At 49.8% G+C, this 126,628-nt stretch overlaps 7 protein-coding genes and 1 long non-coding RNA gene across 32 annotated transcripts in view; 4 read left to right on the top strand and 4 right to left on the bottom strand.

Annotated features, from left to right (window-relative positions):
- Positions 1–19,258, bottom strand: part of LOC148004155 (uncharacterized) — a 22,379-nt gene extending 3,121 nt beyond the window's left edge. The window contains exon 1 of one of the 3 annotated variants that reach the window (XR_015627727.1): positions 18,708–19,258. This is a non-coding gene — a long non-coding RNA (uncharacterized LOC148004155). Of the gene's footprint in view, positions 1–2,393; positions 2,527–18,707 lie in introns of those variants that run through there. The other 2 variants (XR_015627729.1, XR_015627728.1) reach the window with 2 other exon arrangements.
- Csk (C-terminal Src kinase) lies at positions 16,875–42,786 on the top strand. 3 transcript variants are annotated; one of them, XM_087561999.1, is made up of 13 exons: positions 16,875–17,160; positions 38,148–38,224; positions 38,551–38,664; positions 38,777–38,889; positions 39,179–39,398; positions 40,188–40,281; positions 40,475–40,540; positions 40,621–40,720; positions 40,812–40,902; positions 41,151–41,224; positions 41,325–41,520; positions 41,598–41,684; positions 41,924–42,786. In XM_087561999.1, exons 2-13 carry the CDS (start codon positions 38,210–38,212, stop codon positions 42,104–42,106), a joined length of 1,353 nt encoding a protein of 450 aa, XP_087418125.1. In that variant the 5' UTR covers positions 16,875–17,160; positions 38,148–38,209; the 3' UTR covers positions 42,107–42,786.
- Positions 42,787–48,673: 5,887 nt separating this feature from the next.
- Lman1l (lectin, mannose-binding, 1 like) lies at positions 48,674–61,803 on the top strand. 2 transcript variants are annotated; one of them, XM_087561005.1, is made up of 13 exons: positions 48,674–49,078; positions 52,989–53,143; positions 53,242–53,349; positions 53,455–53,513; positions 54,952–55,051; positions 55,423–55,543; positions 56,473–56,528; positions 57,232–57,364; positions 57,949–58,100; positions 59,094–59,161; positions 59,843–59,966; positions 60,558–60,685; positions 61,563–61,803. In XM_087561005.1, exons 1-13 carry the CDS (start codon positions 48,760–48,762, stop codon positions 61,693–61,695), a joined length of 1,656 nt encoding a protein of 551 aa, XP_087417131.1. In that variant the 5' UTR covers positions 48,674–48,759; the 3' UTR covers positions 61,696–61,803.
- Positions 61,804–62,286: 483 nt separating this feature from the next.
- Cplx3 (complexin 3) lies at positions 62,287–69,047 on the top strand. The gene is given in 3 exon segments (NM_001109295.2): positions 62,287–62,835; positions 64,042–64,129; positions 66,295–69,047. Coding segments are annotated over 3 exon segments (477 nt in total). The 5' UTR covers positions 62,287–62,671; the 3' UTR covers positions 66,520–69,047.
- Positions 69,048–73,107: 4,060 nt separating this feature from the next.
- On the bottom strand, positions 73,108–79,621 carry Ulk3 (unc-51 like kinase 3). 15 transcript variants are annotated; one of them, XR_015626989.1, is made up of 16 exons: positions 79,390–79,621; positions 78,620–78,760; positions 78,133–78,536; positions 77,895–77,999; positions 77,112–77,255; positions 76,837–76,919; positions 76,266–76,421; positions 75,977–76,082; positions 75,747–75,787; positions 75,427–75,529; positions 75,234–75,335; positions 75,072–75,150; positions 74,961–75,001; positions 74,605–74,652; positions 74,412–74,478; positions 73,108–74,311 (listed from the first exon to the last, which is right to left on the bottom strand). XR_015626989.1 is itself a non-coding variant. In XM_087563851.1 (16 exons), the coding sequence occupies exons 3-16, from the start codon at positions 78,170–78,172 to the stop codon at positions 74,295–74,297; spliced, it is 1,095 nt and encodes a 364-aa protein (XP_087419977.1). In that variant the 5' UTR covers positions 78,173–78,536; positions 78,620–78,760; positions 79,390–79,621; the 3' UTR covers positions 73,108–74,294. The 15 variants fall into 15 exon arrangements, 6 of the variants coding, with proteins under 6 accessions (XP_087419977.1, XP_087419978.1, XP_087419974.1 ...); XR_015626990.1 differs by having other exon boundaries at positions 74,961–74,998; XR_015626986.1 differs by having other exon boundaries at positions 78,416–78,536.
- A 705-nt stretch (positions 79,622–80,326) lies between these two features.
- Scamp2 (secretory carrier membrane protein 2) lies at positions 80,327–106,963 on the bottom strand. Of its 2 annotated transcripts, XM_087563597.1 has the most exons (10): positions 106,797–106,963; positions 92,112–92,180; positions 91,622–91,720; positions 90,975–91,103; positions 89,784–89,901; positions 88,446–88,574; positions 87,709–87,868; positions 86,403–86,504; positions 81,923–82,043; positions 80,327–81,706 (listed from the first exon to the last, which is right to left on the bottom strand). In XM_087563597.1, exons 1-10 carry the CDS (start codon positions 106,851–106,853, stop codon positions 81,572–81,574), a joined length of 1,119 nt encoding a protein of 372 aa, XP_087419723.1. In that variant the 5' UTR covers positions 106,854–106,963; the 3' UTR covers positions 80,327–81,571. The 2 variants fall into 2 exon arrangements, with proteins under 2 accessions (XP_087419723.1, NP_076445.1); NM_023955.1 differs by lacking the exon at positions 90,975–91,103 and having other exon boundaries at positions 106,797–106,949.
- A 9,506-nt stretch (positions 106,964–116,469) lies between these two features.
- Positions 116,470–124,695, top strand: Mpi (mannose phosphate isomerase). 3 transcript variants are annotated; one of them, XR_015626428.1, is made up of 8 exons: positions 116,470–116,509; positions 116,953–117,080; positions 118,385–118,585; positions 119,775–119,916; positions 120,228–120,410; positions 122,400–122,601; positions 123,598–123,806; positions 124,052–124,695. XR_015626428.1 is itself a non-coding variant. In NM_001004081.1 (8 exons), the coding sequence occupies exons 1-8, from the start codon at positions 116,494–116,496 to the stop codon at positions 124,268–124,270; spliced, it is 1,272 nt and encodes a 423-aa protein (NP_001004081.1). In that variant the 5' UTR covers positions 116,484–116,493; the 3' UTR covers positions 124,271–124,385. The 3 variants fall into 3 exon arrangements, 1 of the variants encoding a protein (NP_001004081.1); NM_001004081.1 differs by having other exon boundaries at positions 116,484–116,509; positions 122,428–122,601; positions 124,052–124,385; XR_015626427.1 differs by lacking the exon at positions 122,400–122,601 and having other exon boundaries at positions 120,228–121,821; positions 123,277–123,806.
- A 982-nt stretch (positions 124,696–125,677) lies between these two features.
- The window catches only part of Fam219b (family with sequence similarity 219, member B), a 5,590-nt gene continuing 4,639 nt past the window's right edge, over positions 125,678–126,628 (bottom strand). For all 3 annotated transcript variants that reach the window (NM_001401179.1, NM_001401180.1, NM_001108764.2), the window contains 1 exon segment: positions 125,678–126,628. This exon segment is cut by the window's right edge. The gene's annotated coding sequence lies outside the window, so the exon portion shown is untranslated.

The following is a 126,628-nucleotide window of genomic DNA, read 5'->3' as shown; positions in this document are numbered from 1 at the left end:
ATAAAAGTAAAAATAGGTTGGGGTTTTTTTTTTCCATTTTGTTGTTGCTGCTGCTGTTGTTTTTTTAAGAAAACAAAAGCGTGGGCTGGAAAGATGGCTCTGCGGTTAAGAGCACTGACTGCTCTTCCAGAGGTCCTGAGTTCAATTCCCAGCAACCACATGGTGGCTCACAACCATCTGTAATGAGATCTGGTGCCCTCTTCTGGCCTCCAGTCATATATGAAGGCAGAATGTTGTATAATAAATAAATAAATAAATAAATAAATAAATAAATAAATAAATAAATAAATAAATAATTTTTTTAAATTAAAAAAAGAAAGAAAATGAAAGCGTGAGAACGGAAAGACCAGACAGTTACAAGAAATCAGGGTTTTTCCTGCTCCACTTCACTTCTTTTGTCCAGTTGGTTTTTTGGTTTTGTGGGGTTCATTTGTTTGTTTGTTTTGAGGCATAGCCTCACTCTGTAAACCCAACTGGCCTCAGACTCACAGAGATTCTCCTGCCTCTACCTCCCAAGGCCATCACCACACCCAGATCCACCTTTGCTTCCTGCTGGTGAGTGTCTACTGAGCCCGCATCGTACAAGCCAACTGTATTTCGTAATGCGTGTTCATTCTGGCCCTGCTATTCCCCTGGAGACCACTGACTGATCGGGGCATGTGGAAACCCTTGAGGCAACAGGCAGACATCTCCATACTGCCTTCGATCAAAGTTCTGCAGGGCTCAGCTTCCTGGCAAGTTTCAGGACAGGTCTGTTGATTGACATCTAGTGGTCACTGCCCAATCTGCCCACAAGTGGACTGGAGTTGGCTTGGGCTTCTCACGCACACTTGGCCAATCTTTAACCAGATGACCTCAGGCTCTGCTCTGTCCAGAGCCAAGGCAGGAAAAACTGGACATAGAGACTTTGCTCCTTCGCTCACTACTGTCTCTGACAGCAGGTAAGAGGCAGATGGAGCCAGTTTGTCTTGCTCTGTCCTGGGCAGGCACTGGACATACAGCAAGCATCTCAGGCTGTTCTGACTCTAGGAGTTGGGAAAACACTGATGGATGATTTGGGCAAAGATGAGATGTAGACAAGACCCTAAGGTGGGCTCCTGTCTCTGTCTCCCAGTGGAGGTTGAGGGACTCCATTGGACCCCACGCTCTGCGCAGGTCAGGTCCCCAGCTCTTTCCCTTAAGCATGTTCCACCAACCAGGTCTTCCCTTTAAATTGCCTAGGTCAGCCCCCAACCCCACTCCAGAGCTGGGAATTGCGATTCAGTGGTGGAACACGTAGGAGGTCAATCACAGTATCCAGAACTTCCTTGACAAGTGAGGCCAATACAATAGGCCCATGGGAAATAATGTCACAGAAGAAAGCTAGCAGAGGTGCACAAGGGTTGCCAGGTGTCACCTTCCAGATCTCTCTTCTAACAGTGAAAACCAAGCTTATTCCAGTTCTCAGAGGGGCCTGGGTCTCCCAAGCCAGGGTCTGCTGACAATTCCACAGCCCGACTCCACTGCCTTAACTCGGTAGTAGTTCACCCTTTTGGAAGGGAGCTGTGTCCCTGGGCCAGGTGATCCTTCCTGGTCCTTTAATCCTCAGAGTCATCTCTCTCCCAGTATGCCCTCCATCCCTAGGCAAATAAACCCAATCACTGTTGCCTCTCACCTAGATCTGTCAGGTAAATTTCTTCCTGAGGCAATTTGCTTCCCAAGCAAGGATTTTCCAGTTAGCAAAGGAATCTATGGATGAGGTAAGGTGTCTGGAACCGGATGTGAGCATGCCTCTAACAAGGAATCTAGATGCTGCTTTTCCTATACCAGGGTTGAGTTCAGAGAGTCAGCCCCTGAGGTTGCCCTGTAGCTTATAAAGAGCTCCCCAACTCTCAGTGACCCCCTTGGCTAGTTCCCTAAGGCCGCGCTCTCTGATTATCCCCTGGTCTGGCAGCTCTCGGGTTATACAGTTGGCACATTTCTAGACAAGGACTACGCCTGGTGCACCTCAAACTGTTCCGAGGAAGAAGGCAGCCTCTGGGCTTTGCTGAGGCCACCTGTGCTCTCCCAAGGACAGATAGTAAGGTGACATTTGTTTGCTTTTTCATGCCCCTCCCTTCCTTCATCCCTGTACTTCTGTCCTGGGCCAGCAGTTAAAGAGCTGTTCCAACTCAGCAGGCGTTGGAAGCAGAAAGTGAAAAAGCAGGTGGTTGGCTCAAATTCCCTAGCCAGTTGCATAACCTGAGTCTGGCTTTTCTCATCTTGCAACTGAGGATAATAAGTCTACCTCACAGGGCTGGTAAGAGGCTTTATGAGATAGTACGTATAAAGTGTCAGGCTTCAGGTGAGTGTACACACACAGCAGAAATGCTGGGAAAGATGTTCTCAGTGCAGGAGCAAGTCCATAGGCTTACCATGAGCAGCCGGGTACACCTCAGGCCCACATGTGAGCCAGCATCTCCAGGACTTGCACCCTTTTCACTGGGGCCTTGCCAGGGCCCGGGCTCAGCTCACTTCCTCCTACTCCTTCCTACCCACCCGAAAGCTGGGGAGGGCTGGGGGAGGGATAGCGTGCCAGGGAACAATAGGCCCATAACCCCTTCCGGCCCATCGCGTGAGAAGGAACTTCATGAGAAGGAGCTTCGGGAAGGAAACTCATCTCCCAGTGGGAGAGGCCACCGCCCCTAGTTGCCAGCCCTTTGGGAGTTTCAGGACCCTCTCTCTGTTCCAGGCCTTGTCCCCACCCCGCATCTGTTGTCGACATCACCTGGACTGGCTCTCCCATGCCTTCCTTCAGAGAAGAGCATCTGAGCTAGACACCCCTGACTCAGCCAGCAGAGATGAGAGAAGGATCCAGCATAGAAAAGACAAAGTCCCTGCCCTTTACATAGGGACAAAGTAACAGCCCCCAAAATGCCTCCACAAAGCGCAGGACTGATGGCCGGAAGTGAGGACATTCAGCTACTCAGCTTGGCTCAGCCTGTCATTTCATGTATGGAAGAGCTGTCACCAGCCCTGTCACCTATATTTCCAACTCTGCAAGCATTTCTCCTGTCAGACTGGGAGCCCTTACAGACAGGAGGACAGGGCGGTAGGGCAGCTCTCCCACTCTGCCTATCCATGTCTGGCTGCTAGTTCAGAGGCCCCTCTCCAGGCAGCCTGCTATCCAGAACTCTAGGGCTCCATTTCTAAACGTAGAAGACAGGATAGGGTCTGGTGACTGGTTGAAACTAGGCCTGCCCTGGGCCCTCCTGATCTGGGCTGTATGAACGGAGCCTCAGTGTGTAGGCAGATGCTGAAGCTCTTGTCCATAGATATATTTCCTCTTTGTCACCCCCAAAACTCTGGGCAGGAACCCTACTCCTCTGTGTGTGGACTTGGTGTCACCAGTTCCAAGTCTCAAGTGTGACCATTGCCAGGGTGCAGGGGAAGCAAAAGCTTCTTAAGCTTCCCAGGTCTGGGCTAGTCACCTCCCACGGCCACCTCCACTGAAGTTCTCAGGACTCCAGCTAGAGGCTCCTAGGGCCTGAGGACACAGGATGGCAAACACACCCACAGACACATGCCCAGCCTCAGACACAGACACACCTGTCTGGCATGCTGACCCACTTGAATGCACACCTGGTGCACTCACGCACATGCACCTGGCTGCACTTGCCACAGAGTAGGCCCAGCACAACTCAAGCCTTGTGCGCGTACACACACACACACACACACACACACACACACACACACACACACACACACACACACAGGCTAGCATGGGATACTCATTTCACCTCCTACTTGGCCATGCTAGAACTCTGTCAGGTGGCCCCAGGAACTAGGAGCCTTTTTTTTTTCCTACCGGGAATTAAACCTGATCCCAGGAGTAGAACTCAGGTCTTCAACCTTTGAAGCAAGCACCTCCACCAGCTAAGCTGTCTCAAAGGCATAGTTTTATTTTTGTTTTTTAGTCATGTGGTCCAGGCTGGCCTGGAGCTTACTGTGTAGATGAGGCTGTCTCTGAATTCCTGATCAGCCTGCCTCCATCTCTCAAATGCTAAAGTTACAGGAGAATGACACCTCCTCCCTCTTCTCACTCTGTCTCTCTCTTGACATTGTCTGTCTGTGCAGCTCTGGCTATCCTAGAACTTGATATGCAGACCAGGTTAGCCTCCAACTCATAGCAATCCCCTTGTTGTAGCTTCCCCATGATAGGATTACAGGAATACACTGCACAGCTAGCAAAAACAAAAAACAAACAAACAAAAACCCTACCCCCTACCCTGTGTGTGTGTGTGTGTGTGTGTGTGTGTGTGTGTGTATTTATATATAGTGAGTGGGTGTTAAAGTAGGGCAGCCCAGGCTGTCATGGAAGTCACAGCATTCCTGTCCCACACTCTGGAGAGCCAGGATGACAAGCATGAGCATGACTTTTAAAAATAATATTCGTCCATTTTTGTTTTCTTGGGACAGAATTTCTCACTGTGTGTACCAGGCTGGCATGAACCTCAAAGCCATCCCCTGCCTTAGCCTCCCAGTCACTAGTATTTTAGGCAATGCATTGCATTGCTACTCTTGGCCAAAGGCAATAACTTTTAAAAGGAAGGCAAAGGAGAAAACGCTAATGAAAACAGTGCATGGTTTTGCCAATCAGATTGGCATGGTTGAAACGTTTAATAATAGACTTTTGCCAAAGCATTGAAAGCTGAGCATGCGGGTTATAGAATACGCTTATAATCTCAGCCTGTAGAAAGTAAGGATAGTCGGACCCAGAGTTCAAAGTCAATCTTAGGTATGTACAAGGATTTTAGGCTAGTCTGAGTTACATAAGACTCTTGTCTTTTTTTAAAAAAAAAAATGTGGGCTGGAGAGATGGCTCAGCGGTTAAGAGCGCCCGACTGCTCTTCCAGAGGTCATGAGTTCAATTCCCAGCAACCACATGGTGGCTCACAACCATCTGTAAAGAGATCTGATGCCCTCTTCTGGTGTATCTGAAGACAGCTACAGTGTACTTATATATAATAAATAAATAAATCTTAAAAAAATAAAAAATAAAAAAAAAATAAAAATAAAAAAAAAATGTGATTAAGGCATGACTGGGGACAGTGGTGTGCTGGGATAGCTCCAGGTGTTTGAGGGAGTATGGTGAGAGGGTTGAGTGGGGCCTGGAGTTCACAGAGGCCTGATTGAATTGTGGGGCAGAGAGAGGGGGGGCTCGGGGAGAATGAGGAGAGCACAGAGGATAGGGGCCAGGAAAAAAAGGGCTCAACCAGTACTGTGCTTACCAGGAAAGTACCAGGACCCCCGAGCACCACGACTTGGTGTATTAGGACCCATGAGGCTGCCTGGCCAGCCAGCCACCTCAATAAACCCCAGGCCCAGCAAGAGACTTCTGTCTCAAAAGACAAGGAAGGTGGGACTGAACTCAATGCACAGTGCTTGTAACTCCAGCACTCAGGAGGCAGAGGCAGGTGGATTCTCTATGAGTTTGAGGCCAGCCTTGTCTACATAACAAGTTCCAGGCTAGCCAGGGATACATAGTGAGACTTAAACAAACAAACAAAAAACCAAAAAAGACAAAGTGGACGGCTCCAGTGACACCCTAGATTGACCTCTGACCTTGTAGTGAAGTCTTCGTCCCTCTCACAAGTGCACACGAACACACACAGAAGTTTAAGATGATAAAGATAGATGGCTCTTGTGACATTCTCGGTTGACCTCTGACTTTTAAAAGAAGCCTCACTACCACCAAGTGCACATGAACGCAGGCAAAAGTTTAAGATGATAAATCTTATATGTATTTTCCTAACATTTAAAAAAGCCTTCCCATTTTAAAAACAGGAAACACAAAGCTTTAAAGAATGTTCACGATGGGGGCTAGAGAGATGACTCAGTGGTTAAGAGCACCGACTACTTTTCCCAAGTTCCTGAGTTCAATTCCCAGCAACCTCATGGTGGCTCACAACCATCTGTAATGGGATCTGATGCCCTCTTCTGGTGTGTCTGAAGACAGTGACAGTGTACTCACATACATAAACAATTTTTTAAAAGTTGCATATGACAGTATGAATCAATGAGGTAATTTTATGGCTATGATCAAATCTAGGGTATCGTGTGTGAGCATTTTCAAAGCTCATTTACTCTGGTCCAGCAATTCCACTCCTAGGAATTCCTCCTTCATTTAAACTTACACGAATGACAATGGCATGCTTAAGGGGTTTTTGTTTAATTTTATTTTTTTAATTTATTTATTATATATAAGTACACTGTAGCTGTCTTCAGACACACCAGAAGAGGGCATCAGATCCCATTACAGATGGTTGTGGGCCACCATGTGGTTGCTGGGAATTGAACTCAGGACCTCTGGAAGAGCAGTCAGTGCTCTTAACTGCTGAGCCATCTCTCCAGCCCTTTGTTTAATTTTAAATAAGGCTTTTACTGTTACCCAGGTTAGAACAGAGATTGGGGGGGGTGTTCCCCAGGTTTGAGAACCCAAAGAGGAGAGAAGAGAATGAAGCAGCCATGGAATAGAAGAATGTGCAGGAAAGGAGGAAGGAGGAAGTCAGAATGTGCAGGACGGAGAGAGAGAGCCGCCATGGGGTAGGAGTAAAGAAACGTGGCCATGTGGGCTGGCCGATTGGAGCCAAGAGTAGCCCGGATGAAACATACTGTATAATAAGTGATAATTCAGTGTCATCAGTAGGGAAATGGATTCTAACAGCATGAAAGCTAGGCAGTAGCTCAGCTATTGTGATGATAAAGGCATATTAAAATACAAAGGCTGGGTACGGGTGTCTTTAATCTGGAAACATAAATGGTCAAAGGCAGGAAGAAACTGAGCTGGGATTAATTAATTTTTTTTTTTTACTACAGCTCATTTATGAGAACTTACCCAGCAAGCTCAAGGCCCTGAGTTTTATTCCCAGTATCAGCATAATCTTGCTGGGGTGGTACGCCCCTATAATCCCAGCAGTTAGGAGGTGGAGGTAAGAGAAACTGAAGTTCAAGGCCAACCTAGGTTCTGCAAGACTCTGTCTCTCAAACAAACAAAGAAATAAATGAATGAATGTGGAATTGATTTCGTCAAGCATTACGAGATAATAAATGATTTCTAGAAAGGAATTTTACAAATGGTTAATAAGAACTTCTGACAGAAGCACGTGTCATCACCTCACGCAGCCTACAGCAGCCTCACACAGAGAGCACTCTGCACAGATGTCCGCCCCATCGTTGTCAGCTCAACCTTGGACAGAACCAGCCCTTGTTATTGATGCTGTGGCCCAGGATCATTGCAGCAACATAACTTACGAAAGCCTCCTCGTTTTACCTTTGATACCTGCCCCTGGCCTCAGCCTCTTTGCAGGCACGCAATTTACTATGACACAGGTATTGCTGTGGCAATGCTATATCAGCAAACATATTGAAAGGCTGATCGTGGGTGCAAACCTGCTGTCCCAGGACTGGTGCACACCTCTAGTCTCAGCACTCAGGGGGCAGAGGCTCTGTGTATTTGAGGCCAGCCTGGTCTAATGGGCAAGTTCCAGGTCAACCCAGAGCTATACAGTGAGACAACACCTCAAATAAAATCAAACATATAAAGATCTGCAGAGATGGCTCAACGGCTTAAACCTCGGACTGCTCTTCCAGAGGACTGGAATTCGAGTCCCAGAACTCACATGGCAGCTCACACCCTTCTGTAACTCCAATTCCAGGGGATCCAAGACCCTCTTTCAGACCTCTGCAGGTACTACACACATACGGTGTACAAACACACAGGCAAGATACCCATACCACAAAATAAAAATTAGTAAGTCTTCTTTTACAAACCCTGAAACTGAACAATAGTACCAACAACAGATTGTGTTTGGAAGTTCTCTCTGTGTTACTCAGAATGGCTCAGTATTCCACAGAAACAAGTAATAGTTAAAATGACACCAGTCTTGGTTTCTTCACTGTCACGGTGATAAGATACCACAACCAAGGCAAGTTGCAGTAGCAAGGTTTTATTGAGAGTTTTCTGTTCTGTCACCGCCATGGCTGAAGTGTGGCAGCAGGCATGACACCATAGCAGCTGACAGCTCCCATTTTGATCTGTGAGCACCAGGCAGAAAGCTAACTGGAAATAGTGGGAGTCTTTTGAAACATCAAAGCACGCCCCCAGTGACACACCTAATCCAACAGGGCCTACCCAATGCTCTCAAAACAGTTCCACCAAGTGGGGACCAAACATCCAAGCATCCGAGCCTATGGAGGCCATTTTTATTCAAACATCACAATAGTCTAGAATGATCTTGACTTTCCCTTCCTCCTGCCTATATCTTTGATTGCTATAGGTCTGAGTGTGCACCAGTACACCCAATGTATGCAGTCCTGAGTGTGCAGCTGTACACCCAGTGTGTGCAGTCCTGGCGACTGCACTAAGGCTTTGCTACGTCAGCACTCTGCTAACTGAGCTACAGCCCAATTACACATCTAAAAACAATTTCTGCCAATGTGTGCAGAGAAGATGGGGAAAAAGGCATATTTCTTCTCTGGGAAAGGTTATAGATGGAATATAGGTTTTTTTGGGGGGGGGTTTGTTGGTTTTTTTTTGGGGGGGTTCTTTTTTTCGGAGCTGGGGACCGAACCCAGGGCCTTGCACTTCCTAGGCAAGCGCTCTACCACTGAGCTAAATCCCCAACCCAGAATAAAGGTTTTTTATTGTTTGCTCTAAGACAGTATGAATTCACATTCTCTGGCATGTAGCTGTGGCTGTCCTGGAACCCTGTATATAGACCCGTCTGTCCTCAGATTCACAGAGATTGGCCTGCCTCTGCCTCCCGAATATAGGATATAGATTTCCTTTTCAGTGCTAATAGCTGAATCCAGAGCCTCTCCCATGGTAGGCAAACAGTCTACCTCCGAACTAGGCTCCCTGCCTCCCAGCAGCCCTGTCTCAAGTTCCCCCTGCTGCAGAAAAAGGGGCACCTGGCTCTAAGTGTCAAGCTGCAACTGTAGTCTTCAGATTCAACATTTCCCCACTAGTAGGACCCAATGATCAAAGAAAATTGTCCTCCCCTCCCACCTTGTGTACACTTGAAATAAAAACCAAGCCAGCTGGTCATGGTGGCACACACTTGTGACCTGCACCTGCAGGAAGCCAAAACAAGGCTGCAAAGAGAGCTCAGAGATAAGAGCTTTTCCAGACCTCTCAGGTTCAATCCAGCACCCATGGGGCAGGTCATGAGCATCTGAAACTCCAGTTCCAGAGGAGCCAACACCCACTTTGAGCAGCTCTCCTTGGGCATCGGGTACACACACGGTAGTCCTGTAGCAAACTGACATACAGACATGCAGCCAAACCTCCCATACACATGAAAAACAAAATTTCGAAAGGTGGGGCTGAAGTAGAGTGGGCATGAGGTGGGCAAGACTCACTGAGAGCTCCAGGATAGCCTGGGCTACACAGCAACAGCAAGACCTTGTCTCAAAAAAAAAAAAAAAACCCCAAAATAACAAAAAACTAACAAACAAACAAACAAAAAACCCCACAAATGCAAGCAAATACAAGAACCATCTGGGCATGGTGGTGCACACCATTAGTGAATTCTAGGCCAGCCGTGGACTACGCAGATCCTGTCTATAAGTAAATAAATAAAATCAGGATTGTGACCTATGGAGAAGAGAGAAATCTTCCTGTTTCCTAGTTGCCAGTTTGCGTTTTGTTTTTTGTTTGTTTGTTTGTTTGTTTGTTTTGTTTTGTTTGTTTTTGGTTTTTTGTTTGTTTGTTTGTTTGTTTGTTTGAGATAAGGTCTCACTGTATAGCTCTGGACTCTGGCTGGCCCGGAACTAATGATATAGATCAGGCTGGCTTTGAATTCATAAAGATCTGCCTGTCTCTGCTGCCCAAGTGCTAGGATTAAAGATGAGAGCCACTAAATTGCCAGTTTTAGTCTCTCTTCCTGCCTGGTCCTGAGTTCTCAGGACTGACTCTGCCTCTACCTTCTTTGTGCAGGACTGTATCACTGAGAGTGTGGTCTGTGCTGCCCTCTCGTGGTCACTTAAGAAAACTGAGTTTCCCAGAGTGGTTGACCTCTACCCAGTCTCTCAGACCCACTCAACCCCCATCCCAACTAGGCGATCTGATGGAAAGTGGTTTGTGTTGAAAATGCAACTTCAAGGTGAATCTCAAGTCTTTTTCTTTAAGATTTATTTGTTTGTTTGTTTGTTTGTTTGTTTGTTTATTGTATGTGAGTACACTGTAGCTGTCTTCAGACACACCAGAAGAGGACATTAGATTCCATTACAGATGGTTGTGAGCCACCATGTGGTTGCTGGAATTGAATTGAGGACCTCTGGAAGAGCAGACAGGGCTCTTAACCGCTGAGCCATCTCTCCAGTCCTCAAGTCTTTACAAACCAAAAATTCTAGAGAAATTACTAATAGTGGCTAGAACACCCCCCACCCCCGGCCACCACCGCCCTTCTCTGCCTCATGTTTTGGTCTGTTTCTTGTAGACTAACTTGAAACAGAAATTCTTTGTCCAGCCAGGTGTGATGACACACCCCTGAAATCTTAACGCTTTAGAGACTGAGTCAGGAGGATTGCAGTGAGCTAGAAACTGGACTGAGCTACATAGCAAGTTCCAGGCTAGCCTGGGCTAGATAATGAGAGTCTCATTGTAAAACAGTATAGCCAGCTAACCATATAACTTAGAAAGACACAAACCATCATCTGCCCCAGGAACTTGGGGGACCATACATCTAGAGGCCCTTCTGATTTGCTGACTGAGAAGTCTTTTTTTTAAAAGATTTATTATTTATTATAAATAAGTACACTGGGGGTTGGGGATTTAGCTCAGCGGTAGAGCGCTTGCCTAGGAAGCTCAAGGCCCTGGGTTCGGTCCCCAGCTCCGAAAAAAAGAACCAAAAAAAAAAAAAAAGATAAGTACACTGTAGCTGTCTTCAGACACACTAGAAGAGGGCATCAGATCCCATTACAGATGGTTGTGAGCCACCATGTGGTTGCTGGGAATTGAACTCAGGACCTCTGGAGGAGCAGTCGGGGCTCTTAATCGATGAGCCATCTCTCCAGCCTGAGAAGTCTTGAAATGCATCTTCCCCTCCCCCAAGTCGTGTTCCTAACCCTTCCCATGCTAATCCCCAAACACACTAACCAGGAAAAACTCATACATATTACTGTCACAAGAACCAGGAAGAAAAAAAAAGCAAATGGGGAGAAGGGATAGAAAGCCAAAGAGGAAGAACAAGAATAACAAAACTAAGAATGAGAATAAGGGGTTGGAGAGATGGCTTAGCGGTGAAAAGCATTGGGGTGCTATTCCAGAAGACATGGGTTCTAGCAACACACAGGCAGCTCACAACAGTTTGTTAACACCAGTTCCAGGAGATCTGGCGCCCTCTTCTGGCCTCCACAGGTATCAGGCACATGCAGTATACAAACATACAAGCAAAATACTTATATGTATAAAATACATTAAAATTTTTTAAAGTAAAAAAGTAGTCTGAGAGTAAGAAGGAGATTGGGGAAGAAGGAAAAGAGGAAGGTGTCCCTTGTCCAGTTCCTTCTGTAGCGTTTCTTCTTATACCCTCAAGGACTACCTTCAAGGCTGAGCTCCTCGTTGTTTTATGAGCACACAGTGCTTATGTAGAGATCAAAGGACAGCCTTGAGCATCGGGCCTGGCCTTCTGCCTTGTTTGAGACAGGATCTCTATTTTCACCATATCACACAAGCCAAGCTAGTGGCGCTTCAAAGAGTCCCTTGTCTCTACCTCCCATCTTGTTGTAGGAGTAGTGGGGTTCCAATGGGGTGTTGAGTGCTTTTTCAGACATCAGTTTTACCCACTGAGCCGTCTTCCCATGTGTCATCACCTCACGCAGCCTACAGCAGCCTCACACAGAGAGCACTCTGCACGAATGTCGCCCATCGTTGTCAGCTCAACCTTGGACAGAACCAGTCCTTGTTATTGATGCTGTGGCCCAGGATCATTGCAGCAACATAACTTACGAAAGCCTCCTCGTTTTACCTTTGATACCTGCCCCTGGCCTCAGCCTCTTTGCAGGCACGCAATTTACTATGACACAGGTATTGCTGTGGCAATGCTATATCAGCAAACATAGTCTGGTTCCTGTGGTCTCAGGTGGGAAACAGAGAAGGGTCTGGAAGGCGGGTAGGAGGGAGGCTTTAGAGACCTTTCTGAGCTTGCTTTGTTTAGTTAGTTTGGATGCTTGCTTTCTCTCCCTGAGACAGGCTCTCTCTATATAGTCCTAGCTGCCCTGGAACTTGATATATAGACCATGCTGACCACAAACTCACAGAAATTCTCCTGCCTCTGCCTCTAGAGTACTGGAATTAACGGTGTGTGCCACCACATCCCACCTGGTTGCTTTATTGAGACAAAGCTATACTATACATAGCACAGGCTGACTTCAATCTCATTTTGTAACTCGGGCTGGCCTTGAACTAAGATCCCTCCACCTTGGCCTGTCCAGTGCTTAGATTATAGATATGTACTAACATATCTGACCCCATCATCTTTTTGGTATTGGAGACACTGAGGCGTACCCGTTCTTGGCTTAGTATAATATACTGCTTGCTTATCTAGAATGACTGGTGAACAAATGAGGATTACAGGTTACATAAGAACAGAGACAAGAATGGGGGGAGATTCCCCTACACACACACGCACGCACGGACATCCTTTCAGAGACAGTGTATACAGGGGGATTAAAGCGCCAAGTCTTGGAGATACCTGGAGTCCAGCTGCCTCTTGATTTCACTTGAATGTCAGCCAGATTCCCTGAGCAGGTGCCTGCCCTCTGTTGGTCCCCCCAAGTATTGTGCCCTGGATTCTTACATGCTCTACTTTGGCTCACCAAGAAGGTGGAGAGTGGAAGGGCTTGTGCTACAATGACTGCCGGTCGTTTTCAGAGTTGGCACTGTGAACAAAGTCCTCAGGAAACAGCTGCACCTACAACAGCAGGTTGACTAGGATGTAAGCATTTGGAAACAAAAGGTTGGACTGTTGCAGGCCCGACGCATAAGTACATTCTATCCTGAGCCTTTCATTTGAATAGCCATTTACTGCCCACCTCCATGTATGGCCTAACAGAACTATTAGGTAAGTCCTTTTGAATGTTTGAGCAGACCCCTACCTCTTACCAATCCAAAAGCTAAGAGTGTCATCAGATAGCATCTGAGGCTTGTAGCAGGGGATTTCCCCAATCTGCTGTAACCACCTACCTCATGTGCTCACCCATGATGTGAGAAGTGTTGACTTACAGCTTTCTTGGTTCTTTATTTAAAACTTCACAAAACTTACTGCCGTGTTGGAAGATGGAATCTGGGGGAGCCTAAGTCTGTTCCCAGGCAGGAATAAATTATTTCTTATCTCCCTTGAGGAAAGAGGTAGTTTTTTTTTTTTTTTACATTTTTTTCAAGATTTACCTTATTTTTAGTTACATGTGTGTGAGTGTATCTACACGTATATACACCCAAGTGCAGTGCCTATCATAGAGGCCTGAAGCATAGGAAACCCTGGAACTGGAGTTGGAGACCCCTTTAGTCTCCTCCTGCGAGTGCTAGGAGTTGAAGCGGAGTCATCTCTCCAGCCCTGGTGTTTTTATTTGCTTGGTCTGTTTTTCACATCTACACATTGATCCTAGTTTTGCTGGCAGCTCTTGCTGCTGGTGGAGAATTGCCTGACAGTACATGAGGCCCCAATCTGGCACCAGTGCCCTGAGCTGCCTCTCAAAAAGCCTGTGTCAAACCACATCTCACAAAGCAAGCTCAGAGAGGACTCTAAAGCCTCCTTCCTACCCACCTTCCAGACCCCTTCTCTGTTTCCCTCCGGAGGGCCTGAGACCACAGGAACCAGAATCTCCTGACCAATTTCCAGGTTGCCAGCACAAATGGCACCTTAGGATAAGTGGGAGTGGGCTAGGCAGGCAGGAGGCAACCATTTCCTACTCATGGCTCTTCTCTGCCAACCAAACCCAGCTAGTGGGGGCTCTGGCTTCCACAGCTACCATCAGAGGCCTGTTGTGGGGTAGGAGAAAGCGCAGGTTTGAGCAACCCTGTCAATCAGCCTCACCATCCAAAGACGATCTAGATGCTACGGTTTTATTCGAAGGCTCATGATCAAATGAGAATTTTAAAAAAACAAAACAAAACATCCAGCACACAAGTGCTCAAGAAAGTGCCCTTCTCACCTGTCCTCATTCAGAAAAATCTTGGATTGCCAGCAGGGCTGGTGTCAGGGGCCAGTACAGTAGGTAGGTACCTTAGTATCAGAAGCAGCCCAAGAAAGGGAACCCGAGATGTGCTGTCCTGGCTGTCCCCCTCCAGGAAGGGGGGGCCCCCTTTGGGAGGAAAACACCCTTCCAAAATGCCTTTCTAAATCCAGAGTCCTTGGTCATGGTTTATGTAAAGGCTTGTTACCTCCATCCTGTGGAAGGAGGGTTAGTGCTGCAGAACTTTCTGGAAACGACTTTATCTCCTTCTCGGTCCAGGCTGGCTTTGGCCAGTACACGCCCTGATGTTAGTCTAACCTGAGACAGCGTCTCCCCGAGCTCCTAAGAGCCTAGCTTCCCAGAATGGGGATGCAAGGGCTGGCAGACTATCCCAGCGCTTGGTCTGGCATTCTGGGGCAGAGTCATGTGACTTTGCCCTTTTCCCCCAGGGCCTCTTCTCTTGTTCTTCCCTTTGTGGGTCTGAGCTTTGGACACCAGAGGGCGCTGATACCTCGCGGGTCCGACAAGACTTGTGGCTGGCATTAAAGACAAGCAATTCTGAGAGAAATCAGGAGGAAAGTAAGAGCAGCATAACAGTGGCATTTATCTTCCACAGCTGTGACTCTATCGCTTCCCCATAATCCCATCAGTTGAGAGGGTGAGGCAGGAGTAATTGCCACAGGTTTGCTAGTCAGGGCAAACTTCTGTCTGGGGCTACAGAGTCAGAGTCAGAGTGTCTCAAAACATTAATAATAAATATTATCATTAGTTGTGCTGGTATAATAATTATGTTTGTTTTGCTTTTAGTTTTGTTCATTGGTTGTTTATGACAGTCTTATGTAGCCCAGGCTGGCCTCATACTTACTATACAGAGTTGAGAATAACTTTGAATCCTGCTCTTCCTACTTCTGCCTCTTTAGTGCTGGATTCCAGGCATGTATATTTTTAAAAATTTATGGAGGATATGAGGGAGTTGGCACATGCCTTTGATTCCAGCACTTGGACAGGGGGAGCTTGGTAAATTCAAGAACAGCCTGATCTACATAGAGAGTTCTAGAACAGGCAGGGCTAGAGAGACCTCATCTCCATACAACAAATCTAAGGGAAGCCTGGTGGTGTGGTTCAGCACCCGTTACTCAGGGGGTCTGAAGGCTTGCTTTGGCTACAGAATGAGTTCAAAGTCACCCTGGGAAGCTTAGTGAAATACTTTCAAATTGAAAATTCAGGGCTTGAGAGATCACTTAGTGGTTGCTCTTAAGGTATACCATTCTCTCTTCCAGAAGACCTGGGTTCAATTCCCAGCACCCACTTGGCAGTTCATAATCATCTAAAACTCTAATTCCCAGGACTATGGTGTCCTCTTTTGGCCTGCAAGGGCACTAGGCGCACAGGTGGTAGACAGACATGCACGCAGGAAAAATGCCTCCACATATACAATAAAATAATGAATTAAAAGTTCAAAAAAGGGCTGGTGATACTTGCTTGCTATGTGCAAGGGCCTGGGCTCCATCCCGGGTACCAGGAACAGAGAGAGAAAGAGAGAAAAGTAGCACCTGACATAGAGACCTCACCTCATCTCCTGCAGCCACAGTCCATGGAGTGGGCTGCCCTGGGGTAGTCAGGATCTAAGTCACAACCAACAGAAAGTGACCTCCGCCAACCTCAGCAAGAGTTAAGTAAAGGCCTTGCTCCTGAAAGAAGCAGCAGTCGGAGCCACACTGGGGAGGCTGCAGGAACCTAGGAAGAAGAGGCCTCCAGTGCGGTTTGAACAGGATGTGGCCCCTGGCCTCATCCTTCAGCTGCCAGGGAGAATAATCTCCAAGTCTTTGGTGCCTGGGGCACAGCTTCCTTTCCTTTAAGCGACCCCATACTTGCTGCCCTGAAGAAACAACACAGGGAAACACCAGGTGCTCCATGCTGCGTGTCTGTCAGGGACATCCAGGGGTGACGCCCTGGTCCCCAAGGCCCCCCAGGGAGTGCAGGAAGATGGGGAAAGGACAGTCCTTGCTCCGATCCTCAAGTTTGCCTTCTCTTTGAGGGTGCCCCTCATTGCTAACTGGCCCCACCTTCTGAAAGCTCAGCTCTCAAGACGGCCAAAGACTACAGGCTCAGGGAGGCAAACATGGCCTTAGGCGTCAGTGTGGACAGTTTCTGGGGGCTGAGGGGCAGATCTCCAAACACAACTGACCTAGGCTGAAGAGAGAATTAACTAGGGACCTTCAACCCCCACAACTCCGGAATGCCCAGGAGGAAGCTCCTGGAGGGCAAGAGGTAGTTAGAGTTGGGGCGTCCAGGAAGACTGACAAAAAGAAGGCAGGCGTGGCACTGCTCTGGGGATGACAGCCAGAGAACTCAAGGAGAGTTTGCTTACCATTTCACTAATGTCCAGGTGTGGACTACTAGAGGCTTTGTGCTACCTGGCTATGGAGTCAGAAGGAAAAGCACCAGTCTCTGTCCCCACTATTCAGATGAATTCCTAAGCGGCTTAAAGACAGAAGGCAAAAGGCCTTTCTTCCAGGCCTTCTGGAGCCTGTGAAGGTCCCTCCAAGGCCTCAACTCCCAGGAAACATCCACAGTCCTACACTTGTGGGATTGGTACCCCCCTTACAGCTCCACCCCACCGTTGGCCAGACAGAGACAGGTGTTGTCACACGGTCTAACAGGTACACCTTCTGGGCAGAAAGATTTGCATGTGATTTGCAAAAGCTGGGCTTGAAGCAAGCTCCACCTCGTGCACCCTGCCCACCCTGCCCACCCTGCCCACCCTGTGGGATAGCCAAGCCCATCCCTCAGTGGAGAGCCCAAGGACCTCTCTGCTCACCTTCCTTGCAGGCAGAGCAAGCTAGATCAGCAAGCAGCTAAGAGACTTCTAAGCAACGGGCAAAGCCTGGGGATTTCTGGGCGGGGTGACCCCATCATAAAAAAGGACAGCCAGAACCTGGGGCCTCAGGACAGCATGGAGGGGTGAGTAGCAACTTGTAAGTGGCTTTGGGAGTGAGAACGGGGGAGCTCCAGCTCTGCTCGATGCTGTGGAGAGAGTATACTAACTGCCTAACTGCCGGGGTATTTGGAGGCTGGATGAATGAGGCTTTCTCAACTCCTCAGCTATTATGGCTCTGTGGCCTCAACAACAAAAGCCATGGCCCCACCCAGCAGAGGCCAGCAGATCCCAGAGAGGACTGCAGGGGACAGCCAGACTACAAAGCTGTTCCAGAAGAGAGAGAGAGAAAAAAAAAATTCATCTAACTGCCAGTGAGTGCCAAAACACCGGGCTAAGCCACACTCCACCAGACTTCTCTGGGCAGCTCTTCTCACGTCTTTAGAAATAGGTCTGTAAGGCTGAGAAAGGCTCAGAGTTGGGCCACCAAGAGGGCTTGGAGGGCAAAGGTGCTTGCTGCCAAGCCTTCTTACTTGAATCCTATCCCTGGACACACAAGGTAGAAGGAAAGAACCAACTGTCAAGAGTTATTCACTCAAATGCCTCCCCTCCCACCTCTAAAAATAAATGGATAGATGTAATAATTTCTTAAGGGTTGGTGTTGGCCAAGGGGTATGGCTCAGAAGCAGAGCACATGGCTAGCATGCAAAAGAGAGCCTGGCTTCCATCCCCTATTTTGCAGAAACTTAGATCGAAAGGTCACATAGCCAGGCAGGGGAAAAAGTCAGCACTGCAACTAGGAAGTTGTTAAAAAATAGAACTTCAAGAACGTCACCCTGGGTCCTTCCTCTCTACAAGAGATCTGATGACCAGCTGAGTTCATCTCTCTTCAGTTTCCTTTTCTGCAAAATGGGGCTGGTAATAATGTGGCAGCAGGAGGCTCACCCGTAAAAACCAACGTGCTGGCATGGGGATGTGACTCGGTTGACACAGTACTTGCCTCACATGCGGAAAGCCCTGGGTATGATTCCCAGAGCACACTGGGCACAGTGAGTGACCCATACCTGTAATCCAGGCCCTTGGGAGGTGGGGGTAGGAAGATCAGAAAGTCAAAGCTCTCTATCCCCAATAACACAGCATTCGAGACCGATCTGACATGCATAAGAGCCTGCCTCAAAATACATAAACAAATAGGGACCATCATCATCGCTGATAAGGTATCTGACAGATAATGATGCAAAACAAATAAAATGAGAGGCCCCTTGTTCTCCAGGGAGAGATGCTGCAGGGAACTCGCAGCCTCCACTTGTGAATGAGGAGTCATAACTACAAAGCCTCAACTAGTCCTCAGATACGCAGGTGGGGAAACAGAGGCCCAGAGTAGAAAGACTAATTCAAAGTCAAAAGTAAGGTCTCTTAGGCCCTTGATTCTCATGTCAAACATACCCAGCCTGTAGGCCTTCCTCCCAGTGGCAGTATTGGGAGGTAGGAGCTAGGGCACTCTGCATCACAGTGTGGGAAGGGTCACCTGGAGGCCAGAAGCCTGGCATCTGAGCGAGAAGTGCAGCCCCTTACTTGGAGTTCCTAGGAAATGTGCTCTCCCGTAAATGGAGGCAGTCACTGGGAGACCCACCTTGGCCCTCTGGGTCCTGGCTCCTTTGACAGCTGAGAACATCAGCCAAGCAGACCCAGGCATCGACAGGACAGAAGCAAGCCACTGTGGCCACTTGGCCTTCTCCTGGATTCTGCCCTTTCCTGCATGCTTGGGGCCTGGAGTACCGGCCTGGTCTTGCTGCCTGCCCACCTTTGTTCCACCGTTCCTGCCTTTTAGCCTAACTTGTCTTCCTTAGCGAGATCCCAGAGCAGAGAGGTAGGGTTCACAGCAAGACTGAGGGATCCTGGAGCCCATGTCCTTCCTCTTGTGTCCCTCTACCTCCCAGGAGCTCCAATGCTGTATCCCCTGTCCTGTTTTCAGTAGGCTATACATGAGGCTGACTGCCACAGGCCTTGCTGGCGAGATGTCAGGTGAAGTCCAAGGAACAAAACTGTAGAGGCAGGTGCCTGCCGTTCTCACCGCAAGGGAGGTCAGCCCAGCCCCTCTGCTCTGCAGTCTGCTCAGACGTACCCCAGCCGGTCTTATGCTGTGCAGGGGCACCTGCCCTGCCGGAAGTAAGAGACTTTGCTGGAAATCTGTCTTTAATCTTGGCTTCCTGTTTTCTGCCCTGGGGGACGCCCAGAGTGGCTGAGTTTCAAGCTACTTCACACCAGCTTCTCTAAACTATCATCTCTGAACGTAAACGCTGGGGGAGGGGGAGAGATTAAGAGAAGGAGCAGAGGCCCTTCCCTGCCAGGAAACCATGGGAACAGACCCCAGTCAAAAGTGCTAGAGCTCTGGACCCCCACCCGGCTCTGCCTGCAGCTGGGCCATCTGGTCCCTTTTCCCAAATGTTGCCATAAGCCTTCAGCTCCATCACCCTGCCCTTCCCTTCCCCTCACCCAGCCCTTCTCTAGCCTTCCTCTTTTCTGCATTCTCCTGGAGTAGCCCCATCACCAAAGAGTGAGTGGCCTGGCCTGCACACACAAATCTTAAATCCTGACTTGATATATCTTAGCAGCAACTCAGATTTGGCTCAACCAAAGTCGCACTCTTCGGTGTTTTCTCATCTCTGTCTGCCCCCAGCCCCTACTTGCTGAGTTCTCTCTCAAGAGAACCCCACCATCTCCTAGGAGCTGGGCGACACCAGAGGATCCTGAAGCCTTGCTACTTACACATTCCTCTCAGGGAAAGCTGTCCCCAGGCACTGCTTCTGCAGACCCCTTGTTTCTGGAGGACCCGAGGCCTCCTCACTGTGTGGACCACCCTATGCTTCTTTGCTGGGCTTTGGGTTTGGTTTGGTTTTGAGTTAAGGTCTCATGGAGCCTAAACTGGACACAGAGTTTCTACTCATTCAAGGACGAGCTTGAATTTCTTTTTCTTTTTTTTAAATGTTTATTTATTATATATAAGTACACCGTTGCTGTCTTCAAACACACCAGAAGAGGGCATCAGATCCCATTACAGATGGTTGTGAGCCACCATGTGGTTGCTGGGAATTGAACTCAGGACCTCTGGAAGAGCAGTCAGTACTCTTAACCATTGAGCCATCTCTCCAGCCCCGAACCTGAATTTCTTATCTTTCTGCCTGAACATCCCAATTCTGGGATGCCAGGTATGGACCACTGTGTCCACTTTCTGCTGTCTGAAGATGGGACTCTGCCAAGCTGCCGCTCTACCTACTAAGCTATATCCTGAACCTTAATTAATGATGCACACACACCCCCTTCACTGGACTTTTAAAAAGGTGTGTGTGTGTGTGTGTGTGTGTGTGTGTGTGTGTGTGTGTTTACCCATTATATGGTGTGTCTGTGGAGGTCAAAGGAGTCTGTTCTCTCCTTCTGTTGTGGGGTCCAGGAATCAAATCCATGATTTTGGGCTTTGGAAGTAAGTGCTTTTAATCAGCTGAGCCATTTCATTGGGTAAAGGTTAGATGACCTCTACTCTGATGATGTCAGACCCTTGCTCAAAGGCTCCGGATTATTCATGAAATGTAACCCCAAACCAGAATGTGTCGCTGGCACCTGTTTTCATTCCCCCACCCCTCCTCTTCATGGCCTTCTAGCTCACCATCTTGGCCTTCTGACTGTTCTTCAGCCACTGAGTGTTTCAGTGTACCGGAGCCCTTGGCCATCCTGCCCCTCCCCCCTCATTACTCTCCTCTTCCTATATCCAAGGACCAGAAGCCCAGCCTGCGAGTGTCCGTCTCAAATGCTGTCCCGACACATTCATATATTACAGGCAACTCAGGCCCAGCTTAGCCTAAGTTGCATTCCCCCCACCCAGGGGTTCTCTGTCGAAGCTGCATTCTTGAATGGCCCTTTCGTGAGTCCAGAAGCTGACATTTTGGATCTGTCCACTGGATGTTCAGAGCCTTCGTAAACTGTGGCTGATCAGACTGGTTTTCTCTGTTCTGTTTGGGCCAAGAACCATGGTGTCCCACTCATCTCCGGCATGCAGGTCTCAGCGAGGTTCCATATTTTTTGAGAGGGAATGAGTTCGTGAATGGTGAACTTGAATCTTAGCTGGTCCTTACACTATCCAATTCAGGCTTTAATTCCCAATGCCTGGAATTCAAAAAGTTATTTTTTTTTCTCTCTCTCTCACTTTGCTGAGAAGAGGTGGAGCCAGAATTCAAACACAGGTTTATTTGATTCCAAAGTTCACATTCTGGGCTCCAGCACACTAAGGGGGATAGTGTCTGTGGGGAATGTAACAGAAGACGTGTTGGTGGTAAAACTGGAGCAAAAAATTAGATATTTACTCAGGTACTCCGCCTCCCAAGTCCCCTCAGCCTCCTCACCACCTTTTATCAGATGGAGTGGAGGAGATGGCAGTCTCTCCCTCCCAGAAGGCTTTGCAGGCTGCTGAAGCCCTTTCCTTCAGGCTGAGCAGCAGCAGCAGCAGCCCCCAACTGGGGCTGTATTATCATTCCATCTTGACCTCAAAGGAAAGAAAGTGAAGCCTGACACACACACACACACACACACACACACACACACACACACAGAGACACGCACACGAACTCACTCACATACTCACACGCGCGCGCGCACACATACACACACACCCTGTCACCCCAGGCCTCTTATCTTGCTGAATCTGCACCATCTCTCATGAAAGAGGCATGCTCTTAGCCTAATCTCACGGAAGAGGAAACAGTTCAGAGACCTTAGGTAACTAGTTCAAAGTCACATAGCTCTTGAGATTTAACCTTGAGATTCTATCCCCAAATATCTGGGTTGGGTTGGTTTTTTGGTTTTTGTTGTTTTTTTTTTTCCCCCTCTGTGTCACTGAGATCTACTAGATGCCTTCACCAAAGGTATCCCTAAAGAAGCGGTTCCTTGTAAGCAAACTGGTACGAGGCATGCTGGTCAGAGGGCCAGCCTGTACTCTGAGGGTGGGGGTTGAGCACATCCAGCTCCTGTTCTAACATTTTTTTAAGTTATTTGCGCTCTGTAACCCCGTCTCTCACAGAACCCTCTCCGGCCCGCTTCTGCCCCTCCGTTATACCTTTATATTACATTCCAAGTCTCTGCCCGCGGCTTCTCTTCTCCCGTCTGAAGGTCCCCCTCCTAAACTGGTTGCTTCTTTCAGTCCTGGTCCTTAGAAAGGGCTCCTACACCTAGCACCTGCAGTGGACTTCCTGGTTTCTCTCTTAGTCACTGTGCCCCTCTCACGCCTGAGCACTGCTTGCTCCTGTAGCTAAGAGCAAACTGCTCAGGGAGGATCCTGGATCCTCGTTAACGATGGCCCGTAATAACAGCCCGTGTTTAATTGAGGACTCACCGCGTGCCACTGCACACCAAGCACCTCAAACCTATTAACTCATTTCCTCTCCACAAAACCTTACCAAGTTGGTGGTATTACTTTTGCTCATTTTACCAAACCACAGTGCAGTAGGACAGACAGAGATTAGGTAACTTGTCCAACGCTACACAGTCAATGACAACTTCCTTATTGCTGCTAAGCTGAAAATAAAGTCCAAGAGAGTTCCAAGAGGCTCTCTGGTTCTTTTGCCCCTGTAGCTTATAGGACAGCATCTCTCACTATTCTCCCCTACCCACAGTGTAAGTCAAGTCTCACTGCTCCCTGTGTTTTCCCAGCTCTAGGAAACCAACCCACATACCTTTCTTTCCTGGTTCCTGTGGACCTGGTACAATTTTTCATTTTTTTACCAATTTGTTCTTTGTGACAATCTTTCTGCGCCAACCCCTAACAAGAACTTGACAGAAATAGAAGTTTTTTGTTTTTTTCTTTTCTTTTTTTCGGAGCTGGGGACCGAACCCAGGGCCTTGTGCTTGCTAGGCAAGCGCTCTACCACTGAGCTAAATCCCCAACCCCAGAAATAGAAGTTTTAAGAAGTGGACTCCTGTTGGCCGGTGGTGATGCACACCCTTAATCCTAGCACTTGGGAGGAAGAAGCAGGCAGATTTCTATGAGTTTGAAGCCAGCCTGGTCTACAGAGTGAGTTCCAGGGCTACACAGTGAGGCCCTGTCTTGGAAAAACAAAAGAAAACAAACAAAAAAACTACAAAGAAGGAGGAGAAGGGAGAAGAAGAGGAAGAGGAAGAGGAAGAGGAAGAGGAAGAGGAAGAAGAAGAAGAAGAAGAAGAAGAAGAAGAAGAAGAAGAAGAAGAAGAAGAAGAAGAAGAAGAAGAAGAAGAAGAAGAAGAAGGTAGACTACAGAGAAAGCAGGGGCGGTGTAAATGCATGCTTACTGTCACTCAAAAGTCTAGGCCTAGCCTCCATTCTAGCAAGGAAGCTTCGCCTAGAGAAGTTTGAGAGGTTGGCTCTTTCTAGCACGCTGGTGGCCCTCTGAAAGGACCTTCGGGAGGCTTCGCGAAGGCCAGCCTGTGGGGGCAGGGCATAGGCGCGGACACACCCCCCGCATTTCCTTCAAGGTCCAGCAGAGGGCGCCGACCCACGCCCCGCTGCGCGCCGGGCAGGCCCCCTCGCGCAGGCGCGCCTCAGCGGGCGGAGGATCCGGGCCGCGCTTCCTCTCACTAGGCCTGCGAGCTTCCTCCCATCGGAGCCCGGGCGAGCTGAGGTTGGCCACCACCGCCGAGCCTGCTACCTTCCTTGCGCTCCCGCGCCACCCCGCGCCCTGCTCCGGGGGTTCCCACCGGGGTGGGGTCCGAGCAGGGTCAGCCCCGGCCGCGCCGCCGTCGGGGCCGTCCCCCGGCCAGCGGTCCCTCCCTCCTGGCCAGCCTCTGGCCGCCCAGCCTCCTGGGTGTGGGGCTCAGACAAGCCCCGCAGACCGTGATCGAACGCCCGGGGCGGCCCCCGGCGGCCGGCGCGACGTCCCCAAACCGAACCTCGGTGGCCGCGTTCGGAAGCGGAACTCTGCCGGGGCCGCGCCGGCTACATTGTTTCCTCCCCCCGGACTCCCTCCCGCCCCCTTCCCCCGCCTTTCTTCCCTCCCCGCCTGGGGCTGCGCGGCAGTCCCCCTGCCTGTCTGGCGGTCCTTCCTCCCTCTCTTTTCGCATCCATACACCTCTTTGTACCGCACCCCCTGGGGACCCCTGCGCCCCTCCCCTGCCCCTTGGCCGCATGGACTGTCCTGTAGGCCACTGATGCCGCCCGCGGTGAGGAGGCCTGGACCGCAGTGCCCCCAGAGAGGTAAGTGTTGGGTAGCCCCGAAGGAGGTGGGTGTCCGAATGCCCCCTAGAAGGGAGGAGGTCGCTCGTCCCGCCTCTATAGCCACCGCCGCCGCGCCCACACCCATCCCCCCCACCCCCCAAACGGGTTCGAATTCTCCCGGGAATCACTGTCAGAACACTACTGGGAAGGAGCCACGAGGGAGATACTATCCTGCACCACAAGAGACTCGGCTTAGGTCAGCTGAGTCCTACCTTCCCACCCCCCAACTCCCGTGTGGAGAGCAGAGTGGGAAGTGGCTGGACCCCGGAGGAAGAGAAGCAGTATGGGCCGGACTCCTGGGAGTTTGCCCTTTCCTGTTCAGGGCTTCCCTGAAGGTACCCTAGCTTGCTTGGTTCTGAACTCTTCTTCAGTCCTGCACTGAGGTTCTACTGACTCTAAGCAGCCCAGGGCCATGCCACCTCCCTTTATCCCTGATAGAAGCCTGGGTCCTTGAACTGAGCCTGTCACCCTTGGCCTTTCAGAGGACCAGGCTTAAAGCAAGGGACCTCTGACCCTCGGGTGGAGAAACTGGGCAGGGTTTCCAGTCTGCATAGAGGTGACACTGGGCATTAGTACTCTACCCCTCCCCCTCCCCCAGCATCCTCATCAGTCGGTTTTCCCAGGCTTCTCAGGACCCAGACCAGTTATTTGGAAGGGGTGTGTCCAGTCACTGGATTTTTGGAGTTTAAGTAGGGGCTTTTTTTGATCATTTTGTACAGCGGGGAACTGAGGCCCAAGGGGCAGGTCATATTCCAGGCCCTTGGAGGAGAGAGGCTGGCTGGCTGTCATTCCCACTTGTACAGAGAAGGATGGCTGTAGGTGGAGGGGAACCAGACCCACTCTGTACCTACCAGGGACACTGGCTGTCTCCAGCCTGACCCAAGAGGGACCTTGTGGGGTGAGCACGTGTTCCCCTGCAGAGGACTAGAGAAGAGGGAAAGGGCTTCCGGCTCTAGTGTTGTCTGTCTTCTTAGGGGCTAAGACATTCGATGTATTGCTTATAAGACTTCCCCTTGGGATCTGGACTGGGTTCTACTGCTGTGGGCCATCTGTGGTGTGCTGTGCTGTGCTGTGCAGAAGCCTGGTTCTGGGCCTGGTAGTTAGTCCTACCCTGCCTTCCCCGTTTCCCAAAGGGCTCAAACAGAACCTGAATAGGGTCGCGTAGGCAGAGAGGGAGACAGCCTTGGCCTGAAAGTATCAGGGGAATGTGGACACTTGGAGCTTGTTTCTGCCTCCCTGTATCCTGGATGCCGTGGTGTCTTGGTAATAATGGTCACAACAGGAACAGGCCAGAGGCAGTGAGGTTGGCAGTGCAGCAGGATCTTCCAGATCCCTTCAGGATGCTGAACTCTGCCTAGGCCCCCTTGGAGCCACAGGCTGCTTTGTCCTGCTCAGGCCCTTGCCCTTGGGCACTGGAGGTTGGGGGAGGGGGGCGTCTATACTCACACCGCCTCATGCCCAACCCGAACTTCTGTCCAGCCTCAGGGTTTGTGGTAGGCCTGACATGGCTGGGTGCTTCTTACCAACTTAGCTGCAAGGGTGTGGCCCGAGACCAGAGGCCTTTTAGAACGTAGCTTCATTCGGGCTAGCACATGTTTGAGGCTGTGAGTCTCATTTGATGAACTAACTTTCCCCTATCAGAAGGGGCTAGTCTTTCTGTGTTGGGATGGGAATAAGGAAGAGACCAGGAAAGCAGAGATACCTTCCCAGCTACAGGTCACTGCTCTTCAGGGGCCAGTCCCCACGGAGTAGCCTACAGCAAGTGTTGGTAAAGGAGCGGATTCTAGCTTCCTTCATGCTAGTACAGGTAGGGATGGAAGCCAGAGACCCAGAGTGTGACTCAACCTCCCCAATAATCCTCCTGGATCCCCTTGGAATGGTAGGACCACCCAGGTCCATCTTTTGAAGAATTTCAAAGCCTTGACACATAGCCATCAAAGAACAGAGATGGGAAGGAAGTTGAGTCTGGGAAGGAAGGTAGAGAGATACCCTCTCATGTCTGAGGGAGTGTTCCAGATGGGAATGGGTGCTCCATAGCAGAAAAGTCCTGAGGACCTGGGCCAGAGCTGATGGGCCCTAGGAAAGTTGTTGTGAATTCACATGAAACTGTGTGTATTGATCTTACTGTTTGGAGAGCAATGAGGTCCGTATGTGTTGGCATGCACCTGTAATCCTAGCCCTAGGGAGGCCGAGACAGGAGCGATTCCAAATTCAAAGCCGCTCCAGACTAAGACTCCATCTTTAAAAAAGAAGAAAGAAAACAAACCCCAGAAATTTTAGAAAACAAGACACAGTACCCACTAATTGCCAGGCAGGGACCGTCAGCACGTTAGAGCCCTGTTTTCCTGATCTTCTTTGTTTGTTGCTGTTAGCATTTAAATGTGTGTGCCTCGACTCTTTTCCCACTTACTACTGTGTCGCTGGGCATTTCTTGAGCTACCTGTCATGGTAACTGCCTCTACAGAGCTTCAGGGTGTTTCCAGGAGCTCTGCTGCTGCTTCGTCACCAAGCCCTCTCCCAGAGTGTGCCCGGCTTCCATCTGTCAGTGTTGTGGGCTGTTACTACACACCCTACAAGCAGCTAGTAGAGAGCAGGCAGTTTAGCAGCTAAGTATGTGGATCCCAGGCCCAGCCATGCCCCTGTCCCCTGAGCATAGCTAACAGGACAGTGATTCTTATACCTCAGAGGACACTGAACTAACCAACCTACTAAGAAACTGGAGAGAACATGGGACAGTGGCTAGTGTGGCTGCCTTAGAATGGGAGAAAGATCCCTGAGCCACGGGCCCCAGAATGAATGACCTCTCACCCATCTTTGGTAAGGTGTCCCAGCCCCTCTGAAAACCTTTGACCTTGTATTCTAGGCTGCTGTGTCTGTCTACTGGTGCCCCACTCCCTTCCCATCACCTTGTGATAGGCTGCCTCAGGGCATGGGGCTGGCTTTAAGAAGATAGGCTGCTAGTTGCTGTCCAAGGCCTAACCCCACCCATTCCCCCTCACAGTCTTGGAGTTGAGAATAGCTAACTACTGTTGTTGCTTTCCAACACACACACACACACACACACACACACACACACGTTCTCACCACAGGGCCTTGAACCTGAGATCCTCCTGTTTCAGTCTCCAGAGCATCAAGATTACAGGTGTGTGTAAACCACCGTTCCCAGCCTGACGAGTCCCCTTGCCTCCCAGATTCTGTATGGCTGTCCTAGGCTTCACGTTCCAGTGGAAAATAGAGGTTTCCATAGGCTGAGCCAGAGTTAGTCAGGCCAGCCTCAGTTTTCTCCAGTGACCAAGGAAGGGAAAGATTAGATTATGGAGGGGAACCTTGCACCTGAGAGTTAGAAACTAGGCTTATGAGTTAGTGTTCTCCTTTGCAGATCTAACCTGGCTGTGTCTCTTTGTGACATGGGCATTGGGAGGAAACCAGTCTCTGCTTGGCACACCCTGGGTCCAAAAGACTGTAGTCCTAATTGACTAGGGTGGCGCAGAACTAACCTAGGTGAGGAGTACTGATGTGACCCTTTCAGTGCCGAAGTCTCTTGGGCTTGTATTTGGGGACCCTGACTAACAAACTTTGACACATACATTCTGTCTGTCTGTCTGTCTGTCTGTCTGTCTCTGTCTCTGTCTCTGTCTCTCTCTCTCTCTCTCTCTCTCTCTCTCTCGTACTAGTGGCATGAAAGTAGGCATTACTACTACCCTCCTGTCCCCCTAGCTTCAGTGGGATGAGGTCACAGGGTTGGGTCTTATCCAAGATGCTGGCCTTTGGGTGTTTCTCAGTTTCCCCCGCCCTTGGATAGGGACAGGATGGGTGGAGGAGCAGGCTGCTCCCTAAACCCAGCAGGGAGCACTGCCTCCCTCCTCCTTTCTGGGTCCCTTCATCCAAGGGCTTGAAATAGAATCCGCTAAGTAATGATTAAAGTCAAATTCAGGCCTAAAAATAAAGAGCCGGAGAAGGAAGAGTGTGTGCTCCCTGCATGGCTGAGAGAAGAAGTGAACAGGGAAAGACTGGGCTTGGGTGGCTGAGTCCTAATCTCCATCGTCAGGAGTGCTCCGAGAACTGGGGGATGCTCTCTTATTGGGCATATTGCATCCAGCTACACCCATTGGTTGCAGAGTGCACGAATGGGGTGCAGGATGAGGAGAGAATCCCATTTTTCCCACGAGGAAACTGAGGCTCATTGAGTGAATTTGAATTGACTTGCCCTCGACTAGCCGGGAGCTCCCCAGTGGAGGCCCCAGGGCTGGAGGCCCCACACAGCTCCGCCTACCCTGTTTTGCCTGCTCTCTCTTCCTGGTTCTGTGAGAAGGACAGCTTCTTCCAGCACACTAGTGCACACCCTCCGACCGACCGCAGCTTCCCTCCGCCTTTCTTCCGCGGTCTGCAGACTAGCAGAAGAGAGCTGCTGCTGGGCGCTCCCCGGCTGCCCTGGGTTCTGCACGGTTGGAAGGCTTGTGGGCGGACGAAACCTGGGTGTCATCCGACCCGTACATCCTGGCTGCTGCTCTTCAGCCCAGCCCAGCCCAGCCTGGCACCTGGTCCTCACCCAGCCTCAGGGCATTGCAGCCTGTAATGTGCACACTACAGGAAAAAGGACAGGAGGGTGGACGAGCTCCATTACTGGCCACAGAGGAGGCTGGACTCAGGGAAGCCTGGCAGCATAAGCCTATGGTTCCCCCTCCTGCAAAACTGCTAGAATCTGCATGGGCTAGGACAGCCTGGAGGACTTCTTGGAGGGAGAGTAGGGTTTGTGAAAAGTATCCAAAGAGCCAGAGAGCCTCAGGTTTTTGTTCAGTGATTGTGTCTTCTTGGAGGCTGCTGCCTTCTCTGAGCTCTTCTATGAGACTCTGAACGATATTCTGATCTGTCTGTGCACAGGCCAGATACGCAGACGGTCAGGAGAGAGAGCACAGGTGTACCTCAGCTTGCTAGAACGAGAGGGACTTGTGAGTAGTCAGTTGCCCCTAGCATCCCTGTTCTATTATTTCAGGATATCATGTAATCCTGCCAAGGAAAACTTGGGGAAGTCTGCTTACCCAGGTCCCTGCATAAGTAAGCTTAAGCCCCTGTTCAAGCACTTGGAAGCCAATGGGTACCCGAGGTGATGGCCAGGACTTGTGGTGGGAGGGGAGGCTTAAGCAGCTGATACAGAGCCTTGAACTATGTTAGAGCAGCAGGCTGTTGGCTATCTGCTTTCCTCTTCTGTTGATCTTGCTAGTGTTGGGGTACCCCCTTCTCCTAGGTCTTGGTCCCCAGCGCAGTGTCCGTAGCTTAGCATTCTGAACTGTGTACTCTGCTATACCTGTTGTGTTGGTTCCTTGACTGCTTTTGTTTTTCTGAGGCAGGGTCTCACTTTGTAGACCATTCTTGTTTCAGATCACAAAGATTCACCAGCCTCTGTCTCAAGTGCTGAAGACCAGAAATCTGCCACCCAGAGTTCTAGACCATTCTCTTATTCTCTGGGCCTCAGTTTCCCCTCTTGTAACATGGCTAGGAGACTTTGAGGGTGCGGGTTGTGAAACAGAGACACTGCATGACTTTAAAGGGTTGTTAGAGGTTAGAGAGGAAGCTGTATGTAAATACAGGCAAAAGAAAATGCAAAGACCTGGCCCTTAAACTAAGGGGTGGGGGGCAGGGGCCTGGGGTAGGACCCTGGGGAGACCTGGAGGCCCAGAGGCCCAGTGCATGTAAGTAATTAGGCTCCTGAGTGGTAATTAGAAACCTTTCTGGGCCAGGAGTGGCAGCCTCAAGCCACAGTGTACCCTGGGGAGGAGGCTCCCCGTTAGCCTCCTCTTAACTCACCCCTACTGCTCCTAAACTTTCAGACAGGATTTCCGGTCTCGCTGAGCCCCAGTGAGTTGCCATAATTTGGTTCTCTTAACATTTTTCAGTCATTAAACTCAGTCCTCCTCTTAAGTCAGGGGTGCTGATGGCTGAGGGAGCCTGCGGATGGGAACAGGGCAGCATGCCCCAGAAGCCAAGCCAGCCATCTTTCTATCCCCTCTTGCCCAGAGCTCTGAGTGTTCCACAGTTCTGTGCTTTCAGACCTTCTGTGGTGTTTGTACATTCGGGGTGCTGAGGGCCTGTGTGAACTGCTGGGTTAGTGAGAACACCCCCCCCCCCCCAGCCCTTCTGTTCAGTGTGTGGTGGCTGGGTGACAGTGCCATCAGCCTGAGAGCCCTTCTGCAGGACCAGGGGTGGGGCTGACTGTAGCCACCAAACCAGCTCTGCTGCTGGCTGGCTGCCCTCCTCAGGTGCTCTGCCCTGTGAGGGGGGTGTGCCCAAGACTGCAGCTTCACCTTTGCCCCTGTCTGCCCTTGTAGGACATGTAGGAAACTTTCTTTGGCTGCCTTGATCGAATCCTTCAGTAATTCTATATAAGTCTTAACCCTGGCCTGTTCTAGGTGCCCCTTTTCCTGTCTTTCTAGCTTCCCTCGCCTCTTTCCTGCAAGCTGATGGGTAACTCTGCCTCTACTCTGTTGTTAAGGCACTGGCGGGGAGCACAAGGCAGTGGAGGGAGCATGCTATACACATGCTTGACCACTGAGTTACACTCAAAGCCTCAGGTTTTTGAGGCACTGGTACACCTAGCTGATGGACCATTCTGCACTGAGGAAGACAGGAGCTTGGAGTGTATTTTGTCAGAATCCTCAGTACCTCAACAGGCTGGTCACAGAGGAGAGGCTGAATCAGGTTCTTAGATCTCTATGACAAGAGTCTCATGGGCCTTCCTCCTCCTGCCCAACTTGACCACTGACGTACAGAAACACCAGCAGAGTGAGAGCAGAAGACCTTCCTGTTGCTACAAGTGGTTTTGCCCCCCTCTCTCCCTCCCCCCCCTCTCTCTCACCGCCCCCCCCTTTGTGTGTGTGTGTGTGTGTGTGTGTGTGTCTTTGTGTCTCTGTGTGTGTCCCTGCAGACAGTGCAGCTGGGTCCTATAGCAGGACCAGAGTCTCTGTGGGCCATAGAGCCAGTCCCCCCAGGTCTCTGGTACACTTCCCTTTTCAGTGGGTATTTTTAGCTGCGTGTAAACAGTTTCTGAAAGCTCCCACGCCCCATTAAGCAGTGGAGTTTTGGCGAGGGGGCAGGGCTAGAGTCTTTTGACTTACTCTAGCCTCTGCACGTGCTTGGTTCTGGGGTCTGCAGCTGCCTCCGGGGCAACAAGAGGGCAGCCTGGGAGTGTCTGGGCCCCTATCCCCCCACACTTAGGTCCCCTCCTGGACAGCTTAGGCTCCCAAGAAAGGCCCGCCTGAGGCTGCAGCCACTGACCTCAGCACTTGGGCACAATGCCCAGCCTGTTCCCGGGACCCCAGCACAAGGGCTGCTGGGAGCAGAGTTTAGGGCAGGAAGTCAGACAGAAATGTTGGTCCTGCCACAATCCCAAGCCCCTGTTCTCCAGCCCTGTGGGGGTAGATAGCAGCTGCTGACCCTCTGGGGTTAAATATAGTCATATTGGTTACAGGACCTAGTGTGCTGTAAGCAGACAGGCTTTTCCTTTCCTTTCTCATTCATTCATTCATTCATTCATTCATTCATTCATTCATTCCTCCCTCATTGCTGAGTAGCAGCTCTCAGCCCAGCCCATACTGGCAGACATGAGTCAGATTAGCTCCCCTCTTCCACCTACACAGAGCTTCGTTTCTACCTCAACCATAGGCCACTAGCAAGGTCCTCTGATAGAGCACTGTGATATGAGAGACCATGGAGCCAGGGCCAGCCAGCTGGAGAACCAAGGAAAGATTCCTGGTGGAAGTGGCTTTCAAAAGTGGTGTATTTTCAAGCTTATTTTTAAGGGGAAGGTAATACAGATGTTTGTAACTTTAAAATAAAACCAAGACTGAGGATATAGCTCAGTTGGCAGTGTTGGGGCTGCCTGAAGTCCTGGGTTCAGTCCCCAGCACTAAATAAACTGGGTGTGGTGGCAGACAGCGGATTCAGTAATTTAAAGCCATCCTTGGCTACATAGAGAGTTAGAGGTTAGCCTGGACTACACGAGTCTCAATATATATATAGCAAAACAGGAAATGTAGAATAAGCTGCAGAGATGACTCAGTGGTTAAGAGCACTGGCTGCTCTTCCAGAAGTCCTGAGTTCAAATCCCAGCAACCACATGGTGGCTCACAACCATCTGTAATGAGATCCGATGCCCTCTTCTGGTGTGTGTGAAGAGAGCAACAGTGTACTCGCATGCATAAAATAAATAATTTTTTTTAAAAAAAAGGAAATATGGAATAAAAAGGTTTTCCTTTAATTTGATCCCATCCCAGAGGCAACTTCTTTTATTTATTTGTTTTTAAGGGGTGTTTATTTTATTTTGTGTGTATGAGTGTTCTGCTTGCATATGGATATGCATCATGTGTGTGCCTAGTGGGAATGGAGTTCAGTACAGGGGGTTGGAGTCCCTGGAAGTGAAGTTACAGACATTTAGGAGCTGTCATATGTGTGCTAAGAGTGGAACCCAGGGTCTCTGCAAGAGTAACAGTTGGTCTTAACTTCTGAGCCATCTCTCCAGCCTTCTCTGTGTCTCAAAGACTACCTAGGTGTCTGTAAGCTCAGGAATGTGTATGTGTTTCTACAAAACACAACTTGTGAGCTAGGGAAGCTCCACTTGTGAACAGTGGAGGGAGAGAACCAACTTCCACAAGTTACCCTCTGACTTTCACATGTACTATGGGGCATGCATCCACATGCATATAAAATAAATAAAATGTAATAAAAGATTTTAAACCACACAATTTATACCTGGGTATGGTGGTGCTTACCTGTAACCTTGTCCTGGAGACTGAGGATCTCAGAATTTGAAATCAGTCTGGACTATATAACAAGAACCTGTATCAAAAATCCCAAAACAGCTGGGAATGGTGGCACATGTCTTTAATCCCAGCACTCAGGAGGCAGAGGCAGGAGGATTTCAGTAAGTTGGAGACCACCCTGATCTACATAATGAGTTCTAGGATAACCAGGACTATGTAGAGATATTCTCTCTCAAACAAAAGAAAAAAAATCAAAAACAAAAACCCAACAATAGCAGCCACAAAATAAAACAAAAACCCCACCCACAATTTATAGTACACTATAGATCACCTGTATCTGCATTAGCCTTTTTTTGGTTTTGAGTGTTTCAAAAATCACCAAAAAGTGGAAATAATAATAATAATAATTAGTAGTAGTAGTAGTAGTAGAAGAAGAAGCAGTTAGACACTTGTAGATCCTTTGTCTATATTTATGTGTTTTTAACATTTTGCCACATTTACATTACCTCTTACTTTTTTGTTATGATTTGTGTGCAGGGGTGCCTGTGTACATCACACTTGTGTGCATCATTTCAGGTTGTCAGGCTTGGCCACAAGTGCCACTGTGTTACCCGGGGATCAGAGCCCAGGGCCTCATGTGCTTCACAGTTTGCTTCACTGACCTGTTGTCCCCACATGGATGGATGCTGGATTGCTCGTCACAGGCATCAGATCCTTTACTCTGCAGAGTTTGGTCTTTCAGTTTGGGGTGTGTGTGTGTGTGTGTGTGTGTGTGTGTGTGTGTGTGTGTGTGTGTGTACATGTCCACTCATGTGTGAATATGCCTGTGTGCACATGCATGTAAAAGCCAGAGGGAACCTCAGGTGTCATTCCTCAGGAACTGTTCACCTTGTTCTAGGGATGGGGTCTCTCCCTGCAACCTGGGACTCGATAGGTAGGTTAGGCAGTTCTAGAATCCCTGCTCCTGCCTTCCCGCACTGAGTTCGGGAACATGCCTTCAACACTCAGATTCACTTGGGTCTTCACAGCAAACATTTTACCCACTGATCTAGCTCTTCAGGTCTTTGGTTGGTTGGTTGGTTTCATTTTGGTTTTTTGAAACAGGGTTCTCATAGCCCTGGCTGTCCCGGAACTCTCTCTGTAAACCATGTTGGCCTTGAACTCAGAGATCCACCAGTCTCTGCCTTCCAGGTCCTGGGCTTAAAGGTTGTTTTGTTTTGTTTTGTTTTTTTAAGATAAGGTGAAAGATAAGGTATCACTGTGTAGCCCAGTATGGCTCTCTCCCCATCTCTTGGCCACCACAGAGAGGGATATCCTATTATATGTTGTTTTTTGCTTGTGTACAACAGTAACAGGCTGTGCCCTAGGCTGCATAAAAGTCCCTTTGATGAAGGGAGAGGGCAAGTAAGTAGGGAGAGTGAAGGTATCTTAAGAATAGGTGTGAGGAGGCTGGGGATTTAGCTCAGTGGTAGAGCGCTTACCTAGGAAGCGCAAGTCCCTGGGTTCGGTCCCCAGCTCCAAAAAAAAAAAAAAAAAAAAAAAAAAAAAAAGAATAGGTGTGAGGCAAGCCATGTCTGTGTCAACTAAAGTAGGCACTCCGATGTCCCTCACAGGGCAGAGGTTTACAGTACAGATGCCTGCTCCTCAGTCCCCTGCTATAAAGCTTCCATCCCTGAGACACCAGCAGTTCAGGTTGTTCCTAATAATCCATCATTAATTGGGTCCAAAAACATTCTTATTACCACTAATATGGTATCACAAAATATGGCCAGTGAGTCAGCAAATGCACTGAAAAGAAAGCGTGAAGATGATGATGATGACGACGATGATGACTATGATAATTTGTAATCTAGCCTTGACGCATGTAACTGTATTCCTGGTCTTGGATCCATTGTACTGAAATTGAAAAAGCATGTTAGCTGTTTTAAAGCTGTACTTTAGAAAGTGGTATTTAAAAAGTACACTTACTATACTTTTGGATTGAAATGTTTTACTAGAACTAGTAATGGTTTTTCATCCAGCTTTATGCATAAAAAAATAAAATTGTCATTTATCAGTTTGAAAAAAAAAAAAAAAAAGAATAGGTGTGAGGAAGGGAAACAGGCACAGTGCTTGAAGCCAGCAAATGTGGGGAGCTCTCGGACTGCCCAGAGGTCATAGGGCCAGGATGCAGTGTTACTCCCAGAACAGTGGCCCTGCACTGGCTTCCTAGAGCGCCTTGGTCATGCAAGTGGCCCCACAAAGGACCTTCCTCTGTGCCTGCTCCCTGGCTGGTTGGGAAGTGGCTTTCAATAAGTAGGCTCTGTAAGCTGGCTGCTATCAGCCTCAGACTGTGCTGGAGAAACCATAAGACAAGGCAGCTTGCTCAGCCATCCTAGCCTGGCGACCTCACCATGATTGACAGGTTGGGGGATGTCTGGTAAAGCACGCAGTGATCCAGGTGTCACAGCAGCCCTGGGAGCTGCTGGCTTCTTTCCTAGCTGTTGTGTACATGAGGAAACAGAGTCTCAGAAGGTGCTGAGTCTCAGGAAGGTCGATCCTCCTAGATCTGGTGGCCGAGCAGCCGTCTGCTCTAGGCAGCATCCCCTGACCACTGCTGCCTTGTTCCATCCTCTCCCCACGTCCTTACCCTCATGGCTGCTCTCTGTCCTGTATGGCCCTGATAGACAGCAGTCCCTGAGGGTATGTGAGGGATGGAAGGGAGAGGCCACCAGGTGGGCAGGGAGTCCTAGCCAAGGAGCTCAGGAGTCTGACTGAAGCAGGATCGGACATCTCACCGGAGCTGCTGTGACCTCAGGCAAGGTCTCACGGTACTCTAGGCTTTACTTGGGGGCCTCATCTATAAAATGGGGTTGGTAATAATAGCCCCTCTGTTTCTCAGAGTCATTAGGATTGGACGAGCCGTGAAGTGCCAAGGATAAGGCCTGACACTGAGTAAGTGTCAGAAACAGGGCCTGTGATTATCTTTATTATTATCATCAAGGCAGCAGGGAGGTGGCACGGCAGCTGCAGGCCAGGAAGGAGTGTTTGCAAACTGACAGCTGGAAGGGTGACTAACTGTGCCCAGCCTCCGCTCCCTCCTGTGGTGGCAGCAGTGAGTTCTGAATGTGGAAAGGGAGGAGGAGTTGTGGAGAGCTGGTGAGCTAATAGGATCTCCACAGAAGGACCCTAAGGTTGGGACTCAGCTAACTGCAGTGGGACCCTAGTTCAGGCTTTGTGACCTCAGGCATCCTCTTGGACCTTGGTTGTCACTTGTATGAAACAGGGTAGGGAGGCTCACAGCTCTTCCACAGTATCCATGGGGCCCAGGAGGTGGTTTTCATGCTCATGCTGGCTCCGACAGGGAAATACTGGGTGTGAGGGGGTGGGTCCTATTATGCTCTCTCTGGGCTTCTGTCTAGACAGCAGGCTTGATAACCTTGCTTGCTCTGGGTACAAGAAAGACTGTTCTGAAGGGGACAGGAAGCACGCCGGGCACTTCCAACTCTGGAGTCTCATTCCGTTCCCTCCACAGTCTTCTTGAGGGGGTTCACTGTGCTCCGTTTCAGGGGGAGGGGATATGTGGCCCAAAGGGTTTGTTCATTCTCTCTTGAGTTGGCATGTTGATAAAGCAAGGTTCAGGGCTCAGGTCTGATTAGAACCAGGAGTCCTGCTCAGGAGTTACTTTCCCCTGCTCTCTCTACCCTTGCTTCTGGAGGACTCTGGGAGTGTGTGCTCCCTGAAGAAGTTCCCCAAGCGTATCCCCCTCAGAGTCCAACCATAGCGCTTCACAGGGAAGCTCCTTGCTACCCTACAGTGTTCATGCCAGGGCCACTGGAGCCCTTCTCATACGGCAGACAGACAAGGGTGCTTGGGATAGGCTCAGCAAGTCGAGGGTCACAGAGGCCCAGATTGATTCAGCCTTGCTTCATCAGCTTCTACCCAGGCCAGTTCTTCCTTCCTTCCTTCCTTCCTTCCTTCCTTCCTCCCTCCCTCCCTCCCTCCCTCCCTCCCTCCCTCCCTTCCTTCCTTCATTCATTCATTCATTTTTATGTGTGTTGGTGTTTTGTGTGCATGTATCTAATAGAAGCTAATATCCTAATATCTAATAGAAGCTAATATCCTAATATCTAATAGAAGCTAATATCCTAATATCCTAAGCTTCTCTATGTCATTTTTTCTGGCCATTTTCTTTTAAAACAAGTTTTTAACCATATAGCTTAGGCTGGCCTCCAACTAGCCATCCCTCTGCCTCACCCTCTTCCCTCTGCTTTTCTAACAAATATTTATTTGCTTGATTGCTCATGGATTTAAAACGTACAGATCCATACCTTGTACTAGAGTTTGAACCTAGAGCCTTGTTGAGCATTCCAGGGAACCACCATTCACTAAGGTCAATCCCTGGCTCCCATCCTCTACCTTTTGAAGTCTTAAGGGCTCAGCTTCCGTGCTTCCTGCATATGTGTGTGCGTGCAGGTGTGCATGCACTTGCTCATATATAACAGCACTCACGCTGAAAGTCCTCTTCCATTCGTAGTATACATAGCTATAAAGTAAAGGCTAGACCTCACCTGTCCCATCTCAGGTGGGCCTGCCATCTAACCGTGTGATCACAGAAGGGCCCTGCCTGCCTTGTGTGACTTCTCCCTACCTTGTCTACTTTATTTTCAGCACTTGGGCAGTTCCTGATCTGCCAGTTACTATAAAGCACACCACGGAGAGCACCTGCCCCTCCTGGTAGACACGGGCTCTTTTCTGTTGGGTGTGTGCTGAGAAGGAAACACAGACATTTGTCTGTATAGAGGCCTCAGGACAAGCTTTCCTGGACCACATAGCACCTGCCCGGTTTCAGAGTTTCCCTGGACTTCCTCCCCTCTAGTCTTCCCGGCCTCGTTGGCCTTCTTGGTCATTCTGTGGGGCCTGTAAGGACTGGTAGGCACCCCTCTGGGACTCTTAGGTCTGTGTGTGTCTACCTGAGGCTGGTTAGAACAGCCCAGGACCCACATGTCACGGACCACGGCTTGCACTCCTTTAAGGAAGAAGTGATGATCACAGTCAGGGTGGGGGTCATCTCATCTTCAACTTGATTCTTTTCCCGCAGCTCTAATGGTACCAAGTAACAGACCGGCCTTCCTGTAGCACGGGGACGCCAGATCTCAGAAGATGTCGGCTATACAGGTATCGTGAGGCTGTGGTCCCATGTCTTGCCCTCCCCAGGCCAGACAAAGAATAGGTACTAAGAGCAGCTTGTTCCAACCATGCCCAACCCTCCATCCCAGTCAGGACTTTGTGTGAAGTAACACTAATTCCAGTGTGCTCTGTCGGGCACAGGGCCCCAGAGAGGGCTACAGAGGAATTTGAGCTAGAAGGGCTGAGAACTCTCTGGAGAAGTTATCTCCCCAGGTTCATGGAGGTTAGCTAAGATGCTTTGGTCTCAGGGGCATTCGGGCAGGTTGGTAGAGAAGCTCCCCAGGCTGCACCGACACCTGTCCCTTATCCTCTAGGCCTCCTGGCCATCCGGTACAGAATGTATTGCCAAGTACAACTTCCATGGCACTGCCGAGCAAGACCTTCCCTTCTGCAAAGGAGATGTGCTCACCATTGTGGCTGTCACCAAGGTACTTGGGACCTACGATGCCTGTCCCATCACCTCCAGGGGTTTCTTCTGGGTTTGGTTGCTTGGCCGAGGGAGGCAGGCCTCAGAGTGTGTCTGTGTTGTTCTCTCTCCAGGACCCCAACTGGTACAAAGCCAAAAACAAAGTGGGCCGTGAGGGCATCATCCCAGCCAACTATGTCCAGAAGCGTGAGGGTGTGAAGGCAGGCACCAAGCTCAGCCTTATGCCGTGAGTACCAAGAGGACGGAGGGCTGCAGTCTCCTGGTTTGGGGGAAAGAGGAAATGGCAGTGGTCCTCCTGGAAAGGCATCAGAGCAAAACAGCCCTGAGTTAGGGCTGTGAGGTGAGGGCGTTCTAGGGATGGGGCCAGAGGCTGGAGCTAATGGATGCAGAAGGAAAAAAGGGGTACAGGAAGAAGATGACGCCCTTAGATTGGGAGTTCTGGGAAGGTGTGTGCAGGAGGCTGGCGGAAGCTTCCGGGTCAGCACCCTGGTGACGCCCAGCCTTGCCACCCGTAGCTGGTTCCACGGCAAGATCACACGGGAGCAGGCGGAGCGGCTTCTCTACCCACCAGAGACAGGCCTGTTCCTGGTGCGGGAAAGCACCAACTACCCTGGGGACTACACACTGTGTGTGAGCTGTGAAGGCAAGGTGGAGCACTACCGCATCATGTATCACGCGAGCAAGCTGAGCATTGATGAGGAGGTGTACTTCGAGAACCTCATGCAGCTGGTGGAGGTGAGTGGGGAACATGCCTGCCCGGGGTGAGCCCCCTTCTCGTACACTCGCGCCTGAGTCTACCTGAGGACACTTAGGACAAACCCAGACCCAGCTCACCTGGCAGGGTGACCTGGACATGTTGATGGCTTCTTTGAGTCTGAGGTTCCTCACATGTGTGGAGCACCACCTGTGTGAGAGAGCTCAGTTCTGTCCCCAAAGGCCCACAAATAGGGTGGTATCCCCATTTTATAGATAAGGACACAAAGGTTCAGATCAGTGAAGGTCCCCTCATCTGTGCAGGGGAAGCACTCGTGTGATCCGGAACTCACTTCTTCCAGCACTCAGAGCCTCTGGGTTGCACACTGCCGTCAGGATCCTTGAGACTCACAGGTCCTTGATGCTTCCAACAGCAGCTCCACCCAGCTCTGGCCAGGCCATATCTGGCATCAGATACCTATAGGTTCCCTCCAAGCTCGTTCTCATCTCTGGCTTACATTGGCCCTGAGTACACCTGGTAGAGGCTGGTATAGGGAGCAGGCAGGTTTTGCTATCTACCTTGAGATATTGGTGAGGCCCAAAGCAGTAGTGGCAGTTGGGAGTCCAGGAGCTGAGTGTGGATAGGGCGATGTGGGAAATGGACAGGCATTATACCCTTCTCGAAATGAGGAACCCTCTCCGCACAAAGCAGCTCAAGGTTGTGTGGAATGGCCTCTGCTGCCCTCTGGTGGTCAGACCTGAACAGTGCGTGGGTCAATGAGAAATGGGGCCCAGTAGGTCTGGTTCTGAGGGCCTGCCCCACCTCTGCAGCACTACACCACAGATGCCGACGGACTCTGCACTCGCCTCATCAAACCAAAGGTCATGGAGGGCACAGTGGCGGCCCAAGATGAATTCTACCGCAGTGAGTGCACAATGTCTCCGATCTCCCACTTGCCCACTTCCCCTCACCCGGGCCCTCTGCCCTTACCCTAGAGGCTTGGAAACCCCAGACACCCACATCTAAAACAGTTTAGCCTGTGCCTATCATCTCAAGTGCTTCAGATTAGCTGTTCACTTCCCTGACACACCGCCTCCCTCCTGGTCCCTGTCCCCAGGTGGCTGGGCCCTGAACATGAAGGAACTGAAGCTGCTACAGACAATAGGAAAGGGGGAGTTTGGAGGTGAGTTGAGGGAGTGGGGGTGGGGGGATGAGGTGGGGGAGCCCCAAGAGTCCAGGAAACAACCCCTGCTTCTCCCACAGATGTGATGCTGGGGGATTACCGAGGCAACAAAGTTGCAGTCAAGTGCATTAAGAATGATGCTACAGCCCAGGCCTTCCTGGCTGAAGCCTCTGTCATGACGTGAGTTGGGCTGGACATAAGAGCAGGCCGCCTGGGTGGAGTGTGGGGGGGATGGGCAAGCTGAACTCTTGACCACCCTGTCCTGCCACAGGCAGCTTCGGCACAGCAACCTAGTCCAGCTACTGGGTGTGATTGTGGAGGAGAAGGGTGGGCTCTACATCGTCACAGAGTACATGGCCAAGGTAGGTGCTCCTCAGCCTCAACCTGCCTGTCCCACAGCCCCTCCACTCTGCCCCTGCTGAGCTTTGAAGTTGTCGGGCCTGGCCAGTCGTTTATTGGCCAACTTTAAATAAGACCTTTTCAAACCTCAGTTTTCTCACCCATAAGCCTCCCAGTGATTGTGGGTTGAATAATATGAACATCACAAGTGTCACAAGTTCTGGTCCCTCCCTGCTCACCTCCCTCCCATCCCTTTTTATCCTACCCCCAGGGGAGTTTGGTGGACTATCTTCGATCACGTGGTCGTTCGGTGCTAGGCGGAGACTGTCTCCTCAAATTCTCACTGTGAGTGGTGCAACCTGGGTGGGGGGATAAGAACTTGAAGGAGACCCTGCCCTGCTATGGGAGCCCCAGTCTGAGAGATATGTGGCTATCCTGCCCTCAGAGACGTCTGTGAAGCCATGGAGTACCTGGAGGGTAACAATTTTGTGCACCGGGACTTGGCTGCCCGGAATGTGCTGGTGTCTGAGGACAACGTGGCCAAAGTCAGTGACTTTGGCCTCACTAAGGAAGCTTCCAGCACTCAGGACACAGGCAAACTGCCAGTCAAGTGGACAGCTCCTGAAGCCTTGAGAGAGAAGGTGAGCAAGGGTCCTGGAGTCACCCCCTCTTCTGAGCTGCCTGGGGTCCAATGCTGATTCTCTTATCCACGTGGCAGAAATTTTCCACCAAGTCTGATGTGTGGAGTTTCGGAATCCTTCTCTGGGAAATCTATTCCTTCGGGCGAGTGCCTTACCCAAGAATTGTGAGTATGGGTCTGGTAGCCAGTGTGTGGCTGAAGCCCAGGGTGGGGTGGCAAGAGTAGCATCCATGGGACCTGCCTCCCTGGCTGGAGCTTAGTACCTCTGGTCTGTCCTGAGTACCTTCCAGGCCATTCCCTGATCTGGGCCTGAGGCAGGGCTGAAGGCCCTTCTTAGAGAGGGATTTCTGGGTAGGGCTCCCTTCTGCTGTAAGACTCTGAATTCATACACCACCTGCACACAGCCCCTGAAGGACGTCGTCCCTCGGGTGGAAAAGGGCTATAAGATGGACGCTCCGGATGGCTGCCCACCCGCAGTCTATGATGTTATGAAGAACTGCTGGCACCTGGATGCTGCCACGCGGCCCACCTTTCTGCAGCTTCGAGAGCAGCTCGAGCACATCAGAACCCATGAGCTGCACCTGTGACCTCTGCCTCCACCTAGGCCATGGCCTTGCAGGGATGGGGCCTAGAAGATACAGATTTGGTGCCCTGCTGCTTGCTGGGCCTGAACTTGAACTGAGCCCCAGCGGGCTGGTAGGCTTCTTGCCTCTGACCTGCCTGTCCCTTCTGGCCCCCCAGAGACCCCACCTAGGCCTGGCATCTTCTCTCATGGACCCACCTATAGGGCTTAGGGCGCCCACTGAAGGGGCTGAGAAGAGAGGAGGCCGAGGAGCGGGAGGCAGTGCTCCTGTGGTCGGCCTTCTCTCGGCCCCATCATTCGCCTTCTTAGAGTTTTATTCCTTTCCTTTTTTGAGATTTTTTTCCGTGTGTTTATTTTTTATTATTTTTCAACATAAGGAGAAAGAAAGTACCCAGCAAATGGGCATTTTACAAGAAGTACGAATCTTATTTTTCCTGTCCTGCCCCTGGGGGTGGGGAGGAATCAGCCTCTCTCTAGGGACCCATCACCCCAGCCTGTCCCCCATCCTGTGTTCCATGTCCAGTGTTGCCTCGGTCGCCTATGTTTGCGCTTGACCATGTGCGCTGTTTGCATGTGCCCAAGGCAGGCATCTGTCAGGGGCTTGGATTTCATGTGCTGTGGCCGCTCACCCACACTGCCTTGTGAGATGGAATCGTAATAAACCACTCCATGAGGACACCGCCACCCAGCCTCGGCGCTTCCTCCGCCGAGCTGCCTGTCTGCCCAGTCGTCTTCCCATCCCATCTTGTCCATCCCCCTGTCTCTGTGAGTGGGGCTGAAAGGGAAGCATGGCCAGGAGATGTAGCCGCCTCTTTGTTCAGCTGCACGAGCCAGTGTCCTGTGTCTGCCCGTGGGAAGTGCTCACTGCTGTCCATTTCTGCCAGCTACACCTGAGCCTGAGCTCCTGGGCTGCCTCGGGCTCAGGACCAGTCCCTGGGAGGCTGCTGGGAATTCTGGCTGCTGCTTCTGCCGTGTTGTCCAGGCCTGAAGCACAAAGCAGTGGAGTCTGCGCCTGGCCAGATGGGATGTGGCTCTGGGGTGAGAGCCCAGATAAACATCCCTCAGACAGTGCTGACCTCAGGGTGAAGGGAAGGGGAGCCTCTGGTGCTTCTCACGTCCCATCTAACATGGGACAGCTTTGCTCTTCCTCACCCCTACTGTGTGCCAAGCCCCGTGCCCTCCTGGGCTCTGCATGGAGTGAGGCACTTCTGTCAGCCCCAACTGGGATACACAGGGGGAGAACGGGGACCAGTCATGGGCTTTTCTCCAGGTTGTCCAAGACCGGCAGAGCCCCAATGAGTAGGAGAGACCTGTTTCATTGAGATGAGTAGGGAGTTTCCCCTTGTCCCGTCATGCTCTGGCCTTCCTCCAGCATACAGAACCTAAGACCCAGGAATGCTGGCTTGAAGCTCATCTTCTGTCTTCCTCCACAGGCCAGCTGTGCTCTAGCCCCTCCCAATGCACTGCCTCTCCACAAAGCCACCCTCTGCACATACTTCAGGCTAATTTTTATGAGTCATTCTACTGTAAATGGTCTAATACCTGCTGTGTGTAGACTACTGGATGATTCAGGCAGGGAGCAGAGCAGACTAGAATCCATGGCTAAGAGGGCAGTCACCCACAATGACAGGCTCTTGTGACGGATTGCCTAATATGAGAGTATTGTCTGTAGATTAAGAAGCAGCATTTGGGCTGCGTTCAGGATGGGTGCGAACATGGGTAGGGCTTATAGCCCACCAGGGACCCTAGGCAGGGAAGCTTGTCAAAGAGCTCTAAGAAAATGGGTGAAGACAATTCTTTACCGACAGACAGTGCTAGGAGATATGAGATGGGGCTGGTGAGAGAAGGGTGTAGCCTGCCTGTGTTTATTATCAAGCCAGGAGCTGTTGGAATCCAGGGACAGGTTTGAGACAGCAGAGACATGCCAGGTCACACAATTTTAAAGTCATCCTCCTGGGTACTGGCAGGCAAGTGTGAGGCAAAGAGAGTAAGAATGATTGTGAGGGAAGATGGACTCTAGGGAGATCTAAGAGGCCACATCAGAACGTACTCGTGGGGTCAGCATGCACCACATGAAGGAAAAGGATGAGCCAAACACCTCTGACTTCCTGGTGGTGGGTATGAGGAAAGGGGTAGCTGGGCACCTGTGGAGGAGACACCATCACAGGCTCTGCTGAGGGCACACTGAATTGTGTGCCTTGAAAACTGCCAAGAGGTAGGGAATTGTTGAAACCCAGGCTGGAGAAGGAAGCCGAGAGTTGTCTGTGAATGGATTGAACCTGAAAGATGAGTGCTATGTGGTAAGGGGCACAGGATGAACCCTGGAGGTGTCTTAGAACAGGTCAGGAAGAGGAAGCTCCTGCAAACCTGGCACTCAGGAGGCTGAAGCAGGTAGATGTGAGTTAGAGGCCAGCCTGAGCTACTTACTGAGAACCTGTCTTCAAATAATCAAGACTAACTGCAAGACACAGGGGAAGCTCAAGACTGGATGGAGCAGAGAGCCAGTGCCACTGAGGCCCAGAGAGAGGCCTGCGGGGGAAGCCACTGGGGCCTGCCTCACCAAAAGGACTGGGATGAGACTGTTGTTGGTTTCATCCCCAGTCTGAGGAAACTGGCCCGAGTAGCATCTGTGTTTGGCCAAGCCCATTCCAGGAAAATGTATCTCTAACTGGAAGATGGGAGTAGGAGGTCAGAGGCTTGTGCAGATTCCACTGTCTGAGGGAAGGACACTGACCCATGGCTCATGTCCAAATCCTGGGTGGGAAAAACAAGCTACTGAGAAGACGTGGTAGGGACGGGTGGTAGAGCCTTCCTTGGAGTTGACTTCGTTGACACCGCAACAGAGGGAGGCACACGCTGGAGCCTTGGTGAATGTTTGATGACCAAATTGAAACCAGATATACACCGCTGAAACCCTAGCACTTTGCAAGTGAGATGGCACACAGGCCATCTTGGCTACATACAGAGTTCTAGGCCAGCCAGGGTGTAGAGACCCTGTCTTTTTTTTTTTTTTTTTTTTTTTTTTTTGGTTCTTTTTTTCGGAGCTGGGGACCGAACCCAGGGCCTTGCGCTTCCTAGGTAAGCGCTCTACCACTGAGCTAAATCCCCAGCCCCGAGACCCTGTCTTAAAAAGAGAAATGTGTCATGATTGCTTCAGGTTGGGCTCTTTGGGTCTGTTAAAGCAGGTGAGGCCCAGGGCCTGCTTTCTCTGCACTTCTGCTCCCAAACCATGCCTCTCAGCTTCGAACACATTAGTTGTAGGAATCTCACAGCTTTTGCTGCCCATGGGCCCTTCTTTTTACAAGGAACATGCACATGCGCGCACACACACACACACACACACACACACACCACATCTCTGCCCCTTTCACTGAGTGCCTGGAAAGTGGTGCATCCTGCTGCCTTTGCAATATTGGTTGGCTACTGGCAGAAGGTGACTTCTGAGTACCAAACTGAGCTCTGAAAGGGTGTCCCCCATCTGCACCCAAATGTTAGGGATACCTTCTAGGTTAGGAATCATGTCATACTCTTTTACAACAATCCAGCAGCCACACAGATGGCTGAGGGTGGGAGAGACACAAGCACAAAGAGAAGTAAGCTTGGGGCTGAGCTGCCAGTGGTTACCTAGCAAGCACGAAGCTCCCTCTGGGTTTGATTCCTCATGGTGCATAATCTGTTCATGGAGTCACAAGCACCTGAGAAATGGAGGTAAGAGACTCGGCAATATAAGTTCATCCTCAGCTGCATATTGGTCAGAGGCTGGACTGAGCTGGCTAAATGAAGCCCTGTCTAAGAAAGTTGGGCGGGGGGACTGGGCTGGTGGGTTACAGCTCAGTGCTACCATCGTTAAGAGCTCTTACCTAGCATATGCAAGGTCCTGGGTTTGGTCCCCAGCACTTGATCCAGGTACAAAAACACTTCAAAAAATAAAAACAAAAAGGGAAAGAAAGGAAAGGAAAGGAAAGGAAAGGAAAGGAAAGGAAAGGAAAGGAAAGGAAAGGAAAGGAAAGGAAAGGAAAGGAAAGGAAAGGAAGAGATGGGAGCTAGAGGCAGAAGACAGAAGGGATGGAAACTGAAGAACAGCCTCAGTGAAAGCCCTCTTTGCCTCAGGGTCCTGAGAGCGGGGCCTGCTCCTCCACAAGGCTTTATTGCTGGCTCCTAACAGAAGATGGCTGGGAGTAGCTGGTGAGGAGTTAAAATTCCCCCAGTCCAGTCTTCAGTGAAGCCAGGTGGTGGTGGTGTGATTCAGTTATCAGTAAATGCTATAGGTCAGATCCTATCCACTTACAGGAGTATGGGTCAGGGGTCATTTACAGGAGGAAGAATGACTCCAAAGCAGCTGCATCAACACATGGATGATGGCTCACAAAAGCCCGAGGCCTGGAGCTTGCTGCAGGACTTGCAAGAAACTTCACAGATCAGTGTCTTCCAGGCAGCTCCACCAGTCTAACCTCCTCAACAGTTCATCCTTCTAACATTGAGGGCCCCTACATGTTTGGTCAGTTTCAGGGACTTCCTGAGTGTTCTGGATTGTGTATTTCCTGAGTCTTAATGAGCCTACCTTTAGAACTGGTGACTTAAAGAGTCTTCCCTCAGAATTTCCTGAATCTTTAGAACTATTTACTTAGTTTCAATGAACTTCCATCAGGGGCAGTTTATTAGAACTCCAAGGAAATGATTCACAATACCTTGCTTGGATAGAGTAGAGACTCAGAAAACAACTGTAGCGGAGCTCCCCTGCCCCCAGCTTGGCTGTGAAGGTGGAGGTGGTTGAGCTTGGCACAGTGACTTCCTTTTAGCATGTCCTTAAACCTGTGTATTCACAGCCTGGGCATAATCAACATCACACAGTTCAGTCACTACAGTTATTAGAAGACTTGAATTGACTACTATGGAGACGAACCTCTACCTGGATGGGAGGATTTGGAATGCAGATTTCTTACCTTTCAAGAATATTTTTAATTGTGTAAAGAATAGAACAAAGCATAGTTCAGTGGTAGGGCTCCCTGGGTTGGATCCCCAGCATGAAAGAATAGAGAGCAGAAGACAGGCCTAGGGATGTAGCTCAGCTGGTGGAGTGCTTGCCTAGAATGAGGCTCCCCACCACATAACTGATGAAGCACCAGGAAGGAGAGACAGAAGGAAGAGGCAGGTGGGTGGGTCTCTGAGTTTGAGACCAGCCTGGTGTGGGTAGCACATTCCAGGCCAGCCAGGGCTACACAGCAATATCTTGTCTTGAAAACAGCAGACAAAACCCAGCTGTAAGCTGGGCATGGTGGTGCATGCACACCTTTAACTCCAGCACTCAGGAGGCAGTGGTAGGCAGACCTCTGAATTGAAGGCTAGCCTGGTCTACAGAGTGAGTTCTAGGACAGACAGGGCTACACAAAGAAATTCTGTTTCAAAATATAAATTTAAAAACAATTTGACAAATGCCGTAATTTAGAACTTGGCACAGACAAACACAGTGAGATGTTGAAGGCCATCCCTAGCTACAGAGCATACGTGACATAAGACCTTGCTTTTTAAAACGGCAGATGTAATGAACCCTCCATTTCAACAGTGACCAGTCCAGGTCTGGCCTACACTGTCTCTACCACCTGTTTGCCCCAGGCTCTGGGATATGTGAGAACAAATCCCAGACAAATAAATTCCTCCGTAAAGCTTTAATGTGTTTCTCCTAAATACCTAAAATTCATAACTCAAATGCCATATCACGCCTAAGCATTTAACCATAATTCCTTGATATCATCGAATACCCATTGCTCCAATTCCCCAATTGTTTTATTTTTCCAGTTGGATTAAAATTAGACCCCAAACAAGGTATTTTATATCTTGTATTCTCCAAAAAATATATCCTATAACTCGTATTTGTACTAGTTCTCCCTACGTCCTTTTCCTCCCACTGCCCCATCCATCTTTAATCCCATCATTCTGGAGGCAGAGGGAGGGAGATCAAGGCCAGCCTGGTCTACAGAGGGAGTTCTAGGATAGTCAGGGCTGCACAAAGAAATTCTGTCTTGAAAATCCAAACTGAACCAAACAAACAAACAAGTAAACAGGCTTCTTCTGTTTTTTAAGATTTTTATTATGTTGCCCTCACTGGCTTGGTACTTGCTATATAACCTAGGCTAATCTTATCAAACTCACAGGAGTCCTCCTGCCTCAGCCTTCTCAGTGTTGAGATACAGACATGTGCTACCCTGTCCAGCAGCTTTATCAAGATACACTTTATTTGTGGAGGGCCAGAGGCACTGGCAGAAGGAGTCATTGGGCATGCAGGACAGCAGAGGGCCACAGCTAAAGAGAAGGATGAAGGGATACAAGGCTCAGGGGAGAGCGGTCGGATGAGCGGCCAGAGAGCAGGCTATGCACAAGCTGTTAAAAGAACAGGATACAAAGGACCACCCCCTCCCCAACAAACAAACAAACAAGGAGGGAAGGCCAGGGCTGTGGAAGAGCTGGGCCTGGCACTGAGCTCTCCCGAGCACCCCATCCTCTCAACAGCTGAAGGAACGAACAGGAAAGAGCAGGAAGATGACCTAAGCCAAAGAGCAGGGGCAAAGCTCAAGTTGGCGAAGAGCCCAGGGATAGCCAAGGCTTCAGGTGGAGGCAAGGAAGGGTGGGGCCTGAGATCAGACCTGCAAGAGAAACAGGATGTGTATATTGGGAGGTGGGGAGCATAGAGCCAAAAATCTAGATCCTGGAAGGTCCCCAGTGTCTCCCTGCCTGACTGAGTCCTGTAGTTGGCCTCATAGCCAGGATCCAACCAGGTGCCCAGAAACCAGCTCCTTTGCAATGCTGAAGACAGGAGGCCTCTCACCTTCCCTCTGCCTCCTTTCCCTCCTGCTGGCTCTGCATGGTGCTGAAAGGAGTTACCCCCCTCCTCAACGCAGGTTTGAGTACAAGCTCAGCTTCAAGGGACCAAGACTGGCAGTTCCTGGAGCTGGAATTCCCTTCTGGAGCCACCATGGAGGTGAGGCACAAAGGAGGACTCGCCATGCCCAGGGTCCTCCAGAGTGCTAGTGGTCTATACAGTGGATGTGAGAGGCTCTATCGGAGAGAGGTAACATGGGGGTTACCTGAGTGCCTGGCTCAGGACCCTTCTAAGACCTGTCTCCTGCTCTCCCATTCCCTGCTGCTTTGCCTTTCAAGACATCCCTTCTTCGTTCATGGAATTTATTTGTGAAGGCACTGGCAGAACAAGCTATTGGGTATGTAGGACAGCACAGGGTCATAGCTAAAGAGAAGGATAAAAGAATGCAAGGCCCAGGGGAGAGGGGCTGTATGGGTGGCCATAGACCAGGCTATACATCCTAGCTCTACCTCACTACCAGCTTCAGTTTCTCTTGTGCCTCTCTATGCCCAAGACCTTTTTTTTTTTTCATCAATTCTGTTTGCAGTCCCCCTCTTCCTCTGCTTTTGGACTGCAAACATATGCGCTTGTACACACGTACACTCATGTACACACATGATATGTCCCAGATGCACAAGAACAAGGCACCTTGAACACAGACAAGCCTCTTTTCTGCTGGCTCTATCCCATGGAACTAGAGGTCTGCCAGAAGGGAGGCACTGTGTGTCCAGATGTTTCGTTACAGCGGGCACCACGTTCTTCCCTTGCCTGTTTATTGGAGGTAGAAGCAGACATGTGAGGACCTTAGCCCACAGGTCTGTGCTCAGACACTTCCAAACCCTGATTTGTCCAATCCTATTCACAGAGGGTCTGTGCTGCAAAGGACCGCCCCCTCCCCCAACAAACAAACAAACAAACAAACAGTGTTTGCTGCTCAGTGTTATCAAAAACTCTACAATATGCAGGATCTTACATTACGAATAAGAGAAAAGCATCAAACACTCTGAGGTAGAGTGGAGCAGGAATGGAGTCCAGGAACATGGCTCATCTACAGATATATTGTGAGGTTTACCCAGCCATGAGTGTTGTTCAAAGCCTTGTGGCTGGAAAGGCAAAGAGAAAAGGTAGATCGGTTGTGTATTTTTATCTTAGATATAAGTTCCAAATAATGGCACAGTTCCTGACTAAAATGCTCAAAGATGACAGAAACCTTGATCCTCCTCCACAGAAGGCCAGGGGATGAATGAGGGAGTGGGCTGTCTCACAGCCAAGTGCTGCCTTAGGGACAGGATGGTGCTCTGCTCAGAGCCTTACCAAATCTGAGGTGTCCCAGATCATGAGGGAGAGCAGAGGTATGTCCTCCAAGATCACCAGATGTGATTACTGTCTATCCATTCATCTCCCCTTTGATCAGAACCCCACCCAAGGCTACTCTATGCCCAGCCCAGATACCCAGGACTGAGTCAGGCTCTGGTCTGGGGTGAGGTCCCAGAGACTCCACATAATGAGGAGAACGTGAGCTTAGTCAGATAAGCTTGCCTCCCACAAGTCTCCCTGGGCTGGGTGTGATGCTGCAGTCCCAGCACTCAGGAGGCTGAGACAGGAAAAACAAGAGCTTGAGGTTAGCCTGCACTGCTTGTCAAGACCTTTCCTTTTTTGTAAAAAGAGCTGAGATGGCTCAGCTAATAAAAGCATTTGTCATGCAGGCCCGACAACCTGCATGTGATTCCAAGAACCCACAGTGGAAGGAGGCAACCAACTATTGAAAACCTATTGAAAGTGGTTCTCCAGCTTCAATACATGGGCCTGCGTGTGTATGCACATGCGCGCGCGCGCGCGCACAGACACAGACACAGACACAGACACACACACACACACACACACACACACACACGCACACACGCATGCACGCACACACATGCACTCCCGCATGTTTTAAAGTGTGAAAACAAACTAGATGGGATTGCAACGTTATCCCAGCACTCTGTAGAAATAAAGGCAGGAGAACCAGGAGCACAGGGTCATCTATGTCTATCCAGAGAGTTCAAGGACGGCCTGGTCTATATTATAAAATCAAAACCCAAAAAACTGCAGCCCACTTCAAGCAGTAGAGACTTCCAGGGACTCAGGAACTTGTGTGCTTCCCCACCCACCACTGGCCTTTGCAGAGCAAACACGCCCAAGCCGGATTAGCAACCTCCGGAAAGTCTTGGCAGGGTCTAGGCTTTGGACCAGGTTCCACGTTGGTAGACCAGAGTGTTAGGGAGCCAGTTGGAATGGAGCCTTTGATCCCCACCTCCAGTTCTGGCTATGTCTGCCTCAGTTTCACTTCCTCTTCTCCACACCACAGGAAGATCCTCGGACATGCCCCCCAGCGCCTGGGTAATCCTCGAGCTCTCCTAGCCTGCACCGTTTCCTCACCACCCCCTAGGCCAGAGCCTGCCTCAGTTCCTTTGCCACAAACCTTCGTCTTCTTGGGCTGCCCTTGGTCCCTCAGGGGGCCTCACAGCTTGTACTTCTTACTTTCCCAGAGCTGATGTCTCAGGGCAAGAAGCCTTAGTGGAGAGAGATGTGTTTGAATTTCTGCAAAATGGTATCTGCTTTTTTGGAGACTGAAATGATGATGATGATGATGATGATGATGATGGTGGTGGTGGTGGTGATGATGAGTTTTTGGAGACAGAAATGATGATGTATGTTCGTGCACGTGCATATGTGTGTGTACATACGTATTAACCCATGCCTGCACATGTGAAAGCTAGAGTTGACATTAGGATAAATTCTTCAATTGCTTCTCCATCTTTGTAGTTGGTGGTGGTGGTGGTGGTAGTTTTATGCACCCCTGGCTATCCTGGAACTCCCTCTGTAGACCAGACTAGCTTTGAACTCAGACATCCACCTGCCTCTGCCTCCTGAGTGATGGGATTAAAGGTGTGTGTCAACACTGCCTGTCTGTCTTTTGTTTGTTGGCTCGTTTTTGTTTGGTTTAGTTTTTCAAGACAGGGGGGTTGAAACCTTTTTTAAATTTTTTATCTTTATTTTTTGTGTATTGGCGTTTTGTATGTATGTCTGTATGAAGGTATCAGATCCCTTGGAACTAGAATTACAGACAGTTGTAAGCTGCCTTGTGGATGTTGGGACTCGAACCCAGGTCTTCTGGAAGAGCAGCCAATGCAATGAAAGGAATGAAAAAGGAAGGAGGGAGGGAGGGAAGGAAGAAAGAAAGAGAAAAATGACAAAAACCAAGATCACTCACTGATCCCAGAGCTCACTACTTCAGTTAGATTGGTATCCCCCAAACTCCCAGGATGTACCTGTCTCTTTCCCCCTGTTCCGGGCTTACAAGTCTGGCTTGCACGGCCACGCCCAGCTCCTAGAACTCAACCTGTAGACCAAGCAGGCTGGCCTCCAATTCACAAAGATCCACCCTGCTTCTGCTTCCTGAGTGCTGGGATTAAATCATGCACCATCACCCTCCGGCTCATGCCCAGCTTTTACATGGGTGTTGGGATCAAAATTCAGATCCTCATACTTACACAGCGAGCCATTGCCCAGCCCCAGGACAGTCTGATGTAGCCAAAACCTCGCCTCAAGCTAACTACATAGCCAAGGATGGCCTTGAATTACGGATCCGCCTGCCTCCACCTCCTGGGTGCTAGGACTGCAGGTGTGTACCACCACGTTCAGTTTTACTAGGGAGAGAACTCAGAGCCATGTGTTTACTAGGCAAGTAGTCTACCAACTGAGCTCTGTCCCATGTCCCATAACATGGAATCTTATAAAATTGGATGGCCTAGACGTTCAGTGAGCCTGAAGTGGAACACAGCTAAGTACTGACTCTCTCATGCTGCCTTTCCTGGGTAGCACCCAGTTGGATGCTGGTCCCCTTTTCCAATTTGCATCTCAGCAGCCAGCCTCATATCAAATGACAAGGTCTTGGTGTGAGCACTTTCCCAGGGCTCACTTTTGCCAATGAGATAGAGACATAGGGGAAGAGAGTCCAGTGGTCCTCAGCTGCCCTGCTCCACAGACGCCATTCCAGGCCTAGAGGAAGTACGGCTGGTTCCATCTATGAAGAACCGGAGCGGTGCCGTGTGGAGTGAGATCTCTGTCTCCTTCCCTTCCTGGGAAGTAGAGATGCAGATGAGAGTGACAGGACCGGGACGCCGGGGAGCCCTGGGTGTGGTGAGTGGTCTTTACTCTTATCTGTTGGGGAAGTAGGTGATAGGCCCCAGATACCAGTGTCCTACAGAGACCCTGACCTGTGGGCCGGGAACTTGCAGGCCATGTGGTACACCAAGGACAGAGATCAAGTTGGCTCTGTTGTGGAGGGACTGGCCTCATGGGATGGCATTGGGATCTACTTTGATTCCTCCTCCAATGATGTCCAGGTGAGTAGGCATCCCTTGCCCATCCTCCTGCCCACCCGTCTTAACTCTAATCCTCACTCTCCTCACTCTAACTGAGGCTCAAACCGATTGTCACCTCCTATGCAGAACGGTCCTGCCATCCGAGTGCTGGCCAGTGATGGGCATGACCTCCAGGAGCAGTTTGGGTAAGGGCCTGAAAGAACCAAGCCCCACCCCTACCCCACCCCTGTTCTTGGGCTTACCAATCACTTGTACTTCTATCCCTAGAGAATCCACCCCTCCTAGACCCACGCTCACTGATGTCTCATTCTGAGCTCCCCTGCCTCCTGGGACTCTTTCCCATGGGTCTGAGCTATGCCTCAGGAACCAACCCAGAGTGTGCTTTCTTTTCTCGGTGATGGCCTCTCTCCAGTCACTTAGCTCACGAGCCCCAGGTGAAGTGACAAAGGCAGGGACTACCATGAGGGTCTCACTCGCTCCAGACCCTCTTTTTTTTTTTTTTCTTTTTTTCAGAGCTGGGGACCGAACCCAGGGCCTTGTGCTTGCTAGGCAAGCGCTCTACCACTGAGCTAAATCCCCAACCCCCAGACCCTCTTATTAAGTACAGGTTGCTAGGTGAGGACATTGAGGCCCAGAAAGGCTGATTAACCTGAGTGGCCACACAGTAGTGCCCAGGGAGGGTCCAGGCACTAGCCATGCTGTCGTCTTTTTCTCCCAGATGAGGTGGCCTTCTGCCCTTCCCCTGCTAGCTGCCCTGAGCAGCTGGACTGGTTTGTCAGTGCGTCTCAGCAAACATCCTTCGGCCCATCACAATTAGGATAATTGCTGGCATTTATGGAGTCGGGCTGACTGTATACCAGGCACAGTGCCCAGACACTTGACATTGTCCCGTGCACCCTCATAACACTGTTATGAGGTAGTTGCAGTTATTATCCTCATTTTAAAGACAACAGTTCTGGGGTTTGGGAAGGTGTGAGGACTTGCCCAAGGTTATACAGCCAGGCAGTCACTGCCTCCAATCTGGCTTCTCCCTGTTCCCTGCTGCCCAGCTCTTCTTGGCTGAAGGTGATAGCGTAGGTCCCACAGTGTGCAGCCACAGGCTGGAGAAACTCAGGCTCAACTCTGCTCCTAATTTCCTGAGCCTCCCTGGGAGAAAGGTGAACGAGACATACTGTCCTTGCTAACTAACTGTCCTTGGCCTTTAGAACAGGTCCCTTAGTGTCTGCCTCAACAGTCTGAATCTTGGTTGGTTGGGAAAGGGACAGACCAGCCTTGGAGTGAAGGGAAGTAGAGGGAGGAACAGAGGGGGGGGGGGCAGTGGGATTAGGAAGTGAGCTGGAGGATAGATTTAGAAATCCTGTGGTTAGCCTTGGCCTCTGGCTGCTGTGAACTCCCAGGTCCACAGTGCCAGGCAGAACTTACTTTCTTATTCCTCCTTCTCCTGCCATGGAAGCAAACTATGGCAAAGGAGCCCGAAGGTAGACAACAGGGACTTGTCCCAAGCCAGGTCACCCCATGGGGACAGTGACATTGCAGGCTTGAACAGAGTTGCTCCTGGGACTGTCCCACCAGGGGCTAGTCCTTTGGTGCCATGTGACCTGGTTGCATTCCAATTGTTCATAGGGATGGAACTGTCCGGGAGCTTGGCTCCTGTCTTAGGGACTTCAGGAACCGGCCACACCCCTTCCGAGCTCGGATCACCTACTGGAGGCAGAGGCTGCGTGTGAGTCACCTTGCTGTTTCTATGATAGCCTCTGGTGGCTGGTAGAGCTGTGGTTTGAGGGGACAGTACCTGGTGTTCCAACAGCCCCATGACTGTGACCCACGTGTCACTCACATATTTGTCCTTACACCCATGTGAGAGGTCCCTGGTACTCCCAGACCAATCCCCACACCTGATCTTCCACCAATACAAAGACTCACAAGGTTCCCGTGAGACCAACATCTGTGTCACTTTCGTGCCATCGTGATCCCAAGCTCTGTAGTTTCTACCTTACCTCAGGCCTGGGGAGCCAGTGAGTCTGAGGAAGGGATAGTCCTTTCCTTACCCTGGGACCAGAAGAGGCAGGGGCTCACTCCCTCTATGCCCTTCAGGTGTCCTTGAGTGGAGGCCTTACTCCTAATGACCCTGAAGAGGTCTGTGTCGATGTGGAGCCCCTGCTTTTAGCCCCTGGAGGCTTTTTTGGGGTCTCAGCAGCCACCAGTACCTTAGCAGGTGAGACCCCTACCAGGTAGGTAAGAGTAAAGGGCTGTGTTTGGTGGTGGCAAAACCTTATTGCAGCTTCTAAGGTGCCTTTGTACAGCATCAAGCACCTCCTCAACAAGGGGCCTGGGCTGGTCACACTTCCTCTCTGGCTTCTCCATCAGACTTTGAAAAGCTATTGAAGTCTCAGAGGGAGTCTGGGACTTCTGCACTCTGCTGGTGAGTACCCAAGTAGCATTCAGGGTACCAGGTGTGGTGGTGCATTCCTAACAACACAGAGGTGGTGGGGTCAGGAGGTCAATGTTATCCTCTGCTACACTGCAAATTCAAGGGTCAGCCTGGGCTACATGAGACCCTGTCTCAAAACAAAACAAAACAAAACAAAACAAAACAAACAAACAAACAAAAACCTCAACTGAGATGACACATGGGGAATTTTATAGTCCAGTGTCAATATCCACAAACTCACTTTACTGGCTGCTGTCAGCTGATAAAAAGAGGGACACCACAAGGTACAGTACAGAACTGGAGCAGTGGGGTATCTTGCCATGGAGAGTGTGGGAGTCTGTGGATGCCAGGACCTCCATCTCTGGACTCTGGGTACTGGAGAGTCATGGAAGGTTTCTGAGAAGTGACATGGTTATAACCGTGTTTGGGAAGCAGCCACCGTGTGCTCGTAATTGCAGCGGCAGCTCTCTCTTGCGTCTTGTGGTCTGCTGCATGGCCCCTGGGCCCCACTCTGGCTGTGTGAGGTTCAACCCTCACGTCCCACATGCTTGTGTATTTAACCTTCATACCTTCCCAATGAAGTAAGTGAGTCAAAAGTCAGAGTTGCCCAAGGTTGTACAAGTCTCTTGTTCTCCTAGCAAATAGTAGAGTCTGAGTGCATGGGCTCCTGGGTAAAAACCTCCTTATCCCCACTTCATCCGTCCCTCTTCCAGATGACCATGACGTCCTGTCCTTCCTGACCTTCAGTTTGAGGGACCCAGGTTCAGAGGTAATGCCAGCCATGTCTGCCTGGGAGAGGTAGCTCAGAGATCCTGCCCTCCTCAGCCACCTCCACTCATGACAGACCTTCTATCCTGGTTCTCACCCCAGATAACTCTCTGAGCTCTACTCAAGTGAGACCTTGGGCTGGACAGTGTAGGGGCCAGGGTTTGTCTTCTAGGCTTCCCAGGTGGCGTACACATTTAATCCCAGCACTCAGGAGGCAGAGGTGGGTGAACTTCTGTGAGTGCTAGGCCAGGATGGCACCGTTAGGACCTTGTCTCAACAACAAAAGGAAACCAAGAAAGCCCAGGGTGGGGTGGGGGCTGGGGAGTATGGTGGAAGGTGGGGAGGTGGGGAGTAGATTAGAGGGGAAGAGAAGGAACACTAAGGAGGGGTCTGAGGCAGCAAGGATGGGAGAGAAGGACGTCTGGAGGAGATGAGCTTAGAGGAGCACCATACCTAAAAGCTTAAAATGACCAAGGGCCTGAGCTCACAGTGAGTCGAGAAGGATACAGGATGTGGTAGACACAGAGCTTATGTCTATAAGCTACAGGGCTCTGGTGGGGCCTTGTGATTGAACTGTGGGTTTCTCCTTGGTCCTGGTGAGTATGTGGCTAGGGAGGAAGACTGGGATCCTGGGGTCTGAGGGAAGGTTGCCCCTCACAGTACTGCCATGCATTTGCCTTTGAGTTTTTGTCTTCCTCTTCCAGGAAGCCCTCCAGCCATTCACAGAGAAGGAGCGGTTCCACCTGGCCAGGAAGCTGGAAGAACTGAAGGCAAGGCTGGCCCTGGGTACCAGAGAGGATACCATACTACCACTGAACTCCAAAGCCCAGGAAGAAGGTAATACTCAGAGGGCAGGCAGGTAGGGCCATAGGAAATCGTAGGCCATAGAACACTGTCCTTCAAACCAGAAGCCCATTAGCCAGTGCAGAAGTAGAGACCCACGGAGGCTGCATGTAAGCAAATCCTGGGCTGAGCCTTCTGGCCTATTCCCAACTGACACCCTCACCCCCAGTCTCTCTGTCGCTCTCTGTCTCTCTGTCTCTCTCTGTCTCTCTTTGTCTGTCTGTCTGTCTGTCTGTCTGTCTGTCTCTCTCTCTCTCTCTCTCTCTCTCTCTCTCTCTCTCTCTCTCTGTGTGTGTGTGTGTGTGTGTGTGTGTATACCACAGCATTTATATGGCAGTAAGAGGATGACTCTGTGAAATTCATTCTTCTACCTTTATACGAGATCTGGGGACCTGAGGATCAAGTTTATATTGTCAGATTTCTCTGACATTTTTCTGTTGCCCACCCTGCTTGCGGGCTCCTCAAGACCCATTTTCTAGGGGAGGTCTTAGAAGAAGAGCCCACAGCTCCTTGTGCTTCACTCCAAAACAGAATTTACTGCCTCGCTCAAGCAACCTTTCTGCCCCCCCCCCCCCCAGGGGAAAGGTTCTTTAACCTGGAGGATACACTGAGCAGACAAAGCCAGATCCTGCAGGCCCTCCAGGCTCTCTCCAGGCAGATGGACCAGGCTGAGAAACAGTGGAAACAGCAGTTGGGGTCTGTGGTCCAAATCCGGCCTGAGGGAGGCTGGGTGAGTTACCTTGGGCCACCCTGGATTCCACCCAAGAGCTTGAAAGAATAATGAGAGTCCAGCTCTAACTTCACCCAAGCTTGGCGGGGTTGCGGGGGAGGGTGGGCAGGTCACGGGATGCAACAGGGTAGTATGTAAGAGGACACTACCACATAGCAATTGCCCTGGAGCCACAGACTGAGCTGCAGAGTAAGAGATGCCAGGTATTTGGAATCTGGTCTATAGACAAATGGCAGAAATAGACTAGGCGCTAATTTGCATGTGGCTTCACGTGTGATTTGCATAAGACTTGCTTAAATGCTCAGTTGCACCAGAATCCTCATTTCATCTCTGCTGCCACCCTGGCTCCTCCCCTAGGTGTCATTCCCTAGGACATGCTCTAACTTGGGGAGTGAAAGCTAAACCCAGCCAAGGTGCTGGGTAGTGGTCAGAGGGAGCCAGTTGCTCTTGCAGGCTTTGCTGGGCTCTGCAAGGCCGTGCTTAGTCTTTTGTCCCCAGTCCAGCACAGGCTGCTGGCATGGCACAGAGGAAAGAGGCCCACACTCCAGGTATTTCTGATCCTTCTTCAGGCCCTGGACCCCTCTTGCCTGATTCTTCTCGCCCTCAGAAGTGTCAGTTGCCTCTCCAGGTCCCTCTGCCAGACTTGGGCCCATGTGCTGGATTTTAACCAGTGCTGGCCCATAGCCTAGGAGAAAGGCACAGAGAGGATTGGGTTGGGCTTCTGCTGCTCTGAGGAGGCCGGGACATGTTTTAAAAGGAGAAGGATTTGTGGAAAGCCTCGAAGTCCCTTTGGGGAGAAACATGCCAGTTTTGTTGTAGAAGGAGGGTCCTCCAGATGGACAAGTGCCAGGGGGATTCAGTATGTCCAAAAAGAAGGAAGCCAGGCCATTTAATAAGGTTTCTGGGAGAAGAATGAGGTGTCTGTGGGAAAGGTGACTCTGAGGAGAGGGGCACTGTCCTCTGGATACAAAATAAGAGCTGGCCCTCCCATAGAACACTGCCAAGGTCAGCACCCTGCTCTATGGACAGCGGACTCTGATCCAGGCTCTGCAAGAGATGAGGTAAGAGATGAGGAGGGGTACAGAGAGAGGGAAGAAAATATCCTCTATTATCCTGTCTCTATGAGAAATTTCTGCCTCCAGTGCTGGGGCTAAAGGCACATACTGTCATACTGGCTCTTTATGTGTGTGGTGGGAATATGAACTCGGATTCTCGTGTCTGCAAAGCAAGCACTCTTACCCACTGTATCATCGCCCTAGCCCTCGAGGGCATATATTTTGATAGAGGTTCTTGAAGGAAGCACACAGCCAAGATGAGGCTCTTTGGAGGAAGTGGTCTGAGCTCATTTTGCCTCTAGTCTCCCTGAATCTCACTCTGGCACACCCATGCCTGTAAAGCTCCCATGGAATTCTGGGGGTGGGGAGAGCCCAAGCACATCATGGGTTCTGTGGGTGGACACCCTCCATCTTGGTGCCTAAGGTGTTAATTCCTCTGGGATAGAGACGAAAGGCATAGACAGACACTTTTGGAGAGTTCTCTGTATAAGCTAAAGTTGTCTCAGGTTTTAGGGAGAAGTTTTAGAGTAAAAACACCAACACCCAAGGCAGGACTCTGTGGATGCTCTCTATTCTTTACCATGTACTGACCCTGGGGGATTCTGGGAAAAGATTAGGTAACATGGGTACAACCAAAGAGAGTAATGGATCATTTTTCTTGATTTCCATGCCCCACCACACCACCAGGGAAGCAGCTGCCCAGATGGCTTCAGGAGCACACGTCTTCTACCTGCCTGTGGGCACTAAACATCACTTTTTTGAGCTGGACCAGACCCTCGGCCTCCTGCAGAAGGACCTCCGGGATCTGGTGGTAAGAATGGTGGATGGTACGAGGGGCTCATCCTTGAGGTCTGGTCTCTCCCATCCTTCTCTCAGCACTCCTGCAGCTTCGAGGCATCTGTCCAGGACCACTGATAGGCATCTATGTGTGCACAAAGGGACACGGATCTCATTTCTTGCTCAGGAGGAAACCCCACCACTCAGCACTACCCAGAGACACCTTGGTCAGACCACCTCAATGGCCAGAAAGAAAGTGGGGTAGACCATGCCAAGGGCCACTCAGATTCAGTGGTGGCATCAGTGTTCCCTGGTTCCCTGTTCCTCCTTGTTCTTTCTCTTGTCCTCGTGTGCAGCATCCACTTCTCCTTCCTTCTCGTCTCTTAAGCTTTTAGTCTGTCATTGACTCCAGGACTTATGTCTTATGAACTATTTCCACAAATGGACCCATGCAAGACTGGAAGATGCAGCTTTGCACACTGCCCCCTTTTCCATGCTCCCTAGATGACAGGCAAGATGGCCCAAGCCTGAGGGAGATAAATAGGGACCACACAAGGCAAGATTCCAAGTCCCCTCCTCTCTCCTGGGTTAGAAGCTGAGGCAGGGTCTCATACTTCCCTTTCAGAAAATGACAGCCAAGCCTCCCCGCCCATCTGGCTGGCTCCCAGGATCCTCCACATGTCTGCGGACCAGCATCTTCCTGTTCTTCCTCCTAATCCAGACTGTAGGCTTCTTCTGCTACATGAACTTCAGGTGGGTCTTCCCATGGGCAGGACTCCCACACTACCTGTATCAGTTGGTTCTGTTGAACTTGAAATCAGGGACTCCGAGGCTCAGACAGGTGCTACCCACTTCATCAGAGGGCTGGGAGCAGGGACATAGACCAGGAACACATCAAGCACAGACACCTTCTCAAGCCCCAGTCCCATCTGGTCCTGTCCCACAGAGTTCACTCTACAGCGAGCATCTGAAAACTGATAGTCAGATCTTATGTCACCAGTGCTATGATGGCTGGAAGCTTAGAGACTTGGGAGGAAAGCAATTCATTTTGTCTTTAGGGTTGGGTTGGGAGTGGACGGGGAGTCAAGGAATTGACCTGGAAAAGATATTTGATTTCAGTCATTAAAGTGACTCAGAGTTTTTCAGCCTGACAAGATAGGTAAGAGGCACCGATGCAGAGGAAACAGCATCAGAAAAAGCATGGAGGCATGAAAAAAAATCTTTAGGGGGAAAAAAAAGACAGCTATAGAGTACCGTTGAATTAAAGAGCATGGTCAATATACAAGATTGGGCAAGGAATCTGGATGTTCTGGATTAGGAATGAATGTCTTTAATCTCAACTCTTGGAAGGCTGAGGTAGAGGGATGCTGAAATCTGGACCAACCTGGGCTGGCTACCAGTGAGATCTTGTCTAAAACAAAAACCAAAGAAGAAAACATAGAAGCGCAACTTTGCCACTAAACCACCCAGGAAGACTTCAAATTCCACGGTGAAATGTGAACTATATGGCATGTCAAGGGAGCCACTGATGGTCCCAGAATGTGGCAGCCTATCATATACCAAGTCTTGGGAGACAAGTGTGATTCGTGGTCTCAGAAAAGAGACTCAAGTAACCTTTGCTCTCTCACAGCAGGCAGGAGCTGGACAAGAGGCTTCAGGAGTACCTGTTCACAGAAAGCATTTCTCTACAGCCTGCATTGCCCATCCCTAGGACAATAGGGGTTCTGAGGAGACAGCCTGTCTCCCCCAGCATGCAAGCCTGACCCAGCTCAAAGCCATGAGGAAAAAAAAATGGGGGATAGAGGATTTAGCCTGTGCCTATATTTTAGCTTTTGGCATGCCCATCATATTAAAGGTGATTTTCCTCTTGTTGTATTTGATACCCTCATTTATCTTCCAGCCTCACATAGTCTCCCATAGTTTCTACCTTCTCTGGGTGGGTATCAGGAAGGCAGACAGGCAAGGAGGCCAAGAGCCAGATACTCCCCACACCCTTCCCCTCTGGACTACTGGAGCAAGGAAGATAACTGTGCAAAATTCTGTCCCTAAACTCAGCAAGGACAAGAACAAATCCCTGCGTTTCCTTCTGGCTCATCTTTTCAGTACCCCCAAACAACACTCCCCTTCCCCGACTCCCTGAGGCTCTAGGGACAGCAGGGCAGACACGTGACAAAGGAACTGAGCACAAACTCACCGAACCATATAACTGCTTGCGCTTTGAGGTCTCTCCACTTCCCAGCCTTGAGCACTTTGAGGTAGAGGCTAGGGTCAGTAGATTAGAGGTGGGGGTAGAAGGAGGATGGACTGGGAGGTAAGGCTGGGGGTGTTTGTCCCTTGCTGCTACCGAGCGCTCCAAGCCGAAGTCCTGGTTTCGGATGACCCAGGAGAAGAGGACATTGGAGGGTAGGAAGCGGAAATCAAGGCACACTTCAGCGCAGCCCCTTCTCCCAGGGCAGCGACCCCACCACCGCGATCCCTAATCAGTTGTCAGCAGTAGCCAGCAGAGCTTTGCTGGCGCTAAAGAAGGCACGTGGGAAAGGCGGGAGTGAGGAGCAGGCACGTGGTCCAGGCTTCTCAGCCCCGTGCATGCCCCCCGCCCCCCGTGAGGAGGGTTTTGGGAAGGTAGGGACCAGTGCTCAAAGCTTGGGGCGCGAGCTCGCAACCGGAGCTGTCCCCGGGACTTAGTGCTGAAGTAGTCGCTGACGAACCAGGCGCCTGGTGCGGTGGCCAGAGAAGACCATGGCGTTCATGGTGAAGTCCATGGTGGGTGGCCAGCTGAAGAACCTCACCGGTAGCCTGGGGGGCGGCGAGGACAAGGGGGACGGAGACAAGTCTGCAGCCGAAGCACAGGGCATGAGCCGAGAAGAGTATGAGGAGTATCAGAAGCAACTGGTGGAGGAGAAGTAAGTGGAATCCCTTCTTTGTTCGTGTGACCCCCACACAAATACACTCACGCTGCTATACCCACCTCTGGGTCAGAGATGCTGACCCAGAGACGCTTTTACAGCCATTCCATTTCAAATCCAGGACCCTGTACCAGCTTCATCCTCCTGCCCAGAGGGAGCTGGGGGAAGGGCAAAGAGTATGGCAGGGGTGGGGAGTGGGGTGGGGGAGGATGCACGTGCATCTCTGATGAAATAGGTAATCCCTTAATCCGATCTGGTCTTAACCGCATGTATTCCAACTGGGGCTCCTCTGAGCCTGAGGCTGTAAGAAAAGTACTTTTCATCTGGCAGGGCTCAGAGTCATGGGGACAGATCCACGATGGGGGTATCCATAGATACTGAGGCTACTCAGTATCTATGCGGTAGTTCCAGGGCAGAGTGGAGGTAGAGTGAGCTAGGGTCTGAACTTTGGTGTGAAGTTGCTTGGTTCAGACCCTCGCTTTGCTTACTAGCTGACAAACTTTAGAAAAGTCATTTAACGTTTCTGCGACTGCTTTCCCCTTCTGGAAAACTGGGAGTGCTAATCACAATACCTGTTGTATATGCCTGTGAGAATGGAATGACTTAATGCATGTTAACCTTTTTAGTACAGCACCTGGCACATAGTAAATCTTCATGACATGTCGGGCTATTGTCACTTTACTTAATCCCAGTTATTTTGTAAATTGCAAGTTTCTCATTTCCCACTTTACAGAAGCAGAAGGTAAATGGCACACCAAAAGTTAACAGTGGTGCCCTGAATTAGGGTCAGACTGCCCCCCCCACACCCTTGTACACATAACCCCATTGCCCCGCCACACAGCTTGTCAGAGAAGCAAAGACAGACTTGAGTCAGAGATTGCAAAGGATGTTCAGAGAGAGAGACAGAGAGAGACAGAGAGAGACAGAGAGAGACAGAGAGAGAAACTGAACAAGACTCCCACCCAGTCAGCTCTCTCTTGCTCTATGGGTAGGAGTGGAGAACACAGAGGAAGGACACTGTGGTGGTTTGTTGCTAAAGCTAAGCCTGCCAGTCTGAGGTGACTGACTAGGCCAGCTGGGGCCTGGAAGGCTATACAACCTCCTCCCAGATCTTCCAGGCCATTTTAGCCTCCCCTTTGCAGACCCCACACCTTCTCTCAACCCCTGAGATGACATCACAACTGGTATCCTCTTCCCATGCAGGATGGAGCGAGACGCACAGTTCACACAGAGGAAGGCAGAACGGGCCACGCTACGGAGTCACTTCAGGGACAAATACCGTCTGCCCAAGGTATCCAGAGCCTAAATTGTGAAGTGTTACTGGGACCCTGAGCACTGGGAGCTAGACTCCCTCAGGACCCCTCAACTCTCAGCCTGTAGGAGTCACAAGGTGCTTGATCACCTTCTTCCGTTTCTCATTCATTCATTCATTCATTCATCCACGCACTCACAGATCTTGAGACAAACCCTGGGCCTTTGGAAGGTTACAAGTTTGCATTTCTGGGGACAGTCCTTTTTTTCCCCTTCACTTCCACCTCTCTGAACCGGATCAAGCCTGGCCCATGAAGACCCAGAGAAGTCTGAAAGCAGACTCTATAAGGGAGTGAGCTCTCATGGGGCTGCTGAATATATGGAGAGCTGGCAGGAGAGAGGCCATGGGCTCCTCCCTTCTATGCACCAGGTACTCAACCATGTTCTCACCTGACTCTCTCAAGAGTTGCTAGTCATTGCTTGTGACACTGAGCTCAGGGAGACTGGAGGACTTAGCCAGTGGATGGGAGCACTCAAGCCTGTGACTGCTGTGCACTGCTTACTCTAGTTCTTAGGCTACTTTTCAGGATATGTGGGTCTACCTGTAAGGAGCCTGTCTTTGTCTCAGCCAGCTCCTGCCCTATGCCTCCCAAGATGCTGCAGCTCTAGACTGGCATACAAGTGTGCTACACCTACACAGGACAAGCTGCTTCCCAGAGTTATCACCTCTGTGTACCTAGAGCTGGGTTAGATCCAAGCAGTAGAGTGCCGTAAGCCAGGCCTTTGCTTTCTACCGAAGTGCAGAGATCAGCTTATGTGGAGTCATGTTTACTCTTCCAACAAATTATTTGCTGAGCCCCTAGCTGTCACTGACTTCCCACAAGTCCTTTGGAAGTCTCTCAGGAAAGTCTGCAGCACTGCAAGTTCAGATAGCAATAGGGTCATTAGTGCTTACACTAATCACGTAAGAGACATTACTCCTCTGTGAGGAAATTTGAGTCTAGAAGAAAAGGCAAGACATGAATGGAACTATGTAGGACACAGGAGGAGATCCCAAATGGCCCCCAGATGCCTGGAGGGGGGCAGAGTATGGTGGCTCTCAGTGGGTACAAAAGGAGTACAGGTGCCGATATGTGATATAGGCCTGAATCTAGATCCCCGCTTGTATGATCTTAGGCAAATTGCTTAAACTTTCTGAGTCTCTTCTTTTATTTGTAAAGTAGAGATATCAGGTCCCATATTGGTGAAGATGGCCTTGAACTCCTAACCTTTCTGCTTCCACCTCCTGAGTGCTGAGATTATAATGTTGAGGCACTTGTCATATTTTTGGTGTTTGTTTGTTTGTTTGTTTTGAGATAAGTCTTAGTATGCATCCATGGCTACCTGGAACTTGCTACAGTAGACCATGCTGACTTTGAACTCATAGAAATCCACTGGCCTCAGCCTTCCAAGGGCTGGGATTAAAGGCATGCACTACCACTCCTGGCTTTTTCTAATATTGTTGGTTTCGTTTGCTTGCTTGCTTTGAGACAGGGTTTCTTTGTGTAGCTCTGGCTGCTCTGGAACTTGCTTTGTTGCTCTGTAGACCAGGCTGGCCTCAAACTCACAAAGATCCACTTACCTCTGCCTCCCAAGTAATTAAAGGTGTATGCACACCCAGCATTTTCTTAGGTATTTTCTTAATGGCAGAAAGTAAAAGCATTCTTGGTGCTAGAGAGATGACTCAGTGGTTAAAATCGTTTGCTGCCCTTGCAGAAGACTGGCATTTAGTTCCCAGAATGCATCACAGAAGTTCACAACTACCAGTACTTCCAGCTCCAGGAGTCTGATGCCATGTCCAGGCCTCCATGGGCACCCACACACATGTGCACACGTGAATAATAAAATAAATCTAAAAAACTCATTAAACGCACCTACCTCACTGTCAGCCATGGGCTAGGTCTTGACAAATGGTACCTGCCACTAGTTTTGTTCTGGAGTTAGCCATGGTTTAACCCTTGACTCAACTGACTGTCACAGAGTGTCTGCAAAGTCTCCAGGTCTACCCATAAAAGGCTTAACTCAGATGTGGGGGCAGATGCCGAGCTCTGGGGAATATGGCCCTCTGGAATTAAGAGCCCCAGAACCTAGCCTGGGTAGCCTCTGTACCCTGTACTGCTAGGTCCTCACAGACCTCCGCCCTTGTCTCTCCTCTCTTCCCTTCAGAATGAGACGGATGAAAGCCAGATCCAGCTGGCAGGCGGAGATGTGGAACTGCCTCGGGAGCTAGCCAAGATGATCGAGGAGGACACGGAGGAAGAGGAAGATAAGGCCTCTGTGCTTGGGCAGCTGGCCAGCCTCCCTGGCTTGGACCTCAGCTCACTCAAGGACAAGGCCCAGACTACGCTAGGGGACCTCAAGCAATCAGCTGAGAAGTGCCATATCATGTGACCGCTTCCCCTGGGTTTGCCTCTAGGATGGCCAGAGGGTCGGTCCCATGTGAGGGCTAAGAGAGTGAGTGTCTCAACTTCCAGATACCTCCAGTCCATTTGGGCTCTGTTTTCCCTGCCCCAGCCTAGCCTCAGAGCCTTCTCATCCATGTCCAGCTGTCCAGCTCTCTCTCTCTCTCTCTCTCTCTCTCTCTCTCTCTCTCTCTCTCTCTCGCAAAGTTCCTATTCTTCCCTCTCTCCCTCTGCTGCCTGGAAAGTTTCCCAAGTTGATAGAATTAGCCCAACCCTCTCTGGGTACAGCCCCCTGTTCTTCACACAAGAGCACTCACAGAAAGACACAGAAGCCCCGGCTCGTTTGCCACAGATGCATCCTGGCACACACAGACACACATCCCTTGGATTCCCAGCCCCTCCAGATACCAGCACTCAGATGCTTAGGCGAGCCTCTGGGCACACAGAAGACCTGTTCTTATCCCTCCCTCCCTTCGTAATCCTAGAAGCTTTTGCTCTTTCCGAGTTTTATCTTATCATCTGTAAAATGGGAATGGACTGAGTGATTTCCAAAATTCTGTCCCGATTGGCATTCCTGGCCACTCAGGACAGAGCCCACATCCCTTCTTGGGCAGGGCAGCAGCTGCAGTCACAGCATCACACAGCTGCCACTGTGGGTTCTGGGAACTGAGCAATGCTGTGTGAGGGGCAGAGTGCCAGGTATGGAACTGGCACTGAACAGTAGCTCCAGACCTCCTCTGGGCCCAGGGCTGAGCCAAATTTTGTTCTGTTCCTGTAGAAGTCTCTGTAGTCCATAGTTGGAATTTCCTCTTCTTGTTCAGCAAAAAATAAAAATTCCAAATGACGTGGCTATCTTCCCACTTCCTGCTGACCTGGGGTTCACAGGCCCCAGGCCTGCCCTTTGAGGGGTATCATCTGCCTCTTCACCTGCAGCTTCAGGGGGTCCTAGGTGAAGAACGGGGGCTTCTGTGGGGCTCTCTAGTGACAGCCCTTGTAAGAGTGCCTCTCAGGGTGGCAGGTGAAGGGGGTCTCACTGAGGGAGCAGATGCCCTTTGGGCTGGATGAAGTTCAGTCTGAGCACCAAGAGTGAGGAGGATGTGGCAGGAGGCAGCTGAATGGAGAGGTATACGGGAAGATGGAGCCTTAGGGTGTTTCCTGAGATCAGAGAAGGGGCTGTCTCTAACACTGGTCCTGTACTTTCCCCTCACCTCAGAGATGGAGCGTGAAACAGAGAAGAAAGGGTGATTGTGCCCCAGCCTGGCTCTGTGTGTGTACTTCAGTAGGTCCCTGAGCCTGCGTTCCTCTTGGTAAAATGAAGAGTTCTCTTCCCCAAGAATAATAACATGTATTTCAAAGAGTGGCCATTTGTCCCTGCCCCCTCCTCCTCCTGGCAGTGCTGGGGACTCAGGGCCTCACACACTGCATACTAAGGCAAGTGGTCTGCCACTCAGCCTCACCCACGGCCCCTGAGAATGACGCTTATCAGCTGTGGTAACACATTCTTTAAAGTAACAGAGGCGGAGGCACCAGCAGTCATGCTACACTGAGTGAGACCTGCTGGTGAAGACAGTGTTAGTCCCACCTCGCAGGGAGGTGGCCTGAGGTGGTAAGCTGGTGCCCTCAAAGTTTGTGTTTGTGTTTATGCAGTGAATTAGTTTCAGTCAGATTTCTTCTCTTTGTGTCCCTCCCTCCCTCCTTCCTTCTCACCTCCCTTCCTCCTTCTCTCCATCTCTCTCTCTGTGTTAGTTGGTATTATTGTCATTTTGTTTTCTTCCAGACAGAATCTTGTGTAGCTCAGGCTAGCCTCAAACTCCTAGGTAGGCAGGGATGATCTTGGACTTCTTTTTTTTTTTTTTCCGGAGCTGGGGACCGAACCCAGGGCCTTGCGCTTCCTAGGTAAGCGCTCTACCACTGAGCTAAATCCCCAGCCCCGATCTTGGACTTCTAACCATCTTGCCTCAACTTCCCAGGTACTCTGATTACAGGAACGGATCATCACACCTAGTTTCAGCTGTGCTTGAAACCTAGCCAAGAGCTTTGTGCGTGTTAGGCACCAACTGGCTGCATTCTCACCTGTGTTTGGTGGGGTTTTAAATTTAATTTTATTATTTTATGTATATGAATGTTTGCCTGCACACTGTTATGTATTTGCACATGTGTGCCTGGTGACCAAGGAGGTCAGAAGAGGGGGTCAGATATCCCTGTGCCTGGAGTTACAGACGGTTTTGAGTTGCCATGTGGGTGCTGGGAATTGAATTTGTGTCTGGAAAAGCACTGAGCATTCTCTCCAGCCCCTTTGTGTTAGAAATGGGATCTCACTACATAGCCCAAGCTAGCCTCCCAAGGGCTAGGATTACAGATGTACAACAGCACTACATGTGACTTTAATGAGGAATAAAAGGAAAAAAATGTTTTTTTTTCTTTTTTTCGGAGCTGGGGACCAAACCCAGGGCCTTGCGCTTACTAGGCAAGCGCTCTACCACTGAGCTAAATCCCCAACCCAAAATGTTTTTTCCTAAATAAAAACTCTAGATGTCATCATACTCAGAGTAGTGCTGGCATTCTGGAAGTCCCAAGTAGCTGCTCTAGTAGGTCATCCCAGGGGCTTGCCGGGCAGAAGAAAAGTGCTACAGGCACCTGGTGCCTCTTGGCCTCACAGAATAAGTGCTAGCCTGTGGGGAAGCCCTCAGTATTACAGGCAGCAAAAGCAGTTTGTTTTCAAGGGCAAAGTTCCTATTAGGTCTCCCTATAAAATAAGAACATGGAAAGGAAGGTAATGTTGAGTGGGAGAGCTGAAAGAGGAAGGAAACATTGAGAGGGTGAGGACAGAAGGAATCCACGCCCTGAGGGGGAGCTGCTTGAAGCTGTCATTAAGGCGCATCCTTTGAGCATCCTAGGGAGGCACCTGCATCTCTCAGATGCTCCTGGTCCACCCCCTGAGGAAGGGCTTAGCAGCCACTTGACAAAAACCCTTTTCTGACCTTCCCAAAGGAGCCCCAAGCTGGGGGTGGTGGAGCATAGGCTGCCTCAGCCGCATCAACAGCAGGGTCCACGTCAGCCCTCCACCCTCAGGGGCCTTCTGCCTAATGGGATCGGACAGCCCCTTCCCCCTCAGTGCTTTGCTGGCTGAGAAGGAGGCCAGCATGGCAGGTCAGGTGGTAGGGGTGCTTGGGGACACTCACTGAACCCTGTCAAAGCAGGGCTGTTTGGCGCCTGGGGTCAGGAGGTGGGAGGGGACTCTGTCTCCTCACTGATACTCCATTCACATCCCAGGAACCCCAAGAGACCCTGAGCTGTCTTCAGTGTCCCTGGAATGGAGCAGAGGAGGCTCTGGGGCAAAAGAGCCAGTTTGAAGCTCAGGCAAAGATGGGTAAGGTGAGCGGACTGAGAGTCACCCGCCCATCTGCATCGGCTATGCTATGGATTTTTCTCCCTGTCCCTGTGCTGATCTGCGTCCCCATCCCCCAATACCACGCACATTCCTAGTTTCACGCCCTTTAAAGGGAGCAGCTAACCCAGCCAAGCTGGAGCTGTCTTCTGCACAGGCCCTGGACGGAGCCAAACAAGTCCCAGCTTACTCCGTCCTGTTTCCATGCTCTTATTTTATAGTCACATGTTCCAGGATTATCTGGTATGAAGTAAAGGCCACAAAGGAAGCCACTGACCCCCAACAGTTCCCTTTTAACAGCGCCTAACCCCTTCCTCTCCAAATAAGCCTTAATGCTTCAGGCCTCTTTCCTGACTCCCATCCTTTCGCCCTCTTTCCTTCTCACCCTGTGGGACACCGGAAATGTCCAGAGGTGATGAAAAAAGTCTTTCTGACCCAAATTCTTTTTATCTGCCCTCCCCACCCCCACCCCCAGCAAGTGTAGATTTCTTTTAAAAAAAAAAAAGATTTATTTATTACATATAAGTACACTGTAGCTGTCTTCAGACACACCAGGACAACAGGTCACCAATCACATTGTAGATGGTTGCGAGCCACCATGTGGTTGCTGGGGTTTGAACTCAGGACCCCTGGAAAAGCGGTCAGTGCTTTTTTTTTTTTTTTTTTTTTTTTTTTTTTTGGTTCTTTTTTTCGGAGCTGGGGACCGAACCCAGGGCCTTGCGCTTACCTAGGTAAGCGCTCTACCACTGAGCTAAATCCCCAGCCCCGCGGTCAGTGCTTTTAACCACTGAGCCGTCTCTCCAGCCCTGTTCTTCCTAAGGAAAAACAAGGAAGAATTCCCAAGATGGGTGAGGATTCTGAGGGAAGAATATCCCAGGACAGGGGAGATCAAAACACACAGCCTGACCCTTGTACCCCACAGTGTACAGATTGAGGTCTCTGGCTCTACAACACTCAGAACTCCAGAGAACTTAGCGGCACCCCGGGGTCCTACCCAAGGAGCCTCCGGTCCCCTTCTCCTGCTTCCCACCCACCCAGGCAGCTCAGGCCCAGTCCCCAGTGGGAAGAGTAGTGCAGGAATAACAAGTGTTTTTCTAAGGCCAGCTGTTTCCCAGGGCGGGGGTAGGGAGGGTGGCCAGGGTTCGGAATGTGCAGGATCTCCCTTTTCCCCCAACAGCCAGATGGTCCCTCTTCAGACACTGGAAGCCCCAGGCAGGCACTGGGGACATCTGGGGCATGTTCACTTGTCCAGCTGAGCTTCTGACAGTGCCTATTGACCCAGCTGATGCTCTGGCTCAGCGCGGGGAAGCAGGAGCTTCTGTCCTCTGTCCCACAGAGCTGAGGTTCCAGCAGGGTCGTGGAGCTGTGGAGCCCACTGTCCTGCCTCTAACCCTGTGACTGCCAGCCATTGCCAGTCCCGGTTTGTATAAGGCATGGGGAGCCCTTTGGCCTGGGTCCAGGGGCACAACAAGGCTGAGGCCGCCTCTGCCTCACTCGGCAAGACCTGTGCCGGCATTTCTACAATGGCGAATGTAGGTCTACCTGTGAGCTTGGACAAGACTTTGTTTCTGCGTGTGTGGTACTTCGAGGGATAGCTTGGTAGTGCAACTTACAGTGGGGGGGAGAGTGGCCATTGATGTGTCTCATTCCTCCTGCCTCAGTCTCATAGTTGGGGCCAGGTACTTGGCCTCTGGGGCTGGATTCCTTCCTTTCAGATAACTTACATCCTTTCCTATGTCCCCAGTGGGAAATAAAATGAAAAAAACAGGTTGTGGGGGCGGGGCAGGCTGGGCCCAGAGACACCTGGTTCCGGTGGTCTATTCCAAAGGCTCATCTGCTCCTTCTAGGGCAGGACCATGGGAAAATAGGAGGTGGAGGCCGGGTAGTTGACCTTGGCTCAGTCTCCTAGTCAGAGAGCGGAGATGGGACGGCAAGGAGGTGAAGCTCCTGGATGGACATATTTGAAAGCCTTGAAGAAGTGGCAGCGATTCTCCGTCTCTCAAATGAAAAATATTTGAAAAGCCGATCTGAAGTTTCCTTTAAGCCCGTGCCACCAGGGGGAACTCTCTGGAGCCTACTCCCCACTTGCTCCGGCTCCTAGACTGCCTGCCTCCCTGCTTCACAGGGAACAGCCTGGAGGACATCAATTCAATGTGTGGGAGGGCCAAAGATTCCCATGCTCCTCCTGCGTTGGGCGCCTCTTGCGGGCCCATTGCTTGACACCCTGTGTAAGAATTTCAGGCCCCTGTTCCCAGCCAGCTGGGAGGTGCAGTCGCCACAGTAAACAACGGTCTGGAGACACAATGCCCCTCTCCCTTCCTGTCACCGATCCTGTCATCCTGTCCCCTCCCAGCCAGGCCTCTCCAGTCACCCCCTTCTTCCTTTCCCTAATCTTTCTTACTGAAACTTTTCATCTGCTTTATTTCCAAAGAAAATCTCAAGTACGTTTTTCTCCCTACATTTGAAAATAATATTTTATTGTACTTGTGCTATATACCAGGCCTACACACACCATCTTGTAAAAGTCCTACTGGGCTCATTCACCAATAACCCAACTGTACAGTCTAAGCATTGGGCCAAGGAATGGAACCAGTAGGGACTTCAGCAGCTCCAGCTGCCCTATAGGACACTGCTCTACACTGTCCCGCAATGGCTAGGCCAAAGGCTTCAGGGGATTGATTCATTCTGTCTTGTTCCTCCTGTATCAGACCCACGGTAATAGGCCTGAGGATAATTAAGGTGAGGGACTGTTAGAAATTACCCTGATCTCTCGGGGACTAGATATGAGAAGAAACCCTTAAAGATCCCCTCTTCCTAAAACCCAGCTTGCTGACTCACTGTTGGCTCAGAGTGAGGAGGCGCCTGGTGGAAGTGCAGGGTGGGATGGACGGTCTAGAGAGGACTGTCCTCGAGAGCTACCATCTGCCACTGTGGGGAAGTATGGAGAGAAAAGGCCTGGTTGGGTTCCCAGGCCTGTCCATCCTGCCCCCCTGCTCCCAACAACACATACTAGGTGGTTGGCAGGAATGGTGGCAGTCAGCAGAACTCTGGGATCCCCAGAGACTAAAGGCGAAAGGCAGACATACAGTCATGTCCCTCTGGGACCACACTACCCAGGCTCCCCAACCTTTTCTGGTTATGAGCAGGGTGACTTCACCTATTTTTCCAAGGCAAGAAGAGGTGCATAAATATGGAAAATAATTTAATAGAGAAACAATGATCTACATTCTTGACATACATCCAGCCTCTAGCCAGGAGGATGTTTCACTTTGTCCTAAGGAGGCAGTTAGGGCAGAATGATTGGAAATCACCAATATTCTCTAACTTTAGAAATAACCCTTCATACACACACACACACACACACACACACACACACACACACACACACCACACCTACACACAGAAAGAAAGAAAGAAAGAAAGAAAGAAAGAAAGAAAGAAAGAAAGGAAGAAAGGAAGAAAGAAAGGGACATTCAGCGCTTGTCATATGGGGTCATCTGTGGCAGAACAGCTCCCTTGCACCTTATTCAAGATCAGCCTTCAATAAGAATTTGAAAAATCTGAAACAAGATGATGATTGGGGGTACTGTTAAAAAAAAATCCCCCAGTAACTCCAGGTATGTAAGTTCTTCTCCAGCTCACACAGGGTGTAAGCTGTGGATGTTTCCACAGTTTAACAGGACAGAAGGGAAGACTCAGCCAAGACCCAGCTCTAGCTCAGGGCCCACCATGTGACTAGTGGGGCATATCCCCTCAAAGCGAGCTGTAAGAAGGGGTTTGCAGACCCCCTCCTCCATGCCAAGGCAAGGACAGGTCTGGAATTCTCACAGGTACTCCACCTTGACAAAAGACACGACTCTCATGCATGATGGATTGTCTTAAAGAACTGAAAAGGAGGGCGGCTGTGAGCTCCCAGGAAGACTGGAGAGTCTGTGGGGCTGAGTGCATACTGTAGGGTAGGTAGTCCCTGAGGGTATCAGACTGTCCCATTCCAGTGCAAGAAGAAAGTAGGGTTGGAATACAGGTTCCCAGGAAGGGTTGGCCCAGGTACAGCAGCTGCTTGGTAGTAGGGAAGGAACTGAAGTGTCTTGAAGAGATATGATGCCCTCTTTGCAGAAAAAAACAACAGGGTGATGGTGTCCTAAAGCTAACAGGCTTAGGTCAGCCATCACCTAATGACAAAGTCATATTAAAGTAATTCTCCCAGAGTTTAGTACACCTGCCACCAGATGCCCCAAGGGTGGAGAACACTGAGGAATGCTGGGAACTAGGAGGTGGGAGGAGCTCATCCAGAGGTCCCAGGTGCACAGGCATCAACCTGGCTTGGTACGAAGCTTCTCTCTAGGTTCATGTTCCATGCACAGGTTCTTCTGGAGTCACTGCAGTGTGCAAGCTAACACAGGTGAAAGAGCAAGGTCAGGTTTGGGTCTCTGACAAGAGAGCCAGAACCTATAACCTTGCTATGGGCTGTCAGACCCCAGGGCAGGACTTACAACTTCGAACAGACTCCGACAGCCCCTCTTTGTCCAGACTCTCTGCTTCCCAGTGAGATTCCCTGATCTGTGGGATGAAAAGCAGAGCAAGGGCTAAGGCAGAGTCAGTTAGAGTCGGAAGCCTGGGTGCACACACAACCACAGAGAGGAGGAACCCACAACCCACTGCCCAGTGTGGCTCGCTCATGCCCACCTTGATCTGCTCCTTCAGGTATTCAGCTCGAGCCATGAGGTTCTGAACCTGCCAAGAGAAGACATGTGCAGACGTGAGGAGGGTTCAAGTCAAGTGCCTCCCCACCCCTGGTGCTCCCCAGAACCCTGTCTCATTAGAATGGCCTTGTCTGATAACTCTATTTGTTCTCTTCTCTAGGAAGACTTCCCTGTTGCAGGAGTCTGGCAGACTTTTGGTTTATCCAGGCACTTAAGTCCTGGGTCATTGACCTCACAATTCTGAGGCAGGGAAACTCCATATGCAATCTAAGGAGGTCCCACAGACCTGAGTAGGAGGAGGGGAAGGAGAACGTCCTGACTCCCAGCCCCACTGAGTACCTCAGTGTGAAGGAGCTCCCGCCTTCGGCCTGGGGCTTCTGCTGTAAGGAAGGGAAGATGGTAAGGATAGGGTAGCCAGAGGTAGGGGCAGTATCGGTGCTGGGGCCTTACCTGCCAACAGCAGTAGCAGCTCCCCGAGGCTGTGCTGGTACAGGTCCAGGGCATCCTGCTCTTTGCCAGCTTCCTCCTCCTACAGCCAGAGGGGCAACACATTCCATATTGTGCCTTGGTTTCCCTCCTGTCCCACCTGGACTCCTCCCAATGAGCACAAACCTTGGCCATGGCAGCTGAGGCCACTTCCAGGGCAGCTAGGAGGCGTGGCTTGTCACGGGCCATCTCTGATGTGAGAGTAAAGGCTCTTAGTGAGGGAGCAGCCTGTTGTTTTGCATAGGAAGGCCCTGTCAGTCTCCCTGGAGATGGAGTGGGAGTGCCAGGACTTATGCACAGACCAGGAACCGAAGCCTACCTCGCAGCAGCTCTTGGCCAGTTGTGCCCTGCCTTAGCAGGGCCTGATTGGAGGAGGAGACAATGGCTTTGAGCTCCTCTGCCCTGGACACATACTGCCCCACCTGTAAGAGAATGAGGGGCTGAGGGTTATCCCCCTATCCTGCACCCACCTCCGATGCCTCTGGTCCCTTAGTGGCTGCCTCACACTAACCATGTCAGATACAAACAAGCTAGCCTGGCTCATTCACTTCCCCCAGCCTTGTCTTGTGAGAGTGGTTTCAAATCTAAGAATGCCATTTTTCAGAGGTCCACCCGTTTTCTCCTGGGGAGATCACCCACCTTCGCCTTAATCGCCTCTTTCCTCTGGGCATCCACTTCGTCTGCAGAAGGTAAAGGGTTCATATGAGGAATCTGTACTGGAAGCCTACCCCACAGTAAGCCTGCTGCAATCCTCAGATACTAAGTTCCAGGTTGATCTTCTGCACTGTCTCCCCTAATCTCTGCATGGGGAGCATGACCCAACTCCTGCACCCTCTGCACCCAGGTTATAGGAATGGCCTGGGCCTCACAGTGTAGTGCAGGTACAAAGAAGTCCAGGGCCTTGCAGTAGAGTGACAGGGCAGCAGCAGCGTCCCCCTCCTGGTCCTTCTTCACGGCCTCCACCACAAGGGCTGTCTGGGGGATTGGAGGATCGGCGGTCAGACCTACCCTCCTAATGCCACAGCAACCAGTGCCAGTCAGCAACCCCACCCCCATGCCCTGTGGCCACCTGCTCTGCTTCTGTGAGCCAGTCACCTATTAACCACCAAGAACGGGCGCATGAGACCCTGCCCACCCTATCCCCATCGGTCTGCTTACTGCTTGTGCCAGGCTCTCCCCACTAGGCATGTGCTCCAGGTCCACCCAGGGGTGGGCAAAGAAGTCCTGAAAGGAGATTCGATGGCTGGGGTCCCGCTCTAGAAGTCGCTGCAACAGGTCCCGGCAGTCTAGGGAGAGTTGGGGCCGAAGAGGGAGCTACAGAGGCACAGAGCAGGGACACATCATATGAGGCTCCAACATCTGAGCCCAAAGCCCAGGGTCCGTTGGGAACCCCCACAAGGGGTACATGTTTGCTGGTGGGTAATCTGAGATCTGGTAGAGACATGGCAGGTCCAGGTGATGTGCAGGGAGGGAGCCAGGCATCCCTTATCAGGCTCCTACCAGATGGGCATTTTCATGTAGCCCAGGACTACGGTAAGATTGGACCTGGTCATCTGTTGCCTGCTGTGGCTGATCAGGAATGGGCCAGATTCTAGGCTTCCACCGCAGAGCATGCTCCACTGCCACGAAAGGGCTAGAGCCTACACTGCAGTCGGTAGCAGTGGTGAGCAAACTTCTGGGCCTTGAGTCCCTCAATCCCCAGTGGATGCCAAGACCCTGCCAGACACACCTCAATAACCCGATTGCTACGAATCTTCTCTTCTAGCTCTGAGAACGATCTGGAGGCAAAGGGAGGCTGCCCAAAGAGAGCTTCTGTGGAAGAAGACAGAGGGGAGGTTGGAAGGGAACTGGGTTAAGTCTTGCCCAGCTCACCCATGGAAAGGGGGCCAAAATCCCTCAGAGCAGAGCCCCTAATTCTCATTAGAACCCAGGAGAGGCCCAGAGAAGCCTGGCCCAAACCCAGAGTAACTCTCAGGGTGGACAACAAGGAAACAAAGGCCTCACCGTACAGGATGACCCCCACAGACCAGAGGTCCACACGCGCGTCATACTGCCGCCGACACACCATCTCAGGAGCCATGTAGAGCGGGGAGCCACGAAGCACATGTTTCTCATCCCACGGGGACATATGCTGGGCAAAGCCAAAGTCTGCAGGCAAGAAAGAGGCCAGGCACAGGGCTCAAATCCCAGCTGCCTCTGTGATTCCCGTCAGAGCTCCTCCCCACCCCAGACTCACCTGCATCACTCCTGCCACCTCTCCAGTGCTACTGACACACAGCACTCCTATTATCCCCTCTGGGCTGGAAACCCTCCGCATGGTACATGGCCTCTTAAGCACCTTTTCCCTAAGCCTATCTCAAATGCAATCCCCACAGAAAGCCCCACCCTTGACCCCAGCACTAAATTATACCATGCTCTCTGGCCTCCAAACTCAAGTCTATTCTTTAAATCTTATCAGAAGCCACAAACACCTGCCCACTGCTATGTATTCTACCCAGCTGTCCAGACTGAGCCCTGATTCTAATAGCAGATCAAGTTGGGTCTTGGCTCATAGACTGCTCCTGGATGCTGTTCACACATTGGCACTATTTCCAGACTGAACCCCAACTCTGACCCAGACTTTATCCCTAGCTCCTCCCACAACACTGTAGGACATGAAGTGTGGGCAGCCTGAGAATGGGAGCTACCTTTCGGCGATGGGCTCACCCCTGTAGCTCCTGACCGGTCACTATCCAGCCAGGAGCTTACGGTTTACCCACTCTAAAACACCGCCCTGCTGCTGCAGACCTGCCAGTTTCAGGTGGGGCTTCTCCAAAGAACTCAGGAGGATGTTCTGCGGCTTCAGATCCAAGTGAGAGATGTTTCGTTCATGCAGGAACTGCAGGGCACTAGCTGAGGAGTCAGCCATGAGCAAATAAGTTAGAGCCTCTTTCCTACCCGCCTCTCCCCTCCCCAGGCCTCCCTCTATCCCTTACAGCTGTAGAGCTGTTCTACAGAATATAGGGAAGCACAAGACTCTAGCTACCTCTAAGAGTTCCCAGGTGCCTGCTTTTTGCACCCTTCATAAGATCGTCTTCCCTTCAAGGAGCCTCCAGAAAAGCCTAAGCCCTTTTGGACTTTGCATTCTCCCTTGCTAAAGCACTTGGGTTCCACCTACTGGGCCCTGGAAGATTCCACAAGGTTCTTACATCATGTTCACCATGAGGAAGTCTGAATTCCCCACAAACGCTAGAGACACACACATGGGAGACTGCAAAGCTCTGGAATAGGGGAGAAGAGGGCATGGGGTGTGCCACAGGCTTTTTTACCCAACTGCTGCATGAAAACACGGGCCACCTTCTCAGGCAGAATCCTGCGGGTATGGATGAAGCGAGACAGGTCACCCCCTGCACAGAACTCCATGATGAGGTAGATATTGTCATTGTCCCACTGTGGTTGAAAGTAAAGAGACAGCTTTAGGCAGTGTCCCTTCCTCAGCCTCCTTTGGAGGGAACCCCATCCCAGGCTCAGACCTGGAAGTCTTTCAGCTGCACGATATGGGGGTGCCGAATGCCCTTGAGGATCTCAATCTCAGTCAGGAGGTTTTCCACTGACGCCTTGTTGAGACTTTTCTTGGCCACGCATTTTATGGCTACCACTTCCCGAGTAGCCTTCTGTGGTACAGGAAATTTGGGGTCTCTGTCTTGAAGGGGCCGACCCCACGGGCTGGAGTGGGCTCTGGTTCCCTCAGCAACCTTTCCCTGTCTGGGTCTGTCCACTCTCCTCGGGTCTCCAAATTTCCCAGTTTCAACTTCTCAAATCAATGAGGCATCTCTGGAATCCTGGCTTCCCACCCCAGCATGGCAAGTGCCAATGCCATGCTTCTAACCTATGGCATCACTTTCTAGAGTGGCGCGGGGGTGGGTGTCACTATTTAAAGAGCTAGCCACTCTGCATTCTAACTGGTGCTTCCTCCTGGGAGTCTGACCCTAGACTCCTCCCAGTCCTAAGGCAACTTCCGTGCCGAGCCGGTTCTTCAACCACTGATAGCGAGGTTCCCTTAGGTCACGCCCGCCCCTCCAGACCAAACTGGCGTGGTTTTTTTAAAACCTAAAAGGGGCGGTTAGCTCCCGCCTCCTCCATCCGCCTGGTGCCAGGCAGCCGCTGGCCTTACTGCTCTCAAGGTGGTCGCCTTTCCTGCACAGCTTGGCCTGTCACCCAGCCGGGATTGCAGGGAGTTGGCTGGCACAGGAGCCGAGTGCCCAGCGCCCGGACACTTCGGGCACAACCCGCCCACACCCACCTTGGCGTAGGCCTTGTACACCGTGGCGTACGTGCCACTGCCCAGGCGCTCGGTAAGGATGAAACCGTCCAGCCGAGGGAGACCCCAGCCGGACCCAGCCATCCCGCGCCCGCCGCCAGGTGTTTCCTGGTTTGGGGTGCAGGTTCCGGCCAGCAGCGAAGCTGGGGGCGCTCGAGGGGCGGCAAGGCGGGACTCCACACAGCCCCAGTGCTGCCCGCCGGAAGCGCGACTCGACACCTCCCCTCTGAGGCTCCTCCCCGCCTGCCGCGGGCTGGGTGACACCCTCTGCCAAGGACTGCCAGGCAGGTTTCAGACAGTCTTCAGTGGTTGTAGAGGTGTGTCGAGGACTTCGGACACTATCACATGGGAACACTCAGCACTCCACTTCCTAGAGACCACCCACGTAGGGGGCTGGAGAAGGAGCAGGCTTTCTCCCTGCCCTTCAAGACCAGAAGCAGTGGACATGAAAATCCCATCGCCCCACTGGGTGAAGAGAGAGAACAGACTCCAGCAAGTTCTCTGATCATCACACATACTCAGGCGCTTATTCATTCGTTTATTTGGTTTTTGAAGACAGGGTTTCTCTGAGTAGCCCTGGCTATCTTGGAACTTACTTTGTAGATCAGTCTGGCCTCGAACTCAAGAGATCTGATGGCCTCTGCCTCTCGAGTGAGTGCTGGAACTAAACGGTATGCACCAACATGCCTGGCTAAAAAAATTTAAATGCCTTTGGAAGAGGTCAAGTTGCCACAGCCAGGGCCCTCCTTTCTACCTTTCACTCTTGGAAAGGGTTCTGCCCTAGAGTTGAGTGGCCTGTCATCTATCACAGTTCAGCCACCAACGATCGATCTTGTCACCTCAGCAATCTTAGTAGGCCCTTAGCCTGTACTTTGGTAGGCTATAGCCCTCCCAAGTCCACCAGAGACATCAGGACCAGTGCTGTCCGAAAATCTTTTTATTAAAGCACAAAAATTGAGACAAGACATATACATTTGTACATGGAGGAAAATAATACCAGAGAGTTTACAAAACCCTTGTGGCTGTCATTACCATTTGGTGGCTCTAGGGCTAAATGGGCTGACAGCATGAGGGTAGCCTCAGGAGGGCCCCAGTTCCCAGAGGCAGGAGGCTGGCCAGCTTGGCGAGTGCTTACAACACTCACAAAGCACAGGGTCCAGGTTCTCACAGTGGCTTCCTAAGTGCCACTGCAGTGACACCTGTGGAGCACCCCAAGATGAGTGGATAGGAACCTAGACTCCACTGAGGGTGTGGGAAGAACCCTCAGAAAGAAGGCTCAGCAGTCCTGCCTGCAGGACATAGTTCAGGACTGATTTCCTCCAAACCACCCTAAGAGTTGTAAGAGGTGAGTATTGCTGAAGATGGGCAGGGGCCAGGGTAAGGCGGAGGGGCAGAGTCCCTTGGGAGGAGAGAAGCCACAACAAACAGGTCAGCAGACACCTACCCTCTCAGAAGACTGCTAGAGGCTGGGCAGGACTTGATTGACTTGTCCTCAGTCCCTCCCCATCCCCAAGTCCCAACCAACCCCACTCACTATACATTCAGAAGTCTGAAGAGGGGCTAGGGAAGGCCCCGAGGACACAAGGTGCGGTCACACCATGAGTCGAAGCAGGCACAGGGTCGTGACTATCGTGAACACCTGAAGACCCCCGAAGATAATCTGGGAAACTTCTGTGCACCCACCCAGTACACAGTTCACCTAGAGTGTAGCCCTGGGGAGGCTCATGAAGCCCAAGCATGAAAGGCAAGACTGTGGAGGCCCCAGTACAGATGAAGCCTATAGAGGGAGGAATGCAAAGTGCCTGTGGGAAATCCCTGGTACAGTGAGCCCAGGCTGGCCCATGATCCCATACCCATGAGTCCATTTGTTTTCAGGAAAAGCAGGCCCATTGCTTCCAGACAAAATCCTACCAAACCACCGTTAGAAAAGGAAAGACAGCTTTGTTATTTTTTTCTTTTCCCATGTGTTAAAAAAAAAAGTCCTTGTCCCTTCCTGTCCTTCCCTCCTGTAGAAGAGAAAGCTGACTACTGAGGAAAGTGCAGGGACAAGACGAATCCCTGCCTGGTCTGTGCTGGGCACAGCCACTGCTAAGGCACCCATGGAAAGTGCAGCTCAGAAGGCAGGTGACAGAGGCCAGGGCTGAGGGAAGGAGAGTCAGGAAGACTAATTCCCCTGGAAGGTTCCTCGGGCAGCAGACGAGGCAGCAGTGCGGAAGGTTCTGCTGCTGAAGATGCCCTGGGAGAATTCTTCCTGAGCCTGCTGGAAGCTGGCTCCTGTTCGGCGGTAGAAGGCATGGACCTAGGGAAGGAGGCTGGCGTGAGAAGAGCACAGAGCAATTCTAGCCATCAGGGTATAGTGGCACCCGAGAGGACTGCAACCCTGCCTGGCTGCTCACCCAGAGCCCTTGACGAGCTGTTGGGCCCCTAAGAGCTTCAGGAGCAAGGAATATTTAGATGTGTACCCAGAAGAGATGGGCATTTTACTTGTGTTCGATGTTGGCTTTGCCCTACTTACCCGCTGCAGGAGGAAGAGTGAGAGCCCAGCACAGAGGGTAAAGAAGCCAGCCACTACCATCATGATGATGGTCACAGCTAAGGGCCCCTTATTCACTGTAGAGAGGGCTGCGAGCCAACCACTATAAAAGGAGAAACCAGAGGTGAGGTAAGATTGAAACTCAGAAGTCCCCAAGAGGAGCACTTCTCCCAGATGGCTGTGTTCTGACCACCACGTGAACATTTCCCAGCAGCACAGGGAGCCTTCTGCTTTGATAACATTCCTCAGAGACCAGGCTGTGAGTGCTGACAGGCCCACACTAGTCCAACATGAGCTCTCCTGAGGTCTCAGAGGTGGGGGTCACATGGAAATCTTCTGGCCCAGTGAGGTCCAGAAAGGAGATGTGGCAACTCCCTTGCCAGAAGCAGCCCAAGGCTCAGGGTTTGTTGCTGACTAAGGGGGAACAGGGAAGACTTGGCTTTTACAGAGGACTCTGGGGAGAGGAGCACTGGACAGACTGTTGCCTCTACCCTGTAACCTCAGCCTCCCCCATCAGAATCTCTGCCTTTAGTGGTTATGTCACCCCCAGAGCCTCAGTGTCCTTAGCTATAAAGGGATTATTCTTGTGCTACCTGATGTCAAAACTTAAAACAAAGTTACAGTAATCGAAGCATGGTGGGAATAGCAGGAAGAGCAATGCCATTTGCTTCAGAGTCCAGATGTACATATTTTTTAAATTATTTTTCAGGAATTGGAGAGATGGCTCAGAGGTTAAGAGCATCGACTGCTCTTCCAGAGGTCCTGAGTTCAATTCCCAGCAACCACATGGTGGCTCACAATCATCTGTAATGGGATCTGATGCCCTCTTCTGGTGTGTCTGAAGACAGCGACAATGTACTCATATATATACATAAATAAATCTAAAAGAAATTCTTTTTCAGTTTTTTCTGTGAATTGTTGTTGTGTCTGTGTGAGGGTGTGAGATCCCCTGCAACTGGAGCTACAGACAGTTGTGAGCTGGCATGGTGTACTGGGAATTGAACCTGGGTCCACTGGCACAGCAGCCAGTCCTCTTAACTACCAAGCCATCTCTCCAGGACCCCCAATCTATTTTGGGGGTCCTAAAACCAAGGGAACAGTGAGATGATTCAGTGGTTAAAGGAACTTAACCGAGCGTAGATACTCAGGACTCACGTGGTGGAAGAAAAGACCGTACCCTCGGACCTTTACATACATGTCTTGGTGTGCATGTTCCCCCAAACCCAATAGATAAAAAGAATAAAAAAAAATTGTTAACACTCTAAAGGGGAACTGATAGTCTCTTTACAAATGGTACCAGGACATCCCTACTTGAATCATATATGAAAATTAATTTAAAATTGGGCAAAGATTTCACTGTAAGAGCTAGAAAACTCTTTGAAAGGCTAAGCATGGTAGCATGCACCTTTAGTTCCAGTGCTCAGAGGCAGAGGCAGGAGAATATAAGTTCTAGGACAGCCAGGTCTACATAATAACCAGGACAGCAAGGACCATAGACAGATTCTGTCTCAAAAAACAAACAAATGAACTGGTGGGAGAAAACAGGAAGTAACTTTCATGACTCTGAAGTGTGACACCAAAAGCACAAGCAGCAAAGACCACTGTAGTGGCAGGAAAGTTCGCTCCGCCTCCACAGATAAAGGAGTCGCCACTGTGCCTCAGGCTGGAGTCGATCTGCAGAACCCAAACGGTGGAAGGTGAGGGCTGGCTCTCACATGGGGGTCCCTGTTTGCATGTACAAATACACTAAGTAAAGATATAATTTTAAAACCTTTTGTGTCTTAAAGCTGGGTGCTGTGGCTTATACCTGTGATCTTAGCAATTTGAGGTTGAGACCTCAAATCTCAACCTCTGGCTTCCACAGAAGTGTACACACATGACCACACATGAACATGCATGCACACATGGGCAGAAGCAGGAAGATCAGCAGCTAAAGGGCAACCTTGTTTTTAAAAAAAAAAAAAAAAAAGTGTACGAGAGCTCAGTTCTTCAGCATAAATAAGCATGGGAACTTGAATTCAGAGCCACATTTTAAAAAGCCTATGCTTCTCATCCCAGCCTGCACTGGGAAGGCAGAGACAAGCAGATCTCTGAAGTTTGCTGGTTTTAGTGAGTCTTCTCAGCACACTCCAGGATAATGAGAGGCCGATCCCCCCCACACCTCTCTCTCTCCCTCCCTCTCCCTCTCCCTCTCCCTCTCCCTCTCCCTCTCTCTCTCTCTCTCTCTCTCTCTCTCTCTCTCTCTCTCTCACACACACACACACACACACACAGAGAGTTAAAAATAAAACAAGAAACAAGGTGGATGGTGTATAAAGAACCACCTCTGGCTTCCACAGAGTGTACACACATGACCCTACATGAGCATGCATGCACACAATGGCAGACACATACACATAGAAAGAGGAAAGAAAACAGCCACAGAAGGTGTATGGGAGCAAGAACAGGCAGGAGCCAGCAGAGCTCACTGAGTACAAGGCAGCGAAGGCAGGGTGAGGACCAGACCTCACATCTCAGACTCTCAGTCCAGAGTGCGAATATTAATTGTAGCATGCCCCACACACCCCATTTGTTTGTTTTGAGCCACAGTCTCACTATGTAACCCTAGCTGGCCTAGATCTTTATATATAGACCAGGCCACCCTCAAACTAAAAGATCTACCTACCTCTTCCTCCTGAGTGCTGGGATTAAATGAATGCCTCACCCTGCTCAGCTGATTTGTTTTTTGAGACTATGTTCTCCAGGCTGGCCCAGAACTTACTACATATCCCAGGCTGACCCTACACTTCCAATCTTCTTGCCTCATCTCCCAAGTGCTGGGATTACAGACATGGGCCACCCACACTTGGTCAAGCTAGCTTTCCTAACAACATCTAGCATAAGGTAATGATGAAATTGGACCATATACTCAAAGGGTCGGGATTAGAACACAGGATAAGGCAGGAGGGTGGCAGGACGGACAGCAGTGTGCGCAGAGTGCCAGTGCGGATGGCAGGTCCTCTCCTCATACTCTGGACTTGCTAACTTGCTGTAAGGAAGGGACTAAAATAGTGCCTCCCTGCTCTCAAGCCCCATGCCAGTGCGACCTTTTTGCAATGTTCCCTGTGCACTGGCATAGAAAGGAAAACACCAGCCATCAGCCATTCTTTTGGAAATTAATTCTGAGCTGAGGACAGGGGTAGCCAGGAAACTCAAACTAGCTACATGCTCCAGAATAGCAAGACACCTCTCCAGGGAGGAAGACAACACTTCTGCAGTCACAAGGCCCTGAGAGAAAGAGTACGATGGGAGCTGAGCATGTAGCCCATTGATCGAGTACTTGCCTATCACGCATGAGGCCTTGGATTCCATTCCAAGCCTACATAAAACAACAGGTACAGCTCAGAGGCAGGGTGACAAGAAGTTCAAGGTCATTTTTGGGCTACATAGTGAGTTTGAGAGAAATAAGGTATAACTTAGGGCCTTCAAAGGCCAAGGATCCATCAGCCTCTCAGAGAACACTCCAAGAGAAAAGCAATAACTTGCTAGACAGACACAGCTAGACACCGCCCTAGAGACCTAACCCAAACTGGCAAGGTGGCTCAAGCCTGAGATCTCAGTTCTCTGGAGGCAGGCAGGAGGATCACTATAAATTAGAAGTCACTCTGGCCTACATAGAAAGTCCCAGGCCAGAGTGAGACACTCTCATCTACACACAGTAGAAGGAAGAGAACAAGAAAAACAACTACTTCGGTAAAATCATGGAAAACCAGGTTGTGGCTCAGCGACAGAGTATTTCCTAGCATGTACAGGTTCTCAGTCTGACCCCTAGGATCCCCAAAAGAAGAAATGACCAGGAAAGAGGTGTTGCATAGAGTTTCCACGGAGACTAAAACACTCTATCCTACTGTAAACAATTCAAAATAGCTTCAGGAAGTCCTTGAAACTGACCAGATTCACTAAATCCCTTCCTGCTAGAGAAAGGGATTTAGAGAAAAGCCTCGATGAAGGAGGCTGAAAGAACACTCCCAGACGAGCTGGCCTTCAAGGAAGACTCCTGACACCAGACCAGCTGCCTGGGAGAGCGTCATTGGAAAGGACAGTCTCCAACCTGCTGAGCTGCCTGCAGGCTGTGCTGTGTGCTCCAAGTACCCACCTTGGTGAGCTGTCACCCATGCTGGTGTGGACTTTGGTGACACAGCAGTCTTTGAGTTATTTCTGCTCTATAAGTTATCCCTCACCCATATCCTTGTAAGTAACCCCAAAAGAAAGCACTGGTTCACCAAGCTGAACTTTGATGGCACTACTGCTTTGGTCTGTCCTGGGTTTCCTATCTGGGCTGAGTGGATGTGTGTGTTGCAGGAAGTGTTTCATCACACAGAGAACCCAAGGGTGGCAGTGTACCTTTTCTCTGCCATGGTCCGAACAGGCTCTCTAGGAGCCAAGGAATGGCAGGGAAGGTGAGCCTCAGCTCAGGTCTTACCTGGTCCCCAAGTTAGGCAAGCCAATCAACTGGATGAAGTAGATTCCTATTTGACAAAAAAATACAAAAAAGAACACGAAGAAGCTGAAAGAGTTGTCAGACCTGTGGAGAGAGAAAGAAGTAAATTGTAAGAGGGCTTGGGGCCAATGAGACAGCTCAGTAGGGAAAAGACACGTGCTACCAAGCCCGATGCTCTATGTTTAGTCCTGGAACCCACAGGATGGAAGGAGGGAACTCTCAAAAGTTGCCCTTTGACATACTTAAGTGCACTGTGCTGTGCCCCCACCCCCACCCCGCACACAAGCTGATGGCTCAGCAGTTTAAAGCATGAGCTGCTCTTCCAGAGGTCTTGGGTGGGCTTCCCCGCATCCACACAGTAGATGTTACAACTGTCTCTAATTCCAGTCTCAAGGGATCTGACACCTTCTTCTGACCTCTACACACACACACACACACACACACACACACACACTGTAAACTTGGGTGGGAGAAAAGATATCTGTGGAGTAGCAAACTGGTTAAGACTCTTCACTACCACTGTGCTGTTTTCTTAGTTACATACAAGGGTCTCATGCAGCCCAGGCTGGCCTCTTGATTCCCTGTACAACCTTGAATTTCTGACCCTCCTGTTTGCATCTCCCAAGTGCTAGGACTGTCCTGTGGTACCACACTCAGTTTTATGTGGAGCTTTAATAGAACCCAGGCATTGAGTGTGCTAGGCAAGCACTCTAGCAACTGAGTTACATCCCTGGCTTTGAGCAGGGATGCATCTTTGAGAACCACAATACAGAGTCCAGCATCTGCCTTCTTGGATACTCCTAGCTTTTCTTCCCTAAAAGCATCAAGAATGAAGTGTAATTCCAAATTCCCGGGGGTCTTAGAGGTACATTGTTCATGCTCATGGGAGCAATCTTACGTACTGACACAGATGCCTGAGGTCATAAAGATGAGCCACAGAAAGTACCTGACAGGGCAATACCTCCAGCCTCAGCAGGGTACTCCCTCTTCACAGCAACTGAATCCCTGCCTGCCAGCTAGCCTGGCCAGGAATAGTGCAGCAGCAGGCAAGGCTCCCGTCCTCTCTCATTCCCATGTTCATCCATGGACGGGCCTCTAGCAAACTTCACCCACAGGCCTGGCTAAGGGAAACAGATCTTAATTTGTCTGCTCTGACTGAATGAGAAGAGGAAGGTAGTCCCCTCCCCCTCTATTCTGAGTTAGGACTGTGACGGGGCCAGAACGTGGGTCTATCAGCTATTCCTGGGAAGACAACCAGCCCCTCAAGCCCTGTGCTAGCTCCACTCACCTGAAAGCCTTGTAGATGGGTCGGTACCAACAAAGGAAGGCACAGGGCGTGAAAATCAGAAACCAAAGGATGGAGAGGCCAAAGGCTGTTCCATTAGCTGCGTCACTTGTGAACCAGGCCAGGCATGCAAGCAGGTTTAGAAACAGAGTCACTGAATGCACTAGGAAGGGGCAAGGAAAGAAAAATGGCTTGAGGATTGGCTGCCCACAGAGTAAGCTACTCCCTAAGAAAGGCCACGTTGTGAAAGAGGCTGCAAAAAGAATAGGGACTTCAGTCTATCCCAAGGGAGGGTTAGCTTCCAGATCCTGGTTCTCTGGGGCCTCACACTAAGGACCGAGCTTTCTTAGGAGGTGACAAGGAGACAGGTGTGAGGAGGTTTCAGGAATAGGCATGGTAAGGTACAGACCTAGAGCTGATCCCTGGGAAATGAAATAACTTTCAATGGCCCACAATGGAGCTGCAGTCTTCTCTCACCAATAGGAACCGAGAGGCCTGGGGGGAGCTAGGCTGAGCCTTTCAGGACAGTGAGCTCTACAGGAACACAGAAGTCTCTGGCTGGACCCTCTTCCTTTTCAAAACAGTCGAGCTGGCCCTTTTGAGCAGGTTCCTAGATTGGCCATAAAGAACCTCCCCATGCTAGCCAAACCCTGGGAAGGATGGAGTCTGTGAGAGGTCTTGACCCTAGTGAGCAGAGCCCGGAAGCAAACCAGGGGATCTCAGTGCACTCGGGAACTCACACATCCACAGATAGTAAAGCATCTTGCATATCCGCTGGTAGTCGGCAGGGATCTCCGTGGAGAAGTCCTGATAGAAGCAGGGTTTCACAGGGCACCATGAGGGGAGTGGCGGCCAGTTGTTTTCTCTTACTGTGTAAAAAAGGGGTTGGCCTCAGCAGCAGCACAGATGAAAGCACCACCCACCCAGTTTATAGGCAAAACAGAGCTTGTGGAGGTGGCCCCTACAAGTAGAGTTCAGAAGTTTCAGGGGGCTTCAAGGAACACAAAATGAGATCAAGAGGAACCCAGAGAGATACCCACAAGTTTGCTCCAAGATAATGAAGCCCAACTATCCTAGGTAATAGAGGGACTAACTGTCCCAAATGATGTGTTTGTTCCTTTTAAGACTGTGAGGTATCCCTGGCTATCCTTGAATGTAGACCAGGCTGGCCTTGAACTCACGGAGATCTACCTGCTTCTGCCTCTTGAGTGCTGGGATTAAAGGTGTGAGCTAGCACACTGGCTTAAAGAAGTATTTTTTTTAATGACTAGCTCATAAGCAGGACAACCAAAGTTGTCATCATAAGCATGTAAAAGTCAAGCAACCGCCATCTTGGGAAGTTTAACTGCACCCTCTTGCAAAAGTATTGTCCCAGCTGACTTGTGGGGTGGAGCAGGAGACTCTCATCTAAGCCACTCCCTACCATAAGTTCTATGCACTTCTGCCTTAATTGTACATGGCCGTGGGGAGAGGCCAGACTATATAGGGAAGAAGGCTCCATGTATGCCACTATAGGGAAGTCCCTGCTGGATAAGACTTTCCAGGGACAGCCTGTCTGTCAGGAGAGGAGCACCCACCCTCCTGTAGGTAACCTCTCACCCATGCTCTGTAAGGAACAGTAAATTCATTGGTTCTACAGAGTCAACTTTGGTGGAATTGTACCTCAGTTTGTCACTGGGACCTTGTTTATGTCTCCTTCTGGGAAGGAGTTTTAGCAACAACATGTGAAGAATTTCAGAGCTGGAAAGGAATGCAGAAATAACTCATATCTGTCAGGCCCACTCTGCTGATCTTTTAACTTCTGCCTTACTTTTTTCTACCCCAGAATCAGCAACCTTCCTTCCTTCCTTTTTTTCCCCAGATGTAGTCATACTATATTATAGCTGTGGCTGGCCTGGAATGTGGAGTAATCCTTCTGCCTCTGCCCCAGTGTGCTGGGGTTACACATATTGTCACTAGGCTGAGCTCCCCAAACCAACATGCTTCTAAAATCAAAAGCATTGCAAGATCCCCCATGAAGGTGATTAAGAGTACCCCTTGTGCCAGGTAGAGCAGGCTAGACCCCGACAGTCTGTTACCATGCAAATTCGCCGCAGTGTTCTGCAACTCTCGCTCCTTGCGTTCCAGCTCAGCAGCTTTCCTGTCTAACTCTTCCTGCTGCCGAAGCAGGCCTGCCTGGGCTGCAGCCGCAACAGCCTGGAGAGAACAGAAGCAGGGAACAGCCAGCAATGAGAAAGGGACCATGTGAGCCCAGGGAGGCCAGCAGAGGCACCTCACCCAGGCAGGAAGAGCTAGCAGGTGGTCTGAGGCAATCCTGCCCAGTAAAGTGTCTTGGGCATTAAGGAATCCCATGGGAGTGCCTAGGTGACCCACTACCCACTCTCCTTCTACCACCTTTGAGCCCTTAGTCCTTACCAGGGCTCTCCACTTCCTCCCCCATCTCCCATGGTTCATCTAGTCTCCCATAGTGGAGTCCAGGCTACATTGAAGTGTAGTGTCCTTTAGTAAAAGCACAGGAGCTCAAGCTGAAGCCAGAAGCCCAGAGACTTGAAGCTAAGGGAAGAGCCTGAAATGTGTATGCAAAGTGGAAACAACGCTAGGCTGCAAGCAGGAAGCAAAGAGGGAGGATGTGAGGCAGGCCACAGGCACCAGAGCCTCAGCAATCCACACCAAAGTAGCCTCCCTTCCCACTCTGCCCGGGGAGCTGCCTCCCAGGCCCACCTGGATGATGTCTGGCCAACCCTGGGGATAGTCTATGATGTGTAGCCCTTCGCAGCATGCAGAGGCCAAGCTTTATCACCTCTGCAGAAGAACAGAGCCTGCCAATGGCCGTTGGGGGACTCTGGGGTGAGGCTGAGCAGAACTGGGCTCAGGGCCTTTGCCACTGCTGCTGTCACCGTTTGGCCCCATCTTCCTCCTGAAGAATGAGACTACAGTCCTCTCTGGGGGAGCAGGAGTGGTCATCTCACAAGATGACAGCTAGGCGTGTGTATACACAGGCACACATTTCAGCAAAGCAGTTCTCCAAAGAGTGAAGTTTGCCTCCCTGGGAGGTGAACTTCCGACACTGGGATTAGAACTGGTCCTAGCCTCGTCTCCTTGTGCTGTTGGTGGAACAGAGGCAGGGTCCCTGCATCCCATCAGCCCAGCTGAACATAAAGTTACCCCACACATAAGGAGTGTCTCACCTCACAGGGTTCTAGGACCCAGCCTGGGCAGGCTCCAGGGGCCCAGCCCACCCTCATCTTGCTCATCTACACTGGGCCTACCTTCGGAAGCTTGCACATGTAGCTGTCCCTGGGACTACTATCTCCTCCTAGTAGCATCTGCCTCTCTGAGGGCTCACCCGCTGCCAGGAATCGGGCAGGCAGAAACTTGCTGGCCTGTCTAAGCAGGAGCTGCAATACACAACTCCACTGTGGGCCATGCTCACCAAGGCAGTGAGAAGCCTGGGGTGGGGAGGGTGACAGAGGTCAGCATTAGGCACAAGCAGACAAGGTTCACCAGACTCAGTGAAGGGACTAGCAAATAGGATAGGAGGTGGGAATAAATGAGGTTTAAAAAGATGTAGCTTGGTGACAGAGCATTTGTAAGGTCCTTGACTTCATTTGCAGCACCACAGACAAAAAAATAGACAGATTCTGAGTCCTAAGAAGGACCTGGAGTGATGCGACAGGACAGGTGTTCTCTGAAGACACCAGGGGTCCCAGCCTGGTGAGCAGAGTTTACTTCTGGGCGGGGGTGTGGGGTGGGGGGTGTTTGATGGGAAGAGTGGGGCTATGGTGTGGCCTCAAAGAAATTTACAAGAAGCCTTGGGGATTAAGGCCCTTTCCCTGCCCCCAACCCAAAGGGTTCAACTATGGACTTGGGTGATTTCCACTTGCACAGGAGAGGCCAAAGGACTCCTGACCAGTACCTGGGGCGATGGCTGTGCTGGCTCCACTGAGGGCTGGAGAACTGCTGGCTGGGAGGGCCCAGGAAGTTGTGTGACAGGAACTGTTGTCGCTGCATTTGTCTGAGTGGGGCAAAGGGAGGAAATGAGTGGCTTCCACTTGTGGCAAACCCACGGTGAGGACCTGATCTGGATTCTCCTCTGCATCATGACCTCTAACCCACACCACTGGCCTCGCAAGGTACCAGGCTCCCCAGCATTGCCCTGTACCACCCTGAAAGAGAGAGGCCCACGTCTCAGAACCCACAGAACTTCAGCCACTTTGGAGACGTCTCCATTCTTACCTTACCCTAAGTCTACTTTAGGACTGACCCTCTGAGGACAATAACTCACCAGAGCTGTTCTTTCTTTCCCCACTGTGTTCCTTGTTCCAGACACCCTGGCACCTCCCACTAATAAACATGTCACCATCTCCCAGAAGACTTCATGACTCAGAAAGGACATAGTCACTAACCTCTGAGAAGGGATTGAACTCAGCCAGGCCACTCTGAGGAGCACTGGTCAGCTGGGTCACAGAAGGATCCTGGGAAGGAGAAAAGAAGGAATTAGATACTGACAAGAGAAAACCGTCCTGATCAGGGACCAGCAAGCAATTGAGTGTCCCAGGTATCCCAGGTTCTGGTCTGCCCTGCAACAAAGTCTCTTCATCCGAATCCCTTCACCTTCTCTGGAAACAACACAGGCTTGCTCAGTGCCAGATTCAGAGGGGGGCCACAGAGTTTAACCCTGGTAGGTTTTTTTCCCCACTTGGGTGGAAGGGGTAAAATGGGTGGGGTAGAGACTTTTCTGTACTATTTATTTTTTATTGTTCTGTTTATTGTTCTTGTATTTGTAAGGTTCAACCACTGATCTCAGCACCCAAACTCATTTTATTTCTTAGTCTACAGAAAGAATTTTATTCCTCTTGCTTTTTAGAGGACAGTTAAAGGTTCTGGAATGGAAACATGCTACTGGCTGCCAACACAGACGATTGAGTCAGGCACACTTGCTAGGAGGGAGAAGGTCTCAGATTTTTCGAAAAGCCAGAAAAATGTTCCCTTTCCTTTTTTAAAAAAATTAGTTACTTAGTTTATGTATATGAGTACACTGCCACTGTCTTTGGACACACCAGAAGAGGGCATCAGATCCCATTACATATGGTTGTGAGCCAGCATGTAGTCGCTGGGAATTGAACTCAGGACCTCTGGAAGAGCAGTCAGTGCTCTTAACCACTGAGCCATCTCTCCAGTCCCCCTCCTTTCTTTCTTAAAAAAAAAATTAAGTAAGAAATTCTAAACCTAGCATAGTGGTGCACACCTTTAATCCCTGTACTTGGGAGGCAGAGGCAGGTGAATCTCTGAGTTCCAGGGTAGCCTGGTCTACAAAGCGAGTTCCAGGACAGAGGACTACATAGAGAAACCCTGAGAGAGGAGGGAGGGAGAGAATGAAACAAAATCCCTCATAGTGTGGCAGCTTCTGTGTGTAGTCTCAGCAGTCTGAAGGCTGAGGCAGAAGGATTAGGATCTAAGAGTTCTAGGCTAGCCTCGGCTTACATATGAATTCATGGCCAGGCTGGGCTATGAAATGAGATAATAAGGTCTTGTCTCAAAAAAAAAAAAAAAAAAAAGAAACAGATGTCATCAGCATAATACCCGCTTGTCTTGTGTTTCCTTCCCTCTGCTCCCGCCCTCCTCTTTGCTTAAGTAGCCTTTTTGGTGGCAAGGGCAGTTCATCCTGCCTGTCCTATAGCAGGCAACCTCCCCGCTTCCCGATCATGGTTCAGGTCATACTATAGAGCCATGCAGGAACTCTGGGGAAACAGCTGTGAGAGACCAGACTGCCCCTGACTGGAGTCTCTACAGTCCATTCCCAGACGGGCATTTTTTGTTTTGTTTTTCCTGACAGTTTCATATACTCAGGTCAGCCTCAAATTGGAAAGACTGCCCAGTTCACAGGTGTAGGAAAGACACTAGTCATGATGAAGTAACTTATCTGAGACTGGAAGGTGGGAGCTTGCTTCCTATTCTGAAACTTAGCAGAGCTAAGTATCAGTTCCCCATGTGTTCTCTGGCTTTCCTATACAGCAGTTCTATCTTCCCACTGGGAAGACTGTGCCTGACTGCCTCTAGGGCCACACCCAGAGTGGAGCACCAACTGCAATTCACTGGGACTTTAGACAGCCTCCTCTTAAGGATGCTGCACCTCCTTCCAGCCTCCTCCACCAGACTGTGTCCTGACTGCTGGACATCCACCTCTGCTTTGGTGGTTCCTGCACTTCAGAGAAATTAACAAAGTGAGGTTCTGGGGGGTTCACCCAAAGACATGGGGATTGATCTTAACAGACTTCTCTCAGAACCAGCTGACCTCTGAGGGGCTCTGGCTCAGGACCTGCCCGCTTTCAAAGGCAGCAGATACCTGCCAGTGGAAGCAAGCCCAAGTCACTGAAATCAGACCCACCAGCCAAGGAACTGGCTACTAGTCTGTCACCACAGGGCATGGGACCCAAGAGACAGCTCAAGTAGCAGTTTCAGGAGCTGACACCTGGCCAAGGTGTACATGCTAACACGCAGCTTAAAGCTCAAGGCAAGGGGTTGGGGATTTAGCTCAGTGGTAGAGCGCTTGCCTAGGAAGCGCAAGGCCCTGGGTTCGGTCCCCAGCTCCGAAAAAAAGAACAAAAAAAAAAAAAAAAAAAAAAAAAAGCTCAAGGCAAGATGCCATTTCTATGACAATAACAATCAGGTGACAGCTAGAGAGATGGCTCGGCAGTTAAGAGCACTGACTACTCTTCCAGAGATCCTAAGTTTAATTCCCAGGACCCACATGGTGGCTCACAACCATCTGTAATGGGATCTGATGCCCTCTTCTGGTGTGTCTGAAGACAGCAACAGTGTACTCACATATATGAAATAAATACATCTCTGCTCCCCTTCTTTTCTATGTCTGCAGAGCCCTGGCCAGGCTCATCCTAAGTGGCCTGTTCCTACTTGTGTGTGCTCTGCAGTTGGGGCATCTGGGCCTGGCCCACCCTTCAGGCTCGTTGGGGTTTGGTGAGGGGCCTAAAACAGAGCGAGCATCCTCACAGGAAAGGCTTGAGTGTAAATGCCACACTTGTGTTCTTTGTCCTAATGCACTCCCCATGACAGGAGGCATGCAGAGCAACAGCGGCCTAAGAACTCAGAGGCGCCTTGTCTGGGACCAGATGAGGTAAACACTGTGACGTGTGGGTCCTTCCTGCAAGGAAACCTGGACTCTACCTAGAAGCTGTAGGCAGCCTTAAGAGAGGCTGGGACTAGGTGAGGACAGTGAGGGAGGGAGGACCAAGGGAAGGTGACAGTTTTTGAGTACCTACTATGTGTCAGGTTCAGCACATATTGACATTACTGTCAATTCTAATCACCCAAACTTAACCAGTGTGTCTTATCACCAGCAGGTTCTATCAGCCTTTCTGAACTTGCTTTAATTTTTTTCTTTTTATTTATTTATTTTTGAGAAACTCCATATCACAAGAATCCACTATCTACTCATCCCCACCCCTAGACAAGAGCCCTTCTGTGTAGCTCAGGTTATTCTAGAACTCAGTATTGTTTTCCAGTCTGGTTGTGAACTCAAACCTCCTGCTTGGCCTCTCCAGAGACAGGTATATGCAACCATGCATTTTCAGTGGTGACTGAGCTCTCCTCTGTGTCTGTGATGTACCAATGGGCTGACGAGATGGCTCAGTGGCTGAGGAGCTTGTCACCAAGTCTCAGCTTGATCCTTGAAACCTACATAGTGGAAGGAGAGAATGAAGTCCTTCAACCTCCACACATGCAGGTACACACATAAAAGTAAGAAAAGGAATGAAGGAAGAAAGGACGGAGGGGGGGAGGGAGGGAATATTCCACTCTGTAAAATAGACTCTGGTCAGCTTGTGTTTTATGGCTCTGCCAAGAAAGGTGACCACAAATTTCCTCATTTAACCTTTACCATGGCCATGTTAGAGACCAGTACCCCTGACATAGATGGGGAAGTCTAAGCTCGGTGTAGGAATGGTAACTATTCAAGATCTCTGGAGCAGGGACTGGAGAGATGGTGTACTTGATGCTCTTCCTGAGGACCCACACGGTGATTCAGAGCCATCTGTAACTCCAGTTCCAGGACATTCGATGCCCTCTGACATCCTCAAGACACACACACACACACACACACACACACACACACACACACACACACACACACACTACATAGGCATACACACAGGCAAACACAGTTGCACATAACAAAAAGAAGAAAATCTCAAGAGCAGGTCTGACTCTAGGGACAGGACAGTAAGCCCAAGACTGCAAGGCTGTGGGACAAATAGAAGGTGAGCCATCACTCTGTGGCTGAAGAAGTGAATGACTCCTATTCCCAAAAGGCACGAGCAAGGGCTTCCTTACTAAACATAGAAGAGCTGGAGCCTGTAAGACACACGCAGTCTTTCACGGACGGATCACACTGATGAGCCCAGTGAGGACCATGAGCTTTCTGTCCACGTCACAAAAATGGTAACAGTATCGACTTCCCCTCTTCACAGAGCACCAGTTGGCTCTGAAGTGGGTCAAGAAGTTATTCAGAAGGACGGTGAGGTCTATGTTTCACCTACAAGGAAGTAATCTAAAACCTCTTCTGCTGCTCAGACTGGAGCAACAACACCGTCTACTGAATGTGTAAGAGGGGGAGGAAAAGCTCCCAAAGTTGGTCCTTTCATTTCGTGAACAGTTACAGGGGGAAGGACATGTTTAGAGAAGTAGGACACAGCTCTTTCCCTCCTAAGAGTTCATGGTCTGGTGGACTAGTAGTTGAGAAAAATGCCAACGGTGTGCCAGGGTGGGGTACAGTGTGAGTGACAGGACAGGAGGGAAGGGAGATAGATACCTCAGGGGGCTGGGAGAGAGGTGGGTGGGATGGTTAGCTTTAACTGTACATTTGTTTCAACCTTATAATCATCTGGGAAGAGAGTCTCAATTAGATATTATCTACTTGAGTTGGTTGGTGGGTTTGTCTGTGGGAAGGTTATCTTAAGTTAATTGATATGGGAAGCCACTGTGGGCAGCACCATCCCTTAGGTAGGCAGAGGGATCCTGAACTGTATAAGAGTAGAGAAATCAAGCCGAGTACATGCAAACAAGCAAGCACAATTAGTTTCTCTTTGCTTTTATCTGCAGATGTGATACCTAGCGGTTTTAAGTTCCTGTGTTAACTTCTCCATAATGTTGGGCTATAATGTGGATTTATAAGCTGGAATAAACCCCATTCTCCCCTAGGTTGCTCTTTGTTGGCTTATTTTATCACAACAAGAGAAATAAAACTAGAGTAGTGGGGTTCCCAGAAGGCAGGAAGGTAAGCAAAGGACCAGGGCAGCAAAAGCCAACAGCAGGTAGGAGAAACATTTCTATGTAGGTAGGTGTGAGAGCCCTGGGAGAAAGCATGGCTGGCCAGGGGCCTGCAAGGGCACCTTTTACTAGTTTGGAGGGAAATCTCTTGTCCTATGTTTCACAATTCCTGATTGGGCCTGAGCCTTCCCTGCTTTCTCATGTTATACCTGAACTCCTAGTGTGAGACTGAGTCCAGGCTACAAACAAGCACATTAGTCACCTTGGATCTGGCATGGTAATACACACCTGTAGTCCCAGCACCCACAAGGCTGGCAGAACCCTATAAACTACCCCAGACTATATACGTAGTGACTCTAAAGCCAGCTTAGGCTACAAAGCTACGCTCTGTCTCAAAACAAAACAACAAAACAAAACAAAAATTCCTGCAGTCATAAAAAAAGGGTCTGATTCTACAAGTGCCAAGTTAGTTTTGTCAAAAGTAATCACATGAAAAAGGATGGCAGAAAAACTCATCAAAAGAATGAAGCAAGACCATGGGAGGAACGGGTGAGCTTTTCCATCTTCCAAATTTCGTATGATGTCACTTTTACCTAAAAACACAAGGGTTAGAGGAAGGATGTGTTGAGGAAAAAAATTAGGGGTGTAGCTCATTTTGGTAAAATGCTTGTTTAGCAAGCACGGAACCCTTGGTTTGATTGTTGGCATGGCATAAACTGAGCAGGATGGCATATACCTGTAATCCCAGCAGCCACACAGTAAGTTCTAGGCCAGCTAAGATCACATAGTGAGCCCCCATCTCAAAGGGGGATGGGGAAGCAGACACTTGAGAACCTATCTGAGAGGGGCTGGGGATTTAGCTCAGTGGTAGAGCGCTTGCCTAGCAAACACAAGGCCCTGGGTTCCTTCCCCAGCTCCGAAAAAAAGGAAAAGAAAAAAAAAAAAAAAAGAGAGAGAGAGAGAGAACCTATCTGAGGGCAAAGCATACTCTGGATCTCCTCCCTGCGACAGGCAGTGATGCTGAGTGCTCTAGAGGTGACAGGAACTTCTTGGTCTGTTCCCAGCTTCAGGCCTTTTGGGCCCTAGAAGCCCTCCTGTGGACACGGTCTAGCTTCAGTTTGTACCAATCCCTTTCTCCTATTTCCTCCTATCCATTCCTTACACAAACAAATCCACAAAATGCTGAGTAGGGACCAAGAAGCAGCCTTGTTCTTGCCCCTGAGAACAGTGCAGAGCATCAAACCCGATCAACACTGAGCCCAGGTCATAGTAAAGGCACAGTATCACACAGGAGCTTGGAGCCTCAAGACAGGCGTTCCTTAACTGGCATCAGACCACCTAACCCCTAAAAAGGACATGCTTGTGTTCAGCAAATGAGAAGGGTGCACTTGGGTATTTTGCTTAGTTTTCTTTTTTAGAGACAGGGCCTCATTGTGTAGCCCTGCTTGCCTCCAAATCACAGGATTTGACTGCCTCTGCCTCTTGACTGCTGAGATAAACAAATGTGCACCACCACATCCGTCCGTCTGTCCGGCTTAGTTTCCAGTTTTACATTTGTGGTGGTTTGAATATGGCTGGCCCAGGGAGTGGCACTATTTGGAGGTGTAGCCTTGTTGGAGGAGGTGTGTCACTGTGAGGGTGGGCTTTGAAACCCTCCTCCTAGATGCCTGGGAGTCAGTCTTCTGTTTGCCTTCGGAATAAGATGGAGAACTCTCAGCTCCTCCAGTGCCACGTCTGCCTGCATGCTGCCATGCTTCCTGCCTTGATGATAATGGACTGAACCTCTGAACCTGTAAGCCAGCCCCAATTAAACGTCCTAAGAGTTGCCTTGGTCATGGTGTCTTCTCTTTTTCCTCTCTCTCTCTCTCTCTCTCTCTCTCTCTTTCTCTCTCTCTCTCTCTCTCTCTCTCTCTCTCTCTCTCTTGGATGACCCTGATCCCCGACTCTCTTGCCTCTACCAATCATATGCTGAATTATAAGCTTATGCCACCACACCCAGCTAGAAGAAGGTCAAGGAGACTTAGCGGTGAGGGTGTAAAGAGATGAGACAGAAGCACCAGGAACCAGCCTGAGTGCAGGGCCAGACTGGAGCAGTTGGGACTTGACCTCAGTGGCAGGAGGAAAAAGCCACAGGAGTTTGAGCAGGGCACACCGTGACCATTCTGGTTCTCATGAAGAACATGCATGTGCAGGAACGGCGTGTCTGGTCATGACTGCTGACCTGAGTAACAGGGATAAATTAAAAGACAGCAGCTTGGCGTGGAGGAGTTAGGGACTCTAGAGACCTGGGGTAGATGTCACAGGCTCGGCAACTCGAAATTGGTTAAAAATGGAAAGGCAGCCAGGAGACTGGTTTTTCAGGCTGCGTGGAAAGGAAGAGGATCTCTGTAGATTCTGGACCCCATGGGAGGTGTAGTGTATCTGGCTGGCATGTCTAGGAAGGTGTGGATTCGAGCTGCTGGAGACATTTGCCAGAGCCTAGAGTGAGCTGAGGACTGGGTGAGGATGCTATTCTGAGGCCACTGAAGTGGAGGCCTAAGTGGAAGAGACAGGAAATAGAAACAGCCTGAGGTAAGTCAAGGTACCAGGCAGAGACATCCTGAAGGTGTGTGTCACCCCAACAGCAGATGACTCCACAGGCTCAGAGAGGACAGGTGCGGGTGTGGTTGAGAGATACCGGGTGTGGTTGTGTTGCCCACAATCTCAGTACTCAAGAGGCGGAGACAGAAGGATCAGGAGCTCAAGTGTATCTTTAGCTCCAAGTTGAGTTCCAGGCTAACCTGGTCTAAGTGAGACACTGTCTTATGGAAAAAAATAAATAAACAAAAAAAGCCAGGCATGGTGGCACATGCACTAGCACTTGGGGGGCAGGCAGGTGAATTTCTGTAAGTTCTAGGATAGCCTGGTCCACACAGTGAGTTCCAGGACAGCCAGGGCTACATAGTGAGATCCTGCCTCAAAACAAACAAACAACGGTTGCTATGGAGCCTTGGCCATGAAGCTGTTAATCTGCCCACTTTTCTGAGCCCTAGTAAAAAAATCCTAATATTCTTTTTCTTCTTTTCTATCTCTCTTTCAAATACTGGCCAAAACCTAAGCATGTCATCTCACAGCTTAATGCCAACTCCAGACAGCTGCACAGATGGAGGTGAAGCCCACTTTGGGCTTTCTCGAACTCTCGTTTACCACACAGCTGCTTGCTGACCTCCACTGATGAGCAAGTCAGCTTAACTGAAAAGGCGCGGCTGTCTTCCTCGTCTCCTTGTCCCTCTTGCTGGTGGCTGCCAAAGTTTACAGCTTGCTTGCCCTGTTATTTTTCTCTCAAGCTCCAGAGATCTCTAAACTCTAGTCATCAGAGACCGAGTACAGGATCTAAGACTGAAGAGGCCTCTGGGCGACAGATGGAATACAGGTGAATTCTTAAAGAAGTGACTTTTGGTTCTTGCTGTTCATCCCAAATCCCTCACCTGCCAGTCTTTCTGCCTTCTGCCCCAGCCCCTTTCTGGCACAGGGCTCTGCTGCTTCTGAGATCCCTCACAACCTCTCTGCCCTCGGCTGTCCTTATCAACAGGTATTAGCGTTCAGCTCTGCCAACCTCAGACCACACACGCTCATTCACCTTCTCTCCGGACCAGCAGGTGCAAAGCAGGGCTTCTGGCACGAAGAAAGGTGTGAACCAATCTAGGAGGTGCCCAATGGCCCAAAGCTCACCTTGCACTGTGCATAGGACTCTTCCCTAAGTGAGTATCCTGGTTAAATATTAGCATCCTCTGAACAATGGCTAATCCTATGCATAGTGACTCCAAAGAAAATTTAACAGAAGTGTAGAGTCCAAGTTCATCTAGACATCTAGCCAAGTGCTAACTCCTGCCTGGCTCCAGGTGCTAGGCATAAAGGCAGGCCCACCTCCATCTGGGAAGCTGGCATTAAGTGGCGAGGCTCTTGCCGTTTTCAATTTTCTTTTTTCCCCTTACATTTTTTGAAGATTTTACATGCACAGGTATTTTGCCTCTGTATCTGTGCACCATGCGCATGCCTGATCCCTTTGGAGGCCAGAACAGGGTGCTGGATTCCCTGGAACTGGAGTTACAGTTTTGAGTCACAGACTGTGGGTGCAAGGAATCAAACCAAGGTTGTCTGGAAGAACAGCCAGTGCTCGTACACCACTGAGCCATGGCTCCAGATCCACGTTCAAATTTCTTTTTTTCTTTTTTCTTTTTTTTCGGAGCTGGGGACCGAACCCAGGGCCTTGCGCTTGCTAGGCAAGTGCTCTACCGCTGAGCTAAATCCCCAACCCCCACGTTCAAATTTCTTAAGACAGTGCTCCTGTCCTACAATAAGTTCTACCAGATCCTTAACTGGAAATGGAGGCAGAAAAATTAGGAGTTCAAGGACAGACTCGGTTACATAGCAAATTAGAGCGAAGCCTGGGGATACATGGTGCTCTAACTCGAAGGGTCTATTTGTGGTTCTGAGAATTCCCAACTCTCAGTCATGCTGGACGCAACCCTTTCTGGGAAGTGGCACAGGTCTTAGTGTCTATGGAGGGAACCTCAGGTTACTGTTTGCACCTTGCTGCCACTGTCATCTTCTCCCACAGGAGAGAAATGTTCTGCATCCCGGGGAATCAGCCACGGCACTGAGATTATCTTTAAACTGCAAGGAAGCAACGTGTGAAAGCAAGACTGTGAGACTTGGCAAGTCCAGGTTCTGAAAGACTTCCTCTGTTCAGCGCCAGCACCCCTTCCACACCCCCTCATGAGACCCAGCCTGCTCTGCTGTAATCTGGCAGAATGCTCGGAGGAAAGCAGCCCTGGCATTTACTTGGGTGGTCTGATTTTTAGTGGGCTGCTAGGAGAAAAAACGAAAAGGACAGTACAGTGCCACCTCTCTTTAGTTTTTCACCTCTGCATCACTTGACAAGACTCCTGAGAAACATCTGTGAGCAGACAGCCTGGAATCATTCCAACCAAGGGACCCAGACGTCCAGAGGGTGAGGAGCAGATGTGCCACAATTAACAGAGGAACCAGAGTGTGCACATGGGGGTTGTGAAAGCGCTAAGGCTTGGCTTGAAGCTTCCTGCTTCCTCCTAGGAGTTTGGTAAGCCTCTGCCACTCTCTGGGGACTTCACCTTCCACTCAGAGCTCTTTCTTAGAAGGACACTTTCTAATAACCTCAACTGTACCTATTCACAGGGCAGGGGTCCATCGACTGCACTGGGGGCGGGTTGGGGCAGGGGGAACAAGGGTATCATAACAAACCTGGATAAAGGGCTGGGAGACAGTTATCAAGAAATGGCTGTCATTGCAGGTGTGAGAACCTGAGCTGGACACCAGAACTCCCTTTTTTAAAACTTTTTGAGAGAGGATCTTACTTACTATCCCTGGCTGCTCTGACACTTACTATGTAGCTCAGGCTGGTTCCAAACTCACAGAGACTGCTTGCCTTTGCATCTATAATTCTAGGATTAAAGGCATGTTACCACATGCCTGACTAGGACTCACATTTTAAAACAAAACAAAAAGCCAGAAGTAGGAGCCAGAGTGGTTAAGAGTACATGCTACCCTTCCAGTTTCTAGCACCCACATCAGATGGCTCACAACTACCTGTATGTAACTCTAGCTCCAGGGGATCTAATGCCTCCTTCTCCTGCCCCCTCTTCCACTGGCCACCAGCATGTATGTGACATACATGTATACATACACACATTATATAATTACACTTAAGCCAGACATATTTGTAATCCCAGCACTGGGCAGTCCCAAGACAGGTAGATTCCTGAGCTTACCGGCACCCAAAAGTTCTAGACCAGTAAGAGACAATCTCAAAAAAAAAAAAAAAAAAAAAAAAAAAAAAAAAGTGAAGGGGGCCTGAGGAGTGGCAGTTTAAAAAAAAAAAGTTCTCTGACCTCTACACACCTGCATACACATGAACACACACAGAAAAAATAACTTGGGTAAGGAAATCAACTTCAAAGACGAATGAGAGTTTCACTCGCTTTTTTGAGTGTCAGCAGAAACAGGTTCCTTGGTTGAGCAACTTTGAAAAATGCTTGGTCAAATGTCTTCATTGTAGAGTGTCTCGGGCCTTTACCCAAACTGGCAAGCCCTGTCAATCTTCTTGAAAAATGTGGTAGGGGAAAATTTCTCAAACCCACTTGACCATAGAACAGAGTACCGTAGAAAGTTCAAAATGTACTGCCTAGGGTTGGGGATTTAGCTCAGTGGTAGAGTGCTTGCCTAGCAAGCGCAAGGCCCTGGGTTCGGTCCCCAGCTCCGAAAAAAAGAAAAAAATATATATATATATACTGCCTAAATGTAATGCCTTAAAAACCATATATTGAGGCCAGGAATGGTAGTGCCCACCTTTAGTCCCAGCACTGGGGAAGCAGAGGCAGGCAGATCTCAGAGTTTAAGGCCTGCCTGGTCTACACAGTGAATCAGGACAGCCAGGGTTACACAGAGAGACCCCATCTCAAAACAAAAGGGGTTAAGTGTGGTGTCAAATACCTCTAATCCCAGCACTTGGGAGAGAGAAGCAGGTAGATCTATGTGAGTTCCAGGCTAGCCTGGGCTACACACACAGCGATACACACACACACACACGCACACACACACACACACACACACACATCTATAAGGGACTGCCCCAAGGTAGAGTACTTGTGTAGCACGCTCAAGACACTGGGTTCAATCTTCAGCAACAACAAAACAAAACAAAAAATGAAATCTGTCCTAGTCCACCCCTTCATACTAAGGGATGATGAGATGGCTCTCAGGACAAGATGACTCACTACGCCTAACTGTCTGAGTTCGATTCCTGAGACTCATATTGGAAGCAAAGGACTGACTCCTGCAAGCTGTCCTCTGACCTCTATCAGGCCACACAGCACGAACATGTTAGGTAAATAAACATAAAACATTCTTAAAAGTTCAAAAGCTCAGAGGATGCTGACCACTCCCAGCACTCTCATTTCAAGGAGGAAAGGCTACGACGATGGCAGGGTATCCCAACACTCAGGAGCCAGAGGCAAGAGGACTACCTCATGACCCAGGCAGGCCAGTGAGACTGTGTCTCAAAACAAAAAAAAGAAAGACGAGAAAAAGGAAAAGATGTCAAGTGTGCCAATACCACAGCCTTTCCTTAGCTGACCTAAAATAACCCCAGGACAGTTTAACACAATGTATGAGACTTGAGAATCTTTAAAACAGCATCATCCCAGCAATGATGCCCAGGCCTAAATTCCTGTGTGAGGCTAATTCTGGCATGCTTCTGTTGGCTCTAGCGTGTCCCAGTCTCACTGGAGTCTTGCCTTTCGTAAGGCTGAACCGAAGATGCTAGGATAGATTTCTAAGAACATTCACAGTCCCTGTCAGCCACAGACTCCAAATAGTAAGTATATTTTGCATCCCGCCATTATACGATATGACAGAAAAGGAAAAGGGAAAAAAAGCTGTTTTCCCGACTGACTAGGTGTGACAATTTGAGTCTGTCACCTCCCCACCTCCTCTCTCCCGAGCTCTGAGCCAACACCCTGAGTAAATGAAGCTGGACTCACACCTAGTCATTGGGACTACACCCTCCCAATGCCCCAGCCCTGGCAAGGGGGAAGCAGCTCACACTATCCTAAGGGAAAGGAGGGCAACTTTGACCAGAGGAGCTCCAGGCATCAGATGCATGGCTGCTTCTCCTCACGTAGCTTCCTGCCAAGGATGAATAGTCACTCCAGCATGAGGAGGAGTGTATCACTGTCAGCCCAGCCCTCTTCTTCCCACACAGGATTCCCCCTCCAGATGTTGCCGGTTTGCAAGCCAAAAGTTGCTTCCTGTGCTGCCATATCCTGAGACTGCCTGGACAAACTGCCTTACTTGAATGCAAAGCAGAAATTACTTTGTTACTTCTAAAGTTACTCTCACACTTTGCCCAATCATTTCCGAGGCCAGAGATGTACGTTAAGACTTTCAAGGAGCTACCCCTCATACAGGGCAGGGAAAATCCTCCCCACTGCTAACCCTGGAGAAGATCTGCTACGAAGTTGGACAGCTGGCTGACCCTGAGAGCAGCAAACCATTTATTTTTCTGACAGAATAAAACTGGACAAAGGAACACCTCTGTGTACCACGCACTCCCAGAGACTACTGGATTCTTGCTAAACATAAGCGAACCCCTCGTATTATAGAACAATCCAGCATTAAATCAAAAGAGTTAGCAGAAGACAGTAACATGAAAAACGCAAATAGTCTTCTCCTCACTCAACTGATAAGAGGCAAATGTTTGCCTTACATAAGAGACAAGGTCCCTGCAAAGGCTCTGTCAAGAAGCATTAAGCTACAAGAATATATTCTGAATTCCCCAGTGTAACAAGGAATGAACTATCAAAATCTGCCTGAGGGTTCCTATCAGCTAGGTCACCTTGGAAAAGAAGCATAAAATTTCCACTCTCAGCCTGGCTGGGTGTGGTAGCTCAAGCTAGTTAGAGCTGCACTTGGAGGTAGAGGAAAGACCCCAAGTTCAAGACCATCGAATGACAGAGAGGGAGTTCAGGGCCAGTCCGTGTTATGTGAAGAGGACCTGTTATAAATAAACCAAGGACCGGGTATGCAGCTCAGTGTTACCTCTGCACAGTGGTAGAGGATTTGCCTACAATGTGCAAAGCTGTGGTTCAACCACTGGGAAACTTCCAAACACTAAACGGTTATACACTACTCCCTGAGTGTATAGCCATCTGGTTCAAAGCGCCTCTGCTTTGCTCCCACCCTTGGAAGGACCCGCATTGGAAAAACTCAGAGGACTTCCCCAACACCTGCAGGAAACTCCGAAGTTGGAGATGACCAAAATAAAGTACCAGCAGAACGAGTTCGTGTGCTTGGTGACAATACTAATAAGAGGAACAGCTGGGCTCATAAATCCCCAGTCATCACAAGCACTTGTCCTTCAAACTGGTTTCCAGCAGACATGAAAGGAGAAGTACAAAGCGCCTTGGCACTAGCCGGAGTTCCAGCTCTTCAGCAGAGACAACAGGACATCCCTGTGTTCTCCACCTGAAGGTTTTGGCTTAAGTCCGAAGACTGTTGAATTCTTCAAAGTTCCAAAGGTCAAGCCAGTAACGACTCATGCAGATTTGTCAGACCCGTGTACCTTGTGCTCCAAGCTCCTTCACCTCCTTCCTCTGAAAGTCTGTGTGGCCCAAACTCACTCCAAACAAAGCCCTTAGCCAACAAGTATAATTTTTACCAAGGCCATTTTCTGGCTTGGGCTCTCTTCCTACCTCTCTCAGCCTTCTTTTCTTGATAAACACTAGACACTCTCCTGTACTTTAGATGCTTGCTTTGCTCTGCTGTTGATGCTAGGGTGTTGGGTTATCTCCACAATTCTCCACCCCACTAGACTTCTACTTCCTCATTATGTTTCAGTGAGCCTTTCTCCTAAGATGACTCAATGCAGATAGATTCCCCAAGACTGTAGAAATGTCACAGCTACATTTTGCTTCCCTTTCTGACTCTAAGACACCTCCCCAGGATAAAAGCGTGCCTGGTCTTTTACTCCAGCAGAAGCTGGTGGTCCGATGGCCTACAACCCAGAGTGCTCTAAGAGCCCACTTCTTTGCAGTGCCCCGCCCCCTTGCCACAGTTCCACCTGTTGCAAAGTCCCGCCTCCATACAAACTATGATAGGCCAGCCTTTAGATACCGCTCTCCTATTGGACAGGTGATCCGTCCCTCCTACGCCACGTCTCCCGGCTCTGGCGAAAGAGGCCCAGGCCCCAGCCCCTGGCCCTCGAGAAATCTGAGAGTTGGGGGTTCTACCTGGAAGGGGTTTACATCCACTGGGTCCGCGAAGGGGTTAGTGTCGAAGGCCGACATGGTGATCGAGGGCCAGCGGGCGATCTCCGCGAACGCTACTGCCTTCGGTCACTCAGACCCAGCGGCACTCAGTGTAAACCCTCCACTTCCGGGAGCAAGGCAGCCGTTCTGGCGCAGGCGTAGCGCCCTCTGTGGGGGCGTGGCCCTGAACGTCACAGAGGTCCGCTCCGCCCTTGTCCATCCCAATAGAAAGCGAAGGTTATGCGTTCTGTTTCCATCCACTTTCTTTTTCTCCAGAGATGCTGTGGATAGAACCCGGGGCCTCACCAATGATAGACAGCGCTGTAGCTCTGAGTTACATCCCCAAACCTTCCTTCCATCCACTTACTCCTCCGATGCAGGATCTCTTCTGATGCCTTCCTTTTATTGTGCATTTATTTTGAGCTTCCAAATAAAAGACTGGCTGGAAAGGAGCATGCATTCCTAGAGAGCAAAATTGGGACGTTCGAGCAAGTCCCGGACCAAAAGGATAATGTTGACATGTCAAACAGGAGTTGTCAGAAGAACTGTGCTCCAGGATAAAGCTAGAAGACCTTGCATCAGCCCCTGCCCTAGATAAGCAGGGGTTCTTTTAGGCTCCACCCTCCTGTGATTTCATGGTTATCCTAGAGGTGGTAGTTAATTCACTCACAAGCTCGACTTATTTTATCCATGTCTTTTGGGCTGCTGTGTGATCTAGCTCAAATTGTTTCTTACCCTGGAATAGAACAGCACTACTGATTGGTCTATTCTTTGTCTGGTTACCAGATGTTTTGTTTTGCTTTTGGTTTATTGGTTATTGTATCTTCCAGGGTTTTTGGCTAGTTGGTTTGCATTTATTTATTTATTTACTTTTATTGTTTGTAGGTTTGAGGAATCTCTCATCCCAGAGTGTGATTGATGTCCTTCTCACCAGCTAAGAAAAAAAAAATTCCAGCATAATTAACATTTGCTATTAGGGGCTGTTGACATATACCTTTCATACATAGATATTTCATGTTAGAGTAAAGTGAACCAGGCTTAAAGCTTGGATGTGTATGTCCTTTCCCAAGATATCTCCTAAGAATCTCAAACAAAACTATTTACAATGAAGATATCACCTTTCTACATCATGGGGAGCTTACCAACAGTAATCTGACAGGCGCCCCTCAGAACTACCCAGAGGTCTCATTTAAGCTTTTTCTTTAAAAAGTAGTAGTGGCAGTGGTGGTGGAGGAGGGGTGGGGGCAGCAGCAGTAGCTTTTGCTCTGTACGAATGAGGTGTGGATGTGAGCACATGTGTTAGAGAGTAACCGTGGAGTTGGTTCTCTCCTTCCGCCTTTATGTGATTTTCAGGGACCGAGCTCAGGTCATCAGGCACAGCAGCAAGCACCCTTACCCACTGAACCATTCTGGTATGTGAAGTCCAAATTTTTAGTTTGCCCTCAGTGTCTTTTTGAATATGTCTTCCCCATCTCTTCTCACCTCTTTTGCCCCAGACCTCCTCATTCTACTGGTTAGTGGCTTTTCAGTTCCTGGGACTTCCCTGTTCTCTCTCATCTCATGGCCTTTGCACATGCTGTCTCTTCGAACTAATAGGCCAATGTAATGAGCATAGCAAAGGGGAAAAAACAGCCTTTAGACATGTAAGAATAGCTTAGTGGGGAATCCCAATACACCCAAAGCAGATACACACCCGACAACCAGAACCCAGTGTGATAGCACTCACTAGACACAGTCCTAGAACCCCGTGACACCCGCTGGACAGAATGTGAATAGAGACCAAGAACAACGCTCTGCTCCCCATATCTGGAGAGACGCCATCTTTATCTGTTCTGCAGTTGCAGAGTCTCCCTCAGGATCCTGACCCTTGAATCAAGAGACTCTGTCAGAGACTGGTCCTGCCCTTCTGCTAAGTAAGATACACCACACGGGTGAGCAGCCTGGGGAAGATAGGCTTTCCCAGAGTAGGGAGGAATTTGGAGTGTGTACCCTGTGTGGTGACTCTCAGCATGATAGAATATAACTTTTGTTACATTGACTACAAGATCCACTTTCTTGCTCTAGATAGTGAGTGCCCTTACCCCATGCCCTACTGAACATATTCTTCAAATCCAACTTCAGGCTCTTCCTCAGAAGTGACTTCTCTTCACTAGACTAGATTAGCCCACATCATAAACTCATTGCCTGCAATTTTCCTTCCTAACATATAGTACAGATTTTAACTGCACATTTGTATATGAGACTTTATGTCTGTCTCCCCCAGCAAACAATAGGCTCCTGCAAGAGCTCACTGTTGTATTTCTGGTACTAACAGCACCAAGCACATGACAAGCATTTAGTAAACGCTTTGCCACTGAGCAATTTCCCTTACCCTTCTCACCCTGTGTGTGTCCTAATTATTCATTCTTGCTTGGATCAGTGCCACCAGAACACATCCTAAAATTGAGAGATGAGAAAGGGACTCATGTGTGTTGTCCTCTGTCCCTCAGCCCTACAGATACCCCTCCAAGGGCAGAGCTCTTAGCTGTCTGTATCTTGAAAGGATCCCAGTCTGTAGAGTGTGGTTCTCCCACTTCCCCTTCACAGTGCCAAGGCTCAGCAGCGTGCTGAGTTGGTGAACACGCTATGAAACTTAGTAATAACCAATATGGAGACCGCCCTCACATTCTGTTTCTGGGAAACACTTGTGTGTATACAAATGTATGTGTGTGAATGCGTGTGTGTGTGTGTGTGTGTGTGTGTGTGTGTGTATTTTGGGAGGATAGAGGATAACTCAGGTTGTCCAGTTGGTTAGCAAGCACCTTTCCCTACTGAGCAATTTCTTGGTCTTGTTTTTATTGTTATTCTGCCATTGTTTACTTGTTTTAAGACAGGGTCTCATTAGTTTGAACTTGTGATCCTCCTGCCCCTCACTTCCCAAGCGCTGGGACTATAGACCTGTGTGTGATACTATATCCATCTTAAAAGATTTGTCTCTAACGAATTCCAAGGAGCTATGGGCCAAGAAAGGGAGACATATGTTTTTCAATATTGCTACCAAACTCAGGGCCATTTGCTTGCCAATTAAAAGCCAATATTTGTGGAGATGTAGAAATGACTTAGTTGCTAAGAGCACTGACTGCTGATCCAGAAGGTATCAATCTCATTTCCAGCACCCACAGGGCAGCTCTCAATCATCTGTAACTCCAGTATTATGGAAGGATCCAATGGCATCTCCTGGCTTCCTCTGACACACGTGTGGTTCACAGACATACATGCAAGCAAAACTCCCATACATAGGAGGGAGAATCAGAAGTTTAAGATCATCTTCAGCTACATATGGAGTTCAAGGCCAGTCTGGGCTACATAAGACCTTGTCTCAAAGAGAGATAGATAGACAGATAGGATAGTAAGAAAAGAGGCTGGGGAGAAGACCCAGTTAGTAAAGTGCTTTCTAGACAAACATGAAGACTTGAATTCAGAGACCTAGAAACCATGTAACAAGTTGGTCATGGAGGTGTGCTTGTAATCCTGGTGCTGGGAAAGTAGAAGCAGGAGGATCCTGGGAACTCATTGGCCAGCTAATCTAGGTAACTGGTAAGCACCAAGTTCAGCGAGAGATCCTACCTCAAAAAATAAGGTGGAGAATATCTCATTCCCAACACCAACCTCTGCCCTCCATACTCGCATGAACTGCCATGAACCTCTACACACACATATGCTTACATTCAATAAATAAAAAGATAAAACTATGTGGGCTGGAGAGATGGCTCAGTGGTTAAGAGCACTGATTGCTCTTCCAAAGGTCCTGAGTTCAATTCCCAGCATCCACATGGTGGCTCAGAACCGTCTGATGCCCTCTTCTGGTGTGTCTGAAGACAGCTACAGTGTACTCACATAAATAAGAATAAATAATCTAAAACAAAACAAAACAAAACTATGGCATTGCACATGGTAAAGAAGCCCTCTCCCACTGATGTACCTACCAGCCCTTGTGATTCTTAGACAAGCATACTATTTCCTTGTAGGCTAAACACTATTTCACTTTTAATTTAATTAAAAAAAATTGATACAGGGTCTCACAGAGCCCAAGCTGGCCTCAAACTGACTATTATGCTGAGGACACCCTTCAATGTCTGATATGCCTGTCCCTACCTCTCCAGTGCTGGGATTAAAGGTATGTGCCCCCCTACACCACCCCACAATGGCCGAATTTGCAAGATCAAGATCAGCAAATCCTTGGCCGGTGGTTTAACGTTATACAAAGCCCATCAGATGTCCTGTGTTCTAAAAATCTAAATAAGACTTACTGAACTTTTAGAAGTCTTAGAGTTTGTCTTTTTAGTTCCTTTTTTTGGGAATAGTTAACTTTGCAGTTTAAGATGAGAAAAGAGAACCGAAAGCAACTCTTACCAGGGCCCAGTCTTAATCCATTGGAGGATTTTAGTCAGAGGTGACGGTAAAGTCTACAGCAGAGCTGGTGTAGGCTAATAACACATTGATCAATTGTATGCCTTCCAAATTAATTATGTATGTTCAGCAGTGGGAAGGGATCCCAGGGTTTTGGGGATGTTGGACAAGTGATCCACCATTGAGTTACGTTGCTAACCATACTTAAAAAAAACACTTGGAAGCGCAAGGCCCTGGGTTCGGTCCCCAGCTCCGAAAAAAAGAACAACAACAACAAAAAAAAAACCTTTTATCATAGGGTATGGTAGCTCATACCTGTAATCCCAGCACTTCGTACGTTAAGGCAGAAAAATTACTGCTAGCTCAAGGCCAGCCTGAGTTTCAGGCCTTCCTGAGCTACAGAGTCAGACTTTGTTGAAAGAAAGAGAGGAAAGACGAAAGGAAGGAACAAGTGTTGGGGGAGGGAGATAAAAAAAATTATTTTGAATCAAGAGTCTCACTAAGTTGCCAGGGCTGGCCTTGAACTCACAAGCCTTCTGCCTTTTGAATAGTTAGTATTATAAGAATACATCACAACATTCAAGTTATAGCATGTCTTTTCTTTCTTTCTTTTGAAGAGGCCTCATGTAACCCTAGTTGGCCTCCAACTCGGAATGTAGCCAAGGGTGACCTTGAGGACCTGATCCTCTTGCCTCTGTAACAGGACCTCAGACCTTAGCACAACTGACTCCATGACAGAAGTACCATTCGGGCTGTAAATCTCAGCTTGTAGATAGCATCACCTGCCAAAAGTAAAATAAAGGGGTTAGGGATTTAGCTCAGTGGTAGAGCGCTTGCCTAGCAAACGCAAGGCCCTGGGTTCGGTCCCCAGCTCCGAAAAAAAGAAAAAGGAAAAAAAAAAGTAAAATAAAGGCTTAATCCATCAAAGGTCACAGTTCTGGAAAATCTCTAAATGGACTAACCTTGCTTTTTGGCTTCTGTAGTTCTGCGTTTGGCTAACTGTTCTTGTTAGCTGAACTATGTCAACCCAGAATATGGTTTCTGTGCTTAAAAAGTCACTGAGAAAAGCTCAGGGCCACACTGGGATATCCAATGCCCAGTGTGAGTGAATAAACTCAGGAGGGACTAAAGCCATGTCTGAGCAGTCTTTTCCAGTGGCTACTCCACAACACCTCTACTCGCAGAGTTCTTCTGTTATAGGCATGTACTTCTAAACACAGCTCAAAGTAGTAATATGTTTGTTTGTTTCTTGACCTACGAGGATTGTTTAGGACATTAAACATGCTAGGCAAGTGATCCACTTCTGAGGTATATCCCCAGTCTTTACTTCTCTGTCTGTCTTTCAAGATAAGGTCTCATTGTAGCCTAGGTTGGTCTAGAACTTAATATATGTATCTCAGGTTGGCCTTAAACTTTCAATCTTCCTGCATCAGCCTCCAGAGTTAAGATCACAGGTCTGTGCAAGCAAGCTGGGCTTTCAAGTTAGTGATTGTTAAGGTCATTTAGAAGCAAGTGATGGCTCATTAGTTAAACAGCGAGCACTGCTCTTGCAGAGAACTCATGTTGGATGGCCTGTAATAGCTGTAACTCCATGTCCATGGAGATCTGATGCCTTTGTTCCCCCATGGACACCTGCACTCATGTGTATAAACCTAGCCACAGGCACAAATACACACATAATAAAAGATATTAAAAGCAAGTGAAACGGGGCTGGGGATTTAGCTCAGTGGTAGAGCGCTTGCCTAGGAAGCGCAAAGCCCTGGGTTCGGTCCCCAGCTCCGAAAAAAAGAACCAAAAAAAAAAAAAAAGCAAGTGAAACTAAGTGTTTATTGGCTACAGTATCTCAATCATGAAGCGGGAGAGTTCTTAGAAAGCGCATAGTATGTGGTTTAGCAAGAAAGATAGCCAGCTACTATCCCAGCTTGAACTCTCAGCAGGGCACTGGCAGAACCCTGAAGCAGAGCTGGTGGTAAGAGGAGGCAGACAGATTTCTGAGAGTTTCAGGCCAGCCAGCACTAGTGAGACCCTGTCTCAAAATAACAACCAAACACCCACAAAGGAATGTGAAGAAGAGTTAGCCAAAGTTTAGAAAGGAGGGGGCAGAGGGGAGGAGAGAGAGAGGAAGGGACTGGGAGGGAGGGAAGAAGAGAGAGAGACAGAGACAGACAGACAGACAGACAGACACACACACACACACACACACGGGGGGGGGAGAGAGAGAGAGAGAGAGAGAGAGAGAGAGAGAGAGAGAGAGAGAGAGAGAGAGAGAATATCCTTGGATAACAGTATAAGCTGTCCTTCAAGAGTCAGACCAGCAAGAGTGAGTGGTGGAAGATTCTAGGTTCTCTAGGCACCCTGGTTTCCTTTGCAGATAATTTTTCCTGTGTGGGAGTGGATAGCATGGGATGGAAACATTCTGTCTCAACAATTAAAGTTCATATTTTTCTTTCTTATGCAAAGGTTACTCTGTGGAAGTGATTCTAGTTCTGGTGTCTGTGATGGCTTCAATGAAAATACCTCTGGAGGGCTGGGGAGATGGCTCAGTGGTTAAGAGCACTGACTGCTCTTCCAGAGGTCCTGGGTTCAATTCCCAGCAACCACATGGTGGCTCACAACCATCTGTAATGGGATCTGATGCCCTCTTCTGGTTTGTCTGAAGACAGCTACATTGTACTCATAAAATAAATACATAAATCTAAAAAAGAAAGTGCCTCTTGACCTCTTGGGTTCAGCTCTTTTGTAATTGTATGTGTACATGGTTTTGCCTGCATCTGTTTCTGTGTACCATGTGTGTGCCTGGTCCTGGAACCTGGGTTCTCTGGAAGAGCAGTGTTATTGCAAAACCATCTCTATCTCCAGTGTCTAATATTCTCCCTTTCCACCCTCTCCCTCTCTCCCTCTCCCTCTCTCTTTCTCTCTCTCTCGCTCTCACTCTTGTTCTCGCTCTCGCTCTTGCTCTCACTCTGGCTCTTTGAGACAGTCTCACTATGTAGCACAGGCTAGCTTGGAACTCATAGAGATTGTCCTGTCTTCATCTCCTAACTGTTGGACTTAAAGGTGTGTGCCGCCGTGCCCCATTCCTGTGTCCAGTCCTTATCTCAGTAACTTAGTATGGCTTGGGGAGCAGGGTTGAGGGAAGGGTATAGAACTTCAAGGTAGTAGGTATTTGAGCTGGCAAGCACATGCTTTTTTTTTTTTTCCTTTTTTTCGGAGCTGGGGACCGAACCCAGGGCCTTGTGCTTGCTAGGCAAGCGCTCTACCACTGAGCTAAATCCCCAACCCCCAAGCACATGATTCTTATGTTTCCCATTTTATTAGTTGGATATAGGAACACTTCCTTTGAAATACAGGTTAAGTTACATAAACAAAAGGACTCCAGGAGGAGTTGGTATACACATCTGGGAAAGAAAGTTTTAGCTCCCTTTCCTTGGACAGATATGGTAGAAACTGTGGAAACCAATCCCTACTCTCTCTCTCTCTCTCTCTCTCTCTCTCTCTCTCTCTCTCTCTCTCTCTCTGTGTGTGTGTGTGTGTGTGTGTGTGTGTGTGTGTGTGTGTGTGTTATGAAGGCACAAAACACATGTCCAGACACAGAATTCTCAACACAAGGAAATTTATTCATCCCAGAGAGGGCAAGCAGGGGGACAGTCTGCCTTTGGATCAAGCAGACACAAATAGCAGTAGGTGCTTCTGCAGAACAAAAAAAAGAGGGGTTGGGGATTTAGCTCAGCGGTAGAGCACTTGCCTAGCAAGCGCAAGGCCCTGGGTTTGGTCCCCAGGTCCGAAAAAAAGAAAAAAAAAGGGGGGGGGGGGGAAGCTTGTGCTAGGATGAGTTGGTAAGTCCTGATTGGACATGATTGTCAGTGCAGCCAAATAATGAATTTTGATCGATGGACCTTGGTGATCAGCCTCAGGGTTGAGTTGGGTGGGCATAAGGAAGTGGCCACATAAGAGAGTGAAACTTGGTGCCTAGCATTAGGAATGTAATCTAACAATTTTAGCAAGGGAGAGGGATGGAGAGAGAGAGCAAGACCTGTGGGTGCTGTTTGCAATGCTTGGGCCTATTAGAGGGCCCTTTGAAGTTTGTGGCCCCTCTCTCCTCTTCCCAGGAGTGTTGACGGCTGTGAGTCTAGGTGTCTAGCTGGGTTCTGTTCTTGTAGGCTGTTGTGGAGGTCCGGATGTCAGAGACTTTCTACAGAAGTTATGACAAGATTATGCCACAACAGAAGTCTATTCCCTGCCTTCCCTGTGCAGGGTTCCTGGTGACCTCTCCCTCTGTCCTATGCACAGCTTATGAGCAGCTTAGACTGGAGGAGGGCGGGGTTCTGGAAACACCTAGGATGGGAGGGGCGGAGGGACACAGCACTGACTGTTTACGGTCCTCATAGGCCCCACAATAAATCTGGCAGATCTATATTACACATCTCATTCTACAGAGCGAGAAACAGAAGTTCATAGGAGGAGTGTATGGGGGTACAAGTGACATCTGCCACCATCATCATAATTACATCACCCAGTAACCTTCTAACCACTGGGCACTCGGGAAAACCTGAAATCCCCATGATAGCGAATGAACCCTAGGCATAGCCTTTTCGTTTTGCTGACCCCTTTACCTTCGGTGTGTGTGCGTGCGTGCGTGCGTGCGTGCGTGCGTGCGTGTGTGCGTGCGTGCCTGCATTTGTGTGTATCCCTTTGTCCCGCAGTGTTGGCCTCTTTGTTATTTAATTGTGGACTGTATAGGCACATTCTCTAGTTCCAGCAGCACAAGAGATTCTTGCTAGCTCTTTCTTCTGCCAGGAATACTCTTCACTCTTCCTCAAATGTCTCCTTCTTACTGGGGCTTACCCAGATGGCCTATGTGCCTCAGGCTGATCTCAAACTCAAGACAAGCTTTCTGTCTTGAATCCCTAACCACAAGAATTATAGGAGTGTGCCACTATGCATCGCTGTTTTTTACCTTTTAACACACTGTTAAGATCTATTCAATTACTTCCCTTTTCTAGATTAACTCCTCCAAACATACAGAAAAAGCACAAAAGCAGTGCTATCTTGTTCTCAGTCTGTGGTACTTAGCGATTTCTCAGTACTTACATATGGATAAAAGAAGGATGAAGGCGGGAGTGTTGAAACCAAGAGTTAGCCTTAATGCTTTTGGGCAACAGAGCCTCCTGACTGCTTAGGTGAGGCAGTGGGCTCTGTAAACTACATTTCCCGTGAAGCTCCGCGCGCAGAAAAGCCGAGGCTGCTGGGAAGGGCTTACGTTCCTGAAGCCGGGTCTCAGGCAACTAGGATGGCGAATCCGCGAGGTGAGCCGTTTACTGGTGTTGGCTATCTTGGTGGTGGTCGCGTTCTGGGGCCCAATACTGGCAGGACCTAGCGGGCCGTGATCATTCCCGTGGACTCTGGGCACAGTACGGGATCTGGAGTGGGTAGTACCACCGGGGTTTAGAGAGGAGAATGGTGCGTGCGCTCGAATCACTTCGGAACTGACCAATTGCAGAGAGATGAGTAGTTAGTTCCTTTTCCCTCCCCATCATCCGAACTCAATTCTTCCCCATGGCAGACAAGATCCGTATCTGCCAATCTTACAGATGAGAACATCGACGATTGTGAAAGAGAGGAGTGACGTTCCCAAGTCACTCTTGGGTGGCTCTGCCCTTAGATTTCCCCGCCCCCATTCCTGGTTCCCTAGCACTAGAGCCAGGTCTGAAGAGTGGAGTGGAAGCTGACCTTTTGTCTGTGTCCCCAGTGTTCCCACTTTCCTGTGTGGTGCAGCAGTATGCCTGGGGGAAGGTGGGCTCCAAAAGTGAAGTGGCATGCCTACTGGCTTGCAGTGACCCACTGACCCAGATCTCAGAGGACAAGCCTTATGCGGAGGTAAGACCCTGACTGTACATCATTCCACTTTACCCTAAGTGAGACCAAAGGGTCTGACACGAGCCATATGGATCAGTTGGGAAGAATCGCTGCAGCTCGTAGAATAGCTTCTCTTGGTTCTGGAACCAGTGCAGATACTTGCACAAAGAAAGCTGTAATCAGAGCACTGTAATCACAGAAGTAGAGAGGTAAGGCAGGAGAATCTGTCTGGTCTCTGTACCAAAATCCTGTCTCATATAAAGGAGGATAAAATATCTGGGGACCCCCCCCCACACACACACAGGGTTTCTCTGTGTAGCCCTGGCTGTTTTGAAACTTGCTCTGTAAACCAGGCTGGCCTGGAACTCACAAGATCCACCTGCCTCTGCTTCCTGAGTGCTGGGATCAAAGGTGTGCACCACCAAACACAGCTTAAACATGTGTTATTTCTTGAACCCTGGCTGCTCTAGCACTTACTGAATGTTCATTTGTTTTGAAGATTGTCTCAGGATGCCCAGGCTGGCCTCAAACTTGCTGTACAATTGAGAATGACCTTGAATGCTCAATCTCTCCACCCCTATGTTCTAAGTGTTAGGATTAAAGGCATGTAACAGCACTCCTAGCCATAAATAAGTGTTTGACTTTCATGAATTTTTTTTTCTTTAAAAAATTTTTAAAAGATTTATTATTTTATTTATTTATTTTATTTATATGTAAGTACACTGTAACTGTCTTTGGACACACCAGAAGAGGGCACCAGATCTCATTACAGATGGTTGTCAGCCACCATGTGGTTGCTGGGAATTGAACTCAGGATCTCTGGAAGAGCAGTCAGTGCTCTTAACTGCTGAGCCATCTTTCCAGCCCCCAAAACTTATTATTTTATATTATGTACAGGTATGTTTGTGTATATGTGGTTATGTGCATGTGAGTGCAGGTGTCTGTGGAGGTCAGAAACATTGGATGTCTTGGAACTGGAGTTAGTGAGCCATTTTTCCAGCTCCCTAATTTTTTTATTTTTATTAATCCCAAATGTATTCCTTCTTATGAGAAGAGAAAAAACAAAACATAGGAAAGAAAGTTGTGTCTTTTGAGACTGAGATAAATGAGTGCTAAGCTCTCACAGATCTGTTGTTGAGACTCATGCTTCCAGAGGCATCTGAGTATCTGGACAGGCAATGGCAGAGTTCCTCCTGTCCGGATGGCAGGCCCCAGGCTTGGTCCCCAGCACCTCAGAAGCCAGTGTACTGATACTGATCCAGGCCTCCTCATACATCCAGGACTGTCCACTGTTTCCTTTCTTCTCAACTTTCCTGTCTTTCCAGCTGTGGATGGGGGCACACCCCCGGGGAGATGCCAAGATCCTTGACAACCGTATTTCCCAAAAGACCTTAGGCCAGTGGATTGCTGAGAACCAGAACAGCTTAGGCCAAAAGGTCAAAGACACCTTTAACGGAAAGCTGCCCTTCCTCTTCAAAGTGCTCTCAGTGGAAACGGCCCTGTCTATCCAGGCACACCCTAACAAGGTACAGGATCAGGGTACAGAGGGCAGTGTAGGAAGGGCTGGCGGGGGGAGCTCCCCACAGATTTCCTCTACCCATACTAGGCTCTAGCTCAGGGCTAAATTCAAGTCTTACTAACCCCAGCTTGGCTGCTCGGGCACAGATGCTAGTGACACGTACAGAAGCCAAGTGTAAGTGGACAACTGACTGGCCTCTGCCAAGAGAGTCTCCAAGTTTGTCCTTGGCTTCCCTTCCCCCAGCCTAGGTCTATTCATATCTGCCATTTCCCCCGCCTGGGAATTCCGGGACAGGGCAGGCACCCCCAGCTGTTGCCTCAGCCGCACCCCACCATGTTAATCTTCTTGAACAAAGCCTAGCCCAGCTTAAGCAGTCTGTCTAAACTCCTCTTTTTAAAATTATTTAACACATGTCTTTATTTTATGTGGCTGAGTGTTTTGCCTGCATGTAGGCCTGTGCACTCTTGGTGTGCTGGGAGGCCTGAAGAGGGCTTTGAGTCCCCTGAGATTGGAGATATAGACAGTCACAAGCTGCCATTGTGGGTGCAAGGATCCGAACCCAGGTACTCTGGAAGAGCAACCAGTGCTCTTAACCACAGAGTTACAGCTCCAGCGCCTTTTTTTAAAAGATTGTTTTAGTGTATGTGTTTGAGGGCCTCCATGTACATCATATAAAAGCTTGGTGCCTTTGTAAGTAAGACCATCAGATCCCCTAGAACTGGAGATACGGATGGTTGTGAGCCACCATGGAGATTCTGGGAAAGGAGCCTGAGCCCTCGGCCAGAGCAGAGCAGCTAGTGCTCTTAAATGCTGAGCTGTCTCTCCAACCCCTAATTTGGGGACTTTTAAAGACTGGTCTCACGAATCCCAAGCTGGCCTCAAACTCATTATGGAGCTGAGGATGACCAGATATTTCTAATTATACCTCCCCAAAATCATTTACCCCAGTCATACAGTTTATGTGCCTGCTGTCGAGGGTTTCTGAGTCACAGGCCAGGTCTCTTAAGTCTGTCCCAGCTCTCCGCTGGCCCATGTTTCTGTCCCGGGTGGGCTGAGCCCCAGCATGATGCCTTGACTGGGTTCATTGCCAGAGGTATCCGGTAAACGGAGCGGTTGGGCAGCAGAGACTGCAGAGGCTGGTACTCCTGACGATGGTAGCTATACCCCAATTATTGTCCTCCACTGCCCATCCACAGGAGCTGGCAGAGAAGCTGCACCTTCAGGCTCCAGAGCACTACCCCGATGCCAACCACAAGCCAGAAATGGCCATTGCCCTTACACCCTTCCAAGGCTTGTGTGGTTTCCGGCCAGTGGAGGAGATTGTGACCTTTCTGAAGAGTAAGGTTGGACAGGAATGCTGAGGTTACATGTACTGGGTCTGAAACAGGAGGGGCCTGGCCAGAGGGGAAACAGAGACAGAGAGTCAATATCATAGGCACTAAAGGGATCTTGGCCTCGTGAGGCAGTTTTAAGGGTCAGTGGGCCAGAGGGTAAGGCGTGATTGCTAAGGGCCGTTGGTGAACCATGTTTACACAGCACAGTTTGTGTAGTGCTGCTGGGTGTTTGGTTAGGGATGAGGTGGGACGGCCTCACTTCTTAGTGTTCTGACTCCTCATTCTTGACATCTCCTCACCCTGGCCACCCTGCAGAGGTGCCTGAGTTCCAGTCACTGATTGGAGAGGATGCCACAGCACAGCTGAAGAAGAGCATGAATGAGGGTTCTGGGGCCATGGCCTCTGCTCTGAAGAACTGCTTTTCCCACCTGATGAAGAGTGAGAAGAAGGTGGTGGTGGAGCAGCTTAACCTGTTGGTGAAACGGATCTCCCAGCAAAGTAGGTGTGGCAGAGGCCTGGGTGGGTACAGTGCCCAAGCCTGGGCTCCCAACACAGGCAGGGATGAGGCCACGGAGACAGGATTCCTGGCCCTTTTCACCAAGCAAGACACTAAAAGGGGCCAAACTTAGATGGTCCTACGATCAACTGCTACCGTTCCTTTCCCAGTCTCGGTGGCGTGAGGCCCCAGGTTGAGTGCTTCTTCCAAACTGGTTTTCTTGAGGTGGTTGGAAGCAGACTGGCCTAGAGGATTCTATCAGGGCCCTCTACCCAGGCATTCCCAGATGCTTCCCTTGGGGGCAGACTTGCATTTAGGGGGCTAGAGAGCCGGAAAGGACCAAGGAGCACTCCTTCTGTAGAGGACTCAAGTCTTGTGCTCTTAACCATTAAGTTCTTCCTTAAAGCCTTCCTAGATATCTGATCTTGTGCTAACAGAGTTCAGGAAATGACCAAGGTGGGTGTGGTCGTGTCACTGTTGTCCTGCAGAGTCAACACACACAGTGAGAAACAAGGCTGACAGAGTCTCAGCCAGGAGCTTACGTGGCAGCTCCTCGAGGAGGTCCAGCTCCTTCTCCAGGAAGCCCTCTTCTGGTTCAGTCTGTCCCCAAGTCCCTGCAGTGTAACTTTTGTGTCACAGCCTCAGTTGTGTGTCACAGTTTTCCCTTACCCGAACTTGCCCTCCTGTTTTGTGTTGCTGTGGTTTTGAGCATCTCATCTGCTTGCATACTCTTGGAGGACCTTGACCTGTGCTGTTCTGACATCCAGGTACACAGGGACTCCTTAGCACTGTGTGCGCATTTGTTCAAACTTGGGTTCTCTAGGTCAGAGGCTTCATGTTTGTCCCAGTGTTTAGCAGAGTAGCTACTGAGCAAGGATATGGAGATCCTCCCACTTAGAACACTGCTTTCTTTATTGTAATTCCTGCACATTCTGAATACTCCCCCCCACCCCCTATCTGCTGTTCCAGGAAACTGAGCTCACCCTGCTCCTGCCCCTGCCCTTCCAAGAAGCCTCCCTCATCCCTCCAGCTCAGGCTGGGCTCATCTCCTCTTGGTCAGTTTCCAGGGCACATTTTGGCCCATGGCACATTGTGCACTGTGCTTTCTGGGGTAGACAACCATCTCAGTTTCCTGAGACATGGGAGTTGAAGTGCTAACGAAAGGGAAGTCCTTGGTTAACAGGGAATAGCTCCGCTCTTCATGAAGTTTTCGGGTTATCTCCTTGTCCATAATAGATTTTGAGCTTAAGAGCAGTAAGTGGTCCCTAATCAGGAGACTCTTCCTGGACAATTGTCTGGAGATGTTTTTGTCAAAATCTGAACTGGAGATGCTAGTGGTATATGTGTTTTAAAATAGTTTTCATACAATTTTTCCCCCTACCTCCCTTTGAGATGAGGTTTCTTGTACCCAAGGCTGGCCTCAAACTTGTTATGTAGCTAAGGATAGCCTTACAGCTCTGACACTCCTCCCTCCATTTTCTGGGATTACAGGCATGTGCCACCATCCCGTTTTTTTTTTGTTTGTTTGTTTTTTTTGGGGGGGGGGCGCTGGCTAAGCATCAAACCTAGGGTTGCATTCTTTTTTTTTTTTTTTTTTTTGGAGCTGGGGATCGAACCCAGGGCCTTGTGCTTGCTAGGCAAGTGCTCTACCACTGAGCTAAATCCCCAACCCCTCTAGGGTTGCATTCATGCCGGGCAAGTACTCTACAAACTGAGGTATGTCCCTGGCCTGTATCATTTGAGACAGGGTCATACTCTGCCATCCAGTCTGTCTGCCCTTCACTAATGGTGAGCTTTCTGCCTGGGTGCTGGGATCATAGCTGTGCACCACAGTGCCCAGCTGTTGTAGCCTGGCCAGACCTGCATGTGACTGAGGAGAGACGGTATTTTTGTGCAAAGATGAGGCCCAGCAGCTGCATACGTACAGGCAGGGACTGTTTACCAAGACTCCCTTTGTCAGGGTAAAGCTGTGGATACCATGTGTGTCTTAGTGGCCTTGGGATGCTCTGTGACCCTCAGTATCTAACGGAAACAGCATGGATGACATTTGTGGGGAGCTCTTGCTACAGCTGCACCAGCAGTACCCGGGTGATATCGGATGTTTCGCCATCTACCTCCTGAACCTGATCACCTTGAAGCCTGGGGAAGCCATGTTTCTGGAGGCCAACGTGCCCCATGCCTACCTGAAGGGAGGTGAGCCCATTTCAGTAGTTAAGTCCCACTGCCATTCCCCTTGGACCTTGTTTGTTTGTGTGGATGAAAGACCAAGGTCGGTGACCTCGGGGTGACTGAGCCAGTGTGGATGGTGGCTGCCAGCTGGGCGGTAGATACTGCTCATAATCTGCCACTAGCTACAAGTTCTGACATTAAGCCCCTTCGATGAGAGTGGACATCCGTTTGAGCCAAACCACACTGGACAAAGCTGCTGTTCTCTCTCTTCTCACTTGTGATTGCATACCAACGCTACCTGCCTGGAGAGATTTTTACCCTAAAATACGGGGGATGCAACAAAAGGAAGCTATTTGTGTGTGAATGCAGGTACACATGGACCACAGGATGCACATGGAGCTCAGGACAGCCTGGGGATTGGGAGTTCATCCTCATTCTACTTTGAGGGTCTCTTGTTCTGATGCTTTCTTGTTTTTCTTGCCACATATTCCAGTCTAGCTGGCCTGTGAACTTGCAGAGATTCTCCTGTCTCCCCACAGGAGTGCTGGGATTACAACTGTATGTGCTACACGCTGGCTTTAACGTGGGGTTTTTGGTGTTTGGCCTCAGGCATTTATGCTTGCATAACGAGTGTGTCTACTGACCCTCCCTTTTTGTTGCTGTTCTTGTTTTGAGACAGGGTCTCACTCTGTAGCCCAGGCTGGCCTCAAACATGTGGTAGCCTCCCCACCCCCGTTCAGCCTTGTGAGTGCTGTGATTATAGGCATGAACCACAGTGTCAGACTGGATGTCCCATTTGACTGTTGGCAGCTTATCTACTCGCAACAGGATTCTGTTGCAGAAGTCCTTAATGCAGGGGTTAATATAATTTGGGGCCTGTTACCTTCACATATTTTCCCATGATATTTGCACATTTTAACCCAGTTTATAGGCATTGACATGGCCTAGGGTAGGAGGCCCACCTCTGGGGAGCCAAAGGCTTATTTACCATCTTATTACATGACACTTATCTGTCCCCAGACTGCGTGGAATGCATGGCATGTTCAGACAATACCGTGCGTGCTGGCCTGACACCCAAATTCATTGATGTGTCAACCCTGTGTGAAATGCTCGACTACACACCTAGCCCCAGCAAAGACAGACTGTTTGCACCAACACTGAGTCAAGATGACCCCTACCTCTCTATCTACGATCCCCCTGTGCCAGACTTCACAGTTATGAAGATAGAGGTGAGTAAGTGGGCCTGGAGGGTATCCTTGTATAGCATGGGGTATACCTGGGGCTAGATTTCCTGTCAAGCCCACCTGGTTGGGGCAGCCACAGAGCCCAGCTATTTCTTTGCCAGGGACCAGATGTGGGCCTTCATGGTGCCAAGAGTCTGAATAGTGGGAAAGGAGGCAGCAGAGCCCCTGAGGTGGTCTAGAACCCAGGAGCAGAGTGTAAACTATACTCTTCTATGGCTTCTTTCTACCAGGTCCCTGGCTCCGTCACTGAATACAAAGTCTTGACACTAGACTCTGCCAGCATCCTTCTGTTGGTCCAAGGGACAGTGACAGCTATCATACCTTCAGTCCAAGGAGAAATCCCTCTGTCCCGTGGTGGAGTGCTCTTCATTGGGGCCAATGAGACTGTCTTACTGAAGCTTACCGTACCAAAGAATCTGCTGATATTCCGGGCCTGCTGTCTGCTGTAGAGACCAGTTCTTAGTCTCTCTGCCTAGCACTATATTCTGGCCAGCTCCACATCCTGGAGATCCAGCCCAATCCCTGTCCCTATTGTGCAATCTTTGAATACATACTGGATTAGAATAGTGAGTTTGGAATTAGTGACTCCAGAGCATGCCCAGGCTAGACCATCTTCAGGACAAAGGAGTCTGTGTGAAGCCTGAGGCCTGCCACTCCACTGTACCTCTCAACACTCCTTTACCTCTGAGCCAGGTGTGTCATCCACTAACCAGTCTGCCCCAGCTGAGGTGTTAGGCTAACAAAATGTGTGTCACCCACTGTTAGCTCAGCATCCTCTCAGCTGCAGAGAAAGGGAAGTGACAGGCCAGTGGACTAATGAAGCTTGTTCCCCTCTAGCTCTATCAAAGTAATTAAAGATCATGTGTGTTGAGGATACAGAGTAAAGAGCAGTCCTTGGTGTGCCTGGCCCTGATTTGGAAGGAAAGAGCTCTCTGATGTTGTTTTGGTTTTGGTTTTAATTCTTCATACAGCTTCCTGGAGGTGGCAGGCTAGATTCCAGAATCTTTTACAAGAAGGGGTGGGAGAGGAAGCCAGCTCCAGCCTCGGTTGGACTGCATGCAAGCAGGCCTTCTGCTCTGGTAGTTTACTTTTTCTGAGACTGTCTTCATGTTCCAAAGGTTGGCTTTAGCGTTCTGCTTCTGCTTCATTATGGCTTCTGGTGTTTGCACGTGGTTGTGTATGTGCACGTGCACCTATGTGTTATTCCTCAAGAATCATCGACCTTTTTAAAGACAGGGTCTCTCACTGGTCTGGAATGCACCAGTTCAGTTAGACTGACTGACTAGCAGGTCTCCCTGGTCCTTTGTCTTGACCTCCACTGGGATTACAGGGGCGTGTCACTACCTTTGGCTTCTTATTTGGGTGCTTGAGGTAGAGGGCTCAGGGATTCGAACTTGGGTCCTCATACTTGCACGGTATGCGCTTTCATACAGCCCAGGCTAGTGTTATATATGGAACTGAAGAGACGACTCAGCAGTTAAAAAGTACTTGCTGCTGTTCTTGCAGAGAACCCAGGTTTTATCCCCAGCTCCCATGTGGTGGCTCACAGTCGTAACTCCAGTTCTAAGGGATGTGACACCTCTCCTGACTTCCGTGGACTCCTGTACCTGTGTGCATATAGTACACATACACTCACATGTACCCACACACACAGAAGATAAAAACCAAAGCTGGGTGGTGGCGTTGGTGCACGCTTTTATAAAAATCCCAGCACTTGGGAGACAGAGGTAGGCAGAGCTCTTAAGTTTGAGGCCAACCTGGTCTAAGTTTGAGTGAGTTCAGGACTCCTAAGGTTACACGGAAAAACTGCCTCAAATAAGACAAAAATGAAAAAACCCACTCCAACACAATAAAGGTCAACTACCAGGATTGCATTTATTATAACAGACTGAAAGTGCAAGCCGAGAGAGAGGTCTGAGAAGCAGCGTAAACACAGGGAGCACTCCTGAGGAAGCTCAGATGCACTCCTTCCCAGGGACTGCCCCTGAAGAACACCCAGCCCTCGGAATTAAGGCAGTTAGGATGTGGGCACTGTTGTGCCAATATTGGTGGTGTTTTCACCCAGCCCCTACCAGCTGTCCCTTTCTATCCCTCCTAACTGGACATTATTGAGCTTTCTCCACGAGTAATGCTTTCCCACACAAGGCCACCCAGCTCAAGAACTTTCCTTCCAGGGACGGTTCCAGCCAAGTACCTCAATGTTAACTATTAACTACAGCAACAACCACCCAGAGACTGTGGTTTGGGGGTACTGCCCACCCCCAGGAGCTGCCAAATGTCCAAGCTACTGTGTTCTAACCAAATAGAAACAGAGCTCTACACTTCAGTTCCACAACCACTTCTGGCCCTCACTGAGCCCTGCCAAGTCCTTACTCTGCCCTACATGTATTCCCTTTTCACACGAGGCCTCCACCCTGCAGACTTACAGAAGGCCGGGATATGGTTTGTGCTCCTTCCCTGCGGGCCTTACATAAAGTGCTCAGAATCAGAGATCCTTGCACTGAGTTGCAGACTCCCACCACAGCACAGAGCATCTATGGCCCAACCTAAGAACCAAGCAGATGTGCCTCCGGTTCCATCTTCCCTCCCGTGATGCTGCCCGGCAGTTGAGTGAACAGCGGTAGACAGTGTACTGCTTCACCCTTCCCCAGCCTGAGAACAAGCCCTGCTGGGCAGCAGTAGAAAGGGCAGGCAGGTCTGTAGCTGAGGGACACAGAAGGCCTTACCTTCTCACCTGACCCTTTCTACTACTACTCATGAAAGGACACAGGGCATATCATCCCTCCTAAGTCTCTAGTAGTCACTGG

This window comes from Rattus norvegicus, chromosome 8, assembly GCF_021556685.1.
Source record: "Rattus norvegicus strain SHRSP/BbbUtx chromosome 8, alternate assembly SHRSP_T2T, whole genome shotgun sequence".
In the NCBI taxonomy this organism is placed as follows: domain Eukaryota; kingdom Metazoa; phylum Chordata; class Mammalia; order Rodentia; family Muridae; genus Rattus; species Rattus norvegicus.
The sequence above is the reverse complement of the archived record's forward strand: the minus strand, read 5'-3'. Positions and strand labels throughout refer to the sequence as shown.

Coding starts and splice junctions, on each gene's coding strand:
- Csk (XM_087561999.1), top strand. Junction 41,225..41,324: donor TGTCTCCTCAAATTCTCACT/GTGAGTGGTGCA, acceptor TCCTGCCCTCAG/AGACGTCTGTGAAGCCATGG. Junction 41,685..41,923: donor GAGTGCCTTACCCAAGAATT/GTGAGTATGGGT, acceptor ACCTGCACACAG/CCCCTGAAGGACGTCGTCCC.
- Lman1l (XM_087561005.1), top strand. CDS start 48,760: ATGTGTATATTGGGAGGTGGGGAGCATAGAGCCAAAAATCTAGATCCT. Junction 57,365..57,948: donor CTCCAAAGCCCAGGAAGAAG/GTAATACTCAGA, acceptor CCCCCCCCCCAG/GGGAAAGGTTCTTTAACCTG. Junction 60,686..61,562: donor TTCTGCTACATGAACTTCAG/GTGGGTCTTCCC, acceptor GCTCTCTCACAG/CAGGCAGGAGCTGGACAAGA.
- Ulk3 (NM_001271135.1), bottom strand. CDS start 79,491: ATGGCTGGGTCCGGCTGGGGTCTCCCTCGGCTGGACGGTTTCATCCTT. Junction 78,537..78,619: donor TGCAGCTGAAAGACTTCCAG/GTCTGAGCCTGG, acceptor TTTCAACCACAG/TGGGACAATGACAATATCTA. Junction 76,422..76,836: donor GTAGCAATCGGGTTATTGAG/GTGTGTCTGGCA, acceptor GTGCCTCTGTAG/CTCCCTCTTCGGCCCCAACT.
- Scamp2 (XM_087563597.1), bottom strand. CDS start 106,853: ATGTCGGCCTTCGACACTAACCCCTTCGCGGACCCAGTGGATGTAAAC. Junction 88,575..89,783: donor CACTGCGGCGAATTTGCATG/GTAACAGACTGT, acceptor TTTTTTACACAG/TAAGAGAAAACAACTGGCCG. Junction 82,044..86,402: donor TTGCCTAACTTGGGGACCAG/GTAAGACCTGAG, acceptor CTCCTTTTATAG/TGGTTGGCTCGCAGCCCTCT.
- Mpi (NM_001004081.1), top strand. Junction 117,081..118,384: donor AGGACAAGCCTTATGCGGAG/GTAAGACCCTGA, acceptor CTGTCTTTCCAG/CTGTGGATGGGGGCACACCC. Junction 123,807..124,051: donor TCACAGTTATGAAGATAGAG/GTGAGTAAGTGG, acceptor TCTTTCTACCAG/GTCCCTGGCTCCGTCACTGA.